The 144179-nt window shown below is 39.6% G+C and overlaps 1 protein-coding gene and 1 pseudogene across 2 annotated transcripts; one reads left to right on the forward strand and one right to left on the reverse strand.

Annotated features, from left to right (window-relative positions):
- Positions 1-426: 426 nt before the first annotated feature.
- Positions 427-109643, reverse strand: SPTLC2 (serine palmitoyltransferase long chain base subunit 2). Its single transcript, XM_081291284.1, has 12 exons — positions 109313-109643; positions 81074-81268; positions 63585-63739; positions 61464-61612; positions 53427-53551; positions 47342-47435; positions 43957-44062; positions 43033-43252; positions 40047-40173; positions 8953-9088; positions 6129-6258; positions 427-3213 (listed from the first exon to the last, which is right to left on the reverse strand). Exons 1-12 carry the CDS (start codon positions 109448-109450, stop codon positions 3094-3096), a joined length of 1695 nt encoding a protein of 564 aa, XP_081147410.1. The 5' UTR covers positions 109451-109643; the 3' UTR covers positions 427-3093.
- LOC308647377 (PDZ domain-containing protein 11-like) lies at positions 53678-55096 on the forward strand (annotated as a pseudogene). The gene is made up of 2 exons: positions 53678-53684; positions 54678-55096. The product of its transcript is annotated as a PDZ domain-containing protein 11-like (transcript).
- Positions 109644-144179: the final 34536 nt, after the last annotated feature.

Raw genomic sequence — 144179 nt, forward strand, 5'->3', positions numbered from 1 at the left:
TTTTTTTTTTAAAGAGAGAGTGTGTGTGTGTGGGGAGAGAGAGAGAGAGAGAGAGAGAGAGAGAGAGAGAGAGAGAATTTTTAATATTTGTTTTTTAGTTCTCGGCGGACACAACATCTTTGTTGGTATGTAGTGCTGAGGATTGAACACAGGCCGCACGCATGCCAGGTGAGCGCGCTACCGCTTGAGCCACATCCCCAGCCCTTGTATGTGATTTTGTGTCTCCTAGCTGTACACTTCCTGGTTTCTGATATGATCAGCTGAATAAATCTACACCTAAAATGAATAAAGTCAATGCAACAAAGAAGGGCAAGAAAAAGTATTAGTCCAACCTCTATCAACTGACTCACATCACCAATTTTGGTAGGAATGGTTAACTGCAACCTATTTGAAGCACAATATGTTTTTTTTTTTTGTGTGTGTGTGTGTTTGTGTGTGTGTGTGTGTGGTATTAGAGTTTGAATCCAGGGGCATTTACCACTGAGACAGACCCCCAGCCCCTTAATTTTTTTTTTTTTTGAGAGGGTCTTGCTAAGTTGTCCAGGCTGATCTTAAACTTGGAATCCTTACACCTCAGCCTCCCAAGTAGCTTGGATTATAGACATGTGCTACCATGGCCGGTTTCAATCCCACCAGATTCTTGCATCAGGCCATGTCAAATTGTAATAAACAATATTTGCTTATCCCAGATTTGTGATCATTCTCAATGAGTATGACTGTATTTATATACCCTTGTACTTCCCCAAGAAGTTGGATAATTAATGATTTGTAGGATATAACTGGACCCCCCAAATTTATATTACAATTAAGTAGAGACAACCAGCCACATGCAATATACATATAACATTTTGTCCTCTACAAAGTACAAAGATCCTGCATAGATCACAGGAATTTTGTCTCTTCAAAATAAACTCTTAATTACATTTATCCTGAAACAACTTCTCATCAACAAAGTGACATGTGTGTTTATAATTTTAAATGCCCATACTGACATTTTAATTTGCAGTAACTTTGTGCAAGCCAAAATAAAAAGAAAGACTAGCAGATAAGTTCATTGATTAAAGTTTGTGACTTCTGCAAACCCTACACCTACATCTTTAATTAGTAACTGCAGTGCAAAAGCTATCTGGTATTGCAGACCAATTCTACAGTGGGGAATTAGATGCGCAGCAAAGGTTAGCAATGTACTTAATTTTACAGGCTAGTTATTTTAGTCACCGTAGTCTTTCTTTTACTTTAACTTGGACATGCTAAATATATTCCCTGCATCTCTCCTTAGTTCTTTTATTCACCGTTGTCTGTTTTCTAAAAAAAGTGATATAAAACTTTGGAATATCTCAAGGGCTTAAAGCACTCAGACGCTGAATGACCAAAGATAACTTACACTTGGGACATGAAAACAAAACTGCACAAACAACGACGTTGCTGATATCTTCCACTATGTGCATCTGTACAACATGCCACATCTGATGGGGAGACACAGGATGTGGACTGGGAATCTTTACTAATAAAAGGAGCAATTTCAAAATCAGATCTGCAAAACAACCTTCATCCACTGTTTTTTCATTCTGTTCCCAATCTTTCCCCTATAATACTTGATGGCTACTAAAAGACAAACTGATTTTGGGTACAATAAAGCCAAACGTTCTCTTCACTTGAGCTTTGGTTGAAGAAAAATTAAAATGGTGATTAAAAATTAAAATGGTGATTCTCAGGTTTGTTCTTTGGTCAAGCAGTATAAAGCTTTCTGAAAGAAGTTCCCTTACCTGGTTACAGTATGAAAACAGTCAAAATAGGGGATATTCCAGTTTAGGAAATAGATCAGATTCCTATTAGAATTTCTCAGAAATATAATAGATCTGATTTCCTATTAGAATTTCTCAGAAAAAAGAAAATTCTATACAATGGAAGCACGGGGAAAATCTAGCTCCATAAGCCAGGTTAAAATTGTTTGAGGACATCAAGGATAAAAGAACTAGAATTCAAAAGAGTAATTTTAAGTGGGTCAGCTTCTAAAAGGGTTAAATTAATAACTTTAATCCTGAAATAGAAACATGATAAATGATTTCTGAGCAAGGATTGACCAACATTTTCCTCTATCAGTTTAAATCCTAATCTGGTCCCAGGCCCAGTCAGAGGCTGTCATGATTTTGAAAAGTAGAAAGGAGGCAGAAACCCAACCACAACCATCCTGGAGGTACCAACTCTTGCCACACCACCTGCCAGCAGAGCCCTCACCACGGAGCAGCCTCATTCACAACATGGTGATCAGTGAGGAGGAGTCCATCACCTTCATCAGACAGGCCTGACTAGGCAGGGATTGGGCCTCCAAAATGATGTGTGTTTTCAGTAAGAGGTGGGAGATGTCAGGGTTAGAGTTTGAAAGCACGAAAAAGCACTTAAATTTGGACACACCCTCAGACTGTGACCATATGAAGAAATATTAGATAGAGAAGGAAAAATATCATCTGGTAACCAGAACAAAAAATGGAATAAGATCAAGGTCTTGGGAGCCCCCCACCAGTTACACAGTTGGCACTATCATCGTTTACTGATTTTCTTAAAAGGCTAAACTTATGAATAAAGTTATGACTTTGGTTGATTACTTGACCAGTTAAATAAGGATTTCAAGGTGGGCAGCCTCAAAGACCTGGAGGGGAAAATGTGGAAGGCACTTGCTCCCAGGGGGAGGAGGGCTGGGGGAGTCTCTTGGCTGGAGAGCCAGGGCCAGCAGCAAGCCTTGCTGGACCCAAGCCTGCAAAGTGCTAGAGAGGGCAAAGCCTGGGTGATTAGCCAGACAGGCAAGAGCCAGCATGACTTCACAAGTAGAAGAGCTATAAAATAAAACATGTTTTTAATGGACACAGTGAATCACTTTTTTTTTTAAAGGTGGTTTTTAGCAAAGAAAGGATGTGAAGCAGTTTTTTGTTTTTACTATTTACAAAATGCCACTTAGAGCGGAGGTGGCCACCTTCAGTAGTTGAGGAAATGTCTTTCATGTGAGATGGCCACAGAAGTGTGGTTCCTGGAACTGGCTCAGAAAGGCCACACTGTCCTTGGTGAGAGAGTTCTTCTAGGGAGCACCAAAAAGGCTCAGTCTTCTGTCTCCTCATATGTGGTCTCATCAAAGGGCCTGTCCAGTAGAGGCACCAGCCGGTGGCGGGAATACTTCAGCTGCAGCAGGTCCCCAACTTCATCTATCTCCTTTAAAGCCTAAGACACAGCAGATGAGGCAGACGTCAGTCAGGGACAGCAGGACGCAGGCACGCTTGATGGTTTACTGGGCCCAAAACAATGATGGTAAGGTTGGTGTGTCCAGTGCATTCACTCAAACCAGACCACACACAGCTATGGGAAGAGCTGCTTTTGAACAAGGCCTCAGGCTGACCAGAAATAATGACTTGTGAATAGCTGGTATGCAGGATAAAGGTTATATGTGTATACATGTAATGGCTAGGATATGCTCGGTAGGAAAGGAAATACACTGGCTGACTGTGACTTCCCAAATTCTGTGACACTGCGTAAACCTGCTTAATCTTGTTGCTACAATTTTGTATGACAATGTATAACTTATATTTCAGAGCTGATTATTAGTAAGAAGACACATTCATCTGTTCTCAAACTTAATTTTTAAAAATCAGTATTTTGAGAGAGAAAAAGGACATCAATAGCATTCCTTATGTATCTCAGCAGAAGAAAAAAATGTGAAAAATATAAAAAGCAAATAAGAGCTGGGCTTCAATATGTTATCAGGACAGTGGTACCTCTGAGAAGAGATTTAATTGAAACTCACAGGGAAGCAATTTAAGCTTAAATTTCAGTTGGGAAAAACCATTAACCACTGAACCCTTGACCTCTGACATAGGACTTATTAATTTAAAACAAAAATTCATAGGATTTACTAATAACACAAAGGAAAAGGGTATTTATAAACTCTGACTTCAGAAGAATCTTTTTTCCTTAATGTAAAAAAGAAAAAGATCAGGAACAGAAACCATCCAAACAAACCCACAGTAGTCCAAAGTAGATCTAGATTATAAGATTCCTTCTGAGATAAGGTCTCTCAGTATGTTGCCCCAGCTAGGCCCAAGCAATCCTCCTACCTCAGCCTCCCAAGTCATTGGAATTACAGACATGGACCACTACACCCAGTAGAATAAATTCTTTTTTTTGGGGGGAGGGGGGTTTACTGGGGATTGAACCCATGGGCCCTCAACAACTGAGCCACATCCCAGTCCAATTCTTTTTTTTTTTTTTTTTTTTTTTTAATATTCTATTTAGAGACAAGGTCTCCCTGAATTATTTAGAGCTTTGCTAAGATGTTGAGACTGGCTTTGAACTTGCTATCTTCCTGCCTCAGCCTCCTGAGGTGCTGGGATTACAGGTGTGAGCCACTGTACCTGGCAGAATAAACTCTTAATTGTAGAAATTCTGCTGTGTAGAAATAGGAAGTAAAAAGTCTTCTGCTGTTTAGAAATACAAAATGTCAATCAAATTATTATAATAAACTTCTAAAAGTATAAAAACTCTTGCCGAGCATGATGGTGCATGCCTGTAATCCCAGCAGCTCTGGAGGCTGAGGCAGGAGGATTGAGTTCAGAGCCAGCCTCAGCAAGAGCGAGGCACTAAGCAACTCAGTGAGACACTATCTCTATATAAAATACAAAATATGGCTGGGAATGAGGCTGAGCAGTTGAGTGCCTCTGAGTTCAATCCTGGTAATGCCCCCCCCCTTACAAAAAAATATAAAAACTCTTTGGGATTATTATCAGATCTCAAACCAATTAATAAATATTTCTTTTTTTTAACTTTTATTTTTTAGTGGTGGATGGACACAATACCTTTATTTTTTTATTTTTATGTGGTGCTGAGGATCAAACCCAGTGCCTCATGCATGTTAGGCAAGTGCTCTACCTCTGAGCCACAACCCCAGCCCCGAATTAATATTTCCAGCAAATATATATATATATATATATATATATATATATATATATATATATATTTATTTATTTTTTTTTTTTGCGGATGTCACATTCTAAAGTTTTATGAACTTCCACAAAGCATACCTTTTCAGCGGCAGGGGGGTGGGGGGTGGGGATAGAAGCCAGGGCTTGTGCATGTTAAGCATGTGCTCTACCACTAAGCTATACCCTCAGTTCAGAAAACAAAACTTTACAATTTAAGGACCGAGGGCTGGGGTTGTAACTCAATGATAGAGCGCTTGCTTAGCACACGAGGTCCTGGATTCAATCCTCAGCATCACATAAAAATAAATAAATTAGGCCTGAGGATATAGCTCAGTAGAGTGCTTGCCTTGCATACACAAAGGCCTGGGTTCAATTCCCAGCACAACATACATGCATGCATGCATACATACATACATACATATATACATAAATAAATAAATGAAGTTTAAAAAACTTGAAGACTGAAATCTTAGATATGAAACAACAGCATATCAAGAGGCAATATCAAGAGATGAGAATAAACTGAAATCATAAATAATTAAATTCAGTAATAGTTATGAGCCCCAACTATACTTGGCACTGTGACAGGTGCTGAACATATAGAATGAGACTTAGCTCCTAACTTTCGGATTTATGTATGGGAAGGCTGGAATCTAGCTCAGTGGTAGAGGATTTGCCGAGCCCATCTTCCATGAGGCCCTGGGTTTGATCCCCAGCAACACAAAAATAAAAGTCTTATTTATCAAGAGGAAAAGACCTGAGCAAGTTTCCTTTAAGTGGAAATATACAGAATGAGTTGCACTCAGCCAATCAAGGAGGAGAAAAAGCTTATGACAGAAAATTCTACATACATGACAACAACCAGAAAGCTTGGAACAGAGCCAGGATGGAAAGGGAACTGCACAACTGTGGAGTCCGTAGAGACAGAATGGTATGATGAATCTGGAAAATTCTCCAGAGTTTGGTTGACACTGGGTCTGGTGCGATGCTACACACTTGGTAGTTCTTTTGTAAATGGCAGTTTTAAGTAGCATTGGGCACCACTGCTGTCTTAGGTACTCAGAGAACATTCGGATCAACAAATAATTGGTTTCATGTATGTGATACATGGGTTCTTTTAGTATAAGGCATGTTTATACCAAGATGAAAGTGTCCACTTACCGTATCAAGTATTTCTTTGGTATGAGCTGCTGACAGGCAAAACCTGGCTCTGGACTCAATAATTGGGGTAGCAGGAAATCCTACCACAACTACACCAATGTTTCGCTTTAGCATCTCTCGTCCAAAGGCGCTACAAAGGGGAAAATGAGGAAAAGAAATGAAGAACAGTATAAAGCAAGGGTCTTGCTGTCTGGAATGATTTAAACTCTGGTGAGGTAGACATCACTTCCTCTAACTTCTTCTAAAGTTAAAACTGACAATTCACAACTCATTTATTCAATCTTAAGGTGGTGGTCTTCTGTATGATTTCCTTCACAAGGTAAAAGAATATAATTGGCAGAGACCAGTTGTAATAGGGTTTGCCTAAAGAGATTTGTAATTACAGTCTTAAAAAAAAAGTATCCTTGTTATTAACAGTGGTTCAATGGCAAGATAAACTTGCATTAAAAACCTGGTCCTTAAAATGTTAAGCTTGGGGGGTGCTCGGGGAGACTGGAGGAACTCTGATTGGGCAAATGGGAGGAAGGGAAGAGGAGGGGGCATGGGGGTATGAAAGATGGTGGAATGAGATGAACATCATTACCCTAGGTACATGTATGACTGCACATGTGATGCAACTCTACACTGTGCACAACCAGAGAAATGGAAAGTAGCATTCTGCTACTATGTATAACTAATTAGAACAAATAAAAAAATGTTAAGCTTGGCAGTTTCAATAGTCTTAAGGTTATGGAGATAGAGAGAACTGGCTATAACATGACACAGATCTGCTGGCAGAGTGACCAATCGGCAAGAGGCCTCTAGTTTCTGTCAGGTAGCTGGCCAGTGGCTTTGGCTAATTGCTCACACTACCTCTCACTCCAAGTCAGCTGTCCTATGGCCTTACTCTACATCTGAATCTTGACTAAATAACATATCCTAATTTTCACTTAATTTTGCTTATTAAATTATGCTGTTCTATTTTTCCCTCATTGACCTACCTTATTTCTATTTTACTTTTCCATTAATATCTTCACAATACTTGTTTGAGAAAAATATCCTGCACATCTGGCAATACATCAGTGCCAGTCTTTTCCTACTCTCTAACACCTGAACAGCTTTCTCCATGCTCCCAGGTCAGATGAGCCCGAGCTCCCCGTACCTGTTGATCATGCTCCCTAACTGTCCAGCACATCACCCCAGTTCTCCTCCACCCTCTTCAGTTTCACCTGTATAGACAGATGAGGCACAGTCCTCTCTTAACAAAGCATTCTAGATTGAGTCCTTCAGATCTGATATCTCAAGTATACCTGTGATAATTCCACTGGGAGAAGATTCCCCAACACTCTCTTTGTAGGACATAATGCTAACTCCCTCTAATTCTGTATTGAAATCTGCACTCTTTTTTTCCCCTTAGTAAGCATCTCTTCCCAACTTCTCTCTCATAGTCTTTGGGATCATCATTCTTCTAGGCTCCCCAATTAATTTTTCTCTCTTATATTCACTTCAATAAACATTTACTGAGTGCCTCTGAGTGTTGGAGACTGAGGTGGATACTGGGGATTCAAAGATAAATATAAATATTTGCTCCCTTAATGAATTTAAGCAAATGGGAGAAATGATCCTTATTCTAATTTTATACCAAAAATCTGGATCAAAACTCACCCATTCAAAAAGATATACCTTCAGTTCTTGGGAGGCTGAGGTAGGAGGATTACTTGAGACCAGGAGTTCAAGACCAACCTGGACAACACAGCAAAACCCTGCCTCAAAAAACAACCCCACTCTCCGACCCGGGGTTGTGGCTCAGTGGTAGAGTGCTTGCCTAGCATGCGTGAGGCACTGGGTTTGATTCCCGGCATCACATTAAAAATAAATAAAATAAAAGCTATTATGTCCATCTACAACTAAAAAAGAAAAAATAATTAAAACAAACAAAAAACAATCCCCCATCAAAAAGAAAAACACATCAAAACAAGGTACCTTTTTAATGGAATCCATACTAAGCAGATCACTCCTTTATTCTACAGTTCCAGTGTAATTTTGCATACAACTGTTCGATATAATTATTCAATGTAATTATTGTTCATTTGCTTTTCAAATGTCTTCTAGTTTCATTATACATCTGGACTTCTCAAATACAAAGAAAGCTGTCCCAGGTTGAGGGCTTCCATTATGTACATCTCACACAAACCAAAGCAGCTGGGGTAATCAGCACACCTGGTAAATATCCAATAACATGCTCCGCTCGACCTTTCTGACCTCATGGCCCACTGCTCCCCCTTGGGCACTGTCCTCCAGCTCCAGTGACCACTTGGCTATTCTTCAACCAACTAAGCATGTCCCTGCATGTGGCCTCTGTACAGACTGTTCCTCTTTGCTCAGATTTCATCTTCCCTTCCCACGGAGGCTTTACCTGTCCCCTATTTAATGCTATTTCTGCACACCTACAGGTCCTCTCAATCCCCATATGTAGCCTGCATTATTCTTTTTTTGATACACGTAATATCTTTGAGCACACATAGTGTAATATCTTCTAATTACTACATTTGTCTGACTGTTGCCCCTCTAGAATGTAAGTTCCACAAGGACAGAGATGTTTTGTGTTTTGTTCACACATCCATCCTAAGCACCTGGAAGACAGCGTTAAACTTGGATATTTGTTTAATGAAATGATAATAAGTTTACACATCTTGCAATTTAGATCCACTATGTCAACTATGGCCTAACTAACAAATGGACACAGTGGAGAAAAGATAATTTTTCTAACTATAAGCCCTAGTCTTTTATCACAGGTGCCTTAAGTCTAATGAAGGACCACTGAGTGACCTGCAATAAAACATACCCAATTTTGGCTGGCATGTAGAGCATCAAAGGCACCACTGGAGAATCTTCATTTCCATAGATGATGAAGCCCATCTCCTTCAGTCGTCTCCTGAAATACCTAGTGTTCTCGGCTAACTGCTGCACACATTCTTTGCCTGGAAAATTGTGGGAGAGAAAACAAAATGATGCTAAGAAAAAGGAGTAGGAAAAAAAGACAGCAGTCTCTTCCTATCGCCATTCTATCTAAATAGGCCTATGCTTGTTTCTTCCATTTCAACATCATTTTTTTGCATGATAACTATGTGAAATGTAATAAATATGCCTCACTTTGCAATCTATCATTCTTGCTGTTGATAGTAGTTTTTACATAACATGGAAAAATAAAGTTTAATGTCAAAAGTTTCCATGACATATTAGCATCCCCAAAGAATTTCTGCAATTCAGCACTCCACATATCTTTGACAGTAAGTAGGATATTTATTATCTTCATTTTAGAAGTTACAAGAGTCTCAGGTAACTTGCCCACATCACCCAGTAGCAGTAAAAGGCACAGCTGACACTAGAATCTAGAACTTCCAATTTCAATACTCATTCCAACTAATTATGTTTAAATCACTTTACACATAAGTCCACAGGCAAGGAAATTTCGATGCGTCATTCCTATTTGGCAATGGCCCTCAGCAACTTAGACCTCAAATTTTTCTCTTAACCATTTCATTTCACATTGTTTAAAAACTCTAATCAGACAGCAACAGTCTATATGTCATAAAGTAAAATCATATTTTAAATCTGATTTTACTCATCTTCCTAAAATACAAATAGATCAAAACACATTTCTTTAATAATTCTTTAATTTAACTGACTAAATATCTGGCCAAGTGTTGACACTATGGCCCATCTATGAACAGATGTTCAAATAATTGTCCTGTTTTTAATAAATCAAAAAAATTAGTTTGCAAAGGGTTAAAAAATGTTTAATGGTCTTTTCAACCATAAATAATTGTGAATAAAAAAAGTTTGCAGTAATTTTCTCACATATATCGAAGCATAATCAAGCAATCAAATATACAGATGGTTAAAAAAAAGTGTCCTTAGAAGTAGGATACTGATGGAGCTGGGGTTGTAGCTCAGTGGTAGAGTGCTTGCCTCGAATGCATGAGGCACTGGGTTCAATTCTCAGCACCACATATAAACAAATAAATAAAGGTCCATTAATAACTAATAAAATATTAAAAAAAAAGAAGTAGGATACTGATGGAGCTGGGGATGTGGCACAGTGGTGGAGCATTTGCACAGCATGTATAAGGCCATGGGTTCAATCCCCATCACCAAAAAAAAAAAAAAAAAAAAAAGAGAGAATATTAACATATTCATCATTCATGCAAAGCTATGCTAGATAAGTTGGCCAAAAATAACCCAGAATTAATATTCCTTATGTACAAGTTCATCAGAGAAAAACAGTCAACCTTTGTTTAGACTAGTTACCATGAACACCAAGGAACAACACTTAGGTCAGGTCCTATGTCTTACAAAGAGCAGACACTAAAGTGTGTCAGATTTAGGTAAGTTGACAACTGATGATCCAAGTACCCTATTTTCTCTGAGGCACTATCAATACATGCTTTACGCTACTTTCATAGGAGACTCCCACTTCCTGTCATTACAGCATCCTAGGGATCAAATTCACCTATTGTAAACAGCAGAAGATTGGACAAAAAATACAGCACAGTGGTTTTTAGACACTCAACACAGGGAGTGCAGGACTATGCTGCCCGGGAGAAGGGAAACCAAGCTAAACCTTCAGGTTGCTCTGTGCTTCCTGGAGGCAGGTACTAGATTGATGCACAGAGAAGGGGAACCCAGTTTTGTCAGTTGAGGACAGTTGGGTTTGGAGCGGAGAGTTGTCAGTTGTGATTAGAATTGGGGAGGCCAAGGTGGCTAGATTATCTTGGGTGTACAGGAGGAGGAATGTGCAGAGTGCACATGGGGATCTACAGGGGGCAGACTCCTTGAGTCCTGGGAAGGGTATTGATTGATAGGCATACACAAGAAGAAAACTATCAGGGCTGGCATTATAGCTCAGTGGTAGAGCGCTTGCCTAGCACATGAGAGGCATTGGGTTCAACCCGCAGCACCACATTAAAATAAATAAACAAAGGTACTGTGTCCATCTACAACTAAACAAAATATTAAAGACAGAGAGAGAGAGAAACTATCAGATGATGGGGAAAGAAAGGGCCACCAGAAAACAGCACTCACACAGAGCTTTTTTATTTTTTTAATTTATACCCTTCAAAATGGGAGAATCTTACAACACATATAACAGGGTCCTCAGAAGAGCATCACCTTAGAAATGAAACTAAATTAGCCCTGGACTAAAAATTGCTCTTGACCCACTCTAACAATACTTAAAAGCAAGTCTTGAAAGGATCCAAGAAAAAAAGTCCAAAATTACCTAAAGGAATACAATAAAATACAGCACACAACAGTATAAAATTTACTATGTCCAACACATAAAAGAAAATTGCAGGGGCTGAGATTGTGGCTCAGTGGTAGAACACTCTCCTAGCACGTTTGAGGCTCTGGGTTCGATTCTCAGCACCACATAAAAATAAATTAATAAAAAATAGGTACTGTGTCCAACAACAGCAACAAAATAAAATTGCAGGCATTCAAAGAAACAGGAAATGTGACCTTATGTCAACAGAAAATATCAGAAATGACAGTATTAGCAGGATGTTAAAATGTTATTACAATTATGCTCTGTATGTTCAAAATGGTACAGGAAACACGATGAGAGAAAATAAATAAATAAATAAAAAAGGACAATCGAAACACACAATAATGCTGACGGATCTCAAAAACACGTGAAATGAAATAATCAGACATAAAAGACAATGTCATATACAAATCCATTTATATGAAATTCTTAAAAAGTCACGATCACAGTGGCAGAAAAACAGATTACTGTTTGCCAGGGAATGGGAAGGGGACCGACAGCAAAGGGGCACGGGGGACTTCTGAGGATAATGATGTACAGATGGCTAAAAAAAAGTATCCTTAAAAGTAGGATATTTTATACCTTAGCTGTGGCATGGTTACAAGAATGTATATATTTGTCAAAACTGTACAGTTACTTAAAATTGGTGAGTTTTATTATCATATGTGAATAATCTCTCATTAAATTTGGTTTAAGAATTGAGTGACACACATGAATATACATTTGATTTTTTCCCATGTATCTAGTACATTTTTCTTATTACAAATAGACTAACCTCAATTAAGATTTTTTTTTTCATTCCACAAAAATGAAGACAAATTATCAAGAAAATAATTGTTAGAGAGATTTAGGCCAGGCGTGGTGGCTCACGCCTGTAATCCCAACAGCTTAGGAGGGTGAGACAGGACAATCTCAAGTTCAAAGCCAGCCTTGGCAACAGAGAGGTGCTAAGCAACTCAGTGAAACCCTGTCTCTAAATAAAATACAAAATAAGGATGGGGATATGGCTCAGTGGCCGAGTGCCCAAAGTTCAATCCCTGATCCCCGCCACCAATCCCTGCAAAAAAAAAAAAAAAAAAAAAAGATTTAGATCTTGACTTTTTCGCTGATTGCTTTATTAATCTAAAGAAGATTTAAACAGAAGGAGGTAGGAATCTCATCCATTGTCATCTATTCTCTCATAAGAAAACATTTTTAATATAATATTCATATACAAACCTAAAAATACTGAGAACAGGTACTTAAAATCTCCAACCTCTAAATCCTTATGCTGCTGAGTAGTATTTCATGGTAAGGTATACCACAATTTTACTTCTTCATTTATGTGTTGATGGAAATCAGAGTTGAGATTATTAACCTTCATTTTGGAAGCTATAAAGTACACAGTAAAAAGAACTATCTCCTATTCTAGTTATTCCAAATAAGGGACATAAGAATTGCTACAATTACTAGTCAACAGTTCAGTTTCATTTGATCCTAACTGCTTAGGTAGATGGCAAAAGAATGTACTATTTATACTTTATAAATGAAGAAACAGGCTCAGATGTCAAATTACTTTCTCCAAGGCTTTTTATTCATCAAATGGCAGATCAAGTTTATTTATTTATTTATTTTTAGTTGTAGATGGACACAATACCTTTGTTTTATTTTTATGTGGTGCTGAGGATAAAACCCAGTACTTCACCGGTGGCCAGGCAAGTGCTCTACTACTGAGCCACAATTCCAGCCCTGAGATTTAGGTCTTTTGACTCTAGTCCAATGCTTCTTCCCCCATACCACACAAAGAAATTATCCATGTTTCAAATTTTAAAGCTTAATGCTTTACTGGGTAGCAATATCCATAATTTACTTTGTAACTAGCATTTATGGGCAAATGCATGTGCTGAGGGTGAATGGGTAAAGGAGATGCAGGACAAAGGAAAAGCAGTTTTTCCAATAAATTCATCTTGAACAGCAAAACTAATAATCAGTGATGAGCAGAGGGATAAAGACTAAAAGAGTCAAGACTATCTAGAAAAGGAATTCTACTAATATTTGATGGAAATAATAAAAATGATAGAGTGAATCACAGAAATGAAGTATCAGATTATCCTTCAAACTATTAGACTAAACCATCACACTTTCAACAGTTAACTGGTTTTGAGCTTAAAAAAAAAAAGGCAATTTGTATGGGTGTGTGTGGAGGGTGGGTACTAAGAATTGAACCCAGGGTTCCTCTACCACTAATCTACATCCTCAACCCTTTTAATTTGGAGACAAGTGTCTTGCTAAATTGCTGAGGCTGACCTTAAACCTATGATCCTCCTGCCTCAGCTTCTTGAGTAGCTGGGACTACAGGCATGTGCCATCATATACACCTACCCAAAATTGTCAATTTCTTATGGTTCAACTTAATAATTTCAAAGAGACTAACAGGAAAATAATGTAGTCAAATAAATGCAGGCAAATCAGCAGGCTGTGGTATGTACATATGTTACCTTTACTTTTTTGTGTATGTGTGGTACTGGGGATTGAACCCAGGGTGCTCTATCATTGAGCTAAATCCCCAGTCTTTTTATTTTTTGTTTTGAGAGAGGGTCTTAGCAAGTTGCCCAGTCCACATTACACTTGTGATCTACCTGCCTCAGCCTCCTGAGTGCCAGGGGTTGTATGTGTGTGCCAGAGGGCCTGGCTAGTTGTTCTTTATTCTTGAAATGATACTGAACTTTAACAGATAATGCAGTCATCCCATTTTGAATTAAATACCATATAAAACACCAGTTAATACTAATGCAGGTAGGCTAATGACTATTGAAGTCTAATCTGCCCGAGTTTTTTTTTTTAATTTTTAAAAAATATTTATTTTTTAGTTTTAGGTAGACACAATATCTTTATTTTATTTTTATGTAGTGTTGAGAATCGAACCCAGTGCCTCATGCATGCTAGGCGAGCGTGCTACCACTTGAGCCACGTCCCCAGCCCCTGCCCCTGAGTTTTAAGGTTTTCTTTTTTTGGTACCAGGGATTGAACCCAGGGGTGCTTTACCACTGAGCCACATCCCCAGCTCTTTTTTATACTTTATTTCAAGACAGGGTCTTTTAAAATTGATATAGAGATTTATGTTAATGTAAATTAATGGAGCGCTCGCTTGCATGACACATTTGCATTAATGGTGCCACAGAGTCCAACAGTAGGACAACAGCTCTGCCTCTCTCAGCTAGAAGTACCTTGGGCTCAGACAGGAGTCAGGTATGACTAACTGCTGCTCTTACACTAGTTCCAAGAACTGTTAAGAAATTTGCAGGGTAGAAAATCTTGGATGCAATAAAGATAACACTTTCAAAAGAGACAACAAACTAGGGATTAAAAAAAAATTCCAAATTCCTTTCATGCTGAACACTTAAGCCATAGCATCTTTTATACATCATTCTAGTAATTTTTGAGAGCAAAAGCAGACTTAGTAAGCTTTTCCACCTCTCCTGTTTACAAACCAGGTGTATTTAAGAGCTATTTTACAACTGAGAAATTAAACTGATGCCCAGAAAGGTTAAGTAACTTTTTAAAAAATACTTATTTATTTTTTAGCTATCGGTGGTCACAATATCTTTATTTTTAAAATTTTTATGTGGTGTTGAGGATTGAATCCAGTGCCTCATGCCTGCTAGGTGAGTGCTCTACCTCTGAGCCACAACCTCAGCGCAAGGTTAAGTGACTTAAAAGTGGAGGACACAGGGTTTGAATCCCCAGTTCTTTTGGTTTCAGACAGGACTCTTAACCATAACTCACCGATTTACCCCAGCTCTGGTACTAAGTAGGACCGACTAAGGAGGAATGTTAGGCAATGCTGCCACCCCACATCACGTGGCCACATCACAGTGGCTGGGGGTATAGCTCAGGCATACAGCATTTGCCTGCACATGACCACATTACCACACCACAACTGGGTGATCCTCTGATCTATTCCACCTACGCAGAGTGTGTGTGTGTGTGTGTGTTTTGCAGATGCTACGTATGAACTTCTTTTGTCTTGCATTTTCCTTTCTAATTTCTAGTCGAGATTTCTGCTGAGCAAGGTGGCCCACATCCATAATCCGGGTGGCACAGAAGGCCAAGACAGGAGGATTGCAGTTCAAGCCAGCCTCAGCATATTAGCAAGGCCCTGTCTTAAAATATGCCTGGGGTTGTGCTCAGTGGTTAAGTGCCCCTGGGTTCAATCCCTGGTACCAAAAAAAAAAAAAAAAAAAAAAAAAAAAAAAAAAAAAAATTCCTGACATATCCCATCCTCCAAAGGGGCACCCCCATAAAATATTTGTCAAACCATTTCCAGTGTTTCCAGGAAGGCTGTTATTAGCATTTGGGGCAGAAAATGCTGTCCTAGTTGTTAGACTGTCCAGTGCCCTGCAGAACATTTAGAATTGCTGGCCAGAAGGTGATAAATGTCAATTTTGCACTCCCCACAGCCCAACCTATGACAACAAACAAACCAACCAAAACCCAAAGTAAAACAAAACAAAAAACCCTATATTTTTCTTAGGAGGATGGTAAATTCTTGGTTGGCTGAGAACACTGTTGGCCCTAAGAGTTATTTCCTCATATGGACTGTGGGTTTTTTTTTTTTTTTTTTTTTTTGCTTGTAACCTTAATATCAGAATTGGAGACTTACAACCACACATTAGCTATAAGATACTGAATCTTGTGGTGGGAGGGGAGTTATTTGTTTTGGGTACCACGGATTGAGCCCAGGGACACTTAATCACTAAGGCACTTCCCCAACCCTTTTTATTTTGAGATAGGGTCTAAATTGCCCAATCTGGCCTTGAAATTGTGATCCTCCTGCTTCAAGCCTCCCTCAGGCCTCCCCACACCTGATTTGGGTGTGTTTATATTTCCCTTAGATCCAATTACTATATTTATTCTAGAAAATATAAATGTGGGACAATATGATATATTTACAATTCAAAGTTACACGTGAGAAAATACAAGAAAAAGCATGCACTAATCGGTCAACAGTACACTTAAAAGACAATACCATAAATAGGTTATCTCTTGTTTTTTTTTTTGTTGGTGTTATTGTTTTGTTTTGTTTTTTTCACTTTTGGTGCTGGAAATGGAACCCAGAGCCTTGCACATGCAAGGGCAGTGCCACTGAGCCACATTCCAGCTCTGGGGCCTCTCTTCAGTGGGCCCTCTTCTTATAAATTTTTTGCATTCATTTTTTGGAATTTTAATTCTGTTCTCTTAATTGGAACATTACAAATTATTATAGATAAATTCCCTCCCATTACTCTACTGTTTTCCTCCTCATTCTTTTATTATTGTTGTTATTGTTAATATTATGAGTTTATTTTTATTATTCTGGGGGGATTTAACCCAGGGACAATTTATCATTAAGCTACATTTCCAGACCTTTTTATTTTGTGACAGGGTCTCACTAAGTTGCTCAGGGCCCTCTTATGAGATATACGATTTACAAAATTCCCCCTATTCTTAAGCTGTCTCTTCACTTGCTTAATGGGTATCCTTTGAAGCACAAAAGCTTTACTTTGATTTTTTTTTTTTTTTTTTTTTTTTTGCAGTACAGGGATTGAACACAAGGGTGCTTCATCACTAATCTATACCTTCAGCCCTTTTCATTTTTGAGACAAGGTCTCTTACTAAATTGCCCACGCTGACATGGAACTTGCAGCCCTTCTGCCTTAGCCTCCAGAGTCACTGGGATTACAGGTGTGCACGACCATGCCTGGTTAAAAGCTTACATTTTAATAAAGTCCAATTGAATTATCTTTTCTTGGGTTGTTTGTTCTTTTGGGTGATAAAACTAAAACACCACTGCCTGGTCCACAGTCATGTAGATTTACACTATTTTCTTCTAAGAGCTTTATAATTTTAGCTCTTACATTTAAGCCTTTGATCCATTTTGAATTAATGTTTTGTTCATGGTGTGAGATAGGGGTACATACTTCTGCATGTGGACTTCCAGTTTTTCCATCATCATCTGTTAAAAAACACTTATAGATACTAGAGGGATTATAGATTGGTATTTTGTAAAAATGCCAATATCTGCTGAACCTAAACATTGGCCTACTTTAGGATCCAGCAATTCTATTTCTGGTTACATATACCCAACAGAATTGCCAACCAAAAGACATGTGTAAGAATGTCACAGCAGTATTCTTAATAACAGTCAAATCAGGAAACAACTCAAATGCCCACCAGCAGAATAGATAAACTATAATACATTCAAGCAATGAGATATTAGACAGCAATGAAGATGAATTATTATTCTACCCAAACACCCAGATGGATCTCAAAGACATGATTAGTAAAAGAAGAGAGACCCAAAAGATGATTACATGTACTGTATGATTCCATTTATATGAAGTTCAAGAATGGGCAAAACTATTAAAGCACAATAACAGGGTTGGGGTTGTGGCTCAGTGGTAGAGCGCTTGCCTAGCATGTGTGAGGCACTGGGTTTGATTCTCAGAACCATGTATAAATAAATAAAATCCAATCCATCAATCAATCAATAAAGTATTTTTTAAAAAACCCAAAAAACAAAAAACCCCAGAAGTAGGCACAAGGCAGGCTGCATTGGGGTCACTGGGGATGTTCTACACTGTGATCTGGGGGTTAGGCAGATGACATGTATCTGCTCATGGAATTTTAGACCTAAGATCTGTGTACTTTATGAAGGCCAATACTACAATAAAAATAAAAATTCAAATGCTTGAAATGTTACCTTAAGTATTGAAAACAAAAACACCATTTGGAACTGAGGTTAACTTTCTCATCTCTCTATTCATAATCTTAATATGGACAATTATTATCATCTAATAATCACTCTTTTACAGAGAGAGAGAGAGAGAGAGAGAGAGAGAGAGAGAGAGAGAGAGAGAGAGAGAGAGAAACATCTGGGGGGCTCAGGCATTCTCCTCTTGGCCTTTGTTCCTTAAGACAAACCTGAAAAACACCTGACATTTTTTGGTGCTGGGTGCTCCCCAAGTTTGCAAGGCAGTGGAGGTGGCATTGAAACAGCACTTAAAACCTCATCCCCAGGCAGGAAATGAAGAGATAAAGCGCCCACCCTCAATGTTTTCCCCTTTTCTCTCTTAAGACAATCCTATGAATGAATACACAGAACAGACAATACTGGCTACAAACGTATTTATTTTCTTTCTGTGTATCTACTTTCCTTCCCCTATAGACACTTCCTGAGATACTTCAGCATTCCTTTTTCTCCTGCATACAGTGCCAAGAAGGAGAGGCTGAGGGAAGGTGGACATAACAAAACTAGTAATTCAACATAAACCTGGTCCAAATTGCCTTTTAGGAAGATATGAAACAATATAACTAAAAGGCTGAAATGGAACACAAAACTATTCATCAAAGAAAAAGTTAAAATGACACCTCTGCAGGAATAAAGCAAGAACAAATGGTTCATGTTCACTGAAAAGGTCAATTTGGGATTAAAAAAAAAAAGCTTAAATAACTCTGGTTGAGCATAATATCAATATGTAACAAAAGTTCTCCTGAAACATTTTTTAAAATATTTTTTTTAGTTGTAGATGGACACAATACCTTTATTTATTTATATTTATGTGGTGCTGAGGATTGAACCCAGGGCCTCATACATGCTAGGCAAGTGCTGGTACCACTGAGCCACAACCCCAGTCCCTGAAACAGTTTTTGTAGGGGGAAAAAAAGTGCTCTCTAGGATGACAGCAATCTGAAATTCTGAACATTAAATATGGCAATATTGGCAATGTAATACTTTCTCAGGAAAAATACCTTTACTGAATTTGTGTTTAACTCCCATTTAAAAAGGGGTCAGGCTGAGTAGGGGGTGGGTGCACATGCAGACAGACATTCAAGGAAGGCTGGACTTGGGTCAGGGCTTACTGATGTTCCTGAACTTACTAGATAACCCTTAGGTAAACAGGACATGCTTTACATGTGCAAGCATATCCTTTAATAGTGAGAGTTGCTGGGATTCCTGACTCTGGTTATTCAGGAAATCAGATTTCCAAAAATAACTTTTACTTCTTCCAAGAAAGGGGAAGAGGGCTGGGCATTAAGATTTGATACAAAAATTAAGAAAAACTACTCCCAAATCTCTGGGTTTTCTGATTCTAATTTTCATTATAACAATAAACATGCACATCTTTCTTTTACAATAAATATGAACATCTATAAAAGTCTCAATAAAACCTGTCAATCTGTTCCACTTCATATCATTTACTCCATATGATGAAATGCTCTGTTAAATCCAATCAACATCAATTAAAGAAACATTCAAGCCAGGTGTGGTGGTGCATGCCTGTGATCCCAACTACTCAGGGGCTGGGACAGGAAGATTGTACAATTGAGGACTGCCTGGGAAATGAGAGAGACCCTGTCCCAGACCCTCCCCTCACCCCTGCACTCAAGTGTCTGTTTTTTGAGAAAGATGACAAATTTACAAGAAAGTGAACAATTCAAAGATACTAAGGAGGCACAATCCACAGATAACTGTGACTAAATACAGGGGTAAGGATTTCTAGTTTCAGCCTCATGAAGAGTGCTGCCGCTGCCCGAGATGTAAAGCGCAAAAGAAAAAGCCAGTGCAAGGGGAAACAAGCAGGAGAGGCTCCAACTCAAGAGAGAAGCTCGATTTTGGAGGAGCAAATATATTTAGAGTCCAGAGGTTTGAAATGGAGTAAGTCAAGACTACTGTTCCAAATCGGAAGTTAATGACTGTTGGGATGACGAAAAGGAGGCCGTGGATAAACAGACCTGCCACCCGCCCCTTGGCGGGGGTGTTTAGGCTAATGTAATATTATTTAGTCCAAAGCCACTTTTTTTCTATGTAAATAAAATACAAGCGGTAACTTCTGAAAACAAACAAAAAACAAACCTCTTTCAGAAACCTAGGTCTCTGTCGACCATCAGAGGAACTGTAAAGGTTCAACACTAAAATTCGTCTGAACAATTTTCTGTAGCTTAGATGAAAATCATGCAAATTAGTAAATATAAGCATTTTTAAAATTTAAAATTGTTATTTTCTACCAATGGTTTTATGTTTCCAATTTTTGAAAATTCCAAATAAACCAAAGATCATTGGTGAAAGATGAAGGACAGAAGTAAAAAGACAAATTAGGTCACAGAAATTTTTCCTATGATCCGTTTTAAGGCATGCCTCTACTGTGTCCTTCGTTAGTTTGCTCTTTTATAAGTTTCTGTTGCTGTTCTTATGCCTTCATGTGTGGTCTTGTATAGTCAAAATAAACTGCAAACTCTGAGGGCAAATACTTTGTTTTGGTTCTTTTTCACTGTAGTACCTGCCTCAAGAAGGCACAGCAGATATTCAAGCTGAAATACTCTGAGAAAATGAAAACCTGTGTCTCTATTTGAACTAATTTAAATTACAAAACAGAATAACCTATAATTACTTGATAAATAATCAAGTATACAGCAAGGCAAATAATAATCTAGCCTATTAGCAACTATCTAGTACAGGAAAAGCACTCTGGAACTCAACACAAGGGCTCAAATTGTTGCTCTCCAGTTAGCAACTATGTGACTCTGGATAAGTAAATTAATCTCCATTTCCTCAACCTCCCAATTTCTTCACTTGTAAGAAGGAGAATGATGTTTAATAGTGTTCTGAGAACCTAACGGAAAGCACTTAAAACTGTGGTAGTGGTTGCTCCTGTGCTCTTCCTCTGCTATTCAAATCTTCCACACAAGACCACACACTGACCCTGTGGCCCAGCCTTAGCTCTGAGATGAAATCAAGGACTGGCCTGTTTATCCTGTTGTTTCTAGGTCTCCATTTTCTAATTTTTGGTATACCCTTCATCTTTTTTTTTTTTTTTTTTTTTTGTACCAGGGATTAAACTCAGGAGTGCTTAAACACTGAGCCACATCCCTGGTCAATTTTATTTTTTTAAATTTTATTTTGAGACAGAGTCTTGCTGAATTGCTGAAACTGGCCTTGAACTTTCGATCCTCCTGCCTCAGCCTCCCAAACTACTGGGATTACAGGTGTGTGACACTGCGCCCAGCTATCATACACTAATTATCATCCAGGGGAGGCAAATTACCTTTGAAAATTTGAGTACTCAGGACAGCAAACCAGATGCCTTCCTTTTCTGAAAGCCCATTACCATGACAGAGATGGGACCAAATTGTCTGAGACAGGCATAAAGAGATGCTTACATAAGGTAATTTCCCCCCATTTAAAAAAATTATTTATTTATTTATCTATCTATCTATTTATTTATTTATTAATCTTTATTTTGTTTATTTATTTTTATGTAGTTCTGAGGATCGAACTCAGGGCCTCACATGTTCGAGGCAAGCGCTCTGCCACTGAGCCCCAGCCCCAGCCCCTAAAAATTATTTATTTATTTTTAAAAATATTTGTTTTAGTTGTCAATATGTGTGCTGAGAATCGAATCCAGTGCCTCCCATATGTGAAGCAAGCACTCTACCACTGAGCCAAAACCCCAGTCCTCCCCCATATTTTTTAATTGGTGCATTATAATTATAATATAGAGGTAGGATTTGTTGTTACATAGTCACATTAAGGTCATTTAAAAACTCAAAGTCATCAGAAAGTAATTTTGAATATAATACAGTAAAAGTGAATGAGACAGAGATAGAAATAGGGAGGGGGAGGGGAGGGAGAGAAACAAACAGAACTAATAATTCTAAGTTTCACATATTAGCTTTTGTCAGGTTCTTTGGTGGCATCATGCTTCTGGATTTATATCCTGGCTTCATCCTCTAACAGTTGTATGGCTTTAGCCAACTGAACCTCTCTTACCCAGTTTCCTATTCTGCAAAAAGGGGTTGAAGATAAAGTTGTCTGAAGAAAATGAGATAATGTAGAGCGCTTGCCTAGCATGATGAGGCACTGAGTTCCATCCTCAGCACCACATAAAAATAAAATACAGACATTGTATCCACCTAAAAAAATAATTTAAAAAATTTCAGAAAAATCAATGTTTTTGGTATCCAATAAAATGTAAAAACATAATTTCTGAATTTCTTTCTTTTTTTCCCCTTTTGGTTCTAGGAATGACCCGAGGCTTCATGGCTAGGCACACACTCTACCACTGAGCTATGAACCCAACCCCATGAATGAAATTCTAATTGTGACTTGAACTAAGGAAAACAACAAAAAAATAACCATAGATCCAAATAGATGATATAGTAAAAAAGTCCCTCTACAAATGTTTTTTGTTTATTTTTTGTACTGGGGATTGATCTCAGGGGCACTTGACCACTGAGCCACATAGCCAGCCTAATTTTGTATTTTATTTAGAGACAGGGTCTCACTGAGTTAGTTGTTCAGCACCTTGCTTTTGCTGAGGCTGGCTTTGAATTCATGATCCCTCCTGCCTCAGCCTTCCTAGTTGCTGGGATTATAGGCATGCACCACCAGTCCAGCTTCTAGAAATGTTTTGAAGATCAGACGTCAATTAAAGGAATAATACACCTTAAAAAGACTAAAAACTATAAAAATATAACAGACACCGCTCTTATCTGCTAATAAAATGAATTTGGCAGCATATTCTCAGTTAACTACACATGTGGGAAAAGAGGAAGATCCAGCAGCAAAGGTGACCAACTAAATAAAAAATTGGTCTCCACTGGAATTTAAAATACATTTTATTATTTTAAAAGCAATTTTTTTTGTATTGCTAACATCTGATTTTGGTGTAAGTTCATATATACCAGTTCTATGAGAGTAAATGACTGATACACATGTTTAGTGGCAGAGGCAGCTTATGATTACAAATGTGCCATGTATGATCTGTTCACAGGCTAAAAACATGTGTAATAATCAAAATTCAGGAATAAGCACTGAGGCGGGCTTACAAAGTCTTTTAAATATACAAAATAAACCAATTAGACCCAAAGCAACACATTCGTCCATGGCAAGTAACCCCTCCCTTGCAATGTCTGGTGGTGGCCTACCTCTACTTCAGTTTCTCCTTGAGCTTAGAAATGGGGAGGTTCTGTGTGCATGGACAGGATGTCTGGATGTGCATACATTTCCCACTTAGCAGGGGCGAGGTCTGGGTGGAAATATGTCCTAACATCACCACCATGGAGATTACTTCCAGTGGAGGCCAATGCCTGTCCTCCTGGGGTTCTGGCATGCTGATGACAATGCTGTTTCTGGTCAGTACTCCCAGGCTGCAGTTACACTTATGATGCTTTATGCAGCATCAAACACTTCAACAAATCCTACTTTCCTACTGATCATTACTGGCTGTGTCAACTGTTTCCTTGAAGAAACCTCTAGAAGTCATAAAATGTACACTTGAACATATAGCATAATTCATATATGACAGGGAAGAGAAGAAAGAATGGAGTATACCATCAACACCCATGTGGGGATAAATAAAGAGCCTATCACCCAAGAGCAATCCCTGTTCTGTTAGAATAATTAACTCGCTGGTTAAAAGCTTAAGAGGACAGTTGGCCAGGCTCCACTCTCACTAGTAAACAGCTCTTGGAAATTTTGGGGAAAATTAACAAGAAATAATAGTAATATTATTATTACTATTATTACTTCTGTTTTTTAAAGAAATATTTAAAATATTTAAGGGAGAATACACACCAACCTTACATGGGGTGTTTTCAGATGAGGTACACACATAAAATTCAGGAACAATACAACACTTCATTGACCAAAATTACATTGAGTCCCAAATTTAAAATAACGTAAAAATTTCCCACTTGTTTCCTGATTTATGGGGAATTCATAAGCTGATTGCCCTCCTACAGTATAATTTCCTGCTCTTTCGTTATTCTTTAAAATTTTTTTTTGTTTTAGTCATAGATGGACACAATACCTTTATTTTATTTATTTTTATATGGTGCTGAGGATTGAACCCAATGCATCACATGTGCAAGGCAAGCACTCCACCACTGAGCTACAACCCCAACCTATCTTTCATTATTCTTAAGAATAATTAAATACTGGGAGGTGTCCTGACAGTTGTCTTGACAGAACTCATGTGTTTGCTGATCTTTTTTTTTTTTTTTTAATATTTTTTATTTTTTAGTTTTCAGCGGACACAACATCTTTGTTTTGTATGTGGTGCTGAGGATCAAACCCGGGCCGCACGCATGCCAGGCGAGCGCGCTACCGCTTGAGCCACATCCCCCAGCCCGTGTTTGCTGATCTTGTTAAAATTATGGAGTAAATTCTAACAACTCTAGAATAAAACTTCCCCTATAGCTGTTAAAAGGCAATCAATATCCTCATTTCCTTCCTTCTCATAACTGATACTGTCAAATATTTCTCATCAAGTGGTATTACTAATATGCTATTGCCAAAAGGCAATAATATTAACAAAAATTATTACTTATATATGAGTTCAAGCAAAAGAAGAAATCTGTGGAGAATATATATCAAACAATGGGTTACCCATGGGAAGAGAAATCATAGGGAACTAATTACTTTTTGTTATATATACCTGTAATATTTAGGTTTTGGAAAAATGAATAAGTCTTGCTCTTATAATGACTGGATAATGGGTAGGAAAAATTAATATGCTGGGATTAAAAATCCCACATTTGGGATCTTAAACAGACTGACCATTGAGGTTTTTGTGTTCATGCAGAAACAAGACCTAAAGTAAAACTATACATAAAGAGAATTCCAAAATCAGAGCTTACATCAGAATCTAAAAACACATCTTCATATTTGCCCATTTTTTGTTTGTTTGTTTGTTTGTTGTTTTGTGGTGCTAGGGATCAAGCCCAGGGCCTGTGCATACAAGTCAAGCACTCTACCAACTGAGCTATATCCCCAGCCCCACATCTTCATATTTGTATAGATGAACACCAGCCATCTCCATGCCCATCAGGTTTTACTTCCTTAGTCTTTTACTGTTATTAATTAGATCACATTACAAAGTTCTAAAAATATAATAATTTGTTGTTTTTGATTTTTATTGATGATCTACTTTCTAACAAATTGTCAATGGTATAAACATCATAGATAGCATCAACTAAAATTTTGATAAGTAAAAATTAACATATAAAGTTAAAATTATAAAACTAGGTCTTTATTGCAAAGCCCAATATGAAGTAGAATAATTTACTTGCTCCTTCACTTGTATTGAAGCTGGAAATGTCTGAAGGCAAATTTTAGTGTTCAAAGAATGTGGGCTGAGCTAGATATGGTGGCTACAGATGTATACAGTACCAGAAACTCAAAAGGCTGAGGTGGAAGGATGGCTTAAGTCCATGAGTTTGAGGCAGCCTGGGCAACTTAATGACAGCCTGTCTCAAAAACAAACAAAAGAAGTAGGCTAATCAACAGAGTGCTGTGATGGTTAATATCATGTGCCAATTTGAGTGGGCAATGTCAATTGGACTGAGCTACAGGTACCCTGTTATTCAGGCAAACATTATTTGGGGTGTTGAGAGGATGTTTTGGATGAGATTTAACAATAGAATCAATAGTCCAACATAGAAAACTGCCTTCCATAACGTGGTGAGCTTCATCTGACCAGCTGAAGGCTAAAAGGGCTGACCCTGTCCTTAGTGAGAGAGAACTCCTGTCTGACAGTATTGAACTACATCAGTTTTTGCCTGCCCTTAGGTCTGGAACTGAAACCCTCAAACATGCTGGAACCATACCTGGCTCTCCTGACCTATTCACTGCAGATCCAGGGACCTGTCAGCCTCCATAATCATGCAAACCAATTCCTTATGCTAAATTTCTGTTTATAAATACGCACACACACACCCCTATTGGTCTACTGGTTGTTTCTCTACAGAATCCTGATTAATACAAATGCTCACAAGGGTCCATAAATACTAAACAGGGAAAGTCAAGGAAATGCTTTATGATTGCTGCTTTGGTGCCTTAGAAAGCTTGGAAATCTCTTTAAGACACAGCTGTCCATTCATTTTACCAAGTTATTTCAGGTCCAGTGGGATTTAGGTGATGAGAACCCTGTTCCTTATCAAATAGAAAAAGGGCCAAGTATTTCTTTAATCATTTATCAACTGCAAGAAACAGCCCTCAAAGTGTTCAGGGAGGACAGTACTCTGTTATTGATGCAGTACTGCTATGAAGCAATGAATGGTACACAGTACTTAAAATCCTAACAGTAGAAAACATCTTAGAACAAAAAAAATCTTGCAGCCATGCTTTCTATACATTTTCCCAGGAACAGGGTGTGCTTAATAATTAAAAACAGAATGATGAGTTACAGATAAAAATTTACAAATGGAAAGTCATATTTCTGTAAGTGGTGGTAAACATTTGGTGCTTTATTAAATTTGGTAATTTTTCTGATCTTATGAATCTCATTAGTAGGTATTGAAGCAGACCTCCCTGCTGAAAGAAATGCTGATGGGGTTGGGTTGTGGCCCAGTAGTAGAGTGCTCATCTTCGCATGTGTACGGCACTGTGTTTGATTCTCAGCACCACATAAAAATAAATAAATAAAAGTTGTTTTAATGTTAACTCTTTTTAGGAAGGAAGGAAGGAAGGAAGGAAGGAAGGAAGGAAGGAAGGAAGGAAGGAAGGAGCTGATGATGTTAACAAGGTTTAGGAACTTCTACACTACGATGTTCCTCCTTCCCATTTAGATGACATCTTGGGTGTGAACTGGCTAGAACAGGGATGAATTATTAATGAAGTCATTACATTTTCTTTCTTTCAAGAAACAGCAGTCCCCCCTTCACTTATTTTTAATTATCCATTGTCACTTCCTTTGAACAGCTTTGAAGTGGGAGGAGAAGGCAGTAGAAAACACTTAAAACTCTCATCACAATGCTTCCTAGATCAGTAAATTACACACTTGTCACAAGTATCCACATGGGGTGCACCATGAAGAACAGGGTGGATGGCTACAGGAAAGGGGGAAGCAAGTCCAAAGTACAGTGGAGAACATACGACTCACCTACCTTTAAGGCCATCCTTTGTTCTTTAACTTCTACATGAACCCCAGTAGTGCTGTAGATTAAAATTAAATCACTCTATTTAAAAATATCTTAAAGTATCAAATGGGACTGGAGAAGGAAGTCAGGTGGAAAAGAGAGCAGATCAGGTAAAGGAAAAAAGAAACTGTTCTAAAAAACAAAGTATAGAGGTATTTGAATTTTCTATTGTCCCCCCCACATACCATCTCAGAAAAAGAATGATAAAGAATCTTATCTAAAAATCTTATTCAAAACAAAAACAAAAGAAATGTTAACTAAAAGGCAGAGCAGATTGCTTTTGATAACACATTCCCCTCAGGTCCCAGCTAAATGACACTGGAAAAGCTTTCTGTTACACGCACTTAAGAGACCCAAAAAAAAGGAAAATACATGTGTCTTCAACACTCTTTACAAACTAAGGTATTTAGTCCTAATGAAGTGTCTCATGGAGGGGATAGTTATAAGGGAGCTCCAGGAAGCAAGAGCTCTGAAAGGTAATTTCGTAGCATGGAGACAAATGAGCAGGAGCCAGGTTCACCATCTCACACACAGGCCCTATTTTGCCAGACTGGCAACAAATATCCACCTGCTCAGCTTGGACCATGTTGGGCTGACAGGTATCAAAGCAGACAAATCTGCCTTCCTGCCCCAGGGGTACTGCTCCAAAGCAGTGCCTTGGGATTCTATCTCTATATGAGAAGGAGAGCAGCTTTTGCTAACACCAAGGACTGCACAGCAAATTCCTCCCACAAGCAGGGTTTATCGCTCCCTCCCTAGTAGTGACTTAATCCTTTAATTCCTTTCAATGCCAAAAACTAGGATTTCCTGAGGACTGCCACAGGATGTGCAGCAAGCAGCAGGGGCCAAGGCTTAACGTTGTTGATTCAATATAATCAGAAGTTTAAAAAAATGGTTGCTAATGCACAGCCAGAAACAGAGGGCATTAAACAAAAGGAAGAAAAGAGGCCAAGTACCTTTGAAAAAATAAGGAACTGAGCTTGAAAGGGTGGCGACTTACAGTCAGGACAGAAGTCTTTTTTTTTTTTTTTTTTTGGGGGGGGTGCAGTGCCAGGGGTGGAATCTGAGGCCTAAGACATGCTAGGCAAGTGCTCTACCACTGAGCCACATCCTCAGCCTGGGATAAAAAGTCTTAATTTGTCCAAAGACTATTCTACTATCCTCTGGTGGGGCTGGAACATATCACAAGCCATTGCTGGAGAGAAACAAAGGGAGGAGGAAATACACTGTGTGCATCATGGTCAAGCATCAAGATCGACAAAAGTGAGCAAATAAAGACAATCACTGAAAAAAGCTGGGCTTGAACTTAAACAGCTTGAGAGGTAGATGGCAAGGTGGTAGGGTAGGAGTTTATAACTGATTAGTACCAACATTCAATTTAAAACAAACATTTACTGTGCATAAGACCATTTGTTGGTTATGTAATGAAGAACCTGGGATTCTCAATAGGCTATAAATATACAAGTAGGAAAAAAAGAAAAACAAAAATAATTAATTCCAAGCAGCTTTGTAACACTGACCACAGGTCTTTGGGTTCCACCTTTCTTCCCACTAACTGGTTTCTAATTTCTCTACCTTTGTCACCAGCCATTTAGGAGGTAGCACAAGGATCTTAGATGTTTAGATTTTCAAGAACAATGAAAATTAGTAAGTCAGCTTTATCACTAAACCTTTGTTCTACAAACCAAACATTTCCCTCATTTTTCTTTTAAAAGGAGAGATAAATGGGCTGGGGATGTGGCTCAAGTGGTTAACGTGCTCTCCTGGCATGCGCAGGGCGCTGGGTTCGATCCTCAGCACCACATAAAAATAAAGATGTTAGGGCTGGGGATGTGGCTCAAGCGCACGCTCGCCTGGCATGCTTGCGGCCCAGGTTCGATCCTCAGCACCACATACAGACAAAGATGTTGTGTCCGCCGAAAACAGACTAAAAAATAAATATTAAAAACTCTCTCTCTTGGGCTGGGGATGTGGCTCAAGCGGTAGCGCGCTCGCCTGGCATGCGTGCGGCCCGGGTTCAATCCTCAGCACCACATACCAACAAAGATGTTGTGTCTGCCGAGAACTAAAAAATAAAATATTAAAAATTCTCTCTCTCTCTCTCTCTCTCTCTCCCCCTCCCTCTCCTCTCCCACTCTCTCTTTAAAAAAAAAAAAAAAAACTCTCTCTTTAAAAAAATAAATAAATAGAGATGTTGTGTCCACTGAAAACCAAAAAATAAATATTAAAAAAAAAAAGGAGAGACAATATATCTTACCTCCTGGTTTCTTTTCCTCTTCCCAATTACCACCATTCAGTAGAGTTGTTTTTGTTATTCTTTGATATAAACAAGCTTTGAAAAAAAACTAAATAAATAACCTTAGGCCTGTTAAACATCAATCTGATTTTGACTGAGGTTTTTTAAAAATGTTTTTCTAGAGCCTGGTCTACCAAGAAATCAGTGGTCTGAGTAGAGTAGCCTAGAATCCTTACGTTTTACATTTAAAAAAAAAAATTTTTTTTAAGTTGTCAATAGACCTTTATTTTTTTTACTTATTTATATGTGGTGCTGAGGATTGAACTGAGTCCCTCACATGTGTGAGGCAAGCGCTCTGCCACTGAGCCCCAGCCCCTGTGTTTTAATTTTTTGAGACACTGTCTTATGTTGTCAAAGCTACCTTGAACTTGCAATCCTTCCACCTTATCGTCCACAGTAGCCTACAGAGACTACTGGCATGTGCCACAGCGCCTAGAATGAATATTCTTTTTCCTAAACTCCACAGCAGTGATGCTCAACCTGGGCTTCCACTGGAAGTATCAGGAGCACTTTTAAATAACAATATACGGAAGCGCTCACCCCTAGACAGTCAAAGGTTTGCAGTGGGTCTCTGCCATTGGATACTGCTTCCAACCTTCTCATTTTGGGACAAGGTTAAGGACTAAAGTGCTCAGATGCAGGCGGTCCATGGACAGAGTTTGAGCGTAGGACTTAGAAGAGTTCACCTTAATGCGGTCCTCTGGAAACTCTGACAAAGACTCCTTGAACCCAACTGGAGTCAGGTTCCTCTGAGCGCTTTCTCTGTCAGACCTTGAGATTCCCTTTACAGTTTCAAGGAATACAACATGACTAAGAATCCTGCTGAGGGTGTTTGGAGGAAATCCCTGCACTTGGTATCTGACCACCCTTGATATCTTGGCACCTGGTCTGCTTCCTGCAAAATTCTGAAGGCAAGGAGCCCCTAACCCTTGATGCTTCCCTTGGTAATTGCCCACCCACTACCCTGCATTCTGGCTATAAATTCCCACTTACCTGCGCCAGAGTCAGTAAAGCCCAATCTCTCATTGCAGTGGCCCCCTATGCCTATCACCTGGCCCCTCTTGAATAAGAAGTGCCATGGGACTGAGTGTTTAGCTCAGAGGTAGAGGACTTGCCTAGCATGTGCAAGGCTCTAGGTTCAATTTCTGTCACTACAAAATCAGTTCTGTCCCTGGAGCCACCTCTCTCGCTCAGTCCCTCCGCTCTACTCTATGAGTGCACTCTCACTTTTGTTTTAATAAATCTGTGCTCTGCCTGTTTAAAAAAAAAAATCAATTCTTCTTTGGAAAGCTCTCATATCTGGCAAGCTATCAGAAGAGTAAGTATCATGGTCTTGACAGAGGGCAGTCCCGAAGTCCATCTATCTTGTTAATTGCTTACATGCATTAAGTAATGGTAGCAATTAACCATTACAAAGTTGAAGAACACCTGGAATCAAGTCCCTTAGGCAAAATCCTAAGAATAATTCTGGAGGAAAGAGGAGGCAATTCCAATCATGTTAGGGTTTACAAAGTTAGCTTTGTTCTTTAATAAGCAACAGAGATAAGTTCACAAATTAGAAGTGATCAGAAGACATAGCAAGTAAAGGTATGTCTCAGCTCAGTAACTGAACATACAAAATCACATCAAAAAATCTTTAAATTGCATTATGAAATAAAACTAAGTTAGCTGACCTACTCAATTCTTTTTTTTTAATCATTTTTTAGTTGTAGTTGGCTCAAGTGGTAGCACGCTCACCTAGCATGCATGGGGCGCTGGGTTCGATTCTCAGCACCACATAAAAAATAAAATAAAGTTTTATGTCCACCTAAAACTATTTTATTTACTTATTTTTATGTAGTGCCTGGGCCTCCCACATGCTAGGTGAGCTTTCCACTGGGCCACAACCTCAACCCTCACTTACTTAATTCTTTAAAAAAAAAAAAAAAAAAAAAAAAGGACTCAATACTTTAATCAAGAGTTTAGATTCCTCAGGTCATCTTACCATATTACCAAAAGAGGAAGGACATACAGTTCAAGGCTCCTTTCTTGCCCCAGAGGAATGAACTCAAACTCTATTTCTGTTTTGTACTAACAACAAGATTCTACTTAATGGCCAAGTCTACATTTGTTCAAAGGTTACCTTCCAGCCTGCTGCCTGTGGGCATCTTAATAGCCAGTCTCAAACTAACTGAATCAACAAGACACAAAAGGAGTTTCTTATTGCAAGAAACTTTTATTAACATTTGGATTTGGAAGAAAGAGATGAGAGTGGAAGGAGAAACAGACCATGGTAAAAAGCTCTTGATGGTTCAGAATAGATTTCTGAACAGAGAGGGAGGTGAAAGGGGTTACTGATCCATGGAGAGGGAACAGGTAGGCAGATGCCCAAAAGGCCTTTCATTTGTCAGGCTGATTACTCACAAGGAAACATAGCTGTTCTTTGGAAAATTAGCAGACCAGAAACCAGAGAGTTAGAAATAGATTATAAAATAGTCTGTTTTAATAAAGTATTAAGTAAACATTAATTATACTTCACAAGTATAAGCGGCTAATGTTAGGAAAGCCACATTTAATTTGAAGACAAGATATTAAGAAAACTTGTCCCATATGTGGGTTCAAATTTCTCCACCTGTAAAAAGTGGTCCTACAGTTTCTGATTTCAAAAGCTTATTAAGTTGTTGGTTAAAAAGGCCTTTTGTGCTAGAAAATGAAGAAATTAATTTATAAAAGGGAATTTTTTTCTTTAAATTTTTACATAATTTACTACCATGATAGAAGCCATAGAAAAATTTTACTTTCATAGAAAGTTTTTTTTTTTTTTCCTTTGGTAGTGCTAAGGATTGAAGCCAGGGCCTTGTGCATGCTAGGCAAGCACTCTACCAACTGAGCTATATTATATCCCCAGCTCTGTAAAGTTTGGTAAAGAATGTAAGATCTGAGGGGCTGGGGATGTGGCTCAAGTGGTAGCATGCTCACCTAGCATGCATGGGGCACTGGGTTCGATTCTCAGCACCACATAAAAAATAAAGATATTATGTACACCTAGAACTAAAAAATAAATATTAAAAAAAGAATGTAAGATCTGAATTGCTTCCAATAATTAGATGGCTTTAAATAAGTTTAAGGTTTAACGGGGTGGAGAAGGAAGAGGTTGTCAGGGGAAAAGGAAGGAGGAACTTGAGAAAAGAGGAAGGCGAACAAAGGAAGAGGTTTTTTTCTGAGACTAGTTCTTCCAGGGAACTTTACCCTACCCCTAGAATGGAAGGTTTTTCAAAGGCCAGGGTCATGTACTGTTCAACTCTGCACCCCTCATATAGCACCCCTACTACCAGGCACAGAACTTGATAAATGTGGAAACAAAGCTTTAACAGCAGGGTTCTAAGCAGTGAGCTACCAAGTCAGGTCAGGCCTGACTCTCCCCATCAGATACAGGACTCAACTGCACTGGGGTAAGAATAAAACTGTTCACCAGGAAACTTAGTTTTTATTTGTATAAATTTCTAATAATAAGATAAATTACTTTAAAGCAGGAAAATAAAGTAAAAAAATTTTAGAAGACAAATAAATTGTTCCTGGGCTCAAAAGGCAGGGTGTTTGGAACAAGGATTAAAAACTGTCACCCCCAGAAGAAGCAAGGGCAAGACGTTGTTTTTCCAACAGTTCTGCCGGGGCATGGGAATTGTGAGATGCTTCTTTGTAAAATGTGCCTCAGTTCCCCTAATTTAGTTTTTGACAGTTCTACCTCATTAACAACTCTATTACTGTAATTAGTTCAAATGGGACAAATGAATTTTAATTAAACCTCAATCTTCCTAAGGTATTCATTTTTTCTTTTTCTTCTGCACCAACAACCATCAGAATGGGCCCAGCTCCTTCAAAACTAAGAAGTGAGCCAGGAGTGGTGGTTCATGCCTTTCATCACAGCTACTCTGTAATTCCAGTTATTCTGAGGCTGAACCAGGAGTACTGCAAACTCAAGGCCAGCCTAGGCAACTCAGCAAGACCCTGCCTCAAAATAAAATAAAAAGGGCTAGGGATTAAGCTCAGTAGTAGAGTTTTGATCTACATATATGAAGCCCTGGGTTCAATTCCTAGTGCTGCCCCCCTCCCCCCCGCAAAAAAAAAAAAAAAAAAAAAAAAAAAAAAACACCCTCAAACACTAAGAAGTAAGAAAAGCTCAGTATTCTATGTGGAAAGTGATTTGTCATCATTTTAAATACATCTATGTACCTGTCTAGTTTATGCTATTCCATGATTTGGCCATTCTGGCTCAAGATTAGACTATGCAGCAATGTTACAATAAAGCACCTTAAAAGTCCACCCATATTTGAATATTTGTAGATCATGTGTGCACTCAATTAACAGATTTATTGAAAGGATACTAAATGTCAGACACTAAGCCAGGTGTTATTATTGTTGTTATTGTTATTATTAACAATACCTTTAGTAAGAAATAAAATTCATCAAAGTACAGCTCTGGAAAAATGAAAGAAAAAAAAAAACAAAATTTTGGTGGACTTGGTCATTTTGCCTTGATCATAGATTTTGGAGCCAAATTTTCATTGCTGGATGTGCATCAATTCCAAGTGTCCAGAGGAACTTGTTGGAATGTCCCATGCCTAGCTTTTTCTACTCACAAGCCTGTTCTAACTCAACAATGCCATTTAAGGCACAATTTCCATTCACTCCTAGGTCCCACGCTGCTCCACATCCACTGCCAAAGGCCATATGTCTCTCTCTTCCTTGGGGAAAGGAAAGGAAGCAGGAAAGGGCGGGAGGAAGGAGAATGCCTGCAAAGCAGGATGGAAATGGATCTCATCTTCCCTTGCCTGCTGTGACTTTGCTGAAAGTGCTACCCCCTCCCCCAAAGCAGCACATCTTCTCACAGGAAAGTCGGAAACATTTGTTAATACCAACCACATACCATTAATGCATGTATTTAAGCCTTACTTAACATTATTTTAAGCAGGCTTTATTTCCATTTAAGTTTTTTTTAAATATTTTTTTAGTTATACATGGACACAATACCTTTATTTGGTTTATTTATTTTTATGTGGTGCTGAGGATCGAACCCAGTGCCTCACATGTGCAAGGCAAGTTCTCTGTCACCGAGCCACAGCCCCAACCCTCCACTTAAGTGTTTAACATACTCTCTGCAGTCTAACAACAACAAAAAAAGTTTGATCATAAATGTAATATATTTGCATAGCAACGTTTTAATAGCATAGAATATTACTAAATAATAATAAACATTTCTTTTTTTTTTAAAGAGAGTGAGAGAGAGAGAGAGAATTTTTAATATTTATTTTTTAGTTCTCGGCGGACACAACATCTTTGTATGTGGCGCTGAGGATCGAACCCGGGCCGCACGCATGCCAGGCGAGCACTCTACCGCTTGAGCCACATCCCCAGCCCCAATAATAAACATTTCTCCCTGAACACTAGCAACCTCCATCCCACTCCCAGGAAGTCTATGTCTGGCTTTTCTGGTAGTTGGCACCTGTGTTGAAAAGACCTCTGCTTCCTATGTCATCAATCCTAGATAATGTCTGAGGCCTTCATACTTCTCCACATTCCACCTTTCCTCCATGAATCACCATCATTTTTGTAATATTACTATTTTTAATTCTTCTGGTGGCTAGTTACCTTTGTAAATTTAAAAAGCTTTTCTTAAACCTCGAAATTTGTTCATAAACTTAAGACAGTACCTATTGGTGCTTTACTAACTCTGGTAACATACTGGTAGTGGGTGGGGAAACTTTAAATGTATAGAAGCTAGTGGAAAGAATTTAGAAGTCTCGTAAAGATGTCTACCAAAATCACTGCAAGGTACATACACTCTAATGAATCTCACAAAGAAGACACGTACAAAGATCACTGTTGCAGTATTATGTAACATTTAAAAATAGCTCTAATAGGGGCTGGGACTGGGGCTGGGGTTCAGCCGTAGCGCAATTGCCTGGCATGTGTGAGGCACTGGGTTCAATCCTCAACACCACATTAAAATAAAGGTATTGTGTCCATCTACAACTAAAAAAATTTTTTTAAAGTATTAAAAATGCTACTCACACCCTTTTATCCCTCCCCTCTCCCAAAACTGAATACACTTGTGTGTCTTCATCAGTGATACTGCACAGTAAGGACTCCACTACATTTCCCACTTACGCATTCACCTGTCTCTCCATTTCCCTCTCACACAGAGATGTCTTTAGGTACGTGGGCTTACCTACTTTCTTCATAGCTTTTATACACATCATGGGAAATTTTTTGTCATAATGTGGGAAGATGACCAGGATAAAGCACAACATAGTCAAACAACTCTAGCAGACAGAAGACACGCCCCCCTCCCCCTCAGGAAAAGAGCCTCATGAGTAATACACATCCTGCAGCAGCTTCCCCAGACTCACGCTCAGCACTTTGGATAGCCTGCCAAGGGAGACTTAGGACACGGGGTTTTCATTCATACACTTAAATCTCATAAACATTTCTGTGACTTATTACAGCAAGTAGAGTGAGTCCTCCAGAATGGGGAACACGTACTCCATATGCTATTTATGGGCAAACACACTCCCTAAAGTATGAAAGCACTGAGGGAGACAACTGCAGGACAGCGACTGTCTTCTAGGGAGTGAGTGGGAGAGACAGGATCAGGAAAAGATAGCTGAAAAGTTTCATATATCTTTTGATTTCTTTTTAAAAGGTGAGATAAGGGTCTGGGGCTGTGGCTCAGTGGTAGAGTGCTCACCTAGCATGCATGAGGCATTGGGTTCAATCCTCAGCACCATATAAAAATAAAATAAAGATACTGTGTTCACCTAAAACAAAAAAATAAATATTTTTTTTAAAAAGGTGAGATAAAAGGTGAAATGCTATCATTATTAAAATACCAGCACAGGGCATGTTATTTCCTGTAGAGTTTCATGAAATTTGAAAGACCAATGAAATTCTTAACCCATCTGAAACAGGCACAAGTCTACCAATATTGAGCAGATCACAGAAACTATTCAAGAATTTGAATCTGATACTACACAGGACAAGGGAACTAGCGTGTGCCTGTGGTTTTAGCCCTGTAAACCTCGTATCCTGACAAGACTGCCTTCCATGAGAATCTCCACCCCTGCCTCTGGCCTCCTGATCCCAACCTTGACCACTCTTTACCTCACATAGATCTGCTCTGGCCACAGTGGCCACCTTGCTACTCCTTGAACACAGAGTTGCCTCCATTTCAGGGAACTTCTGCCCCTGGGTTTTCATGTCTAAATCCTCACCTTCTTCAAATCCTTGCTGAAATCCACAACCACTACCCTCTTTAAAATGACAAAGTGAGTCCCCAGCCTCTTAACCTCTGCTTCCCTGCTTATCTACCTGTCAGTTCTTACCACTTTCTAGCATTATGTAATTCACACACCTCCACCCACAAAAGAAAACCCAGAAATTTGGACATGTTTTATCCTTTGATGAATACAGGTGCCTGGATAGCACCTAGCACAATGCAGGCACTTAAATATCTTAATTAATAAAGCTTCAATCATTCTATACTACAGTGTTCTCTGGTACTCACACAACTACCAATCATTCTTTGCACCCACAATACTGCACAAGTATACACTTTAATTCAAATAGTCTGAGTGTATTCCCATTTCTGTGAATTCTGATTCAGAGTCTAACATGCAGTAAGAAACTTGATATTTTTAGAATTAATGAATTCAACATCTTGAACATAAGGGATGCAGGACATTTCTATTACAAAAAGAATCACCCTCAGATAACCAACTGCAGGTCTCTCTTTAGAAAGATCACCTTAAGGCACAATCAGAAGACTACTGTCCGGGTTCAGAGCTTTTTTTCTACAAGGACAATAAAAAGATGTACTCAAAATGTCATAAAAATAAATATCACCTTAACACATACACAGATAAAAGAAGTCAGGTCAAATTTAATTAAGATCCAATAGCAGGCTATGGAGAAAAGGTATTTATCTCTACTTTTATTTTTATTGACCTCTGTTTTGACAGAGAAACAATGTCGCCAATAGAAGTTTATCATGCTAATTAAACATTTCAGGGAATAAATTTTAAAATAAATTATTTAAAAGTTGGTAGTGGGGCTGGGGTTATACCTCAGTGGCAGAGCACTTGCCTAGCACATGTGAGGCATTGGGTTTGATCCTCAGTACCACATAAAAATAAATAAATATATAAAATAAAGGTGGTGGGGGAAGCTGATAGGAAAAGTTTTTAAAATGGCCACAAATTAGGGGCTGGGGTTGTGGCTCAAGCGGTAGCGCGCTCGCCTGGCATGCGTGCAGCCCGGGTTCGATCCTCAGCACCACATACCAACAAAGATGTTGTGTCCGCCGAGAACTAAAAAATAAATATAAAAAAAAAAATGGCCACAAATTATTTGACATGCAGGTTAATACTCCATGCCCTTCATTCTGTCCTGACCTTAGTCATGAATGAGCTTTTTTAACAACTAATCAGAAGAGGTCATGGAGTTTCAGCCAGGTTCTTTGGAATGCCTGCTCTCTAAAGTGTCCTTTCACAAACTGGTACCCAGTCATGATGTCATGGAAAGGAATCATAAAGGTACTCCGGTCACATCATGGCTAAGCCTGTCTTAGCCTAGGTCAGTCTAGCCCAGGTGTCCTGTGAAGAAGCGGCCAGATGATCCCAGTCACAAGTCATCTAAGTCTTCCAGTATCTGAGTCTTCCAAGCTAGTCCCAGACACTCCGCAGCAAAGAAAAGCCGTCCCTGCTGTGCCCTGACCAAATTCCTGACCCACAGAATCTGAGCATAAATAACTGGTTGTTGTGTTGCACCACTAAGCTTTGGGGTGGCTGGAGAGAAAGAACTGGAAACAAGTGCTGCCCCAAGTCTTTATCTAATCACCATACTTCATTTTTTCATGAGATGTCATTGGTTAGTACACACAAGTCATTTATCCAGAAGTAGTATGGCACAAGAGTCATGCTCTAGCAAAGGACAAAGCACTGACTCAATATTAACTTTGAAAGATGTCAGTCCTTTCCTAATCACCCAAGTCTGTGCCCTATACCAATAAGATGTTACATACCTCTCACTCAAGAAATGCTAATGTGTCTCTCTGTCTCCTTCTCACTCTCTTCTCTCTCAGAGCAAAGCATTCTCTTTTCAATATACCACATCAGAAAGAGGAAAGTAAATTGTAGCTATTGGTACTCATGAGGCCCTAATGCTACATGTGCAATATTTCTGAAATATTTTCTTCTTGAAGAAACAAATTCATAAAATTAAAAATGATCACAATTTACTATTTCCAAAAATCTTTCCCTAGAAACAGGATCTATAACTGATAGAAAAAATATTAAGGCAAAATTTTTGATTTCAGAAAACAACTTTAATCAAAATCAGATGGACCCCTTTGTTCTTGTTTTTAAGCACAAATTTAGTCAATCTTAAAGTATTATATAGTTATAGAGTGAAGAGCTCAAGGCTAATAATAAAAAAATCTTTTATTAAAGTCATTCTTGTAAAAGCAAAAAAAGTAAAAAGTAAAATTAAATGTATGTCTTACACTGGCAATAGAAATACTTTTTAAAGTAAAAACAACAGGGCTGGGGATGTGGCTCAAGCGGTAGCACGCTCGCCTAGCATGCGTGTGGCCCGGGTTCGATCCTCAGCACCACATACAAACTAAGATGTTGTGTGCGCCAAATACTAAAAAATAAATATTAAAATTCTCTCTCTCTCTCCCACTCTCTCCCTCTCTCTCTCCCTCTTTCTAAAAAAAAAAAAAAAATAAAGTAAAACCAACAAAAACTCAATTTTATTATAACTAGTTTGTAGTCAATACTGCCCTCTGGTGACACAAAATAAAAGTCAAATGTCAGAAAGTGAATGTAATACTTGATTTCAGTGTTCAAGTCAAGGCATCTAGTCTGGACTACAAATTCCACCAAAGACAAAATAAATAGATTCATTATTACCTTCATTATCTATTTAATGTTAAATTAGAGACTCTCAAGGGTTCTTATACATGGAAAGAGCAGTTCTTGCATAAACTATTAATGAAACATCACTACATGGTAAATTTTATCTTTAGTAAAATTATTCAATTTAAGGAAGACCCTGAAGGCATGCTACTCATAAGTTAAGAGGGCATGCAGGACAGTGAGAGGAAAGCCTTGACATCTGTAACAGAAAATTCCATGGGAAGGGAGCCATAGTTCTCAGCGCCTGTGTATCTAACACACTGAAAAGTGCCCATGGAAACCAAGGCCTCACAAGCCTGCCAACGCTGCCCCTCAGGAAACCTTACTCCTTATTTTTAGGAAAATATCTTAACAAAAAAGAGCACATTTGGCTGCTAAATATTCACTGAGTGTAGGAAATGTTTCAAGAAAAAAAGACTTACCAAGGCTAGTGCCATCCTGCCCCATGATGCACTTCATTGAGGTGATGATCTGCTCCACCACCGGGGGTGACAGAGATGTGGCATACACTGCACTGTGAGAATGTGTGCGCAAATAGTCAATCAGCTCCTGGGGAGTTCAAAGAGGCAGATAATTAGAGGCAATTCTTTAATTTACTGGCAATGTCAGTCACTACCTTCCTTCCAGGTGCCAGTGGACACCTCCCTTGAATGGCCTGGCAGAGACACTAACCTGAGATGTGAGGTCAACCGACAGGGTCAAAGTGTACTGTCAGCAACAACTGGGTTAGAATCTCTACAAAGGTTTTTAATCTTTGTTTTATTTTTTTTTAAACCAATTTCATTTAATCTTTGTTTTATTTTTTTTTAAACCAATTTCAAAGTATCTTTTCTCTATTTAATGTTACCAACAAACAAGGAGGCGTTCTGGATTTCCCTTTTACATGCAATAATTTACTTCTAAGCATTACAGAAAATTTCACTTTCATCTCACCTTACACTTGCAAGGCTCATCCTTATACCCTTAAAGTAACAGTACTCAGTCTTGGGGTTCAGCTTGGTGGTAGAGCAAATGCCTGGCATGTGTGAGATTCTGGGTCAGTCCCCAGCAATAAATAAATAAATAAATAGTCTCTAATATTGATTTTAAGGGCATCAGAATATCCTCCAGGGGCTGGGGATGTGGCTCAAGCGGTAGCGTGCTCGTCTGGCATGCATGTGGCCCGGGTTCGATCTTCAGCACCACATACAAAGATGTTGTGTCCACCGAAAACTAAAAAATAAATATTAAAAAAATTCTCTCTCTCTCTCTCTTTAAAAAAAAAAGAAAAAAAAAGAATATCCTCCAGTTATATGGAGATTTATAAAATTATATAAATGTGGCAGAAATAAGTCTTTCATTAGAACACCAATGCTACCTCACTGCATAAAGTAAAGCCCTGTTACAAGGATTTCTAAAACAACTAATTATATACCCCTGTTCTCTGGTACTTTTTAACTTCACTTAAATCTTTAAATAAATAAAATGTGGGGCTGAGGCTATGGCTCAGTGGTAGAGTGCTCACCTGGCACTAGTAAGGCACTGGGTTTGATCCTCAGCACCACATAAAAATAATGTGGTGCTAAATATATATGTAAAAAAATACAAAATAAATAAATGTGCACACAAGTGTTATTACCAAAACCAAGTAAATAAACAAAAATATGATAACATGTGCTAATACTTCTAAAATAGTAAAAAACATGCCCCCAAACCCAGAAGCACAAATGTTATACTTAAATTATCTCCCAGAATATTACTTTTCTATCCTCTGGTATACAGGAATAAATCTTACCAAAAAGCAGTTAACTCTCCAAAATAAGCCTAGTTCCATTAACAAAAAGGGTAACATTTGAGAATAAAATCCACCAAGCCTGATTAAAACCTACTGAAAATGTGTTTTCCCTAAAAGGCAACCAATTATTTAAAGAATGACTATTCTTTAAGACACCCAACACCAGGAATTTAGAATATTTTTGAGTACCTACTATGTGCTATATATGAATATCTGACCTATACCATTTTTTCTAATGTTATAGTGATTTTTAAAAATACTTTTATGAAAATATAAACCACATGCTATTATATTCACCTTTTAATTTTTTGGTACCAGGGATTGATGAGCCCAGAGGTGCTTAACCATGGAGCCACACCTCCAACCATTTTTATTTTGAGATAGGGTCTCATTAAGTTGCTTAGGGCCTTGCTAAGTTGTTGAAGCTAACTTTGAACTTATGATCCTGCTGCCTCAGCCTCCTGAGCCACTGGGATTAAAGGCATGCACCACTGAGCCTGGCTCATATTCACCTTTTGAAAGTGGCTTTTAGCATATTTGGAATTGTGCAACTTTCACCAGCATCTAATTTTAAAACATTTACATCACCCTAAAAGAGAAACCCATTAAAGGTCCCTTCTACTTCTCCCTCTCCTCAGCCCTGGCAACTTCTAATCTACTTTCTGTTTCTACACCTATTCTTAATAGAAAACTTCAAGAAAAATCATCATACAATATGTGGCCCTTGGCGACTGACTTTTCACTTAATAGGATGTTGTCAAAGTGCATCCCTGTTGTATTAGGCACATATCATTTTAAACTCTTATTACAATATTACAAGAGCTAGGCATATCTATCTTTATTTTACTGACAAAGAAACTGAAAAGTTAAATGCTTTCCTGAAGGTCTCACAAAGCAAGCAGAGGCAAATCCAGGCCTGTTTCTTTAGTTCACCATTGCCACCATGCCACATTGATTTTTTTTTTTTTTTTTTGAGAGAGAGAGAGAGAATTTTTAAAAAATATTTATTTTTTAGTTTTCGGTGGACACAACATCTTTATTTTATTTTCATGTGGTACTGAGGATCTAACCCAGTGCCCTGCTCATGCCAGGCGAATGTGCTATGGCTTGAGCCACATCCCCAGTCCCACATTGGTTTTTAATTACCTCAAAGTTCACTATATAATTTCAGAATTGAAAGATACAATGTTCTGTAGCACTCTAGAGCTAGCAAATGCTTTTTCTTCCTCTTTCTATGTTCACCCATGATACATTTGAGTCCAAGGGCCAGAAAACCGAGCTTCTGTTCCCACTGGCTCCCAGGACAACCACACTACTTTCAAAACCCAGCAGCAGACTGGCAACAGGAAGCAGCACTGTGTGTCCTCTCACAAAAGAGGGTATTCTATATCTCAAACCAGAACGTAGTTTAGAAAGAAGCTCAAATAAGAAAACAACCAACAATGAACAGAACCAGCCTTTAGCTCAGTGAGGAGACATCAGCATCACTCTCCGGGCAGCTGAAGCAGGAAGCCCACTGGCACTAGGAGCTAAACCACAAACAAACTCAGGATCTCCACACCCCAGTTCAGGACTCATCTGCTAAACACTGCCAAGTTCAGGCATCCTGTTTTCATATTTAATGGCCCATTCACCTTCTTGCCTCCAATGTATCCTCCAGAAGCACCAAAGCTCTTTGTGAATGTTCCCATCATGACATCCACATCCTCAGGATTCAAGCCAAAGTAGTCTACCACACCTCGACCTTTAGGGCCCAGGGCGCCGATGCTGTGAGCCTCATCCAGATACAAGTATGCCTTGTATTTCTTCTTGAGGGCAATCACTTCAGGAAGGCGAACAATAGACCCCTCCATGCTGGCAAAACAGGATTAAAAAAATATATACATTGAGACTTTTTACCTCTCAAAATTAGAAATTGTTGCTTTACTATTCATGTTGTGAGTTTATTTCTTTTTAAATCATCTAATGACTTCACCTGTGGTTTTAAATCGACAGGGTTAGTTGGTGCCATGGCTTGGCAGAAATCTAGAGGAAAGGAGATTAGATCTTTTAAGACAAGTGCCAGAATACAATAGATCCTAATTCATGACAGAAAGAATTAAGGTCACAGCAGAGTCTTCTAAAGCTTGTACTTATAGGTAACATTAGACTTTTGTATTACATTGCATACACAATTAAAATTACACAAAAGAATAAAAAATTAGGAGATCAAAGAATAAGGACTAGCAACATTAATCGAAGACAAATATTTCTTAAAATTAAGTGGTATGTAATTTGGTTTGACATATTCGAATCCATATTCTTGCCCATATGTGTGAGTTCCCTACGTCAAGAGAAAAATACAGGACCCAAAGAGAATGGGCATTAGGAGACTGTGTAGTGTACACACAAAAAGCCTTCTATTCCAGTGCTGACTTTACTTCCAGGGTTTTCAACAAGTCATAATACTGTTTCTTTAGTTTCCAGAGGGTGCAATGTAGCATTCCTTCCTTCAGCTTAATAATTCTAGAACTTCATGGACCCAAGTCACAAAGATCAGGACAGTGAAGTAGGATTACCTATATATTCCTTCCACAAGAATTAGAATTTTCTTCCAGGGCCTTCGTGTCCGAGGCTGACCATAAACAATGGCATCTTTTAATAGCTTCTCTAGGCTTTGCATATCTACAAGCACATGAAAAAGAATTGAGTCATAGACAATCTTCCTTTATCCTAACTTTCTTCCAAAAATTCAAATACATATTTCTTACTCATTCAGGGAGTGTGTCTTGAATAGCAAAGGACATGAACAAAAATGAGAGTAGGGCAAAATGGTGAACTATTACCACCTTTAACTGAAACCTAAATGTGACAAATATTCAAAACCATCAACATGATTAAATAACTGTGGTTACTGTCTGCTTCAGTTGCTTACCATGCTTTCTGAAATGACCAATGCTTCATCTTAAATACTTTGCCTTCAAGTTAGCTTTTCTGTATTTGTAGAATCAAAGTATATCTCTAATCCTAGTGAGTCATTCATAAAGAAGAGCATAAAGAAGACTGAGCAAGAATGTGAACAAAGGGCTGGGAATGTAGCTCAGTGACAGTGCTTGCCTAATGTGCACCAGTACCAAATAAAAAGTGTGTGAACAAATCTTCACAAATATGTATACCTTTACTTCAAAGTGTAGTCTCTACTTCCTTCCACCTGGGATGTACTCAATAAGTGCTTGTTAAATAGCCTAATCTTGGTACTGGGTTTAAAATACACCAATCTGGGTGCTTGTGTCTATGTTTTAAGCATGCTTGGCAAGCAGTTGAGACTGTTCCCTATTCAACTTCCTCAGCCATTCATATATAACCAAGTTCTGTGGCTCTGCTAGTGCTTAAGGTGGTTAATTGGCCTAGGACACGACGGGGTATTACCATTAATGAGGATCATATGGTAAAGTTCCTATTAAAGACAAATTCTATGAAGACTGTTGCCACCATTATGACCTCCATATTTAAAATATTTGCTCTGAAATGAATCTTAAAAAATTCCCCCAGGGGCTGGGGTTGTGGCTCAGTGGTAGCGTACTTGCCTAGCATGCGTGAGGCACTGGGTTTGATTCTCAGCACCACATACAAATAAATAAAATAAAGGTCCAGGGGCTGGGGATATGGTCAAGCGGTAGCGCGCTCGCCTGGCGTGCGTGTGGCCCGGGTTCGATCCTCAGCACCACATACAAACAAAGATGTTGGGTCTGCCGAAAACTGAAAAATAAATATTAAAAAATTCTTTCTCTCTCTCTCTCTCAAAAAAATTTAAAAAATAAAAAATAAATAAAGGTCCATCAACAACTAAAAAATATTTTTAAAAAAATTCCCCCAAATCTAATCCCCAATTCTGGGGGATATTTAATAGTAGCAGGAGACACCTCACCATGAAATATGAATTTGCATTTTTTTATTGCTCATCACTGGAGAAGGGGTTTACAAAATCATGTTTGTTCTTTTCATAAAAGAACTGTGATAAGGAGAAATAAAGCAATAAAAACACAAAACACAAACACAAATATGATAACCAGAGGCTGAGATTGTGCTTAAACTTTCAGCTATTTGCAATAAAGCAGTTTGCACCCTTCCTAAGAGAAGACAGAAGATGCTCTATACAGGAGTATATTTGCCCTAATTTTTAAAAACATATTTTTAGATGTCAATGGACCTTTATTTTATTTATATGCAGTGCTTAGAATCCAACCCAGCACCTCACACATGCTAGACAAGTGCTCTACCACTATGTCTCAACCCCAGCCCAATCTGTCCTAATTTGAAGTCTATAGTTCTGCAGATAGCAATGTGTGGCAATCAGCCAGAGACAAGTGTATACTTGTTATTTGAGTTTCTTATGTTTATAGACAGACAGGAAGAGGAAAATAAATATTGATTCTAAGTTTTAGACAAGAAGAAATATCTATAACAGAATGCTTGATCATATTATCTATTTGGGAAAAAAACATTTAATCTCTTTCCCCTATTTCCTCAAATTTTACTATATATTTCCTCAAATTTCACAGAAATTTAGGTTGAAATATATAGTAAAACTCCCAGAAAAGTATAACTTTATGATTGAAATGAGGAAGACATTAAGTAAAATCCAACAGTCCCAACAAGCATGACAAAATAATTTTGTGTCTGCATAGCAAGACACACAAAAAAAGAGTCAAAAATAAATTAAAAAATGGTGCAACTTTATATATAAAGGGCTCTTACAATCAGAGGAAAAGATAAACAGTTTGAAAATGGCCAATTTATAAAGTAACACCAGTAAACAAGTATCTAAAATAACTATATAAAAAGTTGCTTTACACTTAATAATCGAAGAAATAAAAATCAATGTATTATTTATTTACTAATTAGATTCAAAAAGATTTAAAATGATTCATAATAACCTATGTTGTCCAATGATTAGAAAGAGTTATTTGTATAATGCTTAAAAGCAATTTGGAAAAGGATTAAAAATTTACACCCTTTTACTCAAGCATTCTGAGACTGCCAGGCACTAATCAGATGATTGTACAAAAATGGGAGTGAAGTGCAGTTTCTAATAGAAAAGTTTAGAAACAATTTGAGGTTCATACTGAGGGGCGGATTCACTTATGACAAAATCAGAAATAATTGCCAAACTGGCATTAAAGGAGGAGGTAGTCATAGCTACTAACAATCTATGTTCACATTGTTAAAAAAAGGAAATTGCAGGTTACACCTTAGGTTTCATTTGATAAAACAAAATACATTTTAGGCAAGAAAAACAGAAGAAAGTCATTAAGACCCATAATCCTTTTCTCCAGAGGTAAAGAACATTTTGGAATATATTATTCTAGACTTTGATCTGTACATACACACGTTTTGGCAAAAGAGATTAAACATACAGTGCAGTAATTTTTTCTCACTGTGTGTATTTTAACTATGAAAATTATGTTGCATTGTGTATTATTTAATAGTACACAGATAATTTCCACTTGGAGAGCAGGTTTTTGCTTTCTGGCACTTTTCTCTGAGGTCCTACAGTTATCTGTACATATCCAGATCTCCGTACTTGCCTATTGTATTGTAAATGCTGGTTTAACTGTTAAATCTTTATTAACCAGAGATCCTACAGATCAGGAATCCTGATTTATTATCTCAATACCCTTCAGGCATCTATTATGTATACTTTAACAAGAAATTTGCAAACAAGAAAATGGAATGGAAAACCTGAAAGTCAATTAAAAGGAGACTATCATATTTTGCATATAAGATCTGTGTTTTTACTACAATGAGGAAGTGCACAACTTTTAAAAAACAGGAGAACATTTTAAATTTTCTATTTAGCTTCATTTATGTTTTCTATTATTAATAGAAGTAATGTTACTATTACCATTGACACAAAGAATATTAAACCCTAAAGCATATAGTGAATTCTATGACAAAACTCACTGTTGTGCTTGAAGATTCGAATGGTTGCCCCCGACAGTCTGGCTCCTAGAACCAGCGATGCGTGGTTTAGCTCATCACTCAGAATTAAGCAACCCTGCAAAACCACAAGCATAGGAAGGTAAGATGATGGAGGGGAAAGTGTTAATTATGCAACTTACAAAAGGCTAGAGTCACTAATAATTAAACCCTATTAAGGAAACCCTACACAACAGCAAAGTGATTGATTTTTTAAAAAGTGTATTTGTTTTTGCAGAGATACCTTAGAAATCGATGCAAAATCCTAGCCTATTTAATACCTTCATTCTGTGATGGACCTAAACATTCAGATACACAGCAAGAGGTTCTTATTCATATGCTAAAATCATAAGATTTTAGCATATGAATAAGACCATCTTTAAAAGATTTGGTTTTCTCTGATTTGAGAATATTCTCTCTCTCTCTCTCTCTCTCTGTACCAGGGATTGAGATCAGGGCACTCAACTACTGAGCCACATCCCCAGTTCTATTTTGTATTTTATTTAGAAACAGGGTCTTACTGAGTTGCTTAGCACCTTGCTTTTTGCTGAGGCTGATTTTGAACTCACAATCCTCCTGTCTCAGCCTCCTAAGCAGCTGGGATTACAGGCATGTGCCACTGATTTGAGAATATTTCAACTGAATTTTGATATGCTGTACTGTTTACTTGTAGGAAATGGCATCTCAGAGTTAAGCCTGTAGAAACGGGGCACTGTTTCTCTCTACTAACCATATCATTCGGAATTCAGGAAGGATCTCACTTATAAACCCCATATCCCATGGTGTGTAAAATCTCTGGAAAAACTTTACTTTCACATGTAAATATGGTACATGCTACAGCAACAGGAAAAGGTTGATGCTCTTGGTTTTTTATTTCTTCCCTAATTCATACTAGGCCATCTCTCCTGGAGTCCTTCCACTATAAGGGCACATGGTGTTCTTAATGCACAGGTTTTTTTCTCCGTCAAAAAACAGCTTCAAAATATCCGATTAGATCTCATTTTCTCTGAATCGCCTCTTAAAAAACCCCCTTTTCCTGCAGATGGCAGAATCACAGCCTTTGGGACAGGAATCCCCTGTATTTCTCCTTTGCTAGAAAAGCAATAAACCTTTTTTATCTCAAAAAAAATCACATTAGATAAAATAATATAAGGTACAGAAAGTATACAATATGCTCCCGTAAGAATAAAAGGAAGAATTTGGATTAGCATATGCCTATTTATTACAGGATATTCTTGGACAGATATTTAGGAAAATTGTAATAGCAGGTATCTGAATTTTTTTACTGTGTGCTAGTTTTTTATTACTTAAATAAAAGCTACCTATATCAAAATAAAAAAGGGCTGGGGATGTGGCTCTGTGGCAAAGCACCCCTGGGTTTGATCCCTGGTACTAAATAAAAGGCAGGTTTAGAGGTATGGGTACAAACTCCTGATTTTAAAAATTCACATTTATTATATACATATGTGTACATACACACAGCTGTGTTTGTATGCATGAGTTAGTATACATATATGCATGTTCTATCTGTATCCACTAAGGCATGTGAAGCAGTAAAATCCCATAGCAATAAACACACCTGGTTCCCAGACCCTGACTTCTAAATATAATTCTCTGGTTGATCCGAAAGCTAGGATAAAGAACTAAGCTGAGCCTGGAACTTTTTTTTTTTTGTACTGGAGATTGAACCTAGGGGTTCTCAACCACCGAGCCATACCCCCATACCTCCCCTTAAAAAAATTTTTTTTTAGTTATAGATGGACATAATACCTTTATTTTATTTGTTTATTTTTATGTGGTGCCAGGGATTGAATCCAGTGTCTCACGCATGCTAGGCAAGTGCTCTACCACTGAGCCACAAACCCGGCCCACCCCCAGCCCTTTTTATATTTTATTGAGAGACAGGGCCTTGCTAAGTTGCTGAAGCTGGCTTTGAACTCTCGATCCTCCTACCTCAGCCTCCCAAGCTGCTGGGATTACAGGTGTGCACCCCTGCATCTGGCTAAGCCTGGATCATCTTAATATGCCAGAAAGCAAGAAAGTACTTTTAAAAAATGAAAAAGTTGTTGCATATTCTAAAGACACAAGAGCCTTCCTGAATGAGTTCCCAATGCCCCAAACTAAAATAATTCAGGTAACAAAAAGAAGCAATCACATTGGATTATTACCCAAATAATGAAAAAGTCACAAATACATAGTGATATAAATACATAGGGGACAATTCTTCCTTACACACAATTCAAATGAGTATTGAAGGAGAAAAGTAGAAAATTTAATGTAAGAACATCAAAGTAATAACTGCTGTAGTTGAGATCCACAGATGAATACTAAAATTAGTAGGTGAAAGGCGAATTGCCCAGTAACATACACCAATACCGTGCACCCTACAGGGCACATGGTGTTCTTAATACACTGCTTCAGTCGATCATGAGACAGAGCAGACACACCCAAACTGAGACAGCCTAAAAGGAAAGACAGGACTGTCACAGATTGGAAAGGACTGAGGAGCTACAATAACTGAATGTAGTTAGTTATGTACATTCTTTTATTTTCTTCTCTCTCCAGTTAATTTCTTTTTCTGGAAAAATATGCATTATCATTATGGCCTTTTTGTTTATAATCTATTTTTAGATAACACTGTTTACCATCTGTAGATTATATCCTACTATTATATCCTTGGTTTAAAAAAATGAAATAAATATTAAATATCAGCAGTTGACGTCTAAGTGCATAATATATTTCAGGCAACATGTTCAGAGATTTAGATGCATTAATACTTTTAATTGCCACAACAATCGTTATGAGGAAGGTATTATTATCATCTTCACTTTACATAGAAGACACTGAGTCAGGATAACTCTCTTGCTCAAGGTCATCAAAATGCACATTCCATAAAAAGCTCCTGCTTCCAGAACATTGTATTTATCAACAAACTGCCCTCCCTGCATCGAAGATGAACAATCAACCATCTCACAGAGAAATTCAGTACCAGATTCAAAGAATTAGGAGAAGTAGACAGTTGCTGCCCTTAACAGGTTAAAGGATATTTAGTAACATTTCAACTACAATGTTTGAGATTCAGAAGACAAATCTTTAAGGTAGTACATTCCCATGTAAATAGAGAAGAAATCTAACTTTAGATAGGAATTTGCTAGAGTTTGTGTTCATACAGGGAGAAAATGAAGTTATCTAATGTTCTAAGTATAAAAATTCTAATTCCTAAATAAAGGACAGTAATGCCTTATAATCAATGTGACGTCAAAGAACCACACACTGTGTTTTTGAGGGAATCTGTATGTTTAATCCAAGTTGTTAGATTCACTACCGTAAAGTTGTTCTAATATTCCCTCATTACCCTTGACTTCTGGAGGCAGTGAGCGATGCCCTCACTTGCTCCTGCTATTGGTCTTTTGTGTCTTCTCATCCTGATCAGTTGGCCATACATTTACCAATTTTATTCACTTTCTCAAGAGGCAGTTTTGGTTTCACTGATTTCCTAGAATCTAATTCACTGATTTTTGCATTTATCTTTATTGCATACTTCCTTCTGCTTAGTTTGGGTTTCGTTTGCTCTTTTCTAGTTTCTTAAGATAGAAAGTTTTCTAGCTGGGTACAGTGGTGCACACCTGTAATCCCAGTGGCTCAGGAGGCTGGGGCAGGATGATTGCAGGTTCAAAGCTGGCCTCAGCAACTTAGTGAGACCCCAAGCAACCTAGTGAGACCTTGTCTCAAAAAAAAGGACTGGGGATGTGTTTCAGTGGTTAAGCACCCTGGGTTCTATCCCCAGTATAAAACATAAAACAAAAAACAAACAAACAAAAAAAAACCCTACAAATGAACAAAAACATTTTCTTTTGACACTCTACATTCCCATCTGAGCACTGCTTTACCTTTATCCAACAAATTATGATATTAATTTCCATTTAATTGAAAATGTTTTCTAGCTTCCCTTATTTTTTATTCTTTGGCTCATGGATAATCCAGAAATGTGTGGTTTAAGTTTCAAATATTTAAGGATGTTCCAGATATCTTTGTGTTACTGATTCCTAATTTCACCGTGGTCAGAGAACAAAAACTTGTTTAATGGTCTGAAGTATGGTCTTGTTTATTTTATTTATTTATTTATTTATTTTTTGGAGACAGGGTTTCACTAGGTTACTTAGGGTCTCACTCTCGGTAAATGTTTTGCTGTTGTTGGGTGAAGTGTCTGAGTAGTGTCAATCAGGTCGGCTGGTTGAAAGTATTTTCTAAATGTTCAATATCCATATGGATTTTATGTTTAGTTCTATTGATTGATAGAGGCGTGTGGATATCTAATTAGAATTCTACACCTGTATACTTCTCCTTTAAGCTTCATCAATTTTTGTTTTGTGTACTTCAAAGCTCTATTATTAGGTACCTATGTATCTTGAAGAATTAATTCTTATCATATACAGTAATCCTCTTTATCTTCAGATATATTACCTGTTTGAAAATCTTTGTTTATGTAATGTGGTCACTTCACATTTCTTTTGATTATTGTTTGCAAGATATATCTTTTTTCATTCATTCATTCTTTCTTTTTTTTTTTTTTTTTGGTGGTGCTGGGGATGGAACCCAGGGCCTTGCACATGGTAAACAAGTACTCTTAACACTGAGCTACTTCCCCAACCATTCTTTGACCTTGATGTCTTTATATTTAAAATAGACTCTCATTTTATATTAGAAAGCCTACTTAATTTTACCTAATATAATAATGTTTTCTACTTGAAGGTATAAATTATTTACATCTACTATAATGTCAATAGTAAATTAAACCCAAACTCTCCTGTTACTTGGTTTCTATTTGTCCCATTTGTACCTTACAGAACCACATAACTGTATAACTGAATTAGAGTTAGAATAATCCATTTATGAAGGAAAGTTTAAGGACCAGAAATGTTACTTGACACGTTCACAGTCACACAGCTAAGTATGACCACACAATGAACCAATAAACAAGCAAAACCTCCTGTTTGAGTTAACCCACTACTTTTTTAATGCACAAGTCCTAGACATCAATGTTAAAATGATGTCAAGGGTCCTTCAAGCTGACTGCCAATCTGCTAAAACACAATATACAAAGTATGTTATCCTTTCTGTCTTCTAACTATCTATTCACAAGCTCTATCTACAGGATGGATGGAAAAATACATAAATGTCTACATATATATTTATATATAACTTGTCTATATGTTAGGATGACATATATTTTCATATTTTTCAATTTAGGATAATCCATCTATTAAATAACTTTCTGAACTGAACTTTCATAATTTTAGTCTTTCAGAAGTTTTTATTTATTAGATTCCCTTCAAAACTGTATGTTTAAAAGAGGAAGGTAAGGGCTGGGGATATAGCTCAGTTGGTAGAATGCTAGCATGCACAAGGCCCTTACTTCAATCCCTGTCACCACAAAAAAACAAACAAAAAAGAGGAAGATAAACTTGTATGTGATTTTTATATTGGTACTCAAACCCTTAGAAACTGAATGGCATTGCAGAGAGAAAAGATAGAAGGAGTCCTCTGTGTTATACATCACTGCTTTTCAATGCTTCCTTAGCCACGTTAGATCAAACAACTGTGATTTCTCAAATGTCAACTACACATTTTTGTTTTAAAGATGGAGAATAAAATGTGCACACCGGTAATCTCAGTGGCTCAGGAGGCTGAGGCAGGAGGATTGCAAGTTCAAAAGCCAGCCTCAGCAACAGTAAGGCACTAAGCAACTCAGTGAGACCATGTCTCTAAATAAAATATAAAATAGGGCTGGGGATGTGGCTCAGTGATCCAGTGCCCTCGAGTTCAATCAGCAATACAAAAAAAAAAAAAAAAAAAGAAGGTAAGTTTCATCTAACAGAAAAGTAAAGGACCATGGGTTCTACAAGAAAGGTTCAACTGATATAAGACTCCACAATAGTCTGTGATAGAAATATGTTTGGAACAATGATGTGTAGTGTCAAGTTATGGTCACTTTGGCTTGCTTTGAATACTTCTGAAAACCAAAGAAGATATATATGAGAGAATTTTTATGAATGACAAAGTGTCTTACTTTGCTAACAAGAGCAGGAATATTCATTGAATTTGTTGCAAATCCCATGCCATATGTCATAGCAGCTTCTACTCCCAAAAACCTTGCTACAAGCTTCTCTAGTTCTTCATGCTTGTCCAGGTTTCCTGTGTGAAGAAGTTAACAAAGTTAATATCATAAAATCCTGAATTTAAGAATCACTCACCACTTTTCAAACAGAAACCAATCTATATGTTGTGACCTTTTCTATGGTCTAGAAAGGAGTCAGTATTATGAAGAGTAATGGCTTATCAGGAACACAATAGATAAAATACATTTAGATTCAGCATCTCTGGTGAGAGAATTGGCAAAAACAATTTTATGTTTCTACACACCAGCTCCAGCTCTAGGCCTTAAGAGGCATAGCAAGATTTGCTTCTAAGGGGCTGAGGTTGTGGTTCAGTGGTAGAGCGCTCACCTAGCACGTGTGAGACACTGGTTCGATCCTTAGCACCACATAAAAGTAGATTTAAAATAAAGGTGTTGTGTTCGTCTACAACTGAAAAAACATTTTTAAAAAAATATATATATTTTTTTCCCCATCTGCCATCCAAAACAGTGTAGCTGGTCTGTTGTAGAGATAAAACGTGTGGAAAGTGGGAGGTCTCTGAAGAATAAGAAACCATGGAAGTAGAGAGAAGGGGAAGGAGGAGAAGAAGGAAAGCAGAGAGAAGCTGGGGAAACTAGCTTTTAGCATTTCTACCACCTAGGTGAGGTACCAGGCACGTTAAGTTAAGCCACCCTCTGTCCTCAGTTGTAATGGCCTACTCAATAGCACTGAACCCTTTCCAAATTGCAGGATCACAAGCATATAAATTTCTACTGTTATTTTAAACCACTAAGCTTTGGGTTGGTTTGTTGTGGAGCAACAGATAGGTTAAAAAGCTCCTTCTCTTTCTTTGATCTGACTAATAAACTTGTATGTGATTTTTACATTGGTACTCAAACCCTTAGGAACTGAATGGCATCGCAGAGAAAAAAAGATATGGAGAAAGAATCCTGTGTGTTATACATCACTGCTGTACAATACTTCCTTAGCCACATTAGATCAAACAGACTATGATTTCTCGAATGTCAACTACACCTTTTTGTTTTAAAGATGGAGAATAAAATGTTTTACTCATTCCGGTTCTGGGTTTTATTAGCCTTGAGCTGAGCCTTGGGTAATTGAGGGCTTCCTGCTAGTGAGGTGGTTTGGCATTTAAAGCAGTGGGTCTTGCCTGAGATGGACAGCTAAATTCCTTGACAACTATCCAGTGGTTTTCCTGCCTGCCTGTGAAAATCCCCCAGCATGGATTCCTCCTCATGAGAGAGTACACCACCCAGACTACGACAATGAATTAACCCAGTTTCTCCCCCAAACTGTCACACTGAAAAAGCCTCCTGGAGCTCAGTTGGGATTGTTAAATCCCCAGAGGAGGAAAGGCCTCCCAGCTAGGCATCTTCATCTCCAAGGTGATTCCTGACTCAGATGCACATCGAGCAGGACTTCAAGAAGGAGACCAAGTTCTAGCTGTGAATGGGGTGGATTTCCAAGATATTGAGCACAGCAAGGCTATTAAAAGATCCTGAAGACCACCTGAGAAACCAGAAAGTGTGCACACTTCTTTCCTTACAATTATCATCGTCAAAAAGAGAGGACTGTGCACTGAAGAGTTGCAGCCCATGGCCCTCCATGTGGAAACTGCCAGGCCAAGCCAGCTGTTATCCAAACTGTACTGACTCTAAGTCCCCTAGTTTTCTAGGCAAGCTTCATTCCCTGAAAGGAAAGGGATGAAAATGTCAAGGTATAATCTAGCCTGTGGGGAACCCAGTTAGAAATGGCAGCTGACATTTACTAGTTACCATGAGCTCGGCACATATACATCTTATCATTTTTATTATAGAAATTGGTCAGAAAATATTGGGAACCTTCCACCTGGTTGCCTGGCCACTTCATCCTACCCTTATACTATCCTAAGTTTACACACATTGGGGACGCCAATGAGACACTTTTGTCCCTTCTTCCTCCTATCATCTCTCCCAAAATGGAAAATACAATACTGAATTAATGTCACTGTGACTTTTGGGGAAAAAAAAAATTTTCATTTCCCTATTGAAAAGCATCACAATACAAATGGAAGAGCAAGAAACAAAAACATAAGATTCTAATTTTCATTCATTACTAAATATCTGCAATCTTCAACACAATTAATGAAAATGGAAAATATACAGAAGGATGGTGTTATAGCTGAACTCTGTTCACTAAAAAGATATTTTGAGAAGCTGGGGTATTGCTCAGTGGCACAGTATGTGCTTCTTAGCATGTGTTAGGCCCTGTATTCAATCCTCAGGACCAAAACAAAATAATAAAAAAAAGGATATCTTGAAGTTCTAACTCCTGAACCTCAAAATCTGATCTTTGGAAACAGGGTCTTCACAGGGGTAACCAAGATAAAACAAGGTTATTGGGGTGGTGCTAAAATCTTTTTTTTTTTCAGTTTTAGATGGACACAATATCTTTATTTTTATTTGTATGTGGTGCCAAGAATCTAACCCAGTGCCTCACGCACGCTAGGTGAGTGCGCTACCACTTGAGCCACATCCCCAGCCCATAATATCTTTATAAGAAAGGAAAATTTGGACATGGAGACAGATGTACATAGAGGAGGCGTGACAGAAGACAATGCTTGATACTCAGAAAGACAGCTGTGTGGCCCCAAGACAGGAATGCCAAAGATGTTGGCAAATACAGAAGCAAGAAAGAGAGTCTCCAGGGCTCTCAGAGAGAGCATGACCCTTCTGGCATTTGACCCCAAACTTCTACCCTCCAAAATGATAAAACTATAAACTGTCTTAAGTTATCCAGTTTCTCACACTTTGTTACGGCAGCCCTAGAAAACCAACGCAGATGGGAAATGACTTAGAGTGACAGGTCCATATCTACGCCCTTACAGAGTGAACATGGTTCAGTGAAAACCAAGCAAATTCATTGTATGGAACCCAGTGGAGGCTCAAAAGTTAGAGACAACAGGAATAAGAGAAGGAAAGGGTTAAGGAAAGGCAACAAGTGACTGTTCGAAAGATGATATTTAAAAACAGAAATTCTCACTGCTGATGGAATTGTACAATGTTGCAGCACTTTGGAAAAGAGCAATTCCTCAAAAAGTTAACTGCAGAGTTACCACATGACGGAGCAACTCCACTCCTAAGTATATACCCAAGAGAAATGAATACATAGGTCACATAAAAACTGTACTCCTGTGTGTCTGGCCACATTGTTCACAAGCACTCAAAAGTAGAAACAACCCAAACGTCCACCAGGAGATAAATGAATAAACAATATATACAATACTCACATAATGGATTATTATTCGGTCATAAAATGGAATGAAGTAGTGACGTATGCTATAAAGTATTAATACATGCTATAACAAAGATAAATATTGTAAAAAACATTAAGTGAAAGAATCCAGACACAAATGACTATGATATTACAGGATTTCATTTATATAAAATGTCCAAAATAGGTGAATCCAAAAAGACAGAAAGTAGATTTTTGGTTGCTAGGAACTTGGTAGAAAGAGGGGAGAATATCCAGTCACTGCTAAAGGGCATAGGGTTTCTTTCAGGGGAAATAAAAAATGTTCTAGAATTAGAGTGTGGTGATGGTTACACAGCTTTATGAAAAAATAATGAGGTGCACACTTTATAAGGATGTGAGTTATAGCTTAATAAAGCTGTTAAAAAAGAAACAAAAATAACATAGACACTGCCTCATTCCTACCCCTATAGAAATAGGCAAGTAATTTTGCCTTTTCTTACCTCCACAAATAAATTATTCTTAACTCAGGGACACCAAATATAAAAGAATGCATATGCTAAAAATGGTGACTAAAGGTAAGGTTATACAGACAGGCTCGCATACTAAATTTCTCAGAAACAAAAGGAAAAATGAAAAACACAGGAGAGGAAGACAATTAGAGGGTAAATACTAGGGGGTTATACATAAATGTTTCTGAAAGTGAGAGTTGAGAAAATGCCAAAGAAGAAGTGGCACAAAACCAAAGGACCTGCTTCTTCAATATTTAAGAACCCAGCAAGAATCAAATCAGCACAATTAGTGGGGAAAAGAAAGACTCATACCAAGGCACAAATGGGACTTTTTCCCTACCCTGCCCAAATGGGAATTCTTGATGTACTCAAGGGAAAGAGAAAGTCTTGGATGCTTTCCAGGGTAAGACACAGAAAGAAATGAGGGGGTTGTTGGGGAGGGGGAGTAAGGATAGGAGGAATGAAGGAAGGGAGTAAGAGGAAGGGAAAGGGGGAATAAAAAAAAAAAAAAGACCAAACAACAGTGACATTCCTCACAGTAGGAGGGGAACCAGAAGGCTGGAGAATGTATATAGGAAGCAGATTTTTCATTACCCATCTTTTGGTACTTCTAGGATTATTAACAATGTTATGTATTGTCTACCCCCCAACACAGGCTTTAAACAATAAAACTTTTCAGATAGAAGGTATGATAGAATGAATGGCATACACAAAACTAGTGACCAGACAGCATTACACTTCTGATCAGCACCCCTCATCCCAGAGTACAATGATGCAACATCCTCACACTCTCAAGGAAAATATGTTCAACCCATAGTGTGGTGGTGGCAGAATTAATACTGAAGCAATACAGTTGATCAAAGACATCTTCTGATATCCAAATATATTTTGACAATTTCAGAAAAATTATCTCCCCTGCACCCCAAGGAAAGCACTATATAATGAGTTTCACCAGTATGAGGAAGGATGTCAAGAAAGAGGAAGATACAGAATTCACGAAATAAGGAATCCAAGTCAGAGGTGAGAGAAAGGGGGAAAAAAGAAGAGGAGGAGGAGGGGGCGGGAGGGGGGAGAGGAGGAGGGGGCGGGAGGGGGGGGGAGGAGGAGGACTAGAATGCAACTGTACAATAGTCTTGGAGAGCAACTAGTCCAAACTGAAACAGGTCAGAGACAATTACATTAAGGAAGTACCTAACAGAACCTGGCAGACTATATGAAAAAGAATAGGGTTTTTCCAAGTTCTCTAGGCTCTTACTTAGAAGTTGCCTAACAGATTTTAAGTCTCCTCTAGCATTAAATTGGTACAAGATTAGAGGAATAAAAACCTTCATGATATAGCAGCTGCCAGGTATGTTTTAGATCATGCAAAACACTAGCCCACCATTTATTATTTATTGAGTTATTCTAGATGCAAGCTTTTAAAAACTTCGACTTTTACCACGTGGGTTTGTTCTTTCTTTTTATTTTGTTGATGGTGTTCGGGATTGAACCTGGGACCTCATGTATGCTTGGCAAGTGCTCTACCACTGAGCAATACTCCCAGCCCCCCAAATTTAGGCTTTTGGGTCAAAACCTTTTATGCTGCAGGTCAACATATACTTTAAGAATTAGGCCAGGGGCTGGGGTTGTGGCTCAGTGGTACAGTCTTTACCCGGCACGTGTAAGGCACTGGGTTCAATTCTCAGTATCACATAACAAAGAAAGAAGCGGAGAAGAAAAGGAAAGAAAGGAAGGAAGGAAGGAAAAAAGCTATTGTGTCCATCTACGACTAAAAAATACCTAAAAAAAAAAAAAAAAAAAAAAAAGCATTAAGCCAGGGTTTGGGGTTGTGGCTCAGCGGTAGTGCACTCACCTAGCACGTGTGAGACACTGGGTTCGATCCTCAGCACCACATAAAAATAAATAAAATAAATGTATTGTGTCCAACTACAACTAAAAAGATAAATATTTTAAAAAGAATTAAGTCAAAGTTTATTTTTAATCATTAAAAACAAATTAAATAAGCTTGGCACAGTGGCACTGTAATCCCAGCAATCCAGGAGGCTAAGGCAGCCTCAGCAATATAGCGAAACTCTTAGCAACTTCATGAGACTCTGTCTCAAAATAAAAAATAAAAAGGAGTGGGGATGCAGATCAGTGGTTAAAGAGCCTCTGGGTTCAATCCCCAGTATGGAAATAGACAGAAAGATAGATAAACTGGGTGTGGTGGCACAGGCCTGTAATTCTAGCTACTAGTAAGGCTTAGGCAGGAGAATTTAAGTTTGATGTCAGTCTGGGCAACATAGTGAGACCCCGTCTCAAAATAAAAAATAGAAAGTATTGGGGTTGTAGCTCAGTGGTAGAAGACCCGAGTTCAATCCTCAGTACTGCAAAATAAATAAATAAATGAATAAATAAACAAACAAGTCACATCACTTTTTCTGCTCAGATACTACAAGAGAATATAAGGACCCTGATAGTAGCTAAGAAAACATACATTAGCCTACTCCTAGGATTTCACACATACAAGGCAGAGAACCTATGAAAATTTAGGGGGAAAAAAACTGAAAAAAAAAATTCAACATGTTCTAGAATTGGCTTGTCTGTACGTGGTACTGGGCACTGAACCCAGGGGTGCTCTATCAGTGAGCTATGTCCCCAGCCCTGTTTATTTTTTGAAACAGGGCTTTACTAAGTTATTTGGGCAGGCCTCAAAACTTGTGATTATTGTGCCTCAGGGAATTTGTCTTTTTTTTTTTTTTTAACGGTGTTGGCGATTGAACCCAGGGCCTTGTGCATGCAAGACAAGCACTCTCCCAAGTGAGCGAAATCCCCAGCCCAGGAATTTGCTTTTTTAAAAAGCAATTCTGAATATTTTCTGGAAGAACTACTTATGTTTGTTAGCCAAGGACAATGACACTCTAGGAGATTTGGGAATAAAAATTATAGTACAAACAAATAAAGAAATCGCCTAAGAAACTTCACTAGCAATAGAAACTAGAATTATTGAAGATGTACAACTTGTGTATATGTTTTAAAAGTCCAATTTAAATAATAAAATAGATTATATGAAAAGCTACACGATTCTATTTGATTCTGTTTTTACAGTTTCATTTCTTCATTCTAAGTTTAATGAGTTGACTGAGTTGCTATGATAGATTAGACTGGGATGCAAATCCTTTTTATGCTTGCACTGAGAGGTAAAATCTAATCTCCATAGCCCTTGAATCTGGGCTGGCTTTACTGACTCACTTTGATCAAAAGAAAAAGTATTTAATATTCTGGACTCACAAAGACAGGGCATAAAAAGACTTCCAGCTTTCAGCCAGGTATCTGTGAACACTTGCTCTAGGGCAAAGCCCACTGCCATATAAAGTAAGTGATTCTCCAAGATAGCCATGCCCCAAAGAAGTCCAAACTAGTAGCGTGGGACTGAGACACAGAGTACCAGGCATTTCAGCCCAGGTGAAACATGTGAATGCAGAGGCGTTCAGAGAGCTCTAGCCACAAGCCGATGCTGACTGCAACTGTGTGAGGGACTCTGATAGAAACCACCCAACTGCACTTGCCAGCCCCAGACCTGTGAGAACTCAATCTATAAGCATTAGGGTGATGCACAGTAAGAAGAAGGTGCTTTATGACGTCTGTAGCTATCAGTGCTCTAGAACCAAATGGAAGAAGCTAAAATCCTCCTTTGAACTAAAATAAACCTCTTATATAAAACTATAACCTTTTACCTTTTATAGACTTGTAACAATAAAAAGTTTACATTACTGAGTGTCTATTTCCACAATTAGCCTATTTAATTCTTGAAAGAGATCTATAAAGCAGGAATTATTATTAGCCCAATGTACTAGTATGAAAATAGAATAACCCTCATCACACCCTTGGACTAATAAGTGGTACTTCTAACTATTGCTATTTACAAAAGGCAATACAATCAATATTAAAGTTATAAGTGAAATAAAACTTATGGAACTTTACTAGGGACATTCTGTATGTATAACATATTGGAAAAATATCTCAAAATGTGTTACAAACATAAAAATCATCCAACCCTTCAGAAAAAGAAAGCATTTTTTACCTGATCTAAAATGCATGGCAAAGCAAATGTATGAATTTTAATACCCTAGCTCTTTTAAAAAGCAACTCTGTATCAGCAGTATTCATTCCTGAGTTAAAGAAGTCAAAAGCAGCAGCAACTAACCAAACATAACTCACACTTACCAATTTCCTGCCGAGTACTGCACACTCCAACACCATACTCCTCTAGGACCCTGGCAGCTGCTTCTTGACATGATCCAGTGTTTCGTGCAAATCCAAGATAGTTGTAGGAACCCATATTTATAACACCTTTAATTATATTCCCAGTATACCTGTGTTTCAATAAACACATAAAACTTAATAAACTCAGGAACAAATACAATACTTAAGTGTGATAATAAGTGCAATGTAACATGAGAGGAAACACCATAGGGATGTAGAGAAAACGTGTTCTGTACGAAAAGAAGCTCAAACTCAGTACCCAACCAAGGAAATGGAAGGTACAATCAAATACCAATTTTTACTTATGAATAATGATGAAGATTTAAAAACTGATGATATCCAGTGTTGGCCAGGACAGTGTCACAAACTAAGTAAGAATACTTTCTTTGGATGGCACTTTGTCAGCACTTATCCACTGAAAGATGTGCATATTCCTTGACTCAAGCAATTCTCACACATGAGCATATGCACAAGAGGATCTATAAGAGCCACTGCAATTAATTTGCCATGTCCCTTCCCTAGGCACAGAGACCTGTGACATTTCATGTGACAGAAGCTCAGTCAGCCTGAGCCCCCAAGGAAAGATGACTGATTCAGAGACTCTATAGGAAAAGTAGGTAAGAAATAAAGTGTTGTTACTTTAACACTCGGGGCAATTGGGATGACCCAGCCCAATCTGCTATAGCATGGCACATTTAGGTAGCCATGATAAATAAGAAACCTGCTGTGAATGTACAAGTAAGACATTATTAATGCATTAGCAAATTAAAAAGGCAAATTGTAGGGCTGGGGATGCAGCTCAGTAGTAGAGCGCCTACTTAGCATGTAAAAGGTAATGGATTCATCCCCCAGTAGAGGAGGAAAAAAATGTAGCAAATGGTAGAATAATTTATATAGTACAATCTCACTTTTGCATAAGTTACCTGTGTATAACCCCAGTAGATACACTACACACATACCTCACAGAAAACATCTAGAGGAATAACACAAAATAAAATGATGACAATGGTCAACTCAGTAAAGGAGGATTTGTCGGGTAGTGAATTTACAGAGGACAGGGTTTAGTTTTCATGGGGGACTTTCTGTATAATCTATTTCCCCCCCCAGTACTGGGGTTTGAACCCAGAGACACTTTATTGTTAAACTACACCCTCAACCCTTGTTCTTTTGAGACAGGGTCTTGATAAGTTTCCAAGGCTGGCCTTGAACTTGCAATCCTCCTGCCTTGACCTCCCAAGTAGATGGGATTACAGGTATTGTATTTTCTTTTTTAATAGGAAAGCAATTATGGAATATTTGTGCAATCTATACAATTTTCAAAATGTTAAAATATAGTTTTTTTAACTAGTTAATCCATTTAAGTAAAAATACTTCATTTATCCTTAAATAATCAGAGAAATCAAAACATCCACAAATAAATTCAGATCCTTTACTCAATTCTATTAAGTGGAATGATGGATAGTCTTAAAAAAAAAAAAAAAAAGACAAAACTTTTTTTCTCAACTATAACCCACCACAGAATCAAATATAATAAAAAAAATATTTAAAAAATCTCAATAAAGCTGGGTGCAGTGGCGCATGCCTGTAATCACAGCAGCTCAGGAGGCTGAGGCAGGAGGATTGCGAGTTCAAAGCCAACCCCAGCAACTTAGCAAGGCCCTAAGCAATCAACCAGACCCTGTCTCTAAACAAAATATAAAAAGGGCTGGGGATCTGGCTCAGTAGTTGAGTGTCCCTGGGTTCAGTATTCAGCACCCATTACCGCCCACCAAAAAAAAAAAAATCTCAATAATGGTTAGGGGCATAGCTCAGTGGTGGAGTGCTTGCCTAGCATGCAATATATATATATATATATATATATATATATATATATATATATATGGTTTGATCCCCCTACTCCTACCCCTACCCCTACCCCCTCCCTAATCCAATTAACAACAAACAAAATGCAAGGAAAGAAATCTTGGTATTGATTATATCCTCAGCTGCTACTCCTGTTTTGAGAGAATACTTAATTTGCAATATTTTCTCTAATGAAGAAATTCTTTTATTGCTAAGAAGTAATTTCCCACCGAGACTCACTTGAATGACCAGTTGTAGTCATGAGACTGTCTCTCCATGATGTCCACCTTGGCTCCAGGCACGCTGCAGATTGGTCGATTCCAGTTGTCTCTTATCCTCATGTAGAGGTTCCTCGTATAGAAGTTTTCAAAATCCTGATACAATGACACAAAGTCCTGCCAACAAATGGTGAAACATGTATATTTAACTGAGTTACCTTAAAAACAAATTTCACAACTTCCCTTTTCGAGTTGCAAGAGCACCTGAGAATGATAAGTCAGTTATATTTAATTAACTGATCTATCAGGAAAGGCATCAATTTTCTAAGTTTATTTCAACATAACTCTTATTAATCAGTTAAAAGTCACATCACTTTGAGGGTTGACTTACATTCAAGGTTTCAAATAACTGACTACACAACTCTGACATTAAATGTTTTCTCTTCCTAATAATTAATATCCAAGAGACTGTTCTACTCCCTTCCCCCCTGCCAACAATGTTAGGGGGAAATGCCACAAGAACCAATATAATTCCTGTTTCATACAAGAAAAATAATTGCAAAATTAAGATTCCAGTCTCTCCATATTTTTGAGAATCAAAATGAAACAAATTCAAAGAAAAGATAATAAACCAGAAATACTACCAAAAAAGAAAGAAAGACCAACAGGTAGATTATAGGAAGTCATCCACCTTGAGCAGTTTCCCTCTTGGATTGGAGTTAATAACAGAACATTCTGAAAACTAATTCCCATGTCCACAGACTTACAATCTTCCTTTCCTTCCTGAGATTAAATTAAACTAAAATGTAAGTCTATAAAAATCAAGTCTCAGTGGAAGTGAAACGAATGCATAACGCTATGCCCAACATTGTAGGAGCCCTGTTCAGAACACATGTGTCCAGACCATGTGAGCTCCACCCCAACTCCTCAGAATTCAAGGGTAAGAAAAACAAAAAGAAAACAGAACTGGAATTTATTATGCTTCCAGTCCTCGGATCTGAGCTTGGTGCCAATCTAATCTGTTAAATAAATTAACAAAAATAGTTAAAAAGCGTAAGCCTCATTCTGTAAAAGATTTTCATGGCTAAAAAGATCATACAAAACTCTAAAATTAACAACTTTCTATGGACTAGTAGAACGCTAAAGTGACTACAAAATAAATAAGAGAAGATGAATCAGAGTAGATGAATTGCCTTAAATAGAGCTGAGCAGAGTCAGAAAGAATCCTGAGCATTTGCCCTGCCTGATACCATCTCTTTCATAATTAGTTCCCAGAACAGAAAATATCCACAATGTGGATATCCCTCACAATTAGAAATTTGTCATTTAAGTAATTTGTCCGTTTTGGTAGTGTCCTCTTCCAATAAAATACTGGCCGAGTGAAAGCATGAATAGAAGCAACCAAATTTTAATTAAAGACTTTTCTTTGGCTATCATTCACCTGCATGTCCAACAGAAAAAAACAAGAAAGTTGTCCCCAACCTATGTCAACTCACATCAAACGAGGTAACAGGACTAACTCCTCTAGTAAAATCACAGTACTAATGATCTCATTTCTTTCTAATGAAAGGATAATTTCACTCAATCGCTGTCTAAACACTGCACAGTAGTGTTTAAGATATTAACTCAAATTGTTGAAAGAACTATTTCCTCACAAAAAATTTTTATTAGCAACACAAAACAATACTTTTTGTTTTGAATACATAAACATCGGGAAAAAACTTGAGTCTCATCTAGATACCAGAATGGTTATCAAATCTCCAGACAGAAAAAGGACTACAGGCTAGCACGAGGTAGAACTTCCTCTCTCAGCCTTGGATAAACTGAGTTAACCAGGGACATAACTGTCTGTAGTTAGAAGGGAGGAACGCGTTCCAACCTCCTAACAGAGAATTGTTATTCTGAGGCCAAGCGTCACCATCTCCTTAATGCTACCCTGAGAGGACAATGAGGTCCCTGAGATGGGAAAACACTGGCACACAGTAAAGGAAGAGGAGTTGTCATACTGAGGGATGTTAGAGACCAAAAGCAGGTAGCACAGAATGGTTGGAGAAGGACTCAGGCCACAGTTTTAGCTTCCCTTCACTCCCTAGCTAAGTTCCAGACTAGTAGCTTTGTCCAGAAGTTTTGGTAGAGATATCTGGCGGGCAGAAAACAACTTCTGCTGCTTAGCAATGAAGAAAAGGGACAGGAGAGGAACCACTATCTGGGATTCCAGTTCCAGGCAGTGGAAGGACTGAAGAGGAGTTGTTCCTCGCCCCACGATTCCTGTGTTCAACAGTGCAGGAATGTCCAGAGGTGAAATCAATTCATTTGATGGATTAATAATCTGAATGGTCTCTCTGTCTCTCTCTGCTTCCCAACTGCCATGAATTAACTCCTCTGCCACAACTTTCCACCCTGAAGTTCTTTCTTACCTCAGCCTCAGACCAATGGAACAGGCTGACCATGGACTGAACCTCTGAAATTGTGAGCCCAAGATGTAATGTCTTCTCCTCTAAGTTATTTTTGTCAAGTATTTTAGCCACAATGACAAAAAGCTGACGAACACAAATGTATCTGTTTTTCAAAAATATCTTGTACATTATTTTAAATATTCTAAGATTGATGTTAAAACAGGGGTTTTTTGTTTATTCATTCAAATATCTTTCAGTGACTACTGGATACATGCTGAATTCTTGGTGAATCTCAAGGCATTTCTTGGGATCACAGGGAAAAGGGTGGGTGCTACCCACTTTCAGAAAATGACTTTGTAACTATTTATTGTTCATGTTTGTTAGTGTAATTTTGTTTCCAAAGAGATGTCCACTTACTTTCATAGGATGATAACAATGATGATGAATAATCATAAAAGTAGCAATAGTTCCCAGCTACTAAGATACACAAGGCACCAGCAGAAAGTTTTATGTGTATGTATACATCTATGCACCTAAGTACCTGTGCACTATCTTACAGAAAAGCTAAACGGCTTTCCCAATTAGGGAATTAGCAAAAACAGAACTGGGCCTTCTAATTCCAGGCTCTGCTCCTAACCCCAACGCCACCGCTTCTCATTTTGAGAAGCTTTTAAAATCTATCTGAAATACTCTGACATCATTCAAAGCACTTCAAGCCAGCTGTGCTACGGGCCTTCCCCACTCTTATCCTGTCTTGTGCTCATGATGAACGGGCCCTTGATATACGTATATACAGACAGACAGACAAACACAGCTGGAATTCTAAAACCCGTATTTTCCAGACACCCTTGTGATCAGGTTGTGGATGAGATTCTACAGTGAGGCACATACACAAGATCTGAAAGGCAGAGGCTACCTTTCTTGCAATAGCTCACAAAGAAAGCTCTAGTAGACTTTCACTGGGGCTAGGTTTCATGTTCCCAGCCACAATGGCAACACCTGGATACTCACAGCAGGAGCAGCTTCCTAATTGGGGGGTGGCTTAGTTGGGGTAGGAAGACCATAACTTCCTCTACCCTTTCACAGCGTTACTAACACTTAATTCAGTATCTACAGTGATTCAGTTAACTGCAATTAAACTTTACTATTTCAACAGCACATTCACTACAATTATTGCTGAAAAATAAATATTTAATGTTGTAAGTACCTTTTTGTTGTTGTTGTTTTGCTACCAGGGATTGAATCCAGGGGTACTTAACCTCTGAGCCACATCCCTATCCCTTTTTATTTTTATTTTTTATTGAGACAGGGTCTTGCTGAGTTGCTTAGGGCCTCACTAAGTTGCTAAGGCTGGCTTCGCACTCACAATCTCCCATCTCAGCCTCCCGAGCCAAAGGGACTACATGCGTGCACCACCATGTCCAGCAGTTATCAGTATCTTTTTTTTTTTTTTTTAAAGAGAGAGTGAGAGAGAGAGAAAGAGAGAGAGAGAATTTTTTTTAATATTTATTTTTTAGTTTTCGGTGGGCACAGCATCTTTGTTTGTATGTGGTGCTGAAGATCGAACCCGGGCAGCACGCATGCCAGGCGAGCATGCTATCGCTTGAGCCACATCCCCAGCCCCTTTTTTTCTTTTTCTTTTTTTTTGGGGGGGGGGGGTACCGGGGATTGAACTCAGGAGCACTCGACCACCCTATTAAAGACTCTATCCAAAATAGCAAGAACATTTAAAACCATATCCCCAGCCCTATTTTGTATTTCATTTACAGACAGGGTCTCACTGAGTTGCTTAGCACCCTGCTTTTGCTGTAGCTGGCTTTGAACTCACAATCCTCCTGCCTCATTCTCCTGAGCCTCTGGGATAACAGGTGTACATCACTGTGCCTAGCAGTTATAAGTATCTTATAATTAAAATTTAAATTACTTGTCTTGGTCACACAACCATTAAATGATATAAATGAAACTTGAGACGAAACTTGAGACTTGTAGCACTATTCCATACTAGTGGTGTTAGTGGTAAGGCTACAATTAGCATTAGTGGTTTTAGTGGTAATGCTACAATTCCAATAAGAATTCTCAGTGTCAGCTGGGCACAGTGGCACATGTCTGTAAATCTTGCTCCTCAGGAGGACAAGGCAGGAGAACTGTAAATTCAAAGTCGGCTTGGGCAATACAGTGAGACCCTGTCTCAAAATTAATTTTAAAAAAGGGCTGAGGATGTAGTTCAGTGGTAGAGCACTGGCCTAGCATATGCTAGGCCTTGGGCTCAATCCACAATTCAGAAGGAAAAAACAAAACAAAAACAAAAAACCTCAATGTCATTTCTAATTTAACCATTTTTTTATTTGTTTTAGAGTTTAGGTGTTGCAGTTTGGACCTTAAATGTCCCCCAGGGCTCATATGCTAAAGATTTGGCACTACTGGGAGGTGGGGGAACTTTTAGGAGGTGGGGCCCAGTAGAAGGAAGTTATGTCACTGGGGACATGGCTTTGAATGGGATCTTGGAACTCTGGCTCCTCCTCTCTTTTTACTTTCCAGCTACCATGAGGTAAGCAGCTTTGTTTCACCAAAGGCTACCCACCATGGTGTCCTACCTTGCCAAGGGTACAAAAGCTAGGGAGCCAACCAGCCAACCAACTGTGGAATGTAACCTCTGAAACTGTGAGCCAAAATAAACAGCTTTTCCTTTTAAGTTTTATATCTCAATTATTCTGTCACAGCAAAGGAAAGCTAACTCACTAAGGCACAGATCTCAATAAATCAAAGGACAAAATTTTTCTCATTTGAGGCAAAAAACACTGCTTTGATGTTGGAATAACAAGCGTGGAAAAAAATGCTAGAGATCAGCTTGGGCAACTTAGTGAGACCCTGTTTCAAAATAAAATTTAAAAGGACTGGGGAAGTAGTTTAGTGTCCATTATGCACGAGGCCTGAGTTCAAGTGAAAATACAGATTGTTTATATGACTCAGCAGTTCCTTTCCTAGGTATATCCCCTAAAGAACTGAAAACAGATATTCAAACAATTACTTGTAAATGAATGTTCACAAAAGCATTATTCACAATTGACAAAAGACGGCAACAAAATATGACATACATCCAAACTGTGGAAGAGTATTCAGTTATAAAAAGGAATGAAGTGTAGGTTAAGAATCCCTTATCCAAAATGCTTGGAATAAGAAGTGTTTCAGATCTTGGAGGGTTTTTTGTTGTTGTTGTTAGGGTTTGGAATATTTACATAGACTTTACTGGATGAGCATTCCTAATTCAAATTCTGAAATCTGAAACTCTTAAGAAGCATTTTAGATTTCAGATTAGGGAGGCTCAATCTGTATTGTTACAAGCTATGATGCTGGAGGAACCTCAGAAACATGCTAAGTAGAAGCAGACACAGAAGGCCACATATTACATGACTCTATCCAAAACAGCAAGAACATTTAAAACCATAGAAACAGAAAGCAGATTAATGGCTGCCAGGAGCTCAGAATGAATCTTACCTCCATACATAAGGCAAAGGAGCAAGAGTACAAGTGGGCACAGCATCAACAAAGTTTGTGAAAATGGCCACCTTCTCACACTAGCTGGAGCCATGCACACGGTGGAACACTGGCCTAGCACACCTGAGGCCCTGGGTTCAACCTCTATAGGCCAAAAACAAACCAACAGTATGACTCTGATGCTGCTGACATCAGTGAAGAAAAGGTAAGCTTCTTGGAAAATACAACTTTTGGATAAATGAAATATGTATTCCCAAATTCAACAACAATTTGGAGCAATAATCATATAAATTCTTCATTCGAAAAACTGTCATTCTTAATGAGAAAATTCAATTAATGAAAATCTTATATTGAATGTCCCAGGTGGATTAAAAACACCAAAACAAAATACCAAACAAAAAATCCTGACTTTGAAAGCCATCCATGTACAGTGCATGGACCAAACAGGCATCGTAGCCAGTGAATAGGAAAATCTGGTATCTGGGGAATTCCACAGGCAATCCTACCAATAAGACCACCCAGATACATGTGAGCTCCTATTCATCTCTGCCAAAAGGTCCCACACAGTACTGGAGATGTGGTGACCTGCTGAAGCCACATAACCACACAGCCTCCCAGAGATGGGTGTGGCCTGCCAAGATGCCAATCAACCTGTTGACTACAAGACAACATGAAGCAAGACTCCATCCCTGAAACCTTTCCCTGCCTTTGATGCTCTCCCTTAAATAAAGAATCAGAGCCATTTTTTAACTGTTCTGTTCCAGCTCCTACCAGAACTGAAAGAATCTATCTGGCACTCTGCTTTAAAACTAATTCTGACTTTGTTTCTTATTTCTTCACTAATAACTTAAGACTATATTTTTCTCAGATGGCTTATCCCTTCCTGAGCAGGAAAAATTACCCTGGCAAGGAGCTGGCTGCCTCGCGATAACTACCCATTGAAGGAGGTAAAAGTTTAGTGGAAACTAAGTAAGCCCCACCTAAATGTGGAGGAACAGAATCTATTAACATGCATCAGCATGCATTAACCTGTGCCAGGAAGAACAGGCTAGAATAAGCTCTGATTGCAAATCTTGGGTTTCCCAAATGTCTAAAGATAAAACTCTTGAGTCTACTGTAGAAAAGGTCTGTGGCCTCTATGACAAAGAAGCTGTTCTCTGAAGAGCTGAGAGAAGGTAGACACAGACATCCACACAGAGAAAGGGCTCAATGAGTTTCTCTTGTGCTTGCGTGCATTCAGAACTGTCTTCAGGCCACAAGGGGTAAGTGGCGAAGAGGACCAGAGACATAGAGAAATGTTTTTTTGTTTTTTTTTTTTGATTGACTCTTTTTTTTTTAATTGCCGCAGTCTGGCTGGGCACAATTCAGGAGCCACTTGTCAAAAGAAACGAACTTTATTTTTAGAACACACACACACACCGCACCACACAGCTCTTCAGGAATTCCCTCAGAGCCCAACTGCCACCACCGGCTTCCCACAAGCCTCTCAACCTCCCCCACTCCTCCTGCTCCTGAGGCAGATTGGCTGGGTCACATGGGCGGAGCCAAAAAAAATCCCCCAATGAGCAGCTCCTTGGTCTGAAAGGGCGGGGAAACAGCCCAATGAGCATCACCGCAGAGGAGCCAATCAGCTGGCAGCTAGAAGTTTGCTAGGGCTGCTGTGAGCCAACCATCAGCTGGCAGCTGGAAGTTTGCTGGGGCCCCTTCGGCTGTGGCTCTCAACATTTTATTATTGGTTGTTCAATACATTACAAATACTTGAATTCCACAGGGCAAGGTCCTGGACTCTGCTTTCTTGAGGACCAATTTATTTCTTTCTAGTCATAATATAAGAAAATTTCTTAATGTGAATTAACAATCTCCATTACAATCTAAATTTACCATCATTCACATTAGATACCTAAATCCTATTCCTTTAAAAATCTGTAATCTGCTCTTCCTTTCTTTTTAATCATGTTTTATTAGGCTGAATTATAGGAAATTATCAACTTAGCAGTTCAAATATGGTCAAAATTGGCATTTTCACATGATTCAATGTAATACTTATGGATTAAAACATAAGCCAGGCACAGTGGTGCACACCTGTAATCCCAGCAACTGGGGAGGCTAAGGCAGAAGAATCGCAAGTTTGAGGCAAAATAAAAATAAAATAAATAAACAAACAATATAAATAAATAACAAAGTAAAAAATAAAAAAGGCTGGGAATGTAGCCCAGTAGTAAAGCATACACCGGTTCAATTCCTAGTACCAAAAACCAAAACCAAACAAATAAAAAACTATACACGATCAAATAAGGTATATTCACAAACTGTGGATAAGACAAAATGGTTTAAATATAACACAAAATTTATTACTCATAAAGAAAAATTGATAAATTTAATTAAAGTAATTTCTGTTCACTAAAAGACACCATGCAGAACTGGGGACTGAATCAGAGCAGACTGTATTCCATGCTTTTATAATTTTGGCAAATGAATCCTAATGTCATATATAACTAAAACTAACCAATAAAAATTTTTTTTTAAAGAGAGAGTGAGAGAGGGGAGAGAGAGGGGGGGGAGAGAGAATTTTTAATATTTATTTTTTAGTTCTCGGCGGACACAACATCTTTGTTGGTATGTGGTGCTGAGGATCGAACCCGGGCCGCACGCATGCCAGGCAAGCGCGCTACTGCTTGAGCCACATCCCCAGCCCTCAATAAAAATTAAAATAAAAAAAAGACACCATGCAAAGAATGAAAACACAAGCCACATATTTCAGGAAGATAGGTGCAAAATACATTCTAGAATACATTAAGATTTCCTATAAACTGGAGATGGGAGTACATATAGCTAGCTCAGTGGTAGAGTGCTTGCCTACCATTTACAACATGCTGGACTTGATCCTCAGCACAACAAAACAAGATTTCCTGTAAACCATTAAGAAAAAGATAGAAATCCAAGAGAAAAACAGGCAAAAGATCTGAACAGCCACTTCATGAAATCAACACTTTCCATAGTTAGTGAATGAACCTATGAAAAGGTATTCAGCATCATTGGGCAATAATGAAATGCAAATTAAAACCACAACAAGATACTAATACATATATATACCAGCAGAACTGGCCAAATTTTAGAATTTTACACCAAGTGTTGGTAAAGATATGAAACAACAAAAATCCTCAAGCACAGCTAGCTAGTAGGTATACCTAGCAAAATTGCTTTGGAAGACAATTTGGCACTATAAAGCAAAACTGAAGTTATGCATAGTCTCAACCCAATCATCCCAAGCCTGGAAATATATGCCCAAGAAACAGATCACAGTGATTATGGCAGTTGTATTACTCTCTGACAAAATATGAGAAAAACCTCAATAATGACTAACTGTGGTATTCTCACAGTGAGATACTATTCAGCAATGAAAACAAAGGGAGCTGGGAACCACCGCAAATTGCTAAAGCCTACATTGAGCTTCAAAACAGATCAGAGCACAAACACACAAACACGGTGCAAATGAGGTTAGATATAAGAACAGGCCTAACAAAAGTTTTATTATTTAAAAATGAACACATGGGTGATAAAATCATCAAGAAAAGTCAAGACAGTGGTTATCTCAGGGGAAAGGCAATAGTAAGATCCAAAAAGGGCCCCTGTGGGTGTGGTTTCTGCAGTGGTGGGTTTATGGCTGCTTACTTAGATTGCATTCCTTATACTCCACATTTACCTTTTATTATCATTTCTAGATATACACAAGTGTGTATTGGTTACAGAAAACCAACAGACAGGTTGAAGAACACTGGAAGGAATGCTTCCATTAAATAAATACCAAACATTCTATATAGAGAAGAAAAGTACTTCCCATTACATGCATTTAATCATTTTATTACCTTTATTTTATTTATTCATTTTTATGTGGTGCTGAGGATTGAACCCAGTTCCTTGTCTGTGCCAGGCAAGTACTCTACCACTGAGCCACAAACCCCAGCCCACATTTAATCTTAAAGTGTCATGTGACAGAGTTCCTAACTCTGGGAAACACATATATCCACATTTACTTATCATGACATCTAATCACAAGAAAATCTACTTTGTTTGAAGGTGCTCAGACACATGTCTAACTGGGCAAGATCAATATGCTTCAGAACTTTGAGCTACTGAAACTGAAGACCACACATCTGAAAATCTTTTCTTTAAAAACATACTAGGAGGGCTGGGGTTGTGACTCAGTGGTAAAGCACTTGCCTAGCACATGTGAGGTCCTGGGTTCAATCCTCAGCACCACATAAAAATAAATAAAATACAGGTATTGTGTCCAACTACGGCTAAAAATAAATATTAAAAAAAAAACTAGGGCTGGGGGTTGTGGCTCAATGGTAGAATACTTGCCTAATACACGTGAGGCACTAAGTTTGATCCTCAGCACCATATAAAGACAAATAAACAAAATAAAAATGATTGTGCTCATCTATAACTAAAAAAAATAACTAAAAAAATATTTAAAAACCAACAAACTAATGCTGATGGCAGGTACTGAAGGATTTTCAGATATTTGACATGAATAAATAATACTGCAAATCAAGTACAAGCTGTTTAAAAAATTCCGCAGCATTATAAATTTTTATTTGGGCAAAGTTTTTCTCTAGTAGGGAACGCAATACAGAATCAATCCCAATAGCTAGAGGTATTTCTTTTATAAGCCAATAATTCTGTCTTTACTTCTACTTAATTAAAAAAGAAGTAGGTGAAATAACTTACAAAAGGCTATCAAATTATTGACTTTAAAACCTTAGAGTGATGGTTAATTAATAGCTTTCCTCACTGTCCATAAGTCATCCTGTTTGTTCTTTTCCTGTTTTTAATGTTAAAGACAGGAAGTAACTTCCTTGCTGTTTATATGATGCCATAAAGACATTAAAAAAAAAAATTAGGGTTAAAGATCCATGTTTTTCCCAGATCTAAAACTGGGTCACTTGAGTGTTTGTATGTGTCTGTTCAAGTGCAGACACAGCCCGACACCAATACTTCACAACTTGAAACTTTTCATTGTGACTATTTACCAACACTCACAACATCATTCATATCTTAAAACATTTACCAAGTGTCTAATACAAGCCAAGAAGACTTGTAGGCACTGGGTCTACAGCAGTAAACAGAAAGATAATGACCTTTGCCTTCATGGAATTTACATTCGGGTAGAAGAGACACAGGTAGAAGAGACACAAGATCAGATAAATATAGAGAACAGTATGTTAGACAGTGAAAAACATGAATGAAACCCAAAGAAGGCACAGAGGGAAATGCATACTGCTGGAAACATGCTGCAATTTAGCTAGAGTTCCCTGGACAGAAGAGGGGACAAAAGAGACGTGAGGGAACAATCCATGGGACCATCTGGAGGAAAAGCTTCCCTGGCAGGACAAATAGCAAGCATAATGGCAGTGAGGCAGGAGTGTACTTGGTGTGTTTGAGGAATTGCAAAGAAGCCAGCAGGTAAGTGAAGGGCCAAGCTATAGATGTCACCGTGGTGGAAATGGAGGTTGGTAAGAAGTAGCTAAATTTGGATTTGCCAATGGACTACACAGAGCATATGGCAGAAAGAAGAAGCAAGGATAACTCAAGGTTTGTTTTTAGCTGAAGCAACCGGCAGAAGAAATGTATCATCCACGGAGATGGAAAAGGCAGCAAGCTGGTTAGAGTGAATATCTAACCAGCTCAGACACCTGAAATTTGATATGCTTATCTGGAGATGTCAAGAGGGCAACCAGATAGAAGGCTCTATTCAGTTTGGTAAGGAAGTCAATGACAGAGAGATGAATTTGGAAGTTATCAACATAGAGAAGGGATTGAAAGTATTCATTAAGGCTGAAGCCTGGGCCATACTAACACTTGGAAGTGAGATAGATGACGAGGATCCACAAAGGGAGAATATGAAAAAACAGACAGAAAGGCAGGAGAAAACCCAAGCAACTATAATGTCTTGGAAACCAAGTGAACATGGCGCTTCCTGACTGCTTGTATCAAATCTGTTGAAAGGTGTCAAGCAAGGTAAAAACTGAGAAAGGACTATTACACATGGGTCATGGGTGACTCTGAGAAGAAGAATCTTCTAAAGTGGTAGGGGCAAAATCCTGACTGCAGTAGGCTCAGAAAAAGAGTGAAAAACAAGACATTGGAAACAACAACCCCAGGGAATTTTGCTATAAAACAAAGAATAGAAAAGTGGATCAAGAGAAAGTAAGGTGGAGAAAAGCTTAAAAAAACAAAACAAACAAACAAACAACAACAACAAAAAAAAAAACCCACGGGAAAAATACCTCATCTGGATTCTAATGGGAATGGTCCAGTAGAGGAAGACAACTGTTCCAAGAGCCAAGTCATCATCCTCCTTATGGCAAACCTGGCTGTGTGTCACATAGGTGCTGGACCTGGCCAGCCATCGTGTGCTACCTCTAACAAGCTCTACAGGATGGCTGGATTCAAGGGTCCATCAAGTCTATATACTTTCAGGTATTTGCTACCAAAACTATTATGACATTTTCAAAATGATAGGGAGCAACAAAAAACCACAAGGTAATTTAATATCTAAGGAAACATCAACCAGGCACCATTAGGCAAGCCTGTAATCCCAGCTATGCAACTATCTGAGAGGCTGGGCAGGAAGATCTCCAGTTTGAGGCCAACCTAAGCAACAGAGCAAGACCCCCTTCTCAGGAAAACCAAACCAAAACAAACACCTACCCCCACCCCCTCACACCGCGCCCCCCCAAAACAAAAAACATTAATAAAACTTCAACATGTTTTCTTAAACTGGAATTTGAAAATTGCTGAGGGTAGTCTCAGGGACCCATGAATTCTATTATTATTTTTAATTTTTTTTCATTTAGATAAACATTTTAAAATAGCTTTATCTATTTAACATTCCAATAAGTACTCAACTTAAACTTGGAATAACTCAAGGCAAAGAGGGTACCGCTTATTAAACTTTAAAAATCATAGTAATAAACAGCTCCAATTGCTTTATGCAAAGAAAATCTGATTAAAACCTAAAAATTCAAAAGATAAGACCTTGCTTAAAAAAAAAAAAAAAAAAACTACACTGTTGCTTTCATCAAAAACCCCAATAGGTGATGGGAAAACTCTTAGTATGAAAGGATAAAGTGCTAAACGCACTACCAAACTTTTTGAAAATTTTATTGGGCATAGCTTCTTATGGAGAAAAAAAAAAACCCAGAATAAATAAAAAGAGATGAATGAATGAAAGAGATTCTATATGATGAAATATTATTCAGAAATAAAAAGGAATTAAGTAATGGTACCTGCTACAGCATGGATAAACCTCAAAAACATCATGTCAAGTGAAAGGGACAGACAAGATCACACAGCATATGATCCCATTCATGTGACATATGAATAACAGAAATCCACAGATAGAAAGTATAGTAGTGGCTGCCTGGGATGGGAGGGAGGTAAGGAAGAGGTGCCTACTAATGGATACAGGTTTTTTTCTTTTGGGTGATGAAAATGTTACCAAATTAGATCATAGTACTCATTTGTGTAGTTCTAAAAATAAACAGGATGCCCTTTATGGTATGTAAATCATGTTTCAATGAAGTGTTTTTAAAATCATGACTGTTGGCTTGGGGATGCAACTCAGCACTTGTCTAGCATGTGAGCCCCTGAGTTCAATCCCCAGCACCACACACACACACACACACACACACACACACACACACAGAAAAATGACAGCTATCCTGGCCCCACTTTTAACACAAAACGATGGAAAGTTATGCTTTTTACGTGTGGAATGATCTAAAAAATTAAAAAGACAAGCCAACTGTCCAATCCCCTAGTTTAATACTCTATAGACAACTATACTGCAAGCAGAGTTTGCTAAGATACTGCTAAAATGACAACTGCCAGAATGTTCTTATTAAGCTACTTTTTGAAGAAGATCAAGAATACAATCCTAGGGGCTGGGGCTGGGGCTGGGGCTGGGGCTCAGCGGTAGAGTGCTCTACCTGGCCCATGTGAGGCCCTGGATTCGATCCTCAGCACCACATATGAATAAATAAATAAATAAAATAAAGGTATGTGTCAACTACAACTAAAAAATATTTTTTAAAAAATACAATCCTAAAAAAATAAAATATAACTGTACATGTTTTCTCAAAAAAAAAAAATCCTTATAGGAACTCTTATTACTGGATTTCAATCTATTTCCTTCTTTTGTGTCTTGAAAATTAAATGTATCTGGATGTGGATATATATATATCTGTCCTGTTTTTGAACATCAGACCACAAATACACTATGGAGGCAAAACGTTAGTTTTCAGTTTAATGTGGTAACCACCTACCACACTTTGCTGCTTAGATTTCTAAGTATTTCCTATCTTAGAACATTGTTATTAATTCAAGCTTTTGCTATATTGATTGAATACACATTTCTGGACTACCAGCTTCACCTCACACAAAAAGGAAATAAATTGAGAATGTAGTTCAGTGGTAGAGTGCTTGCCTAGTATGCATAAAAAAGAGAAACCCTAAGCTGAGAAAAACAACATTCTTGTCCAAAACACCACTAATAACAGAAAAGCATGGGGGAAAGAAATTACTAGAATTGTATGCAATTTATATGAAATAGAATAAGCTCATCTTTTAAAAAAAAATCTTGATTTTTATTTATTTTTATGTGGTGCTGGGGACGGAACCCAGGGCCTCACGCATGCAAGGCAAGCACTCTACCACTGAGCCCAATAATAAACTCATCTTTATTAGTATGACCATGCAATTTAGTTCTACCTAAAACAATATTTGGTGTTTCCCTATAAAGAATAATTAACATAAGTAAGTTGGGCTTTTTTATAACAGAATGAGGAAGAAAATCAGGATGTGGTCAGCAAGGAAGTGGCAACATCATATTTGCATTTTATGATCCTAAGCAACCAGCTCATTCTCCTTGCTGTTTATCACTGAAGTCTGCCTACTCCTCTCCCCACTTCTCTCCAGCAGGAGAAAAAAACATGATCCATCATAAGGCTGAATGAGCCTTCCTTTCCTCTAAAAGCTGAATTTTATAAGAAAATGGCAGCATTTAATTGAATTAACTGCTGATGTAATCATGAAAATCCAATTGAAATAAATTTGAATAAACTGTAGAGGCAAATGTCCCCTCTGTCCCTCATGATTTCCTCTTATTATTTCCTCCAAGAATTATTTCCTAGTTAACCCTATACTACCAGTTTACTTTTTGTTCTACAATTTCTTATAATTCGAGCCCTCTTTATTTGCATAATGGTTTTCTGAAGGTGCTAAGTATGAAGAGTCTGTTTCCTCAACAAAATTAGAAACTACTTAATAAAATCTGTATATTCTAATAATTTCATATAAAATGACATACACATGAGCAGCCTCCAATATCTAAACAGTGAATTTACTCTCTAAAGACATGAAACAAGTTCCAGAGATAATGACTCATTCACAAAGTAACTCAGATGTACCTTTTTTTAATATTTATTTTTCAGTTGTAAAATAGCTTTATTTTATTTATTTATTTATTTTTATGTGGCGCTGAGGATGGAACCCACAGCCTCACACATGCTAGGTGAGTACCTTGCCACTGAGCCACAACTCCAGCCCCTCAGATGTATCTTTACTGTTTCATTCACTCATCACACTGAGCACCAGCTGTGTAAGCCCACAGTCACTCTCCCGCTCAAAAACTGCCCTCAACTCCTCTCTGCCTACCAGCTTCCTCATTTGACATTCAAAACAATTTCTCATATATCCGCATTCCAAGTTTTCCCAAATATTACTCATGTCTTTGCCTACACTATAAACAAGATATTAGCCACCATCCACAACCACCATCAGTTCAGTCTAGTAGATTAGCCTGTGAATAAGTAAATGAAACACTGTCTAACACAGTAAGTGTACAGGAAGCCATAACTGAAGGATGGATAAACACACTGTGGATGCAAAAATTCTAGGTGGATGCACTCATAAACAGAATAGATGAAGAATCAAATTTAAAAATGTGTTTTGAGTTTTCAATGATGGAATGAGTTCTGCATATAGAGCTCTGCTCACATTCAGCATTTTTTAAAAACCACTTTTTTTGGGCGGAGGGGGATATTGAAGATTGAACTCAGGGGCATTCAACCATTGAGCCATATCCCCAGCTCTATTTTGTATTTTATTTAGAGACAGGGTTTCACTGAGTTGCTTAGCACCTTGCCATTGCTGAGGCTGGCTTTGAACTCGAGATCCTCCTCTCTGAGCCCAGAAACCACTTTCCTTTATGAGTAAGGATGGACAACTTGTGGCATTATGGCTGGGAAAGAAGTGCAAAATGGTTGAGAGGAGCTAAGATGTCTGATCCGGAGTGCTCTTAGGGGCCAGAATTCTCAAACCACACATATAATGGTTGATTTTGTCTTGGTAGCTGACAAGGCCCTCTCCTCTCCTCTCCTCTCCTCCATTCTCACTATGCTGCCTAGGCTGGCCTGGAACTCCTAAGCTCAAGCAATCGAATCGGCCGGCCTCAGCCTCTCAAGTAGCTGGGATCACAAGCAGCTCTTCCCATATTTTCTTGATGTACTCTTTCTCTTCCCCTACTGGTTCCTCTGACAGTGGTGACCCCAACCCTCCTCTCTCAGATATCATTCCACAAAAGGGAGAGCTATGAAGGACAATAAATAAAACTAACATCTTTTTTTTTAAGAGAGAGAGAGAATTTTTTAATATTTATTTTTTATTTTTCAGTGGACACAACATCTTTATTTTATTTTTATGTGGTGTTGAGGTTCGAACCCAGAGCCCCGCGCATGCCAGACGAGCACGCTACCGCTTGAGTCACATCCCCAGTCCTAAAATTAACATCTTAAGCCCTTCTCTAATCTGGTACATTCCCCTGATTTCAGAGGACAATCTCTCTAGAATTCATATGACAAGAGAAAATAATTTTTTTTTAGTAGAATCAGGCATTTTTTTTTTACCCTCATTCTATTTGTTGCAATAGGTATAAAGCACTAAAAACATAAGAGCATACATAGAAAATGCAAGTGAATGAGGTCTTCCTCCCAGAGACAAACATTACCATCTCTGTTTACCATGACTTTCACACACAAATGGCTCAGCCACGTTGTTTCTGCATTTGTTTATTTGGGGAAAGAAGGTGGTCCAGGAACCAAAAAAAAAAAAAAAAAAAACAATGATGTATAATGTGTCCAGGAGAAAACACACCAGATAATTATAAACACAGCATGGGATAAATAGGAAGCATGAGCAGAGAGAGCATGGCTTTTGGCATTTCACATTCTTGTGGCCACAAACTAACTGTGATACTAGGTATCTTCAGATGCCTGCTTAAATTGTGAATTTCAGCTTTCTAATCCATGAAAAAGGGATAGTGTTGCCAACTTCATTTCATTCTTAGAGTAATTAAACTAAAAACATGTCAAATGCTTTGATTTCTCCACCCCTCTAATCTTATTTCCAGCTTTCTTTGTAAAATGTTTTCACTTAACTGCATTTGGAATATTGATTTTATCACGTATCCAAATTTCTAAGGAAAAATTGTGTGAAAATACTAATATTTTTATAAAAGAATTCTATTTAAAGAATCAAAGACTCTAACAATTACCTTTTGTTCTTCTCTTTCTGTTGCATGATGACACTTTTCAATTCTCCAGTGCCTCAGGAAATCCCGAAGATATCCAAAGAGGGTAAGCACCCCATAGCCCACATATGTGAGCACGGCAACCAGCATGGGCGTTTCTTCAAAAGCTTCATTGAACGGTCTTTTATATAGTCCTCCATTTTCTGTAACATGATGGATCTAAAAGGGAAGTTAAAAAGGTTTACTTCAATCATGAGAAGAAAAAGATACCTTGAAAACTGTATAGTCCAATGAAACTCTAAGATCTAAGTAGGGTCTACTTGTTTTTAATAGAAATAATTTATAGGGCTGGGGTTGTATTTCAGTGGTAGAGTGATTGCCTAGCAAGTGTGAGACACTGGGTTTGATCCTCAGCACCACATAAAAAATAAATAAATAAAGGTATTGTACCCATCTACAACTAAAATATATATATATATAAAAAGAAATTTATAAATCATATGCACTTCACATGAAGAGTTAAAAAATGTGAAAAGAACTAAAAATAGCTAACACTAGATTTTTTATAATTGGATTTTCTGAAAGATTCTAAAATGCTATTTCAGAAAACATAATTTTATTTGTTCTCATAAATAAAAGAGACAGTTTACTCTGAAAACACTGTTATTAGCTAACCAATGAAATGACCAAAAGTTCAAAAGTAAATTAGGTTTTCCAAACAAAAATATTTGCAGATGTTTTACTACCATATGTATTTAAGGCCACTCATATCATTCCAAATAATTATCAGCACTAAGCTACTGTGGAAACACCTGGTTCTCATGAACCTTTGTCAGTGATAACAGGAGTAAGATATACACAAAACTCAAGTGCTTAGGTAAGTGTGGGCCAACACCGTAAGCAGAAGAAAGAAAGCCAGCTGCAGTGGCACGGCCAATTATTCCAGCTCCTTGGAACTTTAATCTTAATTTTACAACAGCTGGCTTTAATAAAGATAGTCAATCAAAATTATTAAGAGCAAGTGGGGCATGGTCGCCCATGCCTATAATCCCAGCAACATGGGAAACTGAGACAGGAAGGTGGCCAGCCTCAGTAACTTATCAAGACCTGTACTCAAAATAAAAAATAAAAAGGACTGGGGATGCGGCTCAGTGATAAAGCACCTCTGGATTCAATCCCCAGTACCATAAGAAAAAAAAAAAGGAGCAAGTTGTCAATTAAGTATTATACTAGTTTTGAGCAGACTCTAAGGAATAAAAGATCCTTTCTTGCCCTCTCAGGCTATACAAATTGATTTTCACATATTAATACATATCAAGACACTTGAGAATATAATATCCTAGTAATGTTAGTTTTAGAAACCTGCCAAAATGCTTCCAAATTTAAGAGTTTGAAAAAAGACAAGAATTGTACTTGACAAAGGAAAAGCATTCAGATAGGCATGACAGATGGAATTTGGAGGTGCTGATTTAATTTGTTGGTCTAAGTAAAAGAACTTCTGAGAACTATTTATAAAACTAAGTTAGGTATTCAGTAGTCTTTTCCCCCAAAGCCTGAAAGTTTGTATCAATATTTAATACTTAAACTTTCACGCAAGAATATACTTGTAACATGTTTAGAAAAGAAATGCTAGAAATGAACCCATATCTAAAGATAGAAAATCATTTAAGCTGGGTACAGTGGCATGTGCCTCTAGTACCAGCTACTTGGAAGGCTGAGGCTTATCCGTATTATTAAAATGCCAGCAGAGTTACAGTACTCCATCATCTCTAACCAATGTGCTGCCAACTTACATGTTGGGAATGCAGTGGGTGAATTTCTTGTAAAGAAATCTGCCTTTATTTCAGATACACCCAGAACTTCAGGACTAATAAATTTCATACTGTAGGTTGGATTATCTAGGAAGCAATCAGTTAAACCATTATGCTTTCCGTTTTCTTATTTAAAGTGTTCTCCACTGACCCGCACCCCCAGTCCATTAGTTTGTTTTTAAATACTGTATCGTTCTATTGAAGCCTTACTTAAAATCAAGTGTTTTTAAAAGAACTAAGATTCAACTACAAAGTGACCAGGAGTGTGGCTTAAGTGAAACACTAGCAAACCTGATCATGTAGTGCCAGAATGGACAGACCAGGTGATAGGCAAACTCTCACAGGAGAAAAAGTCTTAGAAGTCAGGAAGAACAAAATTATTTGTTCTGTTATATTTTACCTCTCACAAGATTCAAAATAAGGGTCTCACCATCTTAAAATATATATTAACCCATGAGGGAAAGCACCAGGCCCATTTTGTACATTACTGCACCCATAGCATCCAGAAGAGTATTTATGGTTAACAAAGAGTTAACACTTGCTTAATAACACTTCCTGTTATTACTATTACAGAAAATGACATCTCATAGGAATGCAGTAAATATGTGTAAATGAAAATATGCACCATGCTCTTTGCTCTTTCAAAACAAGTACCCTGGCAAAGAAGGGACTAAGTTACAGTGATCAATTAATAGGAGGGCATTTCTAGAACCCAGATCTGATGTGTTTTAGTCTCAAGCGGACTGTCAATGAAATCAGGCTGACTCTAAAAAAGACATATGCTACAAACTCTTTCACGGTATTTCAAATTCTAGATTTAACAGGAGGTCTCTTAATAAGTCTTTCAGTCATTCTAACTTAATAGTTATACTATCAACAAGGTAATCAAAGAAAATACTAGTATATCACTCCCTCCAGGTTGGAAAAACAGTAAACAGAAATGCTCATGGTAAACAGACAAGAATGTGGTACTATGTTCCCATTATACAACACAAGGGAGATTTAAGAACTCCAATGAATGTCAAGGTATGTTCGCTTGAACAGTAATTTTACTAATCAAGAAAATGTGACCCGGGCACGGTGGCACACTCCTATAACCCCAGGGGCTCAGGAGGCTGAGGCAGGAGGATTGCAAGTTCAAAGCCAGTCTCAACAATAGCAAGGCACTAAGCAACTTGGTGAGACCCTACCTCTAAATAAAAGCACAAAATAGGGCTGGGGATGTGGCTCAGTGGTTGAGTGCCCCTGAGTTCAATCCCTGGTAGCCAAATAAAATAAAATAAAATAAAATAAAATGGTAAAGGAAGAAACTTTCTAAGTCAACACTACAAGCACACCACCATAAAACACACTATTCTAGTGATGGTGCACACCTGTAATCCCAGTGCTTGGGAGACTGAGGCAGGTGGATGGTGAGTTAAAAGCCAGCCTTAGCAAAGTAAGGCCCTAAGCAACTCAGCAAGACTCTGTCTCTACATAAAATATAAAATGGCTGGAGCTGGGGGCTGGAGTGTGGCTTGGAGGTGAAGCACTTGCCTAGCATGCATGGGGCACTGGGTTTGATCCTCAGTACCACATAAATATAAATAAATAAATAAAGGTATTGTGTCAACCCATAACTAGAGGAATAGATGTTTAAAAGGGGGGAGGGGAGGGGGCTGGGGATATGGCTCAGTGGTTAGGCTCCCCTAGGTTCAATCCTTGGTATCAAAAGTCAAACAAACAAGAAAAAAAAAACACATTACAGGGCAATGGGAGAGAAAAAAAATCAAACAGTATTTTATCCATGTGCCTCTAGACTGTCAACATGTTACTAAGAGGCTGGAAAGTCACTCGTGACCAAAGCAATAATGGAAAAATATAAGCAAAAGAGCAACCGTAATACGTATATGCCGTAAAATGGTCTGAAAAGAGACCAAGGAATTAGAGTAGGAAATGGGATGGGGGAAGAAAGGATACTTCTCACAATCTTGTAAACCAGTTTGATTTTTCTCTCTTTTTTTTTTCAATAAGTACATATTACTGAGTTTTCACTTTTTGTTTTACTTTTAAAACATGCATACTGTTTTGCCACTGATTTTATCCACTATTTGGACTATAACAGAGTTAGAAGCAGAGCATGCCCACTGTTATAACATCCAGCAAATCCTCATCTACTTATTAGTTCTCAAATACACCTTACATGTTAATGAATATATAATATACACTGAAATCCCAAATTTCTTTCCAGAACTTCCCATTTACATACTTACCTGCCTTCTAATCAGCTTTTAGATCCCATGGGCACTGGAAACTCAACAAATCTAAAGCTAAACTTCTTATCTCACCATCCTAACCCTTCCCTCAATTAAAATCTGATCCTCCCCTTGAGTTACCTGTTTTGGTCAAGAGCATCACCATGCAATCTGCCCAGCAGCCCAAGTTTGGAATCAATCATCTTCAACTCTACTTCATTTTCTACTTCCACTCAGAACTAGTAATGAACTTTGTGCCTTTGTTCAAGATCATCTTGTTTGGCACCAGGGAATTGTTTGTTGTTGTCTTATTTCATTTGGCACCAGGGAATTGTTTGTTGTTGTCTTACACCCCCCACAAACACCCACCCCCCCCAGCCCATGCGATCAGGATTGAACCCAGGGGCACTTTACCACTGAGCTACATCCCGGGTCCTTTTTTTCTTCTTCTTCTTATTCTTCTTTAGTTGCAGTTGCATAGAATACCTTTACTTATATGTGGTTCTGAGGATCAAAACCAGGGCCTCACATGCGCTAGGCAAGCACTCTACCACTGAACCATAGCCCCAGCCCCATTCCAGGTCCTTTTTTAAAAAATTGAGAAAGAGTCTTGCTAAATTGCCCAGGCTGGCCTTGAACTTGGAATTCTCCTGTCTAAGCCTCCCAAGTGACTTTGATTACAGGTGTATGCCACCACTTCAGGCTCTGGCACCAGGGAATTTGGAGGAGACTGAAAATGTATGTCTTGAGGCAAGTATAAAATACAATATACACACAAGTTAAAATTCATGGGAGTTACAAGTAACGGAGCAAGATCCTGTCTCAAAACATTAAGCTGGGCATGGTGGCACACACCTGTAATCCTAGCAGCTCGGGAGGCTGAGACAGGAGAATCAGGAATTCAAAGCCAGCCTCAGCAATGGCCAGGTGAGGCACTAAACAACTCACTGAGACCCTGTCTCTAAATAAAATACAAAATAGGGCTGGGGATGTGGCTCAGTGGCCAATGCCCCTGAGTTCAATTCCCAGTACCAAATAAACAAACAAACAAATAAATAAAACATTAAACAACAATAAAATGACTGGAGATTTGCCTCAGTGGTTAAGTGTCCCTGGGTTCAATCCCTGGTATCCCCCCAAATTAAAGACTGAGTATTTAGTTCAGTGGTAGAGTACCACTAGGCTCAATCATCAATACTGTTCAAAACAAAACAAAAATGGGGAGTGGGTAATTTTCTCACTATAGCATAATTACCCAAAATAAGGAAATTGATACATGCTAATATAAATTCAAAAACTTAAAATTGAGTCTGCCAATTGTCCTATGGACCTTTACAGTAAAATAAAATCTTGGACTGGATAATATTTAGGCTTTTTAATTTGGGAGGGGGATAATTGTCTCTTTAATCTGGGGGGGGCGGACAACAAGCTTTAATTACACTGTAAAATGCCTTAGAAGGAATTATTCTGAATAAAGGTTTCAAGAATACCATGAAAGGAGGCTGGAATTGTAGCTCAGTGGTAGAGCACTTGCCTAGCTTGTGTAAGGCACTGGGTTTGATCCTCAGCACCACATCAAAATGAATAAATAAAATAAATAAATAAATCTACAACTAAAAATATTTTTTTTAAAAAAGAATACCTTGAAAGGTCAGAGTAACTACATAATGATGAAACAATGGTAAAGCATATTTTTCTGATACAAATACAAAATCATATAAGCATGATTTCCTTAAGCAAATGAACACATTCCAGGTGAAGGCTAAGATAACAGAACCTGCCCAGCTGCTGGATGGTTTGGAACATTATTTTAAAAACAATGTCCAATATGAACCATCCATTATTCTCTAGCAAAAAACTATAATCCTGTCTTTTGCATTAAATGAACCCCGTTCATCTCCAAGAGCTATATTCTGTTGTTCCTTAAAATTTAGTTCTGCTGAAAACTGTCTTCTCTTGGAATTTTACTGAAATGTCCTAGCCTCTCCCTACTGCATACCACACATACTAGAGAGAATAGTTTGGAGCATTGTGCAGATCACACAAGCTATTCCATGCTCTGAACCCATGTTTCCAGAGTGTCCTCTCTTTTCAGCAGCAAAGTTTGAAAATCAGGAGGCTCATGTTTTTTCTTGCAATCAGGATAAATTTCCTAATTTTTGTCAATACATAGCTCATGTGGACTGGACTGGAATGTGCTTTCAAACCTAGCTGTAGAACTCACAGTATAGTTTGGCATGACCATTTTCCTGCTGACAGCCTCAAAAGAGAATTAAGGAACATGTCAGTTGAGGGGCATCCTGTGCACACTGGGCACTGATGTCCACAGGGCAGTTACTGCCCTCACTTACTACCTGAACCTTCTCTGTAACATTTTCCCATAACAGACAGATCTGTGACAGATGCAGAGTCCTGAAGCTGGAGAGCAGTTCTGCCACAAATTCTGCCTCTTCATCTGAGCTCTTCTTGCATCTCTTAACATGCCCTGAGCCTGTAATGCTGCCTCCTCCAGTCTGTGCCCTCCATGAGTCTGCATTTGCAGAGGCAGCCCAGCGTGCACCCAATTCCCTTCTCTGAGTTTACTCCTTGCTGTGCAGGGTGGGACCCCTGGTAGTCACATCTGTGCTTTGTGACTGTAGGTTCTTGGTTTTGAGTGGTTAAACACTTTGTCAAAAGGGACCCAACAACCCTCCCTCATGGAGACTTAATTTCAATAGGGAGAATTTCATCTTTGATGGTCTAACACTTGAATTATACAACTTATCAGATATTACCTACCTAAAAAATTGTGCATTCTTTTAGTTGTGAAAACAAGTATTGTTGAACATTTGTATATTTTTCAATAAAACTTAAAATGAACACATGTGGTATTTCTCCTGTAAAATAAGCATAATTTAATATTGTTTTATATTTAAAAATGGGAGTTAGAGGGCTGGGGATGTGGCTCAAGAGGTAGCGTGCTCGCCTGGTGTGCATGCGGCCCGGGTTCGATCCTCAGCACCACATACAAACAAAGATGTTGTGTCTGCCGATAAAATAAAAAAATAAATAAATATTAAAATTCTCTCTCTCCCTCTCTCTTTAAAAAAAAATGGGAGTTAGAAAAAATAACATAATTGGAGAAAATTGAATCAACAAATTAAAATATAAAGAAAACAAATATCTCCTGAAATTCTACAGCTCAAAAATAACCACTATAACATTTTGATGTACATCTTCCATATATAATACATATATCATATACACAGATATATATACATAGAGATGTATAATTTTTTTCTACATTTATGGGAAATGTATAATTTCACATAAATCACACTACATGTTTTATAATCTTTTCCCCATATTATTAATATATTCTATTGCTAGTCAATATAGGCAAATATCATTCTTTTAAAGGATGCCTAAATTCCACAATAGAGATATATGGCAAATTAATGAATTCCCACTCATAATATTTAGGCTTTTCCCAATACTACCAATGTATAAGTACTTTGTATCTCCTTATACTTATTTTTTCCAAAGAATAAATTCTGAGAAGTGAGGCTTCACCAGGTATACACCTATAATCCCAGAGGCTCAAGAGGCTGAGGCCGGAGGATCACAACTTCAAAGCCAGCCTCAGCAAACGCAAGGCGCTAAGCAACTCAGTGAGACCCTGTCTCTAAATAAAATTCAAAAGAGGACTGGGGATGTGGCTTACTGGTTGTGTGCCCATGAGTTCAATCCCCAGTACCTCTCCCCCTGCCAAAAAAAGTTTGAGATGTGAGACTTCACTTTAAAAATATATATTTATTAGATTATGATCAGAATATCATTCTATAAAATAATAGAAAGGCACTCAGAGGCCACTGTAGCCATGACATTAACCACAGAATACCTGTTTTGCTGGTACACAGACTTCAAGACTTAGAGGATCTTGGAGGCTTCTAAGTAAGACTTCAAAGGAAGCTGACATGATGGCACATGCCTATAATCTCAGTGACTTGGAAGGTTGACGCAGGAAGATCAAAAGTTCAAAGCTCACCTCAGCAATGAGGTCCTAAGTAACTTAGTGAGACCCTGTCTCAAAATAAAAAATAAAAAGGGCTGAGGATATAGCTTAATGGTTGAATGTCCTGGGTTTAATCCACAGTACCAAAAACCAACCAACCAACCAAAAAAAATATATAAATTTCAAAGGAAAACTCAGAAGGCCAGGTAGTGTGTTCAGGGTCAGAGTCTCTGCAAGCAGCCCCTGACAAGTCAGTCAATGTGTGGAGGTCTGAAAGTGAAGCTGAGTCTCCAATGGAGACCCCAAGAAGACAGATACGCCAACAATGTAGAGCACCTGCCAAGGGAAACAGCAGGCAGTGTGAAAAGCCAGCTGACAGAGGTGGCTTTATGGGCTATAACCAGCAAGGCCATAGAGACTGGGCTCTCCAAACCCCTAGGAAGCCCACATAACACCCAGGGGTTTGGACACAGAGCTGGGATTAAATGTTTGGCCCTGCTGGGTTTGGGTCTTGCTTTGGTCCTATCCATCCTTGGTATTTTCCCATTTTTTCCTTTTGGAATAGGAATGTATTCTCTATTCCTGTGCCACACTGTATCTTAGAAGCATCTAACTTTCTTTGGTTTCCACAGGGCCTCAAGATGAGATCACCTGTGTCTTAGAAGAGACTTTAGACTTGGGCTTTTCAGCAGTGGTGGAACAGTTGAGACTTTGGGAATGAAAAGGATGAATTGTAAGATCGACACGGACCTTTGGGGGACAGAGGCAGGCAGAATGGCCCCAGAACGCCATCTGAATCTAGAATATCCCACAAGGGCTCATGTTAAAGGCTTGGTCCCCAGCTTGGTGCTACCAGGAGGTAGCACCCCAGGAGGGAGTTAATGAGAGGCCTTTATGTCACTGGGGGCATGCCTTTGAAGGGGACTGCAGTACCCTGGATCCTTCCTCCTATCCTCTTTTGTTTCCCAGTGATGGGTTAGGAGTTTTGATCCATCACAATGTGCTGCCTCAGCCAGCGCCTAAGACAATGGGGCCTACTGACCATGGCCTGGAACCTCCCAAACTGTAGGCCAAAACAAGCCTTTTCTCTTTAAAATAAATAAATTAATTAAAGGAGAATTTAGAGATATTTTTAAAGGTTAATTGATTTCTAAAATTTGCTCACTATAATTTAAGTATTCCAATCTCATCTTTAAGTAAACAAACCATAATCTCAAACAACATAATGTTTTATAGAATTGTTTTGGGTTCCCTTTAAGGCAAAGCAATTCCACTTAAATCCTACCCTGTCTCTGTCTCTCCCTGTCTGTCTCTCTTATTTTCTCATTCTTTCTTTCTTAACAAATTAATTCTAAAACTCACGTAGAAAAGCAAAGATCCAAGAAATATATCAAGCTAGTCTTAAGACTTTAAAGACAAATGGTAAGGAAATCACCTTCATTTGGTAGTAAGACTGACCTCATAACTACAGTATGGGTTTATGATTTCAATCAAACAGTAGAGAAATGAAACAAAAACCCAGAAAAAAGTACACTGTGACCATGGACTCTCATAGATGATAGTGGCGGTACTTCCACTTACGGGGATAGAATGCCTTTTTTTAAAAACAATTTTTTTTAGTTGTATATGGATTATTTATTTATTATTTATTTATTTGCGGTGCTAAGGATCGAACCCAGGGTCTCACATTTGCCACGCAAGCGCTCTACCACTAAGCCACAACTGCAGCCCCTGGAATTCCTGTTATTGGTACTAAAACACATGATTTTTCAAGTGCAACAAAAGTAAAAATAGATCCTCACTTGACACCATTCTGTAAAATCAATTCTAGGTTATTAAATATCCAAATGTGAAAGCCAAAAAATTCAAAACTGTAATGTACAGGAGAAATCTTTATGACCTTAAGAAAATTATTTTCCTAAAACTGTCAAAGTACAAATGAAGGTTGATAAATTTGATTACATAAAATGCCCAAGAATAAAAAATGCTACAATACTTAGGGGAAAAAATTAATCAGATAAGTACAAGCCAGATGTGGTGCTATACACCATAAATCCCAGCTATTCCAGATGCTTCAGCAGGAGGCTACTAAGTTCAAGGCCAGCCTGGGCAACTTAGCAAGACCCTTTTTCAAAATAAAATTGAAAAAGGGCTGGGGATATATCTTAATGGATTCAATCCCCTATCTGTGTGTGTGTGTGTGTGTGTGTGTGTGTGTGTGTGTGTCTCTCTCTCTCTCTCTCTGTCTCTCAGACACACACACACACACACACACAGAGTGCAAGACTTCTCAGTACAAATTACAAAACACTGTTGAAAGAAATTAAAGAAGATTTAAATAAATGAAAAGATTTTTTATATTCATGGATTGGAAAGTCATTATAATGGAAAGACTCCCTAACTGACCTATAGATTCAATACAAAAATCCAAGCTGATTTTTTTGGTGACATTGACAAACTAATCCTAAAATTCATATGGAAAGATGAGAGACTCAGAAGAGAGAAAATCTTGAAAAGAAAAAAGTGGAGAACAAATTTCTCAACTGCAAAATTTACTATAAGACCACAGTAATCAAAATAATGTGGTACTAGGAAAGACAGACATATATAGCAACAGAATAGAATTTTGAGTCTAGAAATAAAATTTATAATTATTTTTTATTTACATTTATAATTATTTTTGACAAGATATCCAAGATAACTCAAGGGAGAAAGAATAGTCTTTTTAAAAAGTGATATAGGAATAATTGGATATCCATGTGCAAAAGAACTAATTTGGACCTACTACCTCAAAAAAACTGTGCGAAGGGTGCAGTTCAGTGATTGAATGCTTGCTTAGCATGTGTGAGGCCCTGGGCTGAATCCCAAATAACATACACACACAAAATAACAACAACAACAACAACAATTTAAACTTCTGTCCTTCAAAAAACAACATCAAGAAAGTAAAAAGAGCAGGGTATGGTGGCTCATGCCTATAATCCCAGCACCTGTGAAGGTTGAGGCAGGAGGATTGCGAGTTCAAAGCCAGCCTCGGCAAAAGCAAGGCACTAAGCAACTCAGTGAGACTCTGTCTCTAAATAAAATTCAAAATAGGGCTGGGGATGTGGCTTAGTGGTCAAGTGCCCCTGAATTAAATCCCCAGTACAAAAAAAGAAAAGAAAAAAAATAGCCTATGGAATAGTAGACAAGTTTTGCAAATCATCTAGCAGATAAGACAATATCTACAACATATAAAGTACTCTTTCTTTATAAAGTCGGGGGTGCTTGCAGAGACTGACCCTGCAACACCTAGCCTTCTGAGTTTTTCTTTAAATAATTTTTTTGGTTGGTTGGTTGGTTTTTGGTACTGTGGATTGAACTTAGGGCACTCAACCACTGAGCTATATACCCCGCCCTTTATACTTTATATACAATATATAAAGTACTCTTTATAAAGAAGTAGTCCCAAACCACCCTGTCTAAAATGCTCTCTTTCCTCAATTCTTTTTCCCCCCTTTTTTGTAGCACTTAAAACTGCCTGGTGTTGGGGCTGGAGCTGTAGCTTAGTGGTCAAGTGCTTGCCTTGCATGTATGAAGCACTGAGTTCGATCCTCAGCACCACCTAAAGATACTGTATGTTCATCTACAACTAAATAAATATTTTTTTAAAAAACTGCCTGGTATGACATAGTATATCTATTCGCTTTTTACTGTCTGCCTCTCTCACTGGAGCATGGATGCTGTATCCTCTAGTGCTCAGATCATGCCTAGCTCGTACTAAGGTTTCAATAAGTATTACTAGAGGAAACGATACATCTATGATAACTTGAGTGTTTTTTTAAATGAGAGAAAAAAAATCTGAGTTAGTCAGCTTTTCATCACTGTGACCAAAATACCTCACAAGAATTTAAAGGAGGAAAAGTTTATTTTGGGCTCACGGCTTCAGAGGTTCAGTCTACTTACTGTTGGCCAACTTCATTGCTCGAAAGCTGTCAGCTCATAGCAGCCAGGAAGCAGAGAGCAAGAGAGAAGCCAGTTACAAGATAGTCAAGATCACACCCCCAGTGACTTACTTCCTCTAGCCATGCCCCACCTGCCTACAGTTACCATCCAGTAGTCCATTCAAATGGATTAATCCACTGATGAGGTTACAGCTCTCATAATCCAATCATTTCATCTCTGAACATTCCTGCATGGCCTAACACATGAAATTTTTTTTGGCGGGGGGCAGGGGGGGGTACTAGGGATTGAACTCAGAAGCACTCAATGACTGAGCCACATCTTGAGCCCCGTACTGTACTTTATTTAGAAACAGGGTCTCACTGAATTGCTTAGCGCCTTGCTTTTGTCTGATTCTGGCTTTGAACTTGTGATCCTCCTGCCTCAGTCTCCCCAGCCATTGGGATTACATGCATGTGCCACTGTGTCCAGCACATATGAACTTTTGGGGAGACAACTCACATCCAAACCATAACAACCTCTAAAGCAATAAGCTAATTGTTGACTTTTTTTGGTATGAAAGTCACATTTCAATATTGGGTGTTACCTATTGTATCTTGAGTCTATTTTCTTAGAATATACAATTGTGAAATAACTTTCTTAAGGTTTGCACAAAATATGGAACACTTCACAAATTTGCGTGTCATCCTTGGGCAGGGGCCATGCCAATCTTCTCTGTATTGTTCCAATTTTAGTATATGTGCTGCCAAAGTGACCAGAGTTCTTTTTGTTTGTTTTTTGTTTTGGTACTGGGGATTGAACTTAGGGGTACTTAACACTGATACAAATCCCCAGCCCCCACCCCCGTTTGTTTTTTTTTGTTTGTTTGTTTGTTTTGTTTTTTGAGACAAGGTCTCACTAAGTTGTTTAGGGACTTTGCTGAAGCTGGCCTTGAAACTTGCAATCCTGCTGCAGCCTCTCAAGCCACTGGGATTATATGTATGTACCACCACGTCCAGCTAACTGTTGAATTTTGATGAAGATAAGTGTTCAGTGTGGGTATATGTGCATATATATATATATATATATATATATATATATATATGTTTATATTTAACTTTTAAATTAATTATAGCATGATATTTCATATGAACTTGCTGACTGGCAAAAACTAGTTCCTTAAAATATTACAGAAATGTACAGGAAATGGACAGTGGTGGTATATATGCCGTTAAAGAAACTGTTTAGTGCTTCGTCTTTATTGTTTAGTGTTTCAGGTTTTCAGGTGGTTAAACAATAATAGGGGATGTCTAAATTTCCTTATTAGTGACAGCTGTGAAAGAGTTCAAAGAGGCCATTGAAGGTTTTGACAGTCTGAAAATGGTACACCCCGGTACACCCCGTCACCTCCACAGTAGCTCTTTTTAATGAGTAGCAAGGCCAGGAATGCCTTCTGCAGCCTCACTCCCCACTGTCTTACCAAGGGTTTAATCTGTGAAACCCAGGCAAGTGTGGCAAAGGAAAGGACACCTACTGGCATGGACTTGTAGCCACCTCTCTTTTCTCACATTAATTTAAAAAGCCAAGAAGCAGGGCTGAGAAACCAGGCTGTGATGACTGGTTAGACTAATAATCCACCTGCTGGAGATCTGCGGGTTGCATGCAGGGTAATATTCTGATTGCTTCCCTTGTAAGTTTGGCTTTTATATAAGCAAAGAAGCAGGTTATTTCCAGCACAGCTAAATTAGTTGGTGTTAAACCTCATTTCCTAAAAACAGACATTTTCTTAGCAGAAAACAATTTCTCAAGCAGAGAAAACTTATACAATCATTTATCTCAATACAAGTGTAGCTAATAATACGAAGCAAAAATACCTCATTTTGACTAGTAAAATAAGCTGAGAGATGAGTGGAAAGTACAATTCCAATAGTAAGCTACTCATGATTTAAAACAACCAGATTAACCCACTAAGTCCCAAGATTTCAATTCTGTAAACATGATAAATATTCAAACATTATTTTAAAATTACTTGAAGTAGCACATTTGTTACTCTATTTAATTTTTCCTTTTTTTTTTTTGTAGTTGTAGATTGACAGAATGATCTTATTTTATTTGTTTATTTTTATGTGGTGCTAAGGATTGAACCCAGTGCCTCACACATGCTAGGCAAAATGGGTTAAGCTAAAGTACCTTTAAAATAATTAGAGGAGGGCTGGGGATGTGGCTCAAGCGGTAGCGCGCACGCCTGGCATGCGTGCGGCCCGGGGTTCAATCCTCAGCACCACATACCAACAAAGATGTTGTGTCCGCCAAAAACTAAAAATAAATATTAAAAAAAAATTCCCTCTCTCTCTCTCTCTCTTTCTTTAAAAAAAAAAAAAAATAATAATTAGAGGAAAATCTGATCCACAGGAAATTTCAGGAATATGCCTAAAAAATATCAATAAATAAAAAAAAATGTAAAGAACCACATTCTAGTCCTAACTTTGATATTTAAATCTCTCTCTCTTTTTTTCAATGGTACTGAGGATTGAGCCCATGCACGCTGTACTATTGAACTCCATCCACAGGCCTTTTTATTCTGAGACAGTGTCTTGCTAAATTGCCCAGGCAAGCTTCGAACTTGTAGTCCCTCTGCTTCAGCCTCCCAGGTAGCTAGGATAAAGGCGTGCACTACTGCGCCCAACAACTTATTCTTTTATCTCAAAATCACATTAATATTTAAGGATAATCTCTTATTTGTATCATCAAATACTGAGTACAGTTCTTGAAATATAGATAGAAATTAAATATTTGTAGGACAAGTAAAAATTAAATGAAGTAACTATGACAATTTTGAGTTTCTTGGTGGAATAGGGCCAAGTTCCTAGAAGCTTTGACATCAGAAAATTATTTTTGCAGTTTTGAAAATGTTAAAAAAAATTATATATGAGGAATCTTCATGCCTGGGAATATAAATTAAAGGAAGAGAAGATCAAGTTGTGAGAGAGTTCCCAAGTCTAGGAGTGCTAAAGTCACGAGGTGAACCTACGGAATACTATGCCCGGTGCCTCTGTCTTCTATCCTTCCATTCTAGTTCCTCCTTCTTGGGAAAGCCAAAGTTTTTGACTAATTGCTAGATAATGTCTGTAAAAGACCTTCAGAGGCTAAAGTCAAGGTTACTTTCACCTTTAGAGGAGGCAGATATGGCATGGGGCTGAGCACCTCTATCTGAACAGCTGGGTCTGGTTGGTCTGAAAGTCAAGGGTAGGATCTATTGTGATTTCTTACAGGTGTTACCTGCTAAACACTATAAGATTGTGTTGACTTCAAGTGCCCTTTCAGGTCAAGACCTCCAGGCTGTCCAGCACTTAGTGAATGTCCTATGCAGAAAACTGGCCACATATTTGGGTTTCTTCAAGAATTCATTGTGTTGTGCCAGCCCATAGAGTTGTCATAAGCTCTGCTGGGTTTTCTCTCTTGGTAGAGTCCTGCCTAGAACAAGCCTCACGTTCATCAGCCCATGCTCAAACTCTGCAAGTACCACAGTGAGAGACAGTGGCTGGCAATGTCAGCTCCCCTATAAAAGGCTCCTTCCTCTCTGAAATTTTAGTTCATTACTGCTCACTGCTTTGCACTGAAGACAGCTTTTTAATGTCTTCAAAACTTACTTTGAAAAACTGTTATAATTTTATCTAATTATTACTGTGAAAGTGATAGCTTGCCTCTCCCTATTAAACGACACGGAAGCAGAAAACTCAGGATCATTTTTTTGTTTTCTTTTCATTGCTACAAATGTGATATAAAAAAAATATTAGTTGTTCAGATAAAATAGAAACAATTTCTTTTTCTTTTCTTTCTTTCTTTCTTTTTTTTTTTTTTTTTTTTTTTTTTGGTACCAGTGTGCTTAACCATTAAGCCACAACCCCACCCCCTTTTTTGAGACAGGGTCTTGCTAAGTTGTTAGGGCCTTGCTAGTTGCTGAGGCTGGCCTTGAACTTTCAATCCTTCTGTCCAGCCTCCCAAGTCCCTAGGATCACAGGTACGTATTACTACACCTGACAGAAACTATCTCTTTTTGATGTAAGAATGAACGTAGATGAACAATTCTGAGTGGATGGGTTATCAGGGACCTCGGAGTTGTCTTTGTTGTTCTGTCCTCTTTTAAGGTGTCTTCATTAGCATCTGCATCAGCAACCACATCTACATTCTATTCCCCAAGAAGAAAGAAAGAGAAATAAAGGGAAAACCTCTTCTGTTTTAAAGGCTATAATGTAGCAGTGGTCCACAATCTCTCTGTTCACTTCCTACTGACCAGAATTTCATAACATGGCTATTCCTGCCTGTAAAACAGACTGGGAAATATAGACTGCCGCTCAGTGTCCATGCGCTACCTAAAACTCGGAGACTCAACTACTAAAGAGAGGCAGACTGTATACTGGGGGCCAGTTAGCAGTCTCTGCCATATATGTTACGAAGAATAACTCTAACTAGATTTTTCCCTTAAATTGTCAAATTTTCCTGAAACCTTGTATTAAAGAATCTATTGTTGGGGCTGGGGGTGTGGCTCGCCTGGCATGCGAGCAGCACTGGGTTCTATCCTCAGCACCACATACAAATAAAGATGTTGTGTCCACCAAAAACTAAAAAAGATAAATATTTTTTTAAAAAATCTATTGTTCTGTTTACTTTGTGATTTTCTTTATCATAAAAGAGCCTCCAAAGTTAGCATACAAATATTTAATTTGTATTTTTTATTTTATTTTTTTACAGGTGGGGGTTTCTATCTTCATATGTATTAACAAGAACTCAGCAAATGGCCAATTATAGCAGGCAATCAAGATCTGATGCCCCTCACTGGTTACAGCCTAGAACCTACATATATGCCTATAACCCAAGCAACTTAGGAGGCTGAGAAAGGAGGATCACATGTACAAGGCCAGCCCGGGCAACTAAGTGAGACTCTGTCTCAAAATAAAAAGGGCTAGGGATATAACTCATAGTCAAGTGCTTGCCTAGCATGCCTACCCCACATACACATGTGTGTGTGTGTACGCACGCACACGCACACACACACACACACACACACACACACAGTCTGATGTCCCTCAATGTAGAAAAATACTTATTTATAATTTTGAACCAGGTCATCCTCATCCTAGATAATGAACAATATTCCAAATGAATAAAATTGACAAAGTTGGAAAACATCTTTAAAAAATATCTTGAAGCATAGTTTAGAGGTTATGCTAACCTGATAAAAATCCAAAAACAATATATAAAGTTTTTTACAAAGATACAATGAAGCAGGCTGAAGCAGTGGCTCAGCGGTAGCACACTTGCCTGGCATGTGTGAGGCACTGAGTTCAGTTCTTGGCACCACATATAAATAAATAAAGGTCTATCAGCAACTAAAAAAAAAATTTAAAAAAGATACTATGGACATTTAATGGAGCAAAAATGGTCTTTTTAACAAACAGAACTTAAACATTTATATGGGGGAAAAATTAACCTCAACACACTTCATACCTGATTAAAAAAATTAACTCAAATAAGTTCTAGGTCTATATGTAAAACACAAAATATAAAACTTTTAGAAGAAACATGGAGATAATTTTTGTGGTCTTGAGTTAGGCAAGGTTTTTTTTTTAGATATAACACCAAAAGCCATTTGTAAAACAGAAATTCTAAGAATTTCTAAGAATAGCACCTGTATCTGTTAACATATTTTAAGAGTAATTGAAACAAACTCTAGCAAACCTAAGCAAAAGTTGATTTACTGAAAGGATGAAGCATACACAAAAGAAGAAGGTGGGGAAGAATCAATGAACAAAAGTGTCTCAGAAAGGGACTGGGCTGGGGCTCTGTGGTAGAGCGTGTGCCTAGCATGTGTGAGGCACTGGGTTCAATTCTAAGCACCACATACAAATAAATAAAATAAAGGTCCATTGACAAAAAAAAAAAAAAAAAAAAAAAAGTGTTTCAGAAAGGTAGAAACTAGCAAGCTCTCAGGCCTCAACAGTAGGAGTCATGAATGTTTCTCCCAGGTGTTAATGGTCCACTAACCTCTAGACTTTCCACATCAAAATTAAATCCCCAGGACAGAGGGTTGTTGGGTCACCTTTGACAAAGGTGTTTAACCAGTGCCAATCAGTAAGACCAAGAACCTACAGTCACAAAAAAAAAAAAAAAAAGAACCTACAGTCACAAAGCACAGATGTGACTACCAGGGGTCCCACCCTACACAGCAAGGAGTTTTCCCAGAAAAGGGAATTGGGTGCACGCTGGGCTGCCTCTGCAAATGCAGACTCATGGAGGGCACAGACTGGAGGAGGCGGCATTACAGGCTCAGGGCATGTTAGAGGTGCAAGAAGAGCTCAGAACTGTGAGAGCCCCAGCCCAGTCCCTTTCTGTGGCAGAACTGCTCTCAAGCTTCCTGACTCTGCATCTGTCACAGATCTGTCTGTTATGGGAAAATGCTACAGAGAAGGCTTAGGTGGCAAGTGAGGGCAATAACTGCCCTGTGGACATCAGTTTCCAATGTGCACAGGATGCCCCTTAACTGACATGTTCCTCAATTCTCTGTTTTGAGGCTGTCAGCAAGAAAATGGTCATGCCAAACTATATGTGAGTTCTACAGCTAGGTTTGAAAGCACTTTCTAGTCTAATCTACATGAGCTACGTATGTGAGCTCCCTGATTTTCAAAATTTGCCTGCTGAAAAGGGAGGAGACACTTCATGAGTTCAGAGCATGGAATAGCTTGTGTGATCTGCACAAAGCTCCAAAATATTCTCTCTAGTATGTGTGGTATGCAGTAGGGAGAGGCCACGACATATCAGTAAAATTCCAAGAGAAGACCAGCCTATGCAACCAACTCTCAAGAGATGAAAACTATTATCATCCCAAATGACTAATTTAAATTCTCAAAAATTACCAGTAAATTCTATATTGCCACTTGTAATGACATAGTTAAGTCAGACAAACCTAAATACAACCCAAGCTCTTCCAAGTGATTAACTACTGACCCTGGGCCAGTTATTCAGTAGTCTGACTTCAGTCTTCTTATCTGTAAAATGGGGGTACTATTTACCTACCAACGCTCTTGTCAAGAGTTGATGAAGAGGGATGGGGTTGTGGCTCAGTGGTAGAGCCCTTGCCTGACATGTGTGAGGCACTGGGTTCAATTCTCAGCACCACATATAAATAAATGAATAAAATAAAGGTCCATCAACAACTAAAAAATACATATTAAAAAAATATTCTAATACAACAATTACTAATAGGGCATTATGTAAAATTGTGGATGTGTAACCGACGTGATTCTGCAATCTGCATTTGGGGTAAAATTGGGAGTTCATAACCCACTTCAATCTAATGTATGAAATATGATATGTCAAGAGCTTTGTAATGTTGTGAACAACCAATTAAAAAAAAAAAAGAAAGTAAAAAAAAAAAATATTCTATGAAGAAACCAGGAGAGGACCTGGCACACAGCAGGTTTGCAGCAAATGATACCTATTACTACTATCTACCTTTGGTTTCTTGTCACCCCAAGGCACTGCCTACCCTCCTTAAGGAAACAGCCTGTCTCCCTGAGCTCCTCTCACACCAATTCCTCCTAACCAGGTTTTCACAATCCACCTTCCCTAGCAGCTTGTGTGCTGCATCTGTGTGTCTTCTCCCAGGAATAGAGATTCTCTAGTCTTCAACTCTGCTACCTCCTCTTCTGGCTTAATGCCCTCTGCTATCTTCTTTACCAATGGCTTCAACTACCACCTGTTCCTTCAATCTCCTGAGATCCATTACATACCAGGTACAAAATAAATAGTAAAAATCTCAAATGTTGGCCTTAGGGGCTTACCAATTAGGTAGAAAGAGGCTTATTTAGACTAATTCAAAATCATCACATGTAAAAAGTCACTACGTTGTACAATAGTTCCTAATCTTTTCAGATCACAAAATTGTTGAATATTTCCCTAACCTCAATATGTGTTGTTTGGAGGAAGGCTAGATCACACCCATAGTCTCAGTACCACTCCATGTCTTACTATACTTAGAAATTAACAGAAAGCAGAGGACTGATTTACAACAGAACACATTAAAAAATGAACACCTTGGGCCAGGCGCAGAGGCACATGCCTGTAATCCCAGTGGATCAGGAAGCTGAGGCAAGAGGATCATGAATTCAAAGCCAGCCTCAGCAAAAGCAAGGCAACTCAATGAGACCCTGCCTCTAAATAAAATTTTAAAAATAGGGCTGGGGATCTGGCTCAGTGGTCTAATGCCTCTGAGTTCAATCCCCAGTATCCCCTCTGCTTAAAAATGAACACTTTGAAATTCAGTTGGTATATTAAAAGTACGGCAAAAAGCACAGAACAATTAAGACTAAGGATTTTTTTTTTTTTTTACCATTTAACTACCCCTATAACTAAATCCTCTTTAAAACTAAATATTTTTTTTTGCAACACCATATGTGGAAATAAGACTCATTCTAAATTTGAGTGAATATGTATATGCAGATTTTTGAGAAAAGAGAAAAATAGTCTGAAATTGGACTCAGGTTCATTGGCTATTGTTGAATAATACACCTCAAGAATTAAACCTAATTTGGAATTTTTTTTAAAAAGGATTGAGTGTTGGGCTGGGGATGTGGCTCAAGCGGTAGCGCGCTCGCCTGGCATGCGTGCGGCCCGGGTTCGATCCTCAGCACCACATACCAACAAAGATGTTGTGTCCGCCGAGAACTAAAAAATAAATGTTAGAAAAAATTCTCTCTCTCACTCTCTCTCTCCCCCCTCTCTCACTCTCTCTTTAAAAAAAAAAAAAAAAAAAGGATTGAGTGTTTATTATGGCTATTTTCTTTTTAAAATTTTTTACTTGTTTAGTTATACAGAACAGTAAAATGGATTTTGACATATCACACATACATGGAGTATAACTTCCCATTCTTGTGATTGTACAGGATGGGGTCACACTGGTCATGTATCATATATGAACACAGGAAACTTATGTCGGATTTGTTTTCCCATTCCCATCCCCGCTCCCTTCCCCCAACTCTGCCCTGTCTAATCCAGTGAACCTCCCCTTGCTGCCCACTGTGAGTCAGCATCCACATATCAGAGAGAACATTCGGCCTTTGTTTTTTGGGGGATTGGCTTAAAGGTCACCTACTTACTCACAAATGCCAAAATTTCATTCTTCTTTATGGCTGAGTAATATTCCATTGTATATATGTACCATTATTATGGCTACTTTCAAAGAAAGTTTGAATGTGATTCTAGTATCTTTGAAGTTCTGTGTATTTCCTGACATGCCCTGAAGGGTGATAGGGGAACTGCTGCAGGAGGGAAGAAGCAAGTCCAAGATTTTCCCACCCTGTTATAGGGAAAAAGAGACCAGCAAAAGGTCTAAGTTTTTTTCTTCATATAAGTAAAATGCATATTCCTCCCATTATAACTGTAAGTAGTATTTTATGTAATAGATATTGTCATATTCTAGGAATGGCCTATAACATATATGTTTCCTTAACCAGGTTGCAAACATTTTCCACTGTTAATAGCTGAATAAGAGGCTGGGGATGTGGCTCAAGCAGTAGCGCGCTCGCCTGGCATGCGTACGGCCGGGGTTCGATCCTCAGCACCACATACAAACAAAGATGTTGTGTTCGCCAAAAGCTAAAAAAAAAAAAAAAAATAGCTGAATAAACTGGGCATGGTGGCACATGACTGTAATCCCAGCGCCTCAGGAGGCTGAGGCAGGAATATCACGAGTTCACAGTCAGCCTCAGCAATGGCCAGGCCCCAAGCAACTCAGGGGTTAAGTGCCCTTGAGTAAAATCTAAAAACTCTAACCTCAAAGAAATGGAAAGTAGAATGGAGGTTACAAGAGGCCCAGGGAAAAGTGGGAAAGAGAAGGAGCAGAGGTTGATAAACAGGTTCTAAGTTAGGCAGAGAGGTTCTGGTGTGCTATAGGGTACCTAAAGAAAACAATGCACTGTGTGTTTCAAAAAGTTAAAAGAAATGATTTTGAGTTTTTACCATAAAGGAATGATGGCTAGGTGCAGTGATGCATGCCTATAATCCCGGTAGCTAGAGAAGCTGAGGTAGGACGATTGTGAGCTCAAAGCCGCCTCAGCAATTTAGCAAGGCCCTAAGCAAGACTCTGTGTACAAATAAAATATGAAAAAGGGCTGAGGATGTGGCTCAGTGGTTAAGCACCAAAAAAGAAAAGAAATGATGTTTGAGGAGATAGATATACTTAACCTGATTTAAACATTATATGGTACCCCATTAAGTACAGAATTTTTATGTTTTTATGTATCAGTTAAAAAGTAAATTTTAAGCTGGGCACAGGAGGACACGTCTGTAATCCCAAATTCAAAACCAGCCTCAGCAAAAGCAGGGCCCTAAGCAACTCAGTGAGACCTTGTCTTTAAATAAAATACAAATTAGGGCTGGGGGTGTGGCTCAGTGCCCCTGAGTTCAATCTCCAGTACTCCCCAAAAAATAAATAAATAAATCTTAAAATAATGAATCCCCAAAACAAGGATTACCCCAGTGTGTTAAGGTCCAGGGAAATACTTATTATGTCTATAATCAGAAATAAAAATAATTTTAAAACAAAAGGAAAAACAGCTGACTCAAACTTCATAATGGGTCATCAAAGTAGTCTTAAAGATAGCAAATATAAATTTTCTGAGATTAAGTGGGTCAAGAGAAAAGGAGTTTTCTAATCATCACAAACTTCAAATTATATTATAGAAGGTTTCTTAGAAACTATTCAGAAGGCCAATGACTTTTGAGGTCACAAACCATTTACTCAAGTGAGACACACCCACTCAGCATGCAGACACTGCCTCTACCCATCCCTCTCAATTGCCTATTCTACCAATAAACACTGCTGCTTTCTTTGAAAAACTGAACCTAACTGAACTAACCAATTAGCCCTCTCGATGAGTGTACTATGTGCTTATAGGGTACCTGGGCCCTCCCCCAGAGTGGGCAAGTCTGCCCTTGCTGAACATCCAAGTTTTAAAATGCTACCTTAAAAACAGTTACCTATTTTCCCCAAGAATTCTTATTAGAGAGAATTTTGAATACCACAAATTACTAGAATCTTTCAGAACTAACTAGTGAAAATCAAATATTCTTTCACTTGAAGCAAAAAAGTATTTAAAACAAAAATTATTATTCCTAGGTCTAAGTAGTTACATTGTTTCTGAAAAACCTGGAGGCCTTCAGGGCTTCTTATCAGGCCCTGCCAAACCTGAGCAGGTAGAATGGCCATTCCAGCTATTCCTCCTGTTTCTGCCTCAGACTCAACTTCTTTCCTCAACTACTATCACATTAATTCCCCAGTTACAGTTTCCCTTCAATGGAAACAAAAGCTAGTAGCTATTTAGTAAACCACCCTTCATTAGTTATTTATTTGACTTCCTCTAAGAAGCAAGACCAACACTTTGTTCTTTCTACTTTGCCCGTCTTGCTATTTAAAATAATGTGTGGGGTGCAGTGGCATATCCCCGTAATCCCAGTGGCTCTGGAGGCTGAGGCAGAAGGATTACAAGTTTAAAGCCAGCCTCAGCAACTTATCGAGGCCCTAAACAACTCAGTGAGACCCTGGGGCTGGGGATGTAGCTCAGTGGTTAAGTGCCCCTGGGTTCAACCCCCAAGTACTAAAAAAAAGAAAAGAAAACTTGTGCTCCAGTGCCTCCTGGAGATAGAATCCTACTTATTCTAGCGACTCTTATACTTCTAAGATATCATTAAAATAATTCCCAAAAGAAGAAAGTTCAAAACTGTCTCAAAGGCAGATAATATCTTTTCCTTTCATACTAATTAACTGATTAAGAAAGGTAAAATGAAAAGTCCTTTTTGTTTGTTTGAGATGGGGTCTCTCTAGCTGTGGTGCCCAGCCTGGGCTGGGCTGAAGCTCCAGCCTCAGTTTCCCAAGTAGCTGGACTTACAGGTATGCTCCATAGTACACAACTTGAAAAGTCGTTATTTTTTTTTCTTCTAATAAAATTTTTCTTTTTTTTCTTTCTTTTTTTTTTTTCTTTTTTTTTTTTTTGCAGTGCTAGGATTGAACTCTGGGATGCTCTACCACTGACAGATATCATTAGTTCATTTTATTTTATTTTTTTGAGTCCAAGTCTTGCTAAATTGCTCAAGGTGGCCATAAACTTGCAATCCTGCTTCAGCTTCCGGAGTCACTGGAATTACAGACATGCACCACCACTCCCAGCATTGGGAGTGCTGCTAACATGGAGTTTTAAAAACAAACAATCAGGAAAATTTTTTACTTCAGGTACAACCAAACCATGTCATTTATTTAATGAAATGTTAAATTTACAGAAACTCTTGGTAATTATGATCACTGGAAAAATGTAACTCACTGTTGAGAAAATTTCCTCAAATCCTCTGAAGTCTTTAAAAATAAGACAGAGCCAAGCACAGTGGCCTGTAATCCGAGCCGGCAGCTCTGGAGGCTGAGGCAGGAGGATGGTGAGTTCAAAGCGAGGCACTACACAACTCAGTGAGACCCTGTCTCTGATAAAATACAAAATTGGGCTGGGGATGTGGCTCAGTGGTTGAGTGCCCCTGAGTTCAGTCCCTGGTATCCAAAAAAAAAAAAGGGGGGGGACGGGGAGGGGGATAAAAATAAGACAGAATTCTCGGCTTGGGATGTGGCTCAAGTATTAGCGTGCTCGCCTGGCATGCGTGAGGACCTGGGTTCGATCCTTAGCACCACATAAAAATAAAATGAAGATACTGTGTCTATCTAAAACTAAAAAATAAATATTTTTTAAAAAGACAGAATTCTTTATCAAGATTCATTTTAGTAAAGTCCTACAAAAAGATAAAAGGATTGAATTACATAAAATCCCAAGTTTCTTTCTTTCCTTTTTTTTTTCTTTCTTTTTTTTTTTTTTTTTTTTTTTGGTACTGGGTTTGAACTCAAGAGCTAAACTTAACCACTGAGCCACATTCCCAACCCTTTCTTTTTTTGTATTTTATTTAGAGACAGGGTCTCACTGAGTTGCTTAATGCCTCACTAAACTGCTAAGGCTGGCTTTGAACTTTCAATCCTCCAATCCTCCCGGATCCTCCCCGCTCCACTTCTTGAGTGGCACTGTGCCCTGCCCAAAGGTTCTTTTTTTTTTTTTTTTTTTAATTTTTTAGTTGAAGTTGGACACAATACCTTTATTTTAAATACTTTTATGTGGTGCTGAGGATCGAACCCAGGGCCTCACACGCTTAGGCGAGTGCTCTGCTGCTGAGCCACAACCCCAACCCCTCAAGGCATCACTTTTTTTTTTTAATATTTATTTATTTTAGTTTTCGGCGGACACAACATTTTTGTTTGTATGTGGTGCTGAGGATCGAACCCGGGCCACACACATGCCAGGTGAGCCCGCTACCGCCACATCCCCAGCCCCCAAAGGTTCTTTCTAATTCGAATTCTGTCAAAGTTTCCCAAAGGCTAATTGTCACCCTTTACCTCAAAATCTGATCCTCCTCCCAATCATCTGAATGGAAAAATCACTGCTGTTTAGCTCTTCTGAAAACTACTGACATCTCTAAACAGTAATGTCTGATTGTTTTCAAATTCCTTCCTTTAACACCATCTATTTAAGTAAACTCAACCTGAATCTAAGAGTTGACATTTTAGCATATGCATGCATCTCAGAAGCATACTCTAGGGTATGTGGAAATCTTAAGTTTGTTACCTCTCTCCTGCTTATTAAAAGACAAATATTAGGTTATGTGAGGAAATGTATTTATCTCTACCACATTACACTACATATTTAATAAAAGATCGACACACACCTATATGCCTAACATCTTTTTTTTTTGAGTTCAAGGATTGAACTCAGGGGCACTCCACCACTGAGCCACATCTCCAGCCCTATTTTGTATTTTATTTAGAGACAAGGTCTCACTGAGTTGCTTAGCTCCTCACTTTTGCTGAGGCTGGCTTTGAATTTGCAATCCTCCTACCTCAGCTTCCCAAACCGCTGAGATTAACAGGCGTGCACCACTGCACCCGGCTATGCCAAACATCTTCATATATTGTGAGACATGGTTGGCAAGATTTCCCCCAGAACATAAGGAAATATAGGTAGTAGTTTCAGTCTCTGTAATTGAACAAAAGCAACTTTAAAATATTTTTAATATACTCTTGCTCTCATTAAGTTGATCTGTCTTCTGCATAAGAGAAAGAATGAAGAAAAACTCAAACAATATGCCTCTATATGAATGTACAGATCTACAGGTCTGAAGTCTGTTTTTAAGACTCTGGAAAACAATTTTCTAGAGTGGACATTGCAGCTCTTAGAGCATTCCATTAGACCATTCTTCCAAATACCATCCATGTGCCTTGAGGGAAATTGTTCACTAAAGTATGTTCCCAAAATTCCACCAGATGTTACAGTCACAGATTTTTCATTAGTAACTTGACACTCCTTCACCTTATTAGTTGGGAACCTCTGAAGAAATATCATGCCTACAAATGCTAAATTAAGATATTATGGGGCTGGGGATGTGGCTCAAGCGGTAGCGCGCTCGCCTGGCATGCGTGCGGACAGGGTTCGATCCTCAGCACCACATACAAACAAAGATATTGTGTCCGCCGAGAACTAAGAAAAAATAAATAAATATTTAAAAATTATCTCTCTCTGTCCCCCCCCCTTCTCTCACTCTCTCTTTAAAAAAAAAAAAAAGATATTATGGAAAGGGAGAAATTGCATTGACTATTTAATCAGAATATAACTCCTGATGGCTGAAAAGAACACTCAAATATACAGCACCTCTAACATGTGAACAGTTTTCTCTTGACTTCTTTTCCCCTCCTCACTCATTCAACTGTGTTTTCTAATTCAAACTGTTAAATTTCCCTATTACATTCTATACCACACCAATTTTGTCTTATTTGTCACTTATATTGCTAGGAAAACAACAAATTCTTCCACCACTTGTTTTTTATCACACCCTCTTTCACAAAATTATTTCTTAAAAAGTGAAAACTCACCTTTTGAATCCGTGTACCTCTCTATCTTACAAATTCATGGGAATCAAGTCTTTTTCATCTATTTTCCACCCTCTCCCACATAGTCTCAGTATCTCAAATGACCTGGAGAAATGCTTTTTTGTTTGTTTGTTTCATACCAAACAGTAACAGGCCTATCCATCACAGCTACTACTGTTGGGGGGTGGGGATTACCAAATATTTATGTTAAGGCCAAATTAAGATATCCCATCAAAAACTCCAACAGTCACACTACTGCTAAAGAAAACAGGGTACTTTAAAAAAAAAAAAGTTTTCTTTAACATCTGAACAAGACTTATAAATACTAAAATCAATTAAATTATCACAACACTCTCTTCCAGTCACATTAATCTTGCATCTTTTTAACCAGTTCATTTTTAAGAACACTTTTCAGCAGAAGAGGCAGCCCTGAGAATTGGAAGGTTGATAATAAGTAATGTGAATTCAGAACTTTTCAAAATATTTTAGAACTGCCTGAACCTGGTTGATGATTCAACCTTGATTAATTAGTATAGAGACTCATCACAAGTTAGCCAACAATCCCCTGTGTGATGGCACTTCTGCTAGGTCAAAAGGATCACCTAATTCAACCTGGAGAGTGGGAGGGGGGTCTCACCTCCACAGGCAGGGTAAAAAGATAATGCTTTCTAGGCATCGGAGCAGGTTCACTGCCAGGTCCATGGTCCACTGTCCTGCTAGTGGAAGAAGTCTAGAATATGGTAGGAAGACACTGGGTGTGTTTCCACCTGGCACCATCTCCTAACTTTCTTTGCCTCCTAAGGACCCCAAGGGTGGTTTTCCTTGGGCGGTTGCAGGATACTTATTAAAAGGACGCAACTACCTCGTGGGTTTGAGGAGGAAACCTCCGGTGAAAAAACCAGGAGCCCTTGCGCAGATCCTGCTTGGGTCCGAAGGGTCACTGACAGCCTCCCCTGGGGAGCCGCCCGCACTTCTGGCGGGATCAGGCAGAGGGAGGAACCGCGGGCTCCAGCGGAGCTCAAGCCTCGGGGGGAGGGGAAGACCTTCAGGCGCGCAGGGATGGGGAGCCCCGCGCCGCCCTTGAGCCTCGGGGCTTGGGGAGGCCCGGTCAGTGCGCGGACACGGCCGCCAGCACACCTGAGCCGCGCCCAGCCCGGCAGTCGGTCACCGCGACCTCGCCCTGCCCGGCCGCCCCCTGGGCCCGCCCGACGGCCGCCCCAGCCGAGCCCCGACGTCAGCTCGCGGGGTCCCGGCCCACCGCCCCCGACCCGACCTGGTCGCCCGGTCCCATCGTACCTGACCGGCAGCGGCTGCGGCAGCGGCGGCGGCGGCGGCGCTGCTCCTCACGTACCCGTTCCGCACTTCCCCGTTCGCCACGCAGCCGTTCGCGCGCGCTGGGCGGCGGCAGCAGCAGCCTCCGGGTTCCGGCCGCATCGTCCCGGCAGCACCAAGCGCAGGGAAGGCTCTGTAAGCAGCGGCTGCAGCTCCGACTCCCGCTCCGCACCGCACCCACCTCCCCGAAACCGGAAATGGCTGCAGCGCCGCCGCCAATTCCCGGTGCGGCCGTCACACGGAGGTGGGGCCCGCTCTCCGGAGGACGCGACTCGCCCAAGGCCCGGTGATGAAGGGGGACCCGGGGCGGGGCCGAGCCGCGCAGGGACGAGGGCCTGACGGAGGCTGGCCAATCCGGAGGAGGAGGAGGCGGACCTGTGCTGCTTCCCAGCCAATCACGGGTAAGAGCAGCGCGGCTCTCCCGCATCGAGGGGGCTTCTCTAGAAGGGACTCGTGGACCTGGCACCTGATTGGAGACCCAAGCCAGGTCGTGTAGGGCTTGGCAGCTTAATGGTCCAGACTAAGGAGGAGGCGGAGTCCAGGAAAAAGTAACCAATGAGAGTGTGAGGAAAGAAAGAGGGGCTGAACCTGTCTCTAGAGCGGGTTCCCTGGTTCTCCCAGACAGGTGGTGCCCTCTCTTCCATTGCCTCCTGGGAAGTAGAATCCCAGCCCAAGACAGGCAGCTCATTATTTCATTAGCAAATCCCCCTGTGGGTATTAATAGAATAGCCTTTTTGACAGTCTCTCACCATTCTTCAATATGCAACACACGTTAACACAATTCTTAAGTAATAATTCAGATGTCTCTTCTTGTGCCCTTCACGATTGTCCCTGTCAGGGTTTTCCCCACTTCCTTTTAAAGACTTTTCTTGAAAATCAGGAAACCTGGGCTGTGGATATGGCTCAGTGGTAATGTCTGCCTGGCTTGCATGAGGCCGTGGGGATTCAAAAAATAAAGAAAGAAAATCAGGAAACCTTTCAACTCTGTCAACTAGACACTAAAATTTGAATATTTAACCACTTCGGGACTCAAATTTCTTGAAACGGAGTTAATACTTTCTGCTTCACAGACTCATTGCTAGAATTATATTAGTAAAGTGTTACGCATCAAAATATCTTACCCAGTCTAGGAGCATGGTAAATATTATTTTCTAGCTCTTTTAGTTCTGTCTTTGTAGAGTGGTTAAAAAAAAAAAAAAGAAGTTTGGTCTACATTAAAGCAAGAGACTTTCAGTTACCCATAAAGAATTTAGTGTCAAGTTAAAGAGTATAGACTCGAGTCAGTCTGGGTTTCAATCCTGGCTGTGCCATTACTAGCTGACTGACCTCTATTTGTCTTCCTCTGTTCAGTGGGGATAATAATAGTTGTCATCAGGATCTAATGAGTTAATACATGTAAGGTGTTTTGCATAGGACCTAGCAATTAGGAAGCATTCATTAAGTGCTGGTTATTATTAATTGTTGACTGCACCTCATAGAGTCCCTGCATTTTCCCCCTACTCTCCTGGAGCTTTAGAAACAGGTTGATAAGGAATCAGTTTTGCGTGGGGAACTGAACAGTAAGAGCAGGTGGGGAAGACACCTATTTGAATGGACAAACATTAAGATCCTGAAGTGAACATAAGTCAATGGATTAGGGTTAAAAAAAAAGAATATTATGCACCATGAAACTGACATTCCAGGGAGAGACAAGTGCACATATAAAGAAAACAATAAAAGGCTGACCCAGGCCAGGAGGAACTGGGTGACAGGACTTCTGGTGAGGAAGGATGGATGACAGTGGCAAGTCAAATTTCCACATAGCAAGTTTTCAGGGCAGGAATCTGTTGGAAGCAGGAGCAGGACCTAAGAGATTTTATTGAAGCTTAGATAATAAGCTGAATGAATCTTGAGAAGGCTTGAGAGGATGATACAGAACGAGATGGATCTTGAGGATTAGCAAGATTTGGAAAACAAGAACTGAGAAGGAAAGGGAGGGTGTTCTAGAGAGAGGGTACCTGCAAAAGCTCAAGTGCAGAGGATGGAAAGAGCAAAGTCTGAACTGGAGCCTAAGAAGAGTAAAGGTACCTGGCTAGATTAGAGGGATCCTGTTAGCCAGTCCCACCTTCCTGAAGGGAGGACTCCAGCTCCTTATCTTGTTCTGCCACTTACTCATCATGTGTGGTCTTGAGCCAGTCATGTATACCCAGCCCTGGTTTCCTCACTCATCTTCTGAAGTTAATACCTGTGCTACTTACCTCACAAATGATTGGATTGCTCCATATGCCATTGCTAAATCGAAAAAATGGATGTCTCAGTAGGCAGTAGGAAACACTCCAGGCTCCAGGCTTGTGAAAGGTGCCTCATCATCCTAACTTTATAGAATTCATATGCAAAGTTCTGTGCTGGACTCAAGAAACATAATTCTCCTCTTCCTTCAAGGTTGCTCAAGCCACTTTAGCTACAAAGCCTTTCTTGAATGTCAGCCTCCCTATAACATTAGGAGGTTGACGTTCAAGGTGTCCATTACAAGAAGATAGAACCTAGGAATAAAAAGAACAAACAACAATACTTTGGAATGCAAGTTAAAGGAGAAGCTCTCCTGTATAGCAACAGGGATTGCTTCCTAGAAGAGAAATGAAATGAAAGAAACCAGGCATTTCACGGGGGAGTAGCCAGCCTGCACTATCAGACTATCAGATAGGAGTTTTGGTTGCACACAGTGCAAGTCAACTTTCGCTGACTGACATGGAAGATAATTCACTGGAAGGTTATCGGCAGCTCAGAGACTTGCCTGAAGCTCCAGAAGGCCAGGCAGCAAGGACCACAACAAGGCTTTGTGGCAGGAACTCTGCTGAGCAGGTTCAATTACTTCCACCCAGCCCTTCCCTCCTTCGGTGGCTTGGTCAGGGGTCAGAGTCCTGTGGAGAGCATCTGATTGATTGAGTTAGGTCACACCACACAGGCACAGACAGAAGAAGAATATGGCTCCTTCATTTTCACTGGTAGAAGGGACCTACCAACTTCACCCTCCAAGAAGAGGATACACAATGAGGAAAGGTGATTTCCCAAAAGGAAATTGGGGACCAAATAGAAAAAAGGAATGGACACCCAACAAGCAAAAATGATGAATGCCCACTTTATCTGTAAGACCAAAGAAGAATCACAGGATAAAAAGTGCCCTTTAGAAGTGATCTGCTACTGTCAACACCAGAGCTAGACCACTCAGAACTACTTTCCGATCCTGACTCTGAGACCTTCATTTAGTCTTCTATTTTCAAACTTCCCATGCTTCATTCATTCATTTCTCTATTTTGGTCACTCACTTAACAAATATATATATTTTTTATTTTGCTGAGCATCCTGTCAGATAACACAACTACAAGGATAAGCAGAAAGTATAGGGTCTCTGCCCTTATGGAAATCTCAGTCTTCATTTACAAGAAATGGGTCTCTATTTCCTTTACATTATTCCTAATCGAATACAACCAGGGAAAGAGACTACTGCTCTCCCTGGAATTCTGACCCCATTTTTGCAGAAAAACCTTAGATAATGTTTTTCGATCATTTTTGGCGGCAATATTTATATCCACAAAACTGGAAAGGCCCTGGAACAAGAGCTAAGAATTGCATTATTATTGGGAGGACTGAGCTATTTAAAGGAATGATTGCATGCATATATAAAACTTTAAAAGGAATAATAGGAGCTGGGAATGTAGCTCAGTGGCAGAACACTTATCCATCATGCATGAGGCTCTGGGTTCAATCCCCAGCACTGCAAAAAGAAAATAAAAAAGAGGGATCATAGTTTCTGATTACGCACCTACTGGGTGCCTGCTGAGCATCCACTAGAGCAATTTTAATCTGTGTCTAACAAGGCATCTGCAATAGGTGCTCTGTAGTAAGATAGATGAGCACTCCAGGAATTGGCTAGAACCTGTGTCTCAATGGCAGGTCTCTGCCCTTGTGTTTCCTCTGCTCCAGAAACACCTCTGAGCTTCCAACTGAACTGCCACACCCTACACTGCCATCCTGAATTTCCTGTGGGCACTCATCCAGCTGAATGTTGCAATTATCTGAGGTTCTGTTTCAGGAAGTGAACTTTTGCTTCTGGCTCCAGGAAGGAGAAAAAGGGGTGGTGATCGAGATAACAATTATGATGATAGTGGTAGTGTTAGGATGTTAGGATTCTGACTTGCAGTTTTGAACTGAATTCAAAATGAATTTATAAAAGAAGATTTATTGGTTCTAATAAACAAAAAGGCCAGGGGCACATCTGACTGTTTCCCTGTATCCCAGTGAAGTCATTAGGAATTTGTCTTCATCCTTGGTTTGGTATCCCTCGTGGTTGACTTTATTGCCATATTGGTTGTCACCACATGATGACATGTTACATAGCAAGCAAGCTTGCCATGAGTAGCTTTAAAATCTTAGCCAAGGTGCCAGACACAGTGGTGCAACTCTGTAATCCCAGCAGCTCAGAGGCAGAAGGATTGCAAATTCAAAGCTAGCCTCAGCAACCTAGAAAGGCCCTCAGTAACTTAGCAAGACCCTATCTCAAAATAAAAAATTGGGGATGTGGCTCGGTGGTTAAGTGCCTCTGGGTTCAATCTCCAGTAACCAAAATAATAATGATGATGATGTTAAAAATCTCATCCAAGGGGCTGTGAGTGTAGCTCAGTGGTAGAGTGCTTCCCTAGCATGTGGGAGCCCCTGGGTTCCAGCCTGGCATCACAAAAAACAAAAACAACAAAAAGCTCAGCCAGGAGACAGTCCTTTTTTTGGTAATCCCCCCTGAGGTGGACTCCCATTGCCTCAGATGGATGTTGAATTGATTGGCCAGGCCTGAATCTTGTACCTACCCACTCCACCAATTTGAGGCCAGTGCTTTCCCGACTGGAAGAGATGGGTATTGTTACCATATAAAAGTGATAGACAGCTATAATTAACACAGGACTGCTAGGAGCCACAAGCAAATAATAAGATGCAGGGCACTTTCGGTTGTAAGGTGACACCAGCTAGCCATTGAGATGATATGATTATGTTAAGATTTACATTCATATGGAAATTGGACTCCTGCTGTTCACCTTGGCCTGCTCCGGGACTCCTGGAGAGTTCCCATTGGTTGGGGAAGGATAGTAGGAGGGAATTCCGGGGGAGGTGGGGGGGGTCCGTTCCGGTAGACGCGCGTGGGTGGACCGGTTTTTGGCTTGCCGGCGCGTAGGGAGTATTGGCGGCTTTTTCCAAAATAAAGTTTTGTTCCTGCTTGAGTGGCTCGTGATTCTGTGCCCAGCCAGACTGAGGCACAGGACCATTTTACTGACCATATTGGATATGATGACAGTAAAAAGCAGGAAGCAGGGATGCATAGAAGATTCTGAAAGACCCTCAGACCCTCAAATCCCCCGTCCAAAAGAGAACTACGGGTCACACTGGCTGCAAAAGCAAGAGGCAAGTTTATTAATACACAGGCGCCTGCGGGTGCACAGCAAAACCTCAGCCGAAGCTTTGGTGAACTGGCACACTGGGCTTTGGGGTACAGTTCTTTTATAGGGTGAGGGGAGCTGTTTCCTGCCTAGCACACTAACAGGTATCTCATTGGTTCTTTTGAATCCAGCATTAGGGTAAACTTGCTTTTCACTATACGTTCTCGGAAAACCTACAGGGTTACATTCCATTCTTTCTGTTCCTGCTTATCTGTCCTGTTAGCTCAAGCATGTCCTGAGATATGGGTGCAGTGCTCTTTCTCAACCGGTTATATGGTAAGCTCATCCGGTACTTGTGCCTGTTTATTGCATACTTTTACTTTCACAACAAGGCCTCAGGTTATGGGGCTGGGGTCTTTCATTCCCCCCTTTTTCTATATCATGGATAAAATCTTATATCCATCGTTCCGCCTGTTCAGATTCTTGGACTAAGTTTGTTTGTGACCCTGCCTGCTGCTGGAGTAGCTGATATTGTTGAGTGAGAACCATAGTTTGAATTACAGAAAGTCTTTCTTTCATGAACTGTACTAGTCTGTTAAGTATGCAGGGCCCGAATGTCAGGATTAACAGTAAAATAACTAAAGGACCCGCTAAGGTGGATAGCAAAGTAGTCAGCCATGGGGATTTGTTAAACCACTGTTCGAACCATCCTTGTTGTGCTTCAAATTCTTTCTGCCTTTTTGCTAACCTTTCAGTAACTTTTTCCATAGTTTCGCGGACCACCCCTGTATGGTCTGCGTAGAAGCAACATTGCTCTTTTAAAACCACACAAAGACCTCCTTTCCTACTTATTAACACTAGTGTCACTAAAGTTGATATATAACCCCCCACTGCTAAATTTGACTGGCTTTTAATCTTAAAAGTACTGAATCATAATTATTGGAAGGTCTCATTTTTTTATTTCTGCCAGTGGAGCATATTGTTGTCTGATTACTATGAGTTGTCCTGCGTTTCCTAGAATCGATTTCAGCATGGCCTCCATTTTAGATTTCACTCGATATTAGACCCCGATTTATCTAACTATACTGACTACCTAACTTTAAATCTGGCTTCATTTCCCCCCCCTAATTTGGGAACTCCTTACTGCTGTGAGGAAGGGGGACGAAGAGAATCTTTCTGGCTTCTTCAGGCTGAAAAGGGACGGCGTGGGGCAAGCAGTTTGGAGTCTCCCTTAAAAATATCGGGTCTATTGAGTGGTCCATGATAAAAGTCCAACTAAGAAGTAATAGGCTGGAGGGCCATTCGAATGATAGGTGGTCTATAAGAGAAACAAGAACTCATTAGTACTGGAACCATATTGATGCAGTAATAAATGCCACAGCACAGGAATATGCCAATGAGTATGATGAGCAAGACAAAGATTAACAATGTTTTCCATCAGGCAGTACCAGGAACTAAGAGCTAAGATATTGTTTTCACGACAAAGTTGTTGAGGACACGGCTTCCGTCTGAGCATGTAAATCTTTAAGGATATTTGTCACATTGTCAGAAATGTCAGGGATGTAAACACAACAACTAACATTTAGGGTTACAGATGTCCTTTTTCTTAAGATATAGTCTAATAATCTAATGCCATCTAATCCTGCAAAATCCTTTTACTAGTATGACCTGTGTCTAATAGAAATCTTTAATTCTGTTACCTAGGGCTGGATACTCATACTAGCAAACACCAAGCCTACCTGTGTAGGTTAGGAATATCTGTGGGCCTTAAACTAAAAAACTACTCTGGCAGTTTCTTTTGATAGTTATCAGGCATTCCTGTCTGAGAATCTCTTTTGTAGCCTCCAGTTTACTTATTTATGGAAGTTTCATTTAACTATCATTATTGTTAAAATGTCCAGGAATAGCTGTGTTTTGGCTTTGACTGTCTTTGCTAAGTGTTTAAGATGAAGCAAGTCAAACTGACTTTTGTTTCAATCTATTGTTAACAGTCAGCTGAGTTACTCTGGGAGTCCTCGGGAACTTCACAGCAGCTTCTCAGTTCTGCTAGTGCCATTTGCGCTAGGATGGGTCCAGGCCTTGCTTGACCATGTGGCTTCCCTCGGAAGCATCAGGGATGTCTCCCTTTTCTGATGACCCTCCTCTTCACAGCAAATGCACTGATTGGCCTTCTGCCCTCCACTGGTCTCATTAATCTCCCTGATCAGGAGGTTATGTGGCCTAGAGTTGCAGAGCCCTTTGAAGAAGTCCCCTATTCCCTGATTCAGACTGACTCAGAGGGCAAGAGCCAAATTTTTAATTTTAAAACTTAATCTTAAACATCCAGCAAAATAAGTTAACAGCCTTATATTAAGGGTACTGGGCTTTAATGTCTATCTCTCTATCCTGTAGGTGATAACTTCTTGTCTTAAATTAACCCAGGTTGTGTGTTCTTAAATCAGTACCTCTGCAAAACATTAACAGGCAGTCTTAAATCATTTATAAGAAAACTACAAGATAAAATTATCAAGAGTAAAAACATTTAGTTCATATAATAGCTACCTTGAATTTTGGTGGAGTATATCCCCTGTTTGCGATCCTGGCAATCGTGACAAAAACCAACTTTTGGACACAATTTTAAATGTACTGAAATCTAGCCTACTTCTTTCATAGTCACTTTCACATGCAGTGAGATGGGACATAGAGCCTTATCTCAAGTAAGGTGGGGCTCTTCATAAATCTTAAATACTATAGTTCTGAAGCTGATCTTTGGTTTTTAGACATTATTTTACAAAGCCTACATAAATTGTTGCCCAAGCTCACATGAATATTAGCTAACACAACATAATATCACATCTAAAACATGAATTAAAGGAAGGCTGGAAGCTTCTAACCTCTTGTTGGAAAATAGCAAAGTATTTCTGTTTTACAATAAAACCTTCACCCAGATTAGGCTCTCATTGACTAAAAAATACATTTAAATTGTATCTCAGTGTAGAAAGCAACATAGAACTTTACATATCTTACTGATAACAAGTCCAGTTATAGAACACAAATGATAAATAAATTTCCAACATGTTTTTTTTTCTTTTTAAGCCTAAAATTACCATACAACTTTAGAACACCAGCTTGATATAATGTTCTTTTGAAGCTTCTACCTTACAGACTTGTATACCTGAAAGATATGAACACATTAATAACACCATAATTACATTGATGTTTTTATATTAACCAAGTTTAGCTTTTAAAGAAATGACTAAGGGGGAGATGGCTGGGCTTAGATAAATGGCAGGCAGCCCGTCTATTGGCAAGTTTTTCTAGATATCATCACCAGCACCTGAAGAAGATCAGAGCGAATAAAAACAGAATGAAGATAAAAATTAGAGCAAAGATCAATTTCTGGCAGAAGTTCCATGTTGGGGGGGCTGACAGAAAAGAGACCAAGGGCCATGAGGAAGCTTAGAAGGACATAAAGACTCATGAATCCAGGATGGCAGATTAAGAGGTTCTCTGAACTTGTTGTTTCCCACTGTCCCATGTCCGCTGCATTCCATCGTGCCTGGTAGTGAGCTTCAGCACTGAGTGAATTGTTCTCTTGAAGATGTTGGGGGTCCATCAGTCATCAGAGGCTGGTAGTGCCTAAGCAGAAGCTGGTTGGAAGTTTGATTTGAGACTTTCTGTAATCGGATTTGAAGGAACTTCATTATGCAGAGCAAGAGAGCACAAGAAAAGTATTGAAAAACAACAGTTGTTGTTTAACCATAGTTGTGTAACTTATTAAAAAACTTATACACATAACTAATTTACATAAACCTCCTTTATCCCTTACTTAAACCCTCTTGATTACTTAGTCACATAGACTCTCCTATCTAGAAACACAATTTTTTTTCTATTAGTTCCATACCTAGAACCTTTTAGTTTCTCTCTTTTTTATCTACTAACCTCCTTTTGTTCACATTTTGAAACAATACTTGTAAACTTTTTAAATTTAAGCAGAGTTACCATTTTATTAGGGCCTTTTTTGAACACCTAGAGAAACTTATAAGTTTAATTTTAAAGACATCTTTACTTTTATCTGTTTACCCAATCTAAATTGAACCATTTGAATCATGTGAATCAAAGATATTTGGATCCATTTTTAATTTTTTTTATGAGCACTCCTCATCTGTTAATTGTTATATCACTGCAGGATATATGGACATACACACATACAGACATACCGACATACAACACATAACAAGAGTAACACATTACACAAAAGGCTTTGCAGCTTTCTCAGGTGAAATCTCATTGCAATGTTAAAAAAAAAAACTCCAGTTGATCAAAAATAGAACTTATCAGAAAAACATTAACTTGTCTGTAGGATAAAAATCATGAGCTCAAAAAAACATAGAATCTAAGAAAAGGCAAAAGTCCTAGAAAAAATTGACCAGCCAGTAATTAGTAAATGCCATACAATTTACTCTTTGGTTTAATCTAGTTTGAGTTCAGGTAAAAGACACCTTTACTTTTTTTTTTTTTTCTTGGGCCTCAGATCTGTCTCCTACTGAGTGCTCCAGGCTTCTTCTATTTGCATATCAACTTAAGTCCTGGCTGAGGTCTGGAAGGAACTGGGAAAACTGGAATTCTGAGCAGAAACCTCATGCCTAAGGCATTTTAACCATAAGTCACAATTTTTAGGTTTGGATGTTGGAAATTATGATAAAAGTTTAAGATACAATTTACAAAATTTCATCTTTATATCTTCCTACACTAGAAAAAACTTGCTCACACAAAACTGAAAATAGGATCTTTCTTGATAATATAAAAGCTACCACAGAAGAAATTTCTTCAGGATCATTAAGCCACTTTCTTTGTTCTTAAGTTCCTAAAGTAGTATTAAGTTACATTAAATCGCCTGAAAAAATTTTAAAAAGAACCACACACTACCATTAATGTCATTTCAATAAGCCAGACCAACCAATGTCCCAATCCAACACTTTTTTCCTGAATCTTTACACAGAGGGGAACAGATACCATATCATAATTTACTATCCTTGTCCAAGTTAATGCACTGGTATACCTAGTGAAATCTTTTCAGGCTACCCAGTTCAAAAATTGATAAGAAAAAATAAAGCTAAATGATTGGGAGTTACTTGCCAACTTGGAAGTAGAGTTCTTTAATTTTCTGTCCTAAGTATTTAAGTTTTCTAGCATGAACTATCTGAAATCTCAAACAATTACTTAAACCCAACTTTTAACTGTAAGATTGTGCAATGCTTTAGAAACCCATTCAGATACCAGATTGTTACAAAAAAATCACATTTAGCCAAGATCATCCCCAAGAAACAATCTATAATAACACTTAAACCAGACCGGATAAGAGAAAAACCTCCAGGTTTTTAACTTCATTTAATTATGACTCTTATCAGTGGCACCTTAGATTTCCCATGAGTGGACCAGATGTTTTCTTGAAGGGGGAGGGGGTTTGTACTTTGATCGGCCCAAAATTTTTTTCTTGATTTTTTTTTTCCTCTAAAAATGTCTCTCTTAGCAGCTTAAGGAACACAGCACATTTTAAACATTGGGGCGGTAAAACAGACTATTGAAAGTTATCTATGCTTCTTAGAGAACCTGGGCAGAGTTTACTAATTATCTTATGTCTTTTTCAGTCCTACAACTTGAATTGCTAACATTTCTAACCCGAGAAAGAAGGGGAGCATCCAGGAGGAATGGATGCGGGGTTGGGAGTGTTGCGTAGCCCATAAGGAGGCAAATGTGATTGGGGCTTTCCCTCAGTGCCATTCATCTACTGATCACCCTAGATACCCCTGGGGGCTGTCGGGAGGGGGCTCAAGAGAAAGGACCTTAGGAATACGTCTGAGGGTAGCCCAGACCGGAATTCCGCAGTTGTTCCAAACTCTTTCCTCTACCTCCACGTATCCGAGGCAGACCGGGATTCAGGACACTGTGTACTCACGCCAATTGCTCTCTGGGCCCAGACAGAAAAGTTGGAAGCGGCTTTGGCAGAACCCAACATGCCTGCTCTGTACCGAACAGGTGATTGAGAGCTGTCTAGGCCGTGAAACCTCTCACCCGAGTCTTGAAGAGTGGCGGCTGCACTAATTGCGTTTAAGTAGCTGTCGGGTGCCCACCTTACCTCCAGAAAGAAAGAGAGAGAGAAAGATGCACCTCAAACAGACATGGGGTGCGTGCACTTACCTCGGTGTAGAATCTCGGTCTGGGACAGAATTTATGACTGAAAGTTTGGCTCCCATCCCCAAAGTCAATTAATGTCAATTTAATAATGAGGACAGGGTATTGAGAAAAGTTAAAGTGAGATCTCAAAGTTCTTAGATCCCCAGCAGGCATTTCTATTTGCATTCAAGCCGATTACGGGAGGGAAAGAAAATATTGCTTTCCTAGTCTCAGTGTTTAGCCTTAGATGGAATTTAGCACCCGCCTTGGGCTGTATTTCTAAGCAGCCCGTCTCCAGGAAGACCCCCAATTCCGTCAGCCCGTCCACCGCGCCCGCTGGAGTACCCCTTTCCCCTCCCGGGAGGAGAGACGACCAGGGGGCGGAGAGGACAGGTGGGTGGAGGGGCCGGGAGGAACAGGGACAGGACAGATCCGCCATACCGCCGATGGTCAAGGGTGAGGCTCAAGGGAGTTGTTATAGATTGTCCCATGTTAGTTTTCGTCGGTAGGAGGAAATAGAGAGTCAAGAGGACAGACACAAAAGAAAGCGGTACCGAATGAGCGCTGCGCGTTTCCGGCACAAACCGAAAGTATCTGACGGCTTAAGGGGAGCCGGCACTTCCCCTTTACTCACAGAATTACAGAAACAGTGTATCCTTTGGAAACACTGGGGGTCCCCAAAAAAGAGAAAATGGACCCTTCTGACCCCTGGGACGTCTCCCAGGGGGGCAGGGGAGAAGTCCGAGTTTGTCAACTCCTTCTCAAGCTGCCTCAGAATACGGACCGATCACGCGTAATCGTACAGTCGCTGCGCCACACCACAGACATAGACACAACACGACACAACACAATAGCTCGAGCTGGCCAGCTTACCTCCCAGTGATGCCGAGAGTCCCTCCGGACAGGGATCTGGACGGGGGGGGGGGGGGATCTCGGTGGGACCTCCAAATGAAAGACCCTCAGACCCTCAAATCCCCCGTCCAAAAGAGAACTACGGGTCACACTGGCTGCAAAAGCAAGAGGCAAGTTTATTAATACACAGGCGCCTGCGGGTGCACAGCAAAACCTCAGCCGAAGCTTTGGTGAACTGGCACACTGGGCTTTGGGGTACAGTTCTTTTATAGGGTGAGGGGAGCTGTTTCCCGCCTAGCACACTAACAGGTATCTCATTGGTTCTTTTGAATCCAGCATTAGGGTAAACTTGCTTTTCACTATACGTTCTCGGAAAACCTACAGAGTTACATTCCATTCTTTCTGTTCCTGCTTATCTGTCCTGTTAGCTCAAGCATGTCCTGAGATATGGGTGCAGTGCTCTTTCTCAACCGGTTATATGGTAAGCTCATCCGGTACTTGTGCCTGTTTATTGCATACTTTTACTTTCACAACAAGGCCTCAGGTTATGGGGCTGGGGTCTTTCAATTCTCAGCATTTTAGGCAATGTTACAGGGAAAAAAACTCACTCTCTTTCCCATAACTCTTTGTATTTACCTGGCTATGCTATATATTCTTAGATTTTAAAAATGACATCTTTTAGGGCTGGGGATGTGGCTCAAGTGGTAGCGTGCTCGCCTAGCATGTGTGAGGCGCTGGGTTTGATTCTCAGTACCACATAAAAATAAAGACATTGTGTCCACCTAAAAAAAAAAACTAAAAAATAATTTTTTTTAAATGACATCTTTTAAAGCATAACACCTTTTATTTCAATCCTGATCAATGTTTTCCATTCTGCCCAATCTATGCCCACATTTTAGCTGGTTGCTTCTGCACTGTCCATTCCACTTTTCCTTCATGGGTTAGTATGTATGCATGCATGCATGTATTGAGTGGTAGCTGGGCTTGAACCCAAGGGCACTTAGCCACCGAGTTACATTCCCAGCCCTTTTTATTCTTTATTTTGAGAGTCTTGCTAAATTGCTTAGGGCCTCACTGAGTTGCTGAGGTTGGCTTTGAACTTGGGAACCCCCTAGCTAGCTGGGATTGCACCACCACACCGACAGTAATATTTATTTATTTAAAAATGAGTTAACTTTTGCCCAAACTATTGCCACAGAAATGGGCTCAGGAGTTTGTTGATTCAATGATGATTAATGATCAGGGGAAAGAAACCTCTCTGTTCTCCCAAGGGAGTGGTAGATGAATGTGAAGCTTACAAGTGATACATGGAAAGACACCGAAGAATGAAACCTGAATCAGGGCCTGATGAGGTGGTGCACACCTGTAATCCCAGTGACTCTGGAGGGAGGCAGGATAATAGTGAGTTCAAAGCCAGTCTCAGCAATTTAGTGAAACCCTAAGGAATTTAGCGAGACCCTACCTCAAAATAAAATATAAAAAGGGTTGGAGATGTGGCTCAATGGTTATGTGCTCCATGGTTTAATCCCTGGTACCTAAATAAATAAATAAATAAATAATGAAGCCAGTATCAGGAAGAAGTGGGTGGAGTGCATCAAGACACATGGAGTTGGTGGTCTGATAGAACCGTGCCTGAAGCCTAGACTAGACATTTCTTTTTTTATGCAGGTTGAAGTTTTATGGGCTTTTTGTTTTATGGTAGAACTTAAAGCACCCTAACTCTTAATAGTTTCTCAGCAGACTTTTTTAGAGCATTACTGAAGTATAATTGACATTAATCTAACTGCATGTTCAAGTGTATGATTTGATGAGATTTGATATGTTTACACCTATGAATTCATCTTCACGATCAAAATAATAAGCATGTACATCATCCTCAAAAAGTCTCCTGGTGCCTTTTTGGAATCCCTTCCTGCTCTGTCACCCTCCCTTTTATAGTTTTAGTTAATTTCCGGCGTCTTTCAAAGGTCCATATGTAAAATCCTCAGCATGGCAACCTTGGGAGATGCTGTGGGCCTTTAAGAGGTAGGGCCTTTAGGGGGAGGTTATTAAGTCATTGGGGCATGGCTTCAAAGGGGGAGTATGGGACCCCCACCCACCCTGCTCTGTTTCCTGGCTTCAGATATTACTGCCAGTTGCTGCCAACCATGACACATGCTCCCACAGTTGCCATTACCACTGGCCTAAGCCAATGGGGCTGCCTAATCTTGAACTTGAACCTCCAAACTATGAGCTAAAAATAAGTCTTTTCTCTTTATAAGTTAGCTGCATCTGAAATTTTGTAGAAGAAATGCAAAGCCAATACATTCCCTGTCCAAGACTTTATGTCATATAGCCTAGTTTGCATTTTCCAGAATTTTATTTAAATGGAATGATATAGTCCATTTTCTCTTTGACATCTTTCATTCAGTATAATATTTTGGGATACATCCATGTTGTTGCTTGTGTTTTTGTTCCTTTTTGTTGCTGGATAGGATATTTTCATTGTATGGATGTACAGCCATTTGTTTATTCATTCACCTGTTGATAGACATTTGCCTTTTTTCTAGTTTGGGGCTATTGTGAATAAAGTTGCTCTAAATCTGTGTGGGCAAATCTTTGCGTGGATATAAACTTTCATTCTTCTTGGTTAAATACCTAGGAGTGAGATCTTTTTTAAAAATATATTTTTCTATTAAATGAAGGAAAGTTAGAATATAATATAGGCCAAAACAAGAAAAAGTAAAAGACACTAATAATATATCTTGATACATATCCTTCCAGGAATGATAATTAAGAAAATAGAAGAGTGGAGCTAGGTGCTGTAGCACACGTTTGTAATCCCAGTGGTTTGGGAGGCTGAGACAGGAGAATTGCGAGTTCAAAGACAGTCTCAGCAAAAGCGAGGTGCTAAGCAACTCAGTGAGACCCTATCTCTAAATAAAATACAAAAAAGGGCTGGGGATGTGGCTCAGCGGTCAAGTGGTCCTGAGTTTAATCCCCGGTACAAAAAAGAATAAAAAGAAAGAAAGAAAAAAGCAAAACAGATGGGAAGAGAATTTCAGGAAAATGAACATGATGAGCAGTCACCTAGAAATAAGACAGCCTACACTGAGCAGACCACATGTCATTTACTCCTGGTGCAGGTCCTAAAGCAGTGGTACTCAATCTGCAGTCGCATCATGACACATAGCTTTCAACACATGCTGTTTTATAGTTAAGGTACTTGTGTTTTCATTTGTGTTTGTTTTCTCATTTCTTCATTTGTTTTGTTTTCACTAAATAGTGATACATGCTTATTTATCATGTGGGGTTATTTATACATCTTTTCATGTATTTGTATGTGAGTCAAACCCTCAAATCCTTGTTCATGTTGTAGATGATTCAAAGCTTTCCTACTTTTCAATTCTTACCATTTTTAAAAATGATGCATCTATTTATAATCTTAATATTTTAAGACCTAATAACAGAGTGGGACTACAAGTTTGTTTGAATAATCAAAAAAGCAATTAGTGTACCATATTAATAAAGGACAAAACCCACACTTTTGGGGGTTTGTTTTTGGTACTAAGGATTGAATCCAGGAATACTCTCCAAATGAGCTACACCCTAGTCCTTTTATTTTTTTTATTTTGAGGCAGAGATCTTGCTAAGATTTTTTTTTTTTTTTTTTTTTTTTTTGTGGTGCTGGGGATTGAACCCAGGGCCTTGTGCATGCAAGGCAAGCACTCTACCCACTGAGCTACATCCCCAGCCCTTGCTAAATTATTTAGGGCCTTGCTAATTGGCTGAGACTGGCCTTAAACTTGTGATTCTTCTGCCTCAGTCTCCTGAGTCACTGAGATTACAGGTATGCATCATTGTGCTTGGCCATCTAGTCACTTTAATAGTCACACAAAAAAGCATGTGGCAAAATCTAACACTTATTCATCATAAAAGCATGCCCTAGGAAAAGAACAGAATTTCCTCAACATAATAAAGGGCATTTACAAAGCACAGTTAAAATTCAAAGTGGTTAAAGACTGAATGCTTTTATCCTCTGAGATCAAGAACAAGAGAAGAAGGTTAGCCTTCAACACTTCTATTCAACTTGTACTATAACTTACAGCCAGGGCAATTAAACAAGAAAGTGAAATAAAAGGCATTCAGATTAGAAAAGAAGGAAAATGATTTCTACTCACAACAATTTTTTTTTTTTTTGTACCAGGAATTGAACCCAGGTCTCTTAACCACTGAGCCACATCCCAGGCCTCTTTCTTTCTTTCTTCTTTAATATTTATTTTTTTTTAGTTGTAGTTGGAAACAATACTTTTATTTATTTTTTTATTGATTTATATTATGTTGTGCTGAAGATCGAACCCAGGGCTTTGCACATGCCAGGCGAGCGCTCTACCGCTGAGCCACAACCCCAGCCCCTTTCTTTTCTTTCTTTCTTTTTTTTTTTTAATTTAAATTTGAAACAGGATTGTGTTAAGTTTCTTAGGGCCTCACTAACTTGCTGAAATAAATAATGAACTTGCAATCATTCTACCTCAGCCTTCTGAGCCACTGGGATACAGGAGGGCACCAACATTCCCAGCACAACGTAATCTTATACATAGACTATCTCAAGGAATCCAATAAAAAATATTGGGAATTATCAACAAGTTAAACTGACTATAGGATACAAGATTAATACACAAAAAATGGCTGCAGTTTTACAAACTAAAAATAAACATTCTGAAAATGAAATCAAGAAAACAATTCCATTAACAGTATCATCAAAAAGGATAAAATACTTTAAAAACTAGCAAAAGGCTGGGCAGGGTGGTTGGTGCATGCCTAGAATCCTAGAAATTTAGGAGGCTGTGGCAAGAGGGTCACAACGTCAAGGCCAGCCTCAGCAATACAGGTGTGATGGCAAAACCAGATCTGGTCGTGAAATGAAATTATAAAAACACTGTGGCAAGAAACCAATGCGTGGGGAAAGGGTCAGTTCCCCTCCTCTCTCTCAGCCTTTCTCCAGGAAGCCTACTTATCCAGGGTTCCCTACCTTTTGGATTGTAAATAAACTGCCCTAGGAGTCTGACTATTCCCTCTTGAAACTTAACAGATGCCTGTGAAGAGAGCTGTTTCTTCTGACCTGTTTCTGTAAGCTTGCTTTGTGTTAGAGACCCTGCAGCAGACCCTCAGCAGCATAGATTAGGCCTTTTATTTTTTTTTTTCTTTTTTAAGAGGAAAAAAGCCCCAGTAATTGAACGGGTCTAAAATAAAGCTAAATAACCTATAAATGTTGTGAGAAACTGTGGATCGGGGCTCAGAATTTGGAGTTTTGTCTTCCTCTAGGCCCAACCGCATAAAATAAAGTTTGGAGTTCTTGGAGTGCTGCTTGCCACCTCTCAACCAGTCTGTTTCCCACAACACAGGCAGACCTTGTCTCAAAATAAAAAAACAAAAAGGGGTGGCAATGCGTTTTAGGCAGCTTTTTCCACTAAAACGACCTGACAAACAATCTTAGAGAAGGAAAAGTGTATTTGGCGCTCAGAGTTTCAGAGGTCTCAATCCATAGCCGGCCAGCTTCATTGCTCTGGTCCCCAGATGAGGCAGAGCATCTTAAAGGAAGGATGTGGAGGAGAGAAGCAGCTCCCAACGTACGAGCCAATTAGGAAGCAGAGAGAGCTGTGCTCGCCAGGGACAAAATATAAACCCTAAAGGCACGCCTCCAGGGACTCACCTCTTCCAGTCACACCCTCCCTGCCTACAGTTACCACACAGTCAATCCATATCTGAAGATTAAGCTGTCTCTCCAAGGATTAAATCACACCTATCGTAATCCAATCATTTCACCTTTAAATGTTCTTGCATTGTCTCACGCATGAGCTTTTGGGGGACACCTCATATCTAAACCACAAAAGAATGTAAGCCAGTGTCAAAGTGCCCCTGGGTTCCATCCTCAGTACCACAAAAGCCAAACAACAACAACAAAGCTAACAAAAAAGTATAAGATATATATACTGAAAACTACAGAATATTGTTAAAAAAAATTAAAGGAGGGCTGAGACTCTGGCTCAGCGGTAGAGCTTTTGCCTGGCATTCTTGGGCCCTGGGTTCAATCCTGAGCACTGAAAAAAAATTAAGCAAACCTAAATAATGGAAAGATATTTCATTTTCCAAGATTAGAAGACTTAATATTATTAAGATGGCAATACTTCCCGAATTTATCGATAGATTCAATGCAATCGCTAACCTGGTCCATCTGCTTTTTTTGAGACATTATGGATCCTAAAATTCACATGACAATGTAAGAGACCCAGAATAGCCAAAGCAATCTTAACAAAGGACCAAAGGACCAAGAGGACTCATCTATTCCAATTTTACAACTTACTATATAGCAGAAATAATCAAGACAGTGTGCTACTGGCATATCAATACATATATAGGTCAGTATAATAAAATACAGAATCTAGAAATAAACCCTAACATTTATAAGCAACTGAGGTTTTTTAATCTATTTTTGATTTTTTTTAGTTGTCGATTGACCTTTATTTATTTATTTATTTATTTATTTATATGTGGTGCTGAGAATTGAACCTAGTGCCTCACACATGCTAGGCAAGCACTCTACCAACTAAGCCACAACCCCAGCACTCATCTAAATTTTTAATAATAGTGTCAAGACAATTCAAGGGGAGGAATGAATTGGTCTTGTCAACAAATGGTACTAATACACCTGGATATCCACATGTCAGGAATGAAACTGAACCCCTACCTCATACCATATACAAAAACCAAGTCAAAAGGGATGAAAGACCTACATGTAAGAGCTAAAATTATTAAGTCATTAGAAGAAAACATGGGCATAAATACTTATGACCGCATATTTTTTTTCTTTATATTCTTTTTTTATTAGTTGTTCACAACATTACAAAGCTCTTGACATATCATATTTCATACATTAGATTGAAGTGGGTTATGAACCCCCAATTTTACCCCAAATGCAGATTGCAGAATCACGTCGGTTACACATCCACAATTTTACATAATGCCCTATTAGTAATTGTTGTATTCTGCTACCTTTCCTATCCCCTACTGTCCCCCCTCCCCTCCCCTCCCATCTTCTCCCTCTACCCCATCTACTGTAATTAATTTCTCTCCTTGTTTATTTTCCCATTCCCCTCACAACCTCTTATATGTAATTTTGTATAGCAATGAGGGTCTCCCTTCATTTCCATGCAATTTCCCTTTTCTCTCTCTTTCCCTCCCATCTCATGTCTCTGTTTAATGTTAATCTTTTCTTCCTGCTCTTCCTCCCTGCTCTGTTCATAGTTGCTCTCATTATATCAAAGAAGACATTTGGTATTTGTTTTTTAGGGACTGGCTAGCTTCACTAAGCATAATCTGCTCTAGTGCCATCCATTTCCCTGCAAATTCTATGATTTTGTCATTTTTTATTGCTGCATAGTACTCCATTGTGTATAGATGCCACATTTTTTTATCCATTCATCTATTGAAGGGCATCTGGGTTGGTTCCACAGTCTAGCTATTGTGAATTGTGCTGCTATGAACATCGATGTGGCAGTATCCCTGTAGCATGCTCTTTTAAGGTCTTCAGGGAATAGTCCGAGAAGGGCAATAGCAGGGTCAAATGGTGGTTCCATTCCCATCTTTCCCAGGAATCTCCAAACTGCTTTCCAAATTGGCCCCACCAATTTGCAGTCCCACCAGCAATGTACAAGTGTACCCTTTTCTCCACATCCTCGCCAGCACTTGTTGTTGTTTGACTTCATAGTGGCTGCCAATCTTACTGGAGTGAGATGGTATCTTAGGGTGGTTTTGATTTGCATTTCTCTGACTGCTAGAGATGGTGAGCATTTTTTCATGTACTTGTTGATTGATTGTATATCCTCCTCTGAGAAGTGTCTGTTCAGATCCTTGGCCCATTTGTTGATTGGGTTATTTGTTATCTTATTGTCTAATTTTTTGAGTTCTTTGTATACTCTGGATATTAGGGCTCTATCTGAAGTGTGAGGAGTAAAAATTTGTTCCCAGGATGTAGGCTCCCTATTTACCTCTCTTATTGTTTCTCTTGCTGAGAAAAAACTTTTTAGTTTAAGTAAGTCCCATTTGTTTATTCTTGTTATTAACTCTTGTGCTATGGGTGTCCTATTAAGGAATTTGGAGCCCGACCCCACAATATGTAGATCGGAGCCAACTTTTTCTTCCATCAGACACAGAGTCTCTGATTTGATATCAAGCTCCTTGATCCACTTTGAGTTAACTTTTGTGCATGGCGAGAGAAAGGGATTCAGTTTCATTTTGTTGCATATGGATTTCCAGTTTTCTCAGCACCATTTGTTGAAGATGCTATCCTTCCTCCATTGCATGCTTTTAGCCCCTTTATCAAATATAAGATAGTTGTAACTTTGTGGATTAGTCTCTGTGTCCTCTATTCTGTACCATTGGTCCACCCGCCTGTTTTGGTACCAGTACCATGCTGTTTTTGTCACTATTGCTCTGTAATATAGTTTGAAATCTGGTATCACTATACCGCCTGATTCACACTTCCTGTTTAGAATTGCTTTTGCTATTCTGGATGACCACATATTACACAACTGGTTTTAGATATGATGCCAGACATACATAAACAGAGAAAAACTAGATAAACTAGATATGGTGGCCTCTGATCATGAGATTTCAAGGCAGATTTCAAAATACAAGGGTGAATCTAAGCTAGCTTGACCTGAGTAAGACTGCTGTATGTACATTCCATGAGGGTACAAGGGGAGCAGGTATGGGAAGAAAAGGGATGTGTTCTGAGAACTTCTGAGAGATGTTGCTGGAATTAAAAAGACCCAAATAACACCCCCTTCCTCACCAAAGTTCTGAATCAATTAAGAAATAAGACAGAAGTGTCAGCCATTGTTGCCAAACTTAAACGCACAGCTGAATTCCCAGGCGTGGGACCTGTATGAGTTGCACAGGGCCCTGACTTGCTTTAGTGCTCTGCTGTTACAACTGTGAAATTCTTAATACTTTTTTTTGCACCCACAAATTATGTAGCTCACAAAAATGTCACCTGGAAAAATGCAATTTTTCTCACAGTTACAAGTGATCTGGGAGTACATGGCCCATTGTGAAGGTCAGTTTCTCACCTCCAGTCCAGGCGTGGGGGCAGCCCTCCTTAAAGGGAAGTTGAACCTGCAACATGTGTACAAGCTGCTCTCCCAGTGGCCTGGTGGAGAGGGAGAGACAGAAACCAGACCCCATAATCCAGGACAGCTGCCAAATTACCCTTAACAGGTGGAGAAACATGTCCCACATCAACCAGGACCCCATTCCACCTCTGGGTGGGATAAGAAGAGGTGGAGAAGAGACCAAGAGTGACTAGATAAACCTGAGAAATGGAAAGAGGCATTCTTCCCTTCCTCTTTTAGAGATGGGGTCTCACTATGTCCCACCCCTAGGCAATTACTCTTCCAGTCCCATCTCTGCTTCTCTGAGGATCTGCATCCTTCTTTACTCTTTCTCTACAGACCAATTTCCACTGATGCTGCCCTAGCTGCATTTTCTGCTTTCAAGAAAAGAACTCAGTCTGCAACTAGCATTTCAAGGCCAGTTCCAAAGTCCAGAAGAGAGAACATGCTAGATCCAGCTGTGAGTCACGTACACTCTGGTCCAATTAACAAGGACATGAGGGCAAGGTCACATGCTCAAACATAGTGTGGAAGGCCCACTCTGGAAGGGTGTGTGTGTGCATGTGTGCACAGGAAATTCTTAGAGAAAGGGCAGGCACCAGCTAACTGATGCTCCAAAGTGTCTGCTTTGTTGACTGCGGCAGAAAGGAAAGGGGGTAAGAGTCGTGTTTGGGTAGGAGAGGGTGGGTAGGAAGGGGCCATTCCCCTGGGAAAGATAAACAGATTCCAACAACAGGTAGAAAAGCTGAGAGAGGTAAGAATCAACACTGGAGGTAGCTGAGAAATTCCTCATTTAATCAATCAAAATTTAAGCAGGTGCGGTGGCACAAGCCTCAGATCCCAGCGACTCGGGAGGCTGAGGTAGGAGGATCACAAGTTCAAAGCCAGCCTCAGCAATTTAGAGAGACCCTGTCTCAAAATAAAAAAATAAAAATAAAAATAAAAGGGCTGGGGATATGACTCAGTGGTTAAGCGCCCATAGTGATGAGGAGTAAGAGAAAGGAACAGGAAAAGGAGAGGATGAGACTTCCCCAACCTCCAACCCTGTCCTCTCCCCTCCCCGCCAATAGTGAAAATCAGGTCGGCCGGTTATTTTAGGCTGAGATTCCTGCGTGTTTCCAGGCAATCGCTGGCAACAATTCTCTCTAGAAAGTTCAAGGAAACAGATTAAGGTCAGCCTTGATAGCAGTTCCCTGCGGGGATCAGAACGGGACTGGCGGCCAGGGTGCTGCCCTGCAGGTCGCTAGGCTCCCGCGCGGCCACCGAGGAGAACCCCGCGGCTGGAGCTTCAGCGCAGCCTGGCTGGGCGCGGGCCGGGCGGTCATCCCAGCGCCTCGCCCCTCGCCCCTCGCCCCTCGCCCCTCGCCCCTCGCCCCTCGCCCCTCGCCCCTCGCCCCTCGCCCCTCGCCCCTCGCCCCTCGCCCCTCGCCCCTCGCGTGGTGTGCGGGAAGGATCAGGGGCCGAGGACGGGCGAGGACGCCCCGGAGAGGGAGCAGTCCCGGAAACTGGAAGGATGTGTTTGGAGAAAGCGCGGGAAGGAAGTCGGGGAAGCCAGATAGGAGGGCGTGGGAGGGTCGGCCGCGGTTTCTGGGAAAGTCGAGCTGTCCCGGGGGACCCCGCTCTCCAACTCCCTCCGCCGTCGCCCGCCGCTCGCGGCCGGGGCGCATGCGCCCTCCGCGGCCCCGCGGGAGGGGGTGCCCTGCGGCTCCCCCAGGACCAGGCCCGGGGGCGCAGAGCAGCCCCGCCGAGGCTCTGTCCCCCAATTGCAGGGACGAAGGAGCCACCCGAGGTGCGCGCGCACTGATGCGCAGAGAGCGGGAGGCCCCCGCGGAAAGCAACGTCCCAAACGCTACTGATGGATTTGATGGATTTGTTTTGTGTGGGTAAAGAGGCAGGAAAAACGCGTAAAAGTCACCGCTGAACAATTGCGCGCTTATTTGTAGGAAGGGAACTTTTACAATTTTTTTTTTGTATAAATGGACTTTTATCTGGAATCTTAACCAATAAAATTGATTTGAAACAATAACAACAAAAACAAAAACCCTACAGTTGCTCTCCTGTCCCTCTCTCCATTCCATCTTGGTGGGGGATTTTGAAAAGCTAGATCCCTGCTCTTCCAGAGTTACTGGTAAAGACCTGAGGTTCAGAGAGGCTGTGAGTTACACAGTCACACAGCAAAGAAGGATAAAAAGCCAACAGAAAACTGAACTGCAGGCCAAATTGTGCTTCTGCCTGTTTTTGTTCAGCCTGGGAGCCAAGAACTGGTCTTTTCCATTTTTAAATGGTTAAAAAGAATCCAAAGAATGACAATATATTGGGAGGTGAAAATTTATATGAAGTAAAATATCAGTGTCCATTAATGAATTTAATTACAAAAATTTATGTACAAGACCACACCCATTCATTTATGGCTATACTACAAAGTGAGTAGTTGGAACAGAAACCTGATGGCAACGCCTAAAATATTTTCTGGCACTTTGCCGAATAGCCTTCAGTTTCCTGGTCTGGAGTTCTCAGCAGTTCTCGCAGGGGTACTACCTCCAAGGCCTTAGACACTGGGGAGAGTGGGGGGATGAGGGGTGAGTGAGGAAGGGAGACAGGATTCTGTAATACTGGAGTCCTTTGGCTAAAGGCTCAGAAACAAAAGGCAAGTTCAGGGTCAGCCTCAGCAGAACAGATAAAAGGGCTGCTCTAGTGTAGGATATTCTGTGGCAATTACAAGATCAAGGACAATCTACTTTTCTGAGCTCTCCCGTGTTCTAATCTCTTTTCTGGGCATGAGGGGGATTATTAATAGTTCCTAGGGCACCTCACAAGAAGCTCACCGCTGCTTTCAGAAAATTATGAAAACTCTAGCAATCACAGTTGACATTGTCAACTTCTTTCCAGTCTCTATTACATTAGCTAACGTCTAATGAACACATCCCCTGCTCCAGGTGCTATGCTAGGTATGTTTCAAGTATGGTTTTCTCTTTGGGATAGATTTTAGTATTATCCCCATTTTGCAGATGAAGAAATCGAGGCTTAGGGAATCAAATGTCTCACAGCTACAAAATGGTTGCAGTCAGGATTCAGATTTGGGTCAGTGTTATTTTATTTTACTTTGAAGTGCTAGGGATAGAACCCAGGTTCTCACACATGCTGGGCAAACACTCAGCCACTGAGCTACACCCCCATTCCTGTCTAATGTTAGAATGTGTCCTTATGCCCCACACTGTACTGCCAATGGCCGGGGTTACACACATCATAGTCCATACAATGTCTGCAAGAATGATGCAGTGAATAGGTCGAGGTTCACAAAGAAAAGGGAGACCACTTGGAAAAGTACTTGAAAAGAGGGAGTTTAATGCAAAGAATTCGTGACAGAAAATCTGAGAAGCTTACAGGGGACAGTGACACAGCCCTGAAATAAATAGGATGCTACCATTGTCCCTGAGGCAGAAGGGGGTCTTAGTCTGCTTGGGCTACTATAACAAAATACCATAGACTTGGTGGCTTAAACAACAGAAATTTATTTCTTATACTTCTGGAGGGTGGGAAGTCCAAGATCAAGATCTCGTCAAGGTTTCATTCTGAGGCCTCTTTTCTTGGCTAGTGGACAGCTGCCATCTTGCTGTGTGCTCATATGACCTCTCTGTCTACAGCCAGTGATCCCTCTGCTGTCTGTTTCTGTAAAGACACTAATCTCGTCAGACCAGCACCCCAAACCCATGTCTCATTTAACCTTAATTACCTCAATAAAAGCCCCATCTCTAAATCTAACTACATTGGAGACCATGTACCTGTGAATTTGCAGGAGGACATGAATATCCAGTCTGTAACAGAGGATGAAGAGTGGGAATGATGTTATGAAGCCCAAGGATGGGAATCAGTTGGTGAAAATCAGAAGTGCAGATGGCCAGGTCAGCAGGAGCTGGAAACACAGAAGAGCTTCAGCTACTGCTGAAGATGCTACACAGGCAGAGAGAGATGGGGAAATACCCTGCCTGGCCTTGTCCTTTCTCCCACCATTAATCGCTCCACTGGCTAATCAGAGCAGTAATGAGCTGATATGGAAACCCTGGAAGTGCAGTCTGTAGGAGCCAGCCCCATTTTGATATAGAGCAGGAGAGGAAGAAAGTAGACCTGGGGGCTTGGACTAACTCAAGCAGTGTCATAGAATTTCCCCGGCTCTATGCGTGACACCCAACATTGAGATTGTGGTTATTCAAGCACTACGGTGACATAGTCCTTGCTTACCAAGAATTCAAAAAGAGTTAAATTCAACATCCACATGATGAAAACATTTCTAAAATATATCATTATTAAGTTTTCTTTTCAAGCACCAGAAGCCATGTGCAGTACAGTTCTATTTGTGTGTGTTTTAGAGTGATTAGTGCCAGCTGTTGTAAAAAGCAACCCCAAAGTCTCCATAGCCTGACAGCATTCATTGCTGATTATTTTCCACTCGTGGGTTATGGGTTTTTCCAAGTCATTCCTTTCCGACTGGTGACTCGAGGATCTGGAACCCTCCCATCTTGAGTCCTTGCCATCTCTGAGTCCTTCATTCCCAACCATAAAAACAGAGCAGTCAGTGTGCAGAAGACAGGGAAGGTCCTCTAGGGACTCCTCCTGAGGATGATGTATACTACTTCTGCCCATTGTCCACGGGCCAGAGCCCAGTCAAATTGTTCCAATTCAATTGGAAGACAGTTAGGAAATGTAGGGGATGGGTTTGGTGGAATTGAGGCACTACCTTGTTGTTATTTTGTACTGGAGATTGAACTCCGAGGTCCAGTCGTGGTGGTAACTCTAGGCCGGTGGGGCAGGATAGAGGAAGTCAGTCACTTCATCTTCCCTCTGGCCCTTTCCTTCTTCTCTCTCTTGCTCTGTTTCCTGACCACCATGATATGCCCCCGCCTAGAATTTCCAAAAAGAACCTTTTCAGAGCTACAGGCTTTCTAATCAGTGGTCCATTTACAAGGCATTCAAATATATTCATAGACATGGCAGAAAAAAAAAATCCACTCCAAGGTAGGCTCCAAAGTCTACCTTGCCACAGTTATCATGCTGTGGTGTCCAAATAAAGAAATAGAGAAGGCTTGGGAATTTGAATACCTGGAGGGGTCAGGCTGATAATTTAGACAGGTGAAGAGGATGATAAAGAGCCATTGACCCTGAGACTGGGGTTTAATAGGAAGGGAGGGGAGAAAACTGATAACTGAAGAATCCACCTGCTTTTAAAAGGAGCCGCTACCTTTCTTCCCCAACCGTCTTGTTGCTAATGTAAACGAACATTGTTGTTTGTTGTTTTGTTAGTTGAAAATCAGATTTTCATGTGAAATCTGCTGGTTTTAAATATTGACAACTAATTCGAAGCTTTCCAATGCTGTGTAAGACAAGCAAAACCCTTTTGTAGGTTGCATCGGGGTTATCAATCTATGATCTCTGAGATAAGCAATCAGGGTACATAAAGATCCTGAAGGAGGGAGGAGAAGGCTGTTGGGATGAGGTGGAGAGGGAGGACAGTGGGTGGGTGTGTGTGGGGTACTTTGGGGAAAGGCATTGAAAAGAAGTGTTTGGGAAGTGCTACCTTTTCACTCCTCTTTTCCTAAAAGCTTCAGGAAAATAGTTTTTTTCCACCACTACTTGCTAATGGCAGTTGGATCTGTGCTTTCTTTGTGTTACATGATTGTGTTGAGATTGGCTCTAAAAAGGCCCCAGTCACATCTGAGTTGTGATTGAGCCTCCACTAATACAGTTGGTTTTCAATACAGATTCTAGCAACTCAGAACTCGGGTCTTGATGGCAGGAAGAAGGAAGCTTGAGTCCTGGTTCCCCACTTATTTGCTCTATGCTTTTCTTTCTTTCTCCTCCCTCCCTCCCTCCCTCCCTCCCTCCCTCCCTCCCTTCCTTCCTTCCTTCCTTCCTTCCTTCCTGGGATTAAACCCAGGGATGCTCTACTATTGAGCTCCATCCCCAGTCCTTTTTATTTTTTAATACAGCGTCTCACTAGGTTGCCAAGGCTGGCCTCAAACTTGCAGTCCTCCTGCCTCAGTCATCTGAGTTGTTGGAATGACAGGTGTATGTCACTGCACAAGGCTCCTCTAAGCATTTCTGAACCTCATCTGCAAAGTGGTCATAAGTATAATCCCTACCCTTTGGAGTTATAGAGTGTTATATGAGAAAATGAAGTTAAAACACTCAGCACAGTACTTAGCACCTAGTACACTCAACACAATAATTGCAGTGACTATTATACTATTATATTATATATGGATACACACACATACATAATTATTATCATTTTTAATTATAAACCCACAGGGAAAGAATGTGCTGATCAGCAAACACAAGTAGCTGGTAAATCTGTTTTATTTTTTATTTGAAAAATTATTAATCTGCTCTCCTGGTTTTTTTATGCATTAATCTTGCATGACTTGGGTAGTGTGAACCGGTAATTATCACTTTACACAAGTCTATGATTTCACCTGGACAGAGTACTTTACCCCGAAGCCTCCGCCCGTCTGTGGAGCAGAGGGATTAACCCATGACCCATGGGCAGCAACCAAGTGTTATTAGGACCATTACTGTGGCCAATGCTGTGGTATGAATGATCACCTGCTCAAATGAATCTCTGAGGATCGCCTCCTACCCTCTGCCTCTGCCATCCTCTTCCTTGTCCTAAGGGGAAGTAAGGAAATTATCTGAGAGCCCTGCATTTTTTTTTTTTTTGAGGGTGGGAGGATATGAACTCCCTTGGAGCCTTGTTCTAATTGGTATAAAAAGTCTTTCTTATGGCTTAATAAAGGTCATTTTATACATAGACCTTTTATGAACAATTAGTGTTAAGAACCTTAAGAATATTCTGGAACCAGAGGTTCCAATATCCCCTATTTTTATGACTCCCCAAGTGAAGTTAGAGAATTCTGTTGGAATGAATCCGGGTGGCTCTTGTAGTAGCATTATCATTTCAACCGCTGAAATACAGTTACAGAGAGGGAGAGAGGGGCGGGGGAAGAGGGAGGGGCAGAAACACTTCATTCATGATTTTGATTAAAATAAAATGACATAAAAGTTTCTCAGAAATGGAATGATAAACCCTGCACACTTGGCCAGTCGGGCATGCTATCAACTCAACTGGAGCCGTAGCTTATCTTGCTGAGGTGGCACCCTCAACTTTCCCTTTCTAACCTGAAACATTCATGTGTTTCCATTTGTTCAAAGTGTTACTTTCATAATCAGGAAGAAAAAAAAAAGACATTTCCGTTTTGAAGGGGGAAGGGGAGGAAGAAACAGATGTAGCCTGGCAACTTGAGCATTCCAGGTCCCCAAAAAAGTGTTTATTTAACACGTGTTGCCTAAATTAGAGAAAAGAGTGAAGCAGGAAGGCAGGAAGACAGGGAGAAGGGAAGAAAGGAGGGAGAAGAATCGGTGGTGGGGGGAGGGAGAAAAGCAGGGACCATGGGTCTGGGTCAGACCCCCTCTGTGGGCGGTGGGGGTTACACTGGGGTCCCAAGGGATCAGTCAGGTGTGTTGGTACAAACTCTTAACAGCCTGGGATAGTTGGGATGAATTAATTTAGAGATGGGGAATTGATGATCAGCTGTTTTGCAAAAAAGTCCAAATTTACACCCTGATTCTTACTTTTTTTTCCAATTTTTTTAGTCATCAATGGACCTTTATTTATTTATTTATTTATTTGTTTGTTTATTTATTTATTTATTTATTTATAATACTGAGAATTGAACCCAGTGCCTCAATACATGCTAGGCAAGTGCTCTACCCCTGAGCCTGGATCCCAGCGCCCCCTACCCCGCCCACCACCCTGCATGCTTACTCTTAATCTAAACTTCTTTCCAAGGCAAATGAAGTCCACAGCTTCTGCCATCCCTTTTTAATTATGTTAGACTGGCTCTGTATGGGGGCAACAAGAATTTTAGCCTTAGGTGGGAGATTTAGAATCAGCATTCAGACCAAGAAGAGAAAAATCGAGAAAAACTGTAGCAGGCAAACTAACCCTTCCTGTTTGTCATCCTGCTCAGGAAATAGGCTGAGGGCCCACCAGGCATCAGGCCCAGGGCCATGGAGTTTAATGCTGGGGACTCAGAGGCAAGGGTACAGGGCTCTGGCTGGAGGCTCTCAAGAAGCAGGAAACGAGGAGCCGTGGTGCCAGGAGCTGTGGTTGAGGAGGTGGCGTGGGGATCAGGAGAGAGCACTTGGTACCACAGGCTCTTGTACTTGCTATTTGTGTAACCCCTTCCCTGAAGCTGGGGTGACAGTAGTGCCTGGCTTTTAGGGTCAGCACAAGGATTTAATGAGCCCATGGAGCCTTCAGCACAGGGCTGGGTGTGGAGTGTCGTTAGTGATTGTTCTGTACCAAAGTACTTGGAGAAACCCAGTGAAAGGTTGTTGATGCTCCCACAGGGGACCAGAGAAAGCCACAAATGAGCGATGACGTGAGTCTTGGTGGTGGAGAAAAATGATTTGTTTTATGGACAGAGCTGGGTGGCTTACTTCCAGCAAAGGAGAGGTACGAAGATCTAGGTGTATTTGTTGAAAAGCAAGCTCTTTGGCATGACTTCAGCATTGGGGTGTGTGCTGTGGTAAGCAAAGGCAAAGGAGGGTGCGGCAGTGTGTGTGTGTGTGTGTGTGTGTGTGTGTGTGTGTGTAGCAGAAACAGTGTGTACATTGCATGAGTGTATGTAACCCAGGTGGCAGAGGGAAGTGTGTGGGGGTATGTGGAGGGTGCTGGCTGTGAGTGACCCCCGTGGTATGTTGAAGGGTTTTGTGTGATACCTGGTAGGCATGGCCTTGGGCTTTTCCTGGAGGTGTGTCAGGAAAGGGAGAGCTTGGGAGGCTTTGTTCTTTGTTTTTAAGGTTTCTAAGCAAAAGACAACAGAAAACAGGTTCTGGAAGTGGTGGCCCTTTGGAGAAGGGGAAAGGAGCCTTTGGGTGTTGTTTCCTGACTGACCACTAGAGGGAGGCCTGGGCTGGGAAGTGGTGCACACCTGCCTGCGGAGGGGCGGCAGGCCCTGAGCAGTGGAGACCCCGAGCTCACATCCAAGTCCCCGCTCCCATCAGCCCCTCACAGCAGGTTGAGGCGCACTTGCTGGATTATAGATAAGGACAGGAAGAAAAGGAACATCCCTGATGTGCTATGGAAACCTGGACCTCAGTGCCATGTTCCCTTCCCAGCTAAGGCACCTTTGCTCTCTGTCCCTACCTCCCATGCCACATTTGTGGACACCCCACACCCCAGCCAGCATGCCCTAACTTTGTCCATATCCCTCAAGCAGCTTTCCTGGGTCCAGGGCTGCACGTGCTAGCCAGAAGGAGAACCTGAGGAGGAGCCCTGTGCAGGCCTGGGCAGCAGACCCAGGGCCTCCTGGAGAGAGAGAGGATGCTGGAGTCCTGGTGCTCAGAGCAGTGAGCAAGGGAGTCAAGGGCATCAGGTGAGTATGGGGAGGCATCCAGCGCCTCATTTGGGGGTTCTTCTTCCTGCTCAGGAGGATGTAAGCCACCCAAGAAGTCAAAGTCTAGAATAATTAGTGAAGAACAAAAGAGAAAGTCGGAAAGATAGTTTCAAAAAAATGAAGCCCCTGATAGGCCCAGTCCACAGAGGAGCTGGAGCTGGACAATTAGAAAATGGCTCCCGTGGTTTATTTAAGGGGGTACACCAAAGGCACGGATAAGGTTTCAGGGGTGGAGTCTTGCTTCCCGAGGTCTTGCAGTCCCCAGGCTGATTGGCATCTTGGCTGGTCACACCCATCTCAGAGGGGCTGTGTGGCTGCAGCAGGTCACACCATCTCCCTGTGTGGGACCTTTGGCAGAGCTGAACAGGGCTCACAGTGTGTCTGGGGGGGTCAGCCAGAGGAAATGTCCACTGAAAGTTACCAGACACCAGATTTTATTAGGCTGCACAACATAGTCCACACACAGCCCACAGATGGCTCTCAACAGGTGAGCACCTCCTTGAAGCCTGTGGGGAGGGAGGAGGCATCCTCCAAAGTGGGGACACAAGGATTTGTCTTCTTTCCCCCAGCTCTCGGTATTTCTCCATCCCCCTCTTTTTTTCAGTGCTGGGGATCAAACCCAGGGCCTTGCATATACTTAGACAACTACCACTGAGTCATGCCCAGGGCCCATTTTTTTCTGTCTTTACGTAAGATGTCGGTTACAAAGCCTAGCAGTATGTGAGTTTTCAACAAAAGCTGATTGAAACAGTGACTTCTCTTTCTTCAGCTTTTGTCTGGCTTGTTATGTGAAAGCCGTCACTTTTCTTTTGTCAAGGGGTCCTGCAATTTTAAGATCTCTAAATTTGTGGGGTGCATTGACACTCCCCTTCAATCCCAGCAGTTCAGAAGGCTGAGGCAGGAGGATGGAGAGTTCAAAGCCAGCCTCAGCAACTTAGTGAGGCCCTAAGCAACTTGGAGATACCCTATTTTTTAATAAAATATTTTTAAAAAGGGCTGGGGATGTGGCTCAGTGGTCAAGTAACCCTGGGTTCAATCCCCAGTGCAAAAAAAAAAAAAAAAAAAAAAAAAAAAAAGAAAGAAAGAAAGAAAGAAAGAAAAAAGGAAAAAAAATTCCCTAGGTTTTTTTCAGGTTCTCCTGAAGAGATGAAGCCTAATTCCCCTCCTGGGCTGTGACTCACCTCTAGGAAATAAAGCAAAAGTGATGGTGGGCAATTTCAGGAACCAGGTCGTCAAAGTTGGTGCTCCTCTTTGACACTGGGGTCATCACTCAGGGGACACAGAAGCCATGTCCTAAAGACATTCAGGAATCCTGCAGAGAGGCTCACGTCATGCAGACCTGAGAGCTTGGGCCAACATCTAGGTTGGAAGCTAGTGCTCCAGCCCCATCCAGCTTCAGACAAACGCCTCCTTGACCGGCAGAGACTCTGAGCCCCATAAACCACCAGGGAGCTGCTCTGTAGAAACTGTAGATCATAAATATTCATCATTTCAAGCCACTAAGTTTGGGGGTAATTTGCTGTGCAGCTATAAATAACTAATATGGCCTTCGAGGGGGATCCTAATAAAGAGCCCTCTTATTCTCTCCTAGGGTTTTGCAGTCGAGAAAGATTTTAAAAAACACAAACATATGGGGCTGGGGATGTGGCTCAAGCGGTAGTGCGCTCGCCTGGCATGTGCAGGGCACTGGGTTCAATCCTCAGCACCACATACAAATAAAATAAAGATGTTGTGTCCACCGAAAACTAAAAAATAAATATTAAAAAATTCTCTCTCTCTCTAAAAAAAAAAACATATGAAGGGAAATAGCATTTTTATTAATGATAAGAGTCCAGGTTGCAGGTTGTGGTCGTGGGTCTTAAACCAATTGAGCCTGCTACTGTTGAACCCCAGAGTCTAGGTAGCCTTCGTTACCCAGTCCCAAGGAACACCGGTGGAGATAAGAGCTCCCCTTGCTGAGTAAAGGCCTGAAGGAGGGAGGACTTCCACTCAGCAGTGGGCTCAGGCCCACGGGAGACAGGTGTGGATGTGAGCCAAGAATGCCCAGGCCTTCTTCCCCAAATTAAGGGCGAGGAGTCACCACCCCTTCCCCACAGCCACCAGGGGAGGAAGGTTCAATAAGGGGTAGAGAATTCTAGAAGTTTCCATCCTTCACAGGAAGGAAACATTAGGGTGATGATGGAGTTTGGATTCAAGTGTCCCCAAGGTCCATGGGGGATTGCTTCCTAGCATGGTGCTGTCACCAGGGGTGGACACGTGAAGAGGCGGGGCCTTGTTTGAAGTCTTTAGGTCACTGGGCCATGTCTCTCTCTTTCTTTCTCTCTGTCTTCCTCTCCACTCCCTGGCAATGAGAGCAGTTCTGCTCCATCATGTGCTTTGTCAGTGATGTTTTACATCTCCACTGGCCAAAAAGCAATGGGTCCAATTGATCATGAACTGCGAACTCCAAAACTGTGAAAACCTTTAATCTTTAAAAAACTTCTTTTTGTAGTTGTGTATGGACAGTATACCTTTGTTGATTTTTATGCAGTGCTAAGGATCGAAACCAGTGCCTCACATATTGTAGGCAAGTGCTCTGCCACTGAGCTACAGCCCCAGCCCCAAACCTTTAATCTTCAAAATTGATTATATCAGGTATTTGTTTTAGTAACAGAAAGCTGACTGACAGGAGGGGGAATGTTTCTCCTTCAGATCCTTCCCTTCCATCTTGGGGTCCTATTCATGTATATTGTGTCTTTCTTCTCCAGAGGTTTGGGGCCCCAGATGACTTCTCTGTCTCTGGTCCCTACTAGTTCTTATTCTTCTGTCCTCCCTGTTGTGTCCTGGGAACTCTTTGCTACCTGGTACTGCTTGTCACAGTGCTCCACATGGACCAGGCCCTCCCTCAGGACTTATCATGCTTCAAATTTGCCATCTCAGAGGCTGTGGTTGTAGCTCAGTGGTAGAGCGCTTGCCTAGCAGGTGTGAGGCACTGGGTTTGGTCCTCAGCACTCACCACATAAAATAATAAATAAAATAAAGGTATTGTGTTCATCTATAACTAAAAATAAAAATAAGAAATAAAAAGGAATTTTGCCACTTTTTTGTTTTTTTGGTTAGTACTAGGAATGGAACCAGGGCTTACACATGCTAGGCAGGAATCTACCACTGAGCTTCCTTGCAGCCCTTAAAGTTGCCACTTTGAAAATAAGGTTTTATTTTCATTTTTGTTGGTTTTCTTTCCCCAAGACTTTGAGGGTATTGTTTTGTTAAATCACCCATGCTAATGGCCCAAACTATCTTTGCAAGGATATTGTATAAATGAGGAATCACTTTTTTTTAAAAACGAATTCCTTATCAGAAAGGATTATTCCATTTAGTGGGTGGAAATGTGATTCTGGAATGTACTTAATATCTAGCAAGCAGCGGCAGGGAATGAAAAGTCGTGCCATTCATTTTGATAGTTCAGCGATAATATACATCTATTGCATATGTACAGCTATTTTAAAGGCTGATTATATTTATTTCTTACAAAGTGTGTGGTGAAATAGCTGTACTTTCTTCCTTTGCTCTTTAATATTTATGATTCTTTTCCTCAGAATCACTAGTCAATGATGTCACATCTCTAGCCTTGAATGTTCCAAATTTAATTTCTTGGCTATAATTTAATATTCTAGATTAGTAAACTTAAATGATATCTTTGACTTTTCTTTCTGGATTATGAGTCAACAAAGCTTTCATCATTCTTTCTTGTGTCTCTTAGATTTATTTTCTTTTTTTTATTGATTATTTAAAACATTACATAGCTCATGATGGGGCTGCAAAATGGTGA

This window comes from Spermophilus citellus (assembly GCF_964194105.1).
Source record: "Spermophilus citellus genome assembly, chromosome: 4".
Classification (NCBI taxonomy): domain Eukaryota; kingdom Metazoa; phylum Chordata; class Mammalia; order Rodentia; family Sciuridae; genus Spermophilus; species Spermophilus citellus.

Coding starts and splice junctions, on each gene's coding strand:
- SPTLC2 (XM_081291284.1), bottom strand. CDS start 109,450: ATGCGGCCGGAACCCGGAGGCTGCTGCTGCCGCCGCCCAGCGCGCGCG. Junction 81,269..109,312: donor CCGCAGCCGCTGCCGGTCAG/GTACGATGGGAC, acceptor CTTCCCTTTTAG/ATCCATCATGTTACAGAAAA. Junction 9,089..40,046: donor GCAGGATGGCACTAGCCTTG/GTAAGTCTTTTT, acceptor ACAATTTTCCAG/GCAAAGAATGTGTGCAGCAG.